Source organism: Cyprinus carpio, chromosome B25, assembly GCF_018340385.1.
Source record: "Cyprinus carpio isolate SPL01 chromosome B25, ASM1834038v1, whole genome shotgun sequence".
Classification (NCBI taxonomy): domain Eukaryota; kingdom Metazoa; phylum Chordata; class Actinopteri; order Cypriniformes; family Cyprinidae; genus Cyprinus; species Cyprinus carpio.
In genome coordinates this window covers 6,869,742-7,006,682 of record NC_056621.1, presented here as the reverse complement: position 1 = coordinate 7,006,682, position 136,941 = coordinate 6,869,742, and the positions used below count along the sequence as shown (strand labels likewise).

The window sequence follows — 136,941 nt, the reverse complement described above, 5'->3', positions numbered from 1 at the left end:
AGTCTAAAGCCGCGACTTTATATTTATGTGATTTTAGCCTCGATGTGAGGCCCTCAGCTGACACGGTGGTCTGTTGCGTATGTAAACTTTATGCTTTTGAGTCTAAAGCCGCTACTATGTGATTGATCATCCGCTTAAAGAGAAAACTAGTTTTGTCAAAATTCATTTTGAGGAAGAGACTTTCATTTGATGTTGTGCTTAGCGCTAGGGCTTTGTTGAGGAATATGTGTGTGTGGTTGCACTCTCAGTGGTGCGCTTTGGCTCCAGAGGACTCTGAGGCAGCAGAGTGTGTGAGATGAATTTCAATCACGTTTTTCTCTGCGTGTATGTATGTGTGTAGCGCTCAGTGGGCCTTTATAAAAGCATTTCCAGTGTTGTTAAGATGGTCTCGCACCTGAAGGGTCTTTTAAGGCTGACTGAATAAAAGCCACGGCTTAGCTTCACACCCAGAACAAAGAAAACCAGGGAGTTTGGTGACTAATAATCTATTATTAGAAACCGCTGCAGCCAGATATAAACAGAACATTGAAAAGATGAGATGGGGGGGGGGTCTTTTCATATTTATTTCTTGGAAAAAGTGCGTATGTGTGTTTCCTAACAATTTGTTTTTCTGTAATCATCATTTCCTCAAAATGTGACTGCGAATGGATGTATGATTTCCTGATAATTTCTCTCCCTCTCTCAGAAAAAAGTGGTGGAGCAGTTGAGGAAGGAGTTGCTGGTCAAACAGGAGCCCGACTTGAAGCCACAGATGCTCCCTGCAACAGCAGATGGTAAAACTGTGCTGCTGACACCCGCTTGTCCCCCTTCACAGCCGCCCACAGGGCCTCCACACAACCAGGGGGCGCCACAGGTACCGCGTCACACCCTGAACACCACACAGTTTCTAGACAAAATGTGTAGAACAGCACTATACTCGGAGGTGATTTGCAGCGGAATATTTACTTAACACTGGTGAGACATGAATTCGATTCCTGTACCGCTGCAAAAAAATGACCCGATTAGCTAGTTTACCCAAAAGGTTTATTGAAAAACAATTGCCCTGACTCGTCAGCGGTGCTCTATTCTAAAGGCACACTCTGTAATTGCAAAGACACAAATCTTTGTCCCTGAAATAAGCTTTGAGTTTGTGAAAAATAAGGGCAGAGTGACCTTAGAATCTTATAAGAGTGTTTATATTGCCAGTAATGTACAATCTCAGCCTGTTTTTAACTTCTTTTGTATTTTAATTTTTTTTCTCGGTGATGAGGGAAGAAGACCAACTAGAGTGAATGTGTTGCTATTTAACATAGTATTTACTATTTTTCATAGAATTTACAAACTATTGAACTATTAATATAAATAAAATCCACATGTAGTGGCATTTGCAACCTTTTTGTTTTGTGATGTGGCACAATTCTAAGAGAAACCGAATATTCAACAGAAAAGAATTATGGAGTGGGACTAAATTCATTTTATATTGAATATTTTAATTCATTATATATTCATTTAATACAGTTATTTCTGTAATGTAGTGCATTTATAAGTTAAACTATTCAACTGGAAAAATGTATACTATGCAGTGCTGTCAAATCAATTATTCATATCCAAAATAAGCATTTGTGTTTACATAAGATGTGTGTACTGTGTATATTTATATATAAATAAACACACATACATGTATATATTTAAGATATATATATATGATTAATTGCCATTAATTGATTGTTAATATTAATTGATGACTTTTGGGTGTTACATACAAGAATTGATCCAAACCTGCAATGTGACTTTGTTTAAACAATGTCTCTATAGCTAATTTGTGATTGGTTAACGTTATCTAACATCACTTGCTCTCTTGGTAACAACAATGGAAAAAAGACAAGTTAAAAATTTTGATGAAAGACAAGGACAGACCATTTTTCTTATATCGACTGATAATTTGTACACAGTAACAGCAGAAAAATCAAGTCAAAAGCACTTTAACATCTTTTGTGTCTCCTCATCCTCTGCTTCCTTCAATCAACCTACCTCCCACCTCCTCGACTAGAAGACTCTCACCGTGACGCCGGTCATAACTGCAAAGACTCTACCTCTCGTGCTGAAAGCTGCCACCTCCACCATGCCTGCTTCCATGGCAACACAACGCCCCACAGTCGCCATGGTCACTGCCATCAGCAACCCCCCGAGACCCGGCATCAATTCCGACTCCCAGAGCACACCAATCAATCTTCAGGTGGCCGGCAAGCTACCCAATCAGGACACAGATGCCGGCACACGGATTGTGTCCAAGAATGTTATTGTTGTGAGTAAATCTCTAAATCCCTAAAGATTCTTCCTCTTAACTTAGTGTTTCCATTTAGCTTAAAAAATAACAATGTTAAACTGAAGTAGAAATGCCAGTCTGTGTTTTTGCATAGCTTGCTGTAGAATAATCATAGTCAGACCCACTTTTCTTTGATGTGTTTAGAACAGGATGTTTATGTCTCCAGTTAGTATGAAGATTTGAAATGACTTCCTTTCTGATAATGATGTGCTTGGCTGGGGTGTATGGTGACATACTTCTGTGATGAAACCAGATAGAGGATAATTTCCTCTAAATGTTGTGAATTTCTCCATTTCACCTGCTGAGTGCCCAATAAAAGGCTGGTTTTGTCACAGGTGCAGGCCGCCACCACCTCTGCCCAGCCTATCAAAGTTCCCCAGTTTGTCCCTCCTCCTAGATTGACGCCTCGACCCACCTTTCAGCCACAGGTGCGTCTCTGTTAGACCTGCCCCCTCCCCTTATGTATGTGCAGTTCCACACTGACGCCACCAGAGGGACACACAACCTAGTTTCAGAGGCCTTGTGTCTGTAAAGCATTTGCTTACAGAGACATTCTAAATCAAGATATTTTTAAACATGGGAACTAAAATTGCTCAAACACAATCACCCAAACTTCAAGACATCACTGTTCCACACCCAAATTCTGCTTTTTTCCTTATAATAAAACTGACGCTCACCTTCTCCTTCCCAGCAATGGCTGTTGCTGTGATACTGTTTAGTCCCATTTTTTTCTCTTTGCTTTAGAGTGCTTACACACTAGATTTGACGCTTTGTGCTACAAGTCTGTTGATATCAGTTGGGGATAATGTGTTGTTAAAAAAAATATTTAAAAAAACAGTTAAAAACGGTTTGTGAAAGTGATGCTTAGTAATGCAACCTAGAACTTTTGCTTTCCACTCTGACCTAGGCATCTGTTGACCAATGAAAATTCTGTCCAATGTAGTACTGCTTTGTTTTAAACTGACCTGCTTCTGTCTATACTCTCTAATGGCTTGTTTCCACCGAGTGGTATGGTTCAGTATGGTACGCAATTATGTCTGTTTCCATTGTCATTAGTTGTGAATGGTACATAAATAGCGAACCGTAGGATACCATTTTTTTGGTACCCTTCCATTGGGCGGAGCTAATATACAAGGGTGGAGCTAAACTCACTGCAGAACGTTGATTGGTTGACTAGAATCATTACTTTTGCCTAATACAAGGGCATAAAGCTTCTCCTTCACTCGTTCCACTCTGCTTTCCATGAGTGTTGGGCTTATCTACATCAGAGTGTGCAAACACAAAAAAAAATAATGTATTTTATAATTTTATTTTCAGACAGACAATAGTCGTTTCTCAATATGCGTTCTTGTCTGTCCTCGTGGACTTGTAAAACTTCATTTCCCAAAATCCCGCATAATTTTCAAAATATTACTGTAATTGTGTCATGAAATGTAGTTTTAGGAGTTTTTCCGTTGAGAATGTAATTGTTTAAAACTCAATTGTTAGGTTTATTTATAAAGATTTTAAAATTTGCTATGCCGATTTCGGAGATCCAGGCCAGCTAGTCCTTCCGACATTTGCTGCTGGCTCTGATGCCTCTGTAGTGATTAAACAGGAGATACAATTTATTTTGGGTTTATTTAACAGGCATTCGTGGTCTCATGAATCTATTATTTGTAAGTTATGTTTAACTTTATATATTTATTTTGAACTTAACCATAGCACAGCACTGACTTTGTAGCATACGTTTGACTGAATTGTTTGCTTTTGTCTTTATTTCCTATTATATAAGCCTCTTCTACTTTTATAATGGATATTATTGTTCATTAAAGCTGACATTTAAGTTTGTCGCACTTTCTCGTCGATCGCTACTTACCGGCATACACCACGCCTATCAAGTAAGGGTACTGTTGGCGGTGGAAATGCAAGCTGGATCAGGGTGTTCGGTCCAAAATCATATCATACCATACCGTACTATACTGTACTGACCCGTACCGCTCTGTGGAAACAAGCCATAAATGCATTCCTGTCTGTCAAATGCTCCATTACAGCTTTATCTAGTGTGTAAGCTCCCTTAAGCACCGTGTCTATACTGGAAGTGACCCATAAGTGCCATCACTCAACGGCTTGGGTGCATGACCCCTTCAACAACAGATGTTTTAACATTTGGGTGAATAACTCAACAGAAGTCCATTGGTATAAAAACTGAACTAACTTCTATATGTTCATTGCTTATGTCTGGTGTAGACACGGTGTCACGGTGTTTTCCTTTGTAACAATGCTGTTGCTTCAGTTGCAGCTTTATTTCTGCTTTTGTTCTTTGATATTGCTTTGGCTGACCTTGTCATTAACCCCCACGCCCTTAAAGACTGACAATATATCACCTTTTACCTCAAAAAGCTATGTAATGCTAAAGTGAGCTCAGATGAATCCACTTGAACCCAACATTTACTTACCCTTATATCGTTCCAAACTTGTTTGACTTAGGGTGTGTTCACACTTGTCACGTTTGGTTCAATTAAAACAAACTTTGGTGAGATTGCTCTTTTACTCTGGTTCATTTGAATAAGTTTGAACGCTGCCATCCGAACCCTGGTGCGCACCAAACAAGTGGACCGAGACCCCTAAAAGAATGTGTCTTGGTCCACTTACAAATGAACTCTGGTGCGGTTTGAATGAAATAAGAAAGCAACATGGACCAAATACTTCTAAACAAAGCAAAAACAGGATGTAATGACAAGATGCAATGCTATGCGACATGACTTGACGATGAGGAATCAGAATCAGAAAGAGCTTTATTGCCAAGAATGCTTGCGCATACAAGGAATTTGTTTTAGTGACATAAGTTTCCAGTACACAGAGACAACAACACAGTCAAAAAAAAAAAACCTTTGCAGATAATTAAGTGTATGAACAATTGTGCTATAAATGATAATGGAATAGAATTGAGTAAGATGCAGGGATGTACAAGGATGAAGGGGTAACAAATAAATATAAGGATATTGCACATTTTTATTGCATGAGTGGGGAACATTTAACTGTTCATGAGGTAGATTGCCTGGGGGAAGAAACTGTTCTTGTGCCTGACTGTCCTGGTATTTGCGGCCCTGAAGCGCCGGCCAGATGGCAAAAGTTCAAAGAAGTCCTAAACATTACCTGAAGTATCAAGATTGATTTACTGAGCCCTTTTCCTCACTCTGGATGTATACAGTTTTTGAAGGGTGGGCAGGGGAGTACCAATAATCCTTTCAGCAGTCCGAAACATTCCCTGTAGTCTTATGATGTCTGGTTTTGTAGCTGAACCAAACCAGACAGTTATTGAAGTGAAGGAATGTGTGGTTTATCCAAAAAAAAGGGCAAATGTGTAGCAACGAGTAGGTAAAATGCCATTTATAAGCTCTTTGTGAGTTTGCAGTACATAAAAAAAAATCATATGTACACGCAACAGAGCGCTTAGTCCAGCAGACGGCATTAGGTGTATTTGACTTAAAGTGGTGCTGAGCAGACCGATCGGAGAATGGGTACATTGATGTGATACACCGATCGGTCTGCGCAGCGCTGCTTTAAGACAAACACACCTATTGTTTGGGGTGTTCATTAAGTTCCCTCACAAAACATGTCATTCAAAGACCAATCAGGTTGTGAAAGCATCACTATGCCTTCAGGTTCAGTATCTTTAGGTTCGCTGTCAAAAATGGCAGTGTAAACGCTAAGCAGACCAGGACCAAATGTATAGTTACTAAGAGATACAAACTACAAGTGTGAACGCACCTTAACTTTCTTATGTGGGCAACTCTGGTCCTCAAAGTCCACTGTCCTGCAGAGCTTTGGTCCAGCCCCAATCAAACACCTCAACAACTAATCAAGGTCTTTGGGATTACTAGAAAGTTATAGGCAGGTGAGTTTGATCAGGGTGGGAGCTAAACTGATGAACATTGTAGGCCAGAGTTTCCCACTCCTACTCTTGGTTGGTTTGATGTTCCTAAATTGAGCCCTGCACACATTTTCATCCACTTTTAAACTAGTCACAGAGGGGTGAACCAGATCTCAGTGTTAGCATTACTTATGGCTGAGGTTGCCTCTTAACACAAAACAGCATGGATGTTAGTGGCATGGAACCAGAGTGGCTTTCATGATCGGTTGGTTTGGCAAACCTCTGTCTTCTTTCTCACCTAACCCCATTCCACCATTGCACAGGTTCGACCAAAACCCCCCATGCCCATCAATGTGCCCATCGCTCCAGCTCCTCCTCCTCCCATGGTGGCGGCTCCTCTAATCCAGCGGCCTCTGATGCTCACCACCAAGCTGACGCCATCTTTGCCTGCCTCTGCTGGGCCCATTCACCAGGTGCACATCGTGAACGGACAGCAGTGTGCCACCATTGACAAGACCACGACTGCAGTCACGAGTGGCACCACGCAAGTCACAGGCATTGTCATCAGTCCTGCCCAGACACTTAAGATCAGCAACCTTAACTCAGACTTGAAGGTGAGCGCACCCGTTTGTATTAGCTTGTTTTGTTTGCTCCAGACATGCAACATTTTTCAGACAAGTCTTTTTTTTTTTTTTTTTTATCTGACAGGATAGGTTTAACTTTTGTTCTTGCACTAAGAATCAAACAGCTTGCCTGGGTTGCTTATCTTGTTTCTTGTTCTCTGCATCAGACTGTGAAACCACAGGGAGGACCAGAACAGGTGGTCACGAGTACACCACCCTCATGCTCTCCTCCTCTTCCTCCTCCTCCAGCTAAGGTCAAACGAGAGGAGAGCCCACAGGTACTGGTAACGTCACAGAGTTAACAAAACCATCATGTCTGACAAATTTTGCCTGAAGCCTAAATAATAAACTAATACATTTTCTTCCTTCAGAAACTTGCCTTTATGGTGTCTCTTGGGTTGGTCACACATGACCATCTTGAAGGTAAGTCTCACTGGTGTCAATTCTGCACTGTGGATTTCCATTAAATTAAAGTTAAAAGTACAGGATGTTTTTTAACCAGAGGTGCATGGGATGTCATTGCTCTCCAGAGATTCAGAGTAGAAGACAAGAACGTAAGAGGAGAACAACAGCCAACCCAGTGTACAGTGGAGCAGTGTTTGAACCTGAGGTACAAACAAATTGTTCTGTAGTTCCCTCCTCCGTTTGGTCTGATTTTGAGAGCTTAGATTGTACTTGCAACTTGGCCCTAACATTCTGATTTCTCTTACATATCTCAGAGGAAAAAGAGTGCCGTCACTTACTTGAACACTCCACTGCATCAAGGCACCAGGAAGAGAGGTCTGTACCTGCCTGTCTTAGTTGCTTAAGTTGATGTATTGTAGCCCTGCAGCTTCTATGTACCAGCTAATAGACACCTCTCCGCTTTCTCTTGCAATTCTTCTTTGTGTCTTTACTGGGGTTTGATCTCTCTGCAAACCTACATCATTTGAGTAGACCTAAAAATTGGCCTATAAAAGTGGTGGTTAAGGAACCTCTTCCCCAGTTTGTATAGTTTCCAGAGAATGTGGCTTGTTTTGGACTTAACTTGTTAACATATGACTTAAGACTCCAAAATGTCAGTAGGCTTACAGGGAGAAATATGTCCTCTCAGTGTTGCTTCACTTCAGATTTGAGTCTATTGTGTGCTCTTTGCACTCTTTTTTTCTTTTAAAATATCTTGTTATTATCTTGTGATTTCTAGAGCTGTGCTTAAACATAATGGATTTAGCTTGATTTGACCTTGAAGATCTTGACTTGGTTTTCACCCTAAAGACTTATGCTTGGCCTTAAAAGACCCAACTTGGACACCACCTTAAAGATTTGAGCAATGATTTGGGCTTGCTGTTGAAAGTTCTTTACTTGGACTCTACTCACTGACTTGAGCGCTGATGTGAGTTGGTCGAATTAGGTGTTAAGTGAGAGTTTGTCCGTTGGTTCTCTGGTTGTCATGTTACCTTTAGATGTTATATTTATTGTTTTGCTTATTTTAGAGGGCATGATGCATTGCTTGTTCCTGTAGGAGCCACCTGCAGGGAAATGTATTGAGAAATGTATTGAGATTTGAGATTAGATTTCAGTTTAGACTTTCGTTCTTTCTTTCGCTCATTGCTTTTCAAATTCCCTGCATGCTGCTGTGGTCGTCCGTTGCACTAACTGCTTTTTGTGACCCTCCCTTCCATTTCTCCTTCGCTCTCTCCCTCCTTTCCTATGTTTCCATGCTAGCCAATGAGGATCCCCTTTCTAAGGTATGTTGCTACCAGAAAATGCCATTATTTGATTTCATCTTTGCGTTTTTTTCTTTCTTTTCCCTTTTTCCTCCTCCTCCATGTTTCTGTTCCTTTTGTTTTTTTTGTTTTGTTTTTTTGTTTTGTTTTTCTTTTCTTGTCTGTCTCATTTCACTCAGGTCGCCCTCCCAAATACAGCACCACCACCAGCAGCACAGCGGTGCCGGAGCTGGGCTGCAACCCCCTGCTCTCCCCCACCAGCAGCCTTCCCGACTCCCCAGCCCCTGAGCGGCCTGACACGGGGGGCTTTCCCCTCTCTGTCCACCCTCATTCTGTCCCCCAGCCCAGCCCCAGCTCCGGGGATGTAAGTAGCCACCTGCCAAGTCTGGGCGACCATGTTGTTGAAAGCCCCCACTATTATTACCGTTTTAGTAGGTTCCTCTACATCATAGGCTGCCCCTACCCCCCAAAACCCTTCACTGCATTCATCCTGTACACCTCAAAAGTACAGGAGCAAGGTAACTCCTGTTAGAGTCCAGCATCCACCCTGGAAAGAGAAAGACTGACCTACCAGCACTGTCATTCATGTGTTTATTTGTTGTATTTGTTGAAATGGAGCCAGCAGTCTTACAAAGTGAACAGTCTTTCTCTACTTCCCACACAAATATCAGGCCTGAAGTAATTATAGTATAGTATTTTTAAAATCCTTACACCCCATCTTAGCATTTAAGCCAAAATACCCATTGCTTATAATGATGATACATTTTCAATAGTGATTAATCCAATAATCCCAATTATAGTAATAATAATAAAACTACTAGCTAAATATCCAGTGCCCTGACTGAGTGAACAGTCCAGTCACCAGTGAGCCACTAGACAAATACCTCCAATCAGCAGTCAGTTCTTCTCCTCCCCGCCTTTCCCGCTGTCATTTGATTGGTCCAGGAAAAGAAGGGGGCGGTGGTACTGACACCTGCCGTTCTTCCCGACAGGGAGACATCCATGAGGATTTCTGCACTGTGTGCAGACGCAGTGGACAGTTGCTCATGTGTGACACATGTTCGCGCGTCTACCACCTCGACTGCTTGGACCCACCCCTCAAAAACATTCCCAAAGGCATGTGGATCTGTCCTAAATGTCAAGACCAGGTAAATAATAGCAGCACAACGAGCCCTTGGCCACTGCTCTCGCAGGCCATTGATGTCTCCTTTTAACTGGAACTCAGTCCTTTCAAGCACACACACACTTTTATATCATTATAAATGGGAGATTAACTGAGAGATCAGACTCCCCTTTCCCTGCCAAAAATGAAGTGTACATTTTTCTCCCCTTAAACAAAATGAGTTTCTTCAGGCATTAAGGCTGCTTCGTCCTTTGTAAGCTCTCACATGGTTCGGTATTGATTGTGCCTTTTTTCCACCCATCATGTAAGTGTAAGACAGCATCAAGCACTCCCATTAAAGTTCTGTTGTTCATCACTGTTGCCATATACAATTGATCTCAGTTTCTTTTAGGGCTTTCCAGTGGTCAAGTGGGCACAGCACTGTTCTGTTATTGAGATAATTTCTTTTACAGATTCTGAAGAAAGAAGAGGCCATTCCATGGCCAGGAACCCTAGCAATTGTCCATTCCTACATTGCTTACAAAGAAGGTAGAGATATTTTTATTTCCAGTTGTAGAAATTTGCACTCCAATTTTACATTTTAAGCGTAAAAAAAGTGTATAACCAAATGCATACATCTATGTTCTAGTGCATTCAGTTTATGAGTGTTTTGTTCCTGTCCAACAGCAAAAGAAGAAGAGAAGCAGAAGTTAATGAAATGGAGTGCCGAACTAAAGCTGGAACGAGAACAACTAGAACAGAGAGTGAAACAGCTCAGCAACTCTATAACAGTGTGTTACTTGTTTTTCTCTTTAATTGGAGCTTTTCTGGATACAAGATTAATTATACAATTGTTCTACGTGTCTGTGAAGGGGTTTTTGCCACAGAAAGACAATTTTAAAAGGAACATTCAGCTTTTTCTCATTTTATCCCTGCAAATATTCAGTATGGCTTGTTACATGCTATACCGTAGTTCTTCTAAGATTTTAGTTTGGGTTTGTTATAAAATGCTGTATTCCTTTTTTTTCAACAGAAATGTATGGAGACCAAGAACAGCATACTTGCCCGTCAGAAGGATATGCAGGCCTCTCTGGACAAGGTAAAACACCTGGTCCACCTCATCCAGAGCTTTAACTTGACTCAGTCCATGGAGACGATCATCCTACAGGATTCCAAACAGGACTGCACAGAGTCAGGGAGCATCAAAGACTCAAAGGATGCTACACAAGTGTGTGTGCAGGAGAGTCCCACCGAGCCTAGAGTGCAAGTACCAGCCGCCGTAGCAGTTCCCGAAGTGAAGGCAGAGCCAGAGGTGGGTGAAATGGCAGAGCCAGCAGCCGCAGTCACACCTGAGGCTGCGTCAGGTGAATCGGGAGTTAGTGCCCCGGAAGTGCCCAAAACCACAGTTGGTGAGGAGATCATGGATGCGGCGAAAACGCCCGAGCCTGCGGAATTGCCTAAGGCCAGGGACGTAAAAACTAATGGAGGAATGGACTTTGTTTGTACCGGCTTGAACCCGGAGGAAAAGGAGGGTGCTGTCGATGCCGCAGAATCTGTGGGCTCCGAGAATATCCCTCCCATTGACAGCAGTTGTGTAGAGAATGCTGGGAAGATGGAAGTGGAGCTGCAGGAAGATGAAAGTCATGGCATGAACACCAACAACGGCAAAACCTCAGAACCTTCTCAGCAGGCTTTGCCAGCCCCTCTAATCAGTGTGGATAACCCCAAATAGTTCTCAGCCTCACACTAAACATATTTACATCACCAAAACATTTAAACAGATTTCCTATTGCACCTTGGACTGGTGCACAAAGTTGCCAATCTATACGTATATATATATTATACATATATATATAAATATTATCTATATCCAAATAAATGTTTTTTTTTTTTGTTTTGTTATTTTTACTTTTGTTTTAAATGGTAAAACTGTGTCAACAGTACTTCTACATCCAAGGCAAACTAGTCTTGGTTCTTGTAGACCAATAGAGCCCGAACTTGTGGGTGAAAAGGGTGACTTGCGAAAGAGTGTCATGCCAATTATTAATTATTAACAAAAAGAAAAATAGTAGTTCAATAATATTAATAATTATTATAATTATAATAATAATAATGGTGATAAAGATGATGGATGATTTATCAGATCAGACCAGTGTGTGCCTCCAACATGGGGTTTGTTTTCCATAGGTTGTCTTAGTTGTCTTCTCCTCAGGAGGAGAAAGGCAGGGCAGATGTGTCCAAAGACTGCATGACTATGCTCACACCCTGTGCACCTCCAGCCAGGCCTGAGTGGCCCAGCAATACCAAAAGCTTCTCTTTCCAAACAGGACAAAAAAATAAAATAAAAATCAGTGCATCAGTATTCGCCAGGGACAAGGAAGAGGTTTAGAATCCGGTTGTTGGCGTGGGGTAGACTAAATCAGGACCACCTATAGCAACCCCTCTAATTTCTTTCCTCCACTCTACATCTTGTCCGCATTCTCCAGTTAGCTGTAGAAGTGTCCCGTCTCCAAGTCATCTCAGGCTAATCAGTGGTAGAGCGCATGGCAAAGCCTCTCGAGATCTTTGACAAAGGGCTGGAAGAGGAAGCTACACCAGAAGTCACATCTCGGTAACTGCAACAAATCATGCGTGGTAGATTAGTCTGAAAAGCGGTGTTGGTTCTGTGTATTGAATGAGTCTTGTTCTAAAGTCAGTATATGTGTGTATTCTATACTGTTTGTGGATTTTATTAATTTAGTTTTTTTGTTTGTTTTTGTTTTTAAGAAAATATATTCAGGTCTTCCTAGTCTTCATTGAAAAATAAGTGCTTTTTTGTTTCATGAAACAGTCGTTTGTTATCAATGGTGTTTAAAAATGGCATGAATTATGCAAGCAGCTTTCTCAATTTCAGAGATGCACATTGCATAATGAGTGTCTGCTTTTATTTGAATTCCGAACTGCCAAATGCTTTAGGTTTTTTTAAATCTAAAATAATGGTAATATCCTCTTACTGTGTGTTTAGTCTAAAATATAGTCATCCCCATTTTTCCAAAACCTTTTTTTCTTGAAAAACAATAATGACTAAGTCACAATTTGCTGTCTTAAACTTGAGGGTTTGATGTATGAGCCAAATTGAGTAATAAGGAAATGACAGAAAACCCTTAATTAAAGCACAAGCTTTATTGTAGATAACTAAAGCAAACGCACTAAGAACCTCTTAAGAGACTTTGAGCAAAATTTTCCAAAAAGCGCTTAAATCTTATCTGTTGGTTTTTACGCTTGCCAACATCCTGTAAAATCGAAAACAACAGCCAGTTGCTTGCATACAAAGTGGAAAGCACTGTTTATGACCGTCTTCTGCTGGTTTTTGCTGGCTTTGCGTTGTGTTGCTTATTATCTTATCCTGTCCCAGGTAACGTCTTAAAAGTCTTAAAAATAATGCACGGCTGGCACCTTTTATGTTAATGTCAGACCATTCCAAAAAGCATATCCCTTTTAGCTTCATAAAGATAGCCACTCAGGCTAGGATTGAACGCATATCAAATTCCACATATCCGTTTAGGGCATCTTTGTAAGTGCTTATTTTGACTATATGTATACAGTAGTGCATATTTATTTGGGATTTGAAAAGAATGATGCATAGCTCATTTTGGCTGTTTAAACACAAGATAGAACCTACCACAATATGGATCCTGTTTTTGGGATGATGTTTACGGTTTTGTTTTTGTTTTTTAAATGATGGATTTATCTTGATTAGTCAGGATTTCATGGCTTTAAAACCCAATTTGTAATTCTTAGTGGATGGGATCTTGGTTATATCAACAATGTGCTGCAATTTCTCACAATCTACTGTGAAAATTCACATACTTATCCTTAATACATTCCCATAATGCCCTGTTACCCTTTGAGACAAGACTGGGTAATAACAGATAAACATTCATATCATGGCAACCATTATTGTGGCATAACATACCGACATGAATATTAAAGGCCTTCCAGAAGTCACCATTGTCAGTCTAGAGAATATTTAAAGAAAATGACTTTTATTCCTTCCTGTACAGGTGCCCAGAGTGCCTTCAACATTTTACATACTGAATTTAGTCTCATAAACTGGTCATATTTCCCTCTCTCTGTAAAACATCACTCAGTTAACTTTGATTAGAAGCACATTTCTTTTAATTTCATTTGGTTAAAGTGAAATGGTTGTAGTGATGTGCTTGTGTTGGTCTAGTCCTGTCTGTCTTTACTTAATCTAGTTACCTGCTGTGAAGTTAAAGAGCCCCTATTAGAGTAGGCTATATTTTAAGGAGTTGCCTTGAGCTTTTTAATACTCTGAACAAAAGTATATCTAAGTGATTGCACAAAATTGGTCTGGAGAAAAAAAAAAAAGAGTTGTTCCTTATAATGTGTTTTAAATTAATTCATTGGTTCATCAGAGCACTCTGTGCCACCAAAATATTAAGTGTGTGAAAATTGTGGCGAAAAATTAATTTTTTGGATTGACATTAATTGGAAAAAAGTTCTGGAAGTTTAGGAAGTCATGGTTTCCTGTCTTTATGCACTTTTTATAGGAATGTCCTAAGTATTACTCATTTTTTCCCCCCAAAATACATAAGTGTCTGCTCGTTTTAAGTTCTTTTGTAGTATTTGATTCAGGAGATTTTTTTTTTTCTCGTGATTCACAAAACAAGACTGTTCAGGCCAGTGACTACTACTTAACATAACATACATACATAACACTCTGCTCTTAATATGACTTGCACCCTTTCTTATTAGCGTCATGTCCTTCATCTCTCCTTCAGTCACTGAGTTAGAGTACTGGACTTGTACCTGAATCAGGTATTTAGATTTCAGCCTTGACTATTAGCAAGGCTGAACGGATCAAAGAAAACCTGCAATCTGATTGGATAGACTCAACCCCCCAGAACACCAACCTGTCCAATCAGTTCAACAAAAAGCATGCCTTCTTATGCAAATTTTTTATATAAGTTTTGTCAAACTTTTTTTAATATGCATTTAGTTTTGAGTTTATTTTGTAAAGATTTTTATGTGAACTTTGTGTCACTTTCCTTTTCACATGTCTGGCGAAGATGATGCCAAAACTAAACAGTATACATATGTACATCTCTTAAATACACTTGCATTGTTTTTTTGTCATTGTTTAAATTATGAACAATATACACATTCACAATGGCATCTGTAGAAAATAGAAAATTCATGTACAGTTACAGAAGGGAATTATTTGCTGGCCACAATTCTGGGCTCTTTGGAACATGGAAATGTGGCATCAGCTGTGTATGAATCTCATGGACCATTACTTTCATTCAAGTCTGCCTTTGCTAGCACACCATGCTGAATGTTATTGTTATCTTAGGGCGCTAGGTGGGGGTGGAGGTTACCAATGGTTGTGAGAAGATATTTAAGGTCTTACATGGCTTATCTTGCAGAGTGCATGTAATGTTGTGGGTGGGGCCTTTAGAAGAAAGGGGAGGGAACTTCTGAAAGCCACGCATTCAAATTCTTAAGTCAGTATACCCAAAGAGACTGCAAACATTTTACTGTTAGGAAGCCTTTTTATATGCATTCGAGATACATATCATTGAAAGTTTTTTTCCATCACGATTGATTTTTGCTCTAGCTTACGGCTCCGACGTGTGTGAAACGCTTTCCGCCAGCTTTCTAAGTTGTATGGCTTTGCAATTTTGGTTTTAGAACTTTTAAAAGGCGAAAGTTTGCTGTGTACATTTTATGCATAAAATCGAAACATTTTAACACCCATTCCAGCTGTTCATCCTGTCACCTTGATCTTAATAGTGTGTAGATCATCTATATTCTTTACGGTGCGTTATAATTCCACAGTGACAATGAAGTCATTGTAGATTTAATGTAGTTTCTGTTCACTTTTCATAATATTTACTCAGTCATGATTGTGGCCTTCTCGTACTGTTGATGCATTTCATTTCTGTAGTCGTGATTTTCCTGGTGTTGTGCAGTGTGTGTGAGCGAGTGTGTGTGAGCAGGTGTGTGTGTGTGAGCGTTACCTCATCTACAGTCAACTGTCCAATTGGAAAACATTTTTGTTTACGCGTGAAAAAAAAAAAGAAAAAGTAAAAAAAAAAAAAATCTTCCACTTAATACAGGATACAAAAAAAAATCTTCCACTTGATGAAACACAATACAGGATACATTGTAGCGACATGAGTTATTTAAAAAAAAAAAAAAAAAAAAAAGAAAGAAAAAGTTCACCTGGTGTGCTGAACTAAGTGTAAATGGTTTATTACACAATATGAATATTTGTAAAATTGTTTGTATTTTTTCATAATGATTTTAAAAAGGAGTGTGTTTATTTTTTGACTTTTTTCTGTTACAGAGCGCTCTCTCTCTCTCTCTCTCTCTCTGGTCTTTTTTCTCCTCGTTTGTTCGCCTGACATTGTGAGTGCGTCAGTTGGTTCTTACCTCTCCTGTATTGAGCCTGTGATGAGTCCTTTGTATGCAGTGTTTTGAAAATACTGTAGGGAACATGGGAAGAAATTGATATTAGGAGCATTTGATCAATTTGTATTTATTTATTTTATCATTTTGTTAATAAATTGACAAAGAATATTTGCCTCCCGTTTTTCTTGAATTCAACTTGGCTTTATAGAATGACCAAATGACTTGTGAAACTGATTTTAAGTAAGTGTCAAGCCAATTTGACAATTTTTATACTATTTTATAATATTATTTTACTTATAAATTTAAAATGTGCTGTGGTACTAACCTGTGGGATATTCCTGAAGCAATCCATAGCAAATTTAAGACTCTAGATGTGTAAACTGAAAATTCCAACAACTTTTCCCCCTTGATTGTTCTGACAGCTTAAGAAAATCACTCAAAATGAATGTAATTTCAATAGTAAAGGGAGATTACAGGGTAGTTACAGATAGCGCTGTTGCACAATTCGTCGTCTTTTTGTCATTATAGCGATGTGCATACGGTGATATTTCATTCTTCTATATTTGAAATGATTAAGTATTTTGCTATCAAAAGCTCCATTTTGTTGTTATGAACGACGTTGGCATAGAAAAGGACATTTCAATGTGGCCTACGTGAATAGCTCCGAACAGAATACCCTAGTTTAATTACGGAAATTCAGATAAGATTCAGTCAATGGGAGCTTCTCAAACTGCACTCTTAAGGCTAAAATTATCAACAAAAAGTTTGAATGGATTCTTTACATTAAGTGGTTGAAAAATTAAATTAATTGTAGAGAGCTGTGAAGTGAATGATTAAACTTTATTACAAATTTCATTATTTAAAAAAAAAAAAAAAAAAAGTGAAAACTTGGCACACGACCGCTGCGTAATGCGCGCTCCAAAAGCGAACGCACATAACGCGCGATGCGCGCCTCATACAACTTCACTCACAATCTAACGTTAACTTTCCCTTTCCTGAAATTTCGTGCCCGGTCTGCACAAACACCGCTTTCTTCCGTTTTCCATGTCATTTCCTGTAATAAAAAGATGGTGGTCATAGCGGAGAGAAGCAGCTGACTGTGGTACAAACATTTGGAGATGATAAACTTTGCATCGCCCGGGACTAGTGAAATCCCCCCGTCCCGTCGCGTCGCCGCCGCGTTTCTCGGAGCGGCCGAAGGCGAGGCGCGCCACGGCTGAAGAAGACCACCAAAGACCCCGCGACGCACTGCGTATATTCTATAGACGGTGAGTTACACTCACTAGCCAATGTGGCCAATGAAAATGGCTTCCGAAAGCGTTAGGCACATTGCCAGTTGCCTTGCAGAAGCTAAGCGGAGGCAGCGCGTGCAGAAGCACTGCGTACCGTCATTGTCATCGCACGCGCTTGAGCCTATGTGCAACTTTTACCTCACAATGTTTAGAAGAACACAACTTTGTAGCAGTTTTGTCTTTCAACGGAGCATTGTTGCCCTATTTGTTTTCTTGCACTGGTCTCTCTCGCAGCTCGGGTAGTTTGTGAGTGGCGGCCGGCTCGACCAATCAGAGCGCTGCTCTCTGACTGAAATATTTTGGAAGTAAATTCTGGATCGGAAACGTCAGCAGAACGGAGTCAGGGTTTCCTGCGGTCACTTTCCGTGTTTGCGGAGAGTGTTTTGCGGTAGTCGCGTTTTGTATGTTTTTATGATAGCAGCCCAAAGTTTGTAGCTATATAAAGACCTATAAAAGCATGTACAATTCAAAATGGTATGACAATGTAAAGCCAGCATGACGTCACTGTGCCCCACTGTAAAGGATAGGGACAGGCACATCACAGGCATATACTTTTTCCCGTAATATAAGGATTTTGGGTTAAAAAAACTATATACAATAGGGTTCAAAGTTTGAGATCACTAGTAGTACATTTTGTTTTTATATATATTTTTATTACAAAATTTAACTACTTAATTTCTGAATGTCTTTATTAATTGTGTATGTCATAAAAATGGACACCACAAGTTTGTGTAAATTTAAGCATGATTTAAGAATCATCTAACAAGAATCTTGTGCTTCAATGGTAAAAAGGAGTTCATATGCTTAATGTCAGAAATAGCAGAAATAATTTCTTCTTCATAATGTTTTTTTCTCTCTACATTTTTCAAAATTTAATTTTTTCAAGGCTTAAATAAAATTACAATTTATTATTATTTAGTGTGTATTTTAGGTGCTATGATTGATCCATGTTTCTTCTATGTTTTTCATTTTAGAAACTCTTTATTTTAAGGATCAGTTCTCACTATCAACTAGTTTGCATATTACTACTAGCATATTGGCGGTTAATTAGAACTTATAAAGCACATATTAAAGCACATATTAATGCCATTTTGCATGACCATATTCTAGATCCATTAATCCTAACACATACCTAAACTTAACAACTACCTTACTAACTACTAATAAGCAGAAAATTAGTTTGTTTATTTACTATTTACTTTATTAGTTTTAAAATTGTTTATTGAGGCAAAAGTAATAGTCAATAGTTAGTTAATAGTGAGAATTAGAACTTAAAATAAAAATACCTTAAAAACCTTAAAATAAAGTGTGAAGTGTTTTAGCTAAAATCTCTTAAATGTCCAGTTTTAACAGTATTTATATCCCCTATTTTGCTTTAGTTTTAATATGTCGAAGTGAAACGAGGCACACAGGAGTCTCTCCTTCCTGCCCAGATGGCAGATGCCTGTGCTGTTCCAGAGCATTCCTCCATGGAAGTTGAGGCCGAATGCAGCACCAGGTCTGTTTTACAAAGTGTTTACAATAGCAAACATTTAAAGAGCAATCCCTGTGCATAAAAATAGTAGTAATAAGCAGTTTTTTTTTTACATATTTACCAGTGCCTCAAATGAGAAGTCAATTGAAGAGCCAAACAAAAAATTAAAAGTTGACCATGAGCATTCAACCAGTTTTTGGTGTAAGTATCATTTACTTTAACTTTAAATAAAATTGTTGTGTATAGTGCCCTCCATAAGTATTGGAACAGTAAAGACAAAATTGCCCTGTTTGCTGTGGAGTCAAGAAATCTGTAAATATGATTAAAAGATGAATATGAGACAAAACTACTGAATTTCACATTTTCAATACAGAAGTTCTACAAGCTAAGAAGACCAGCACTTTTAGAGTTGCCTCACAGGTCTTTCTAAGTGATCAGCTGTGTGCTGTTGCATTAATTCTTCAGATATTAAAACCAGGGAATGTGTCGTATCAGTTATATCCATTGCTTCTGCATTCTATGTATTGCATACTATGATGACACACACAAAGGATGAAGACGAGGGAGCTGACTTTGAGAGAAAAGCAAGCAATTTGGATGCTAAAAGAAAAGAAGAAGTCAGTTAGAGCTGTAGCAAAAACAAAGGGCATGGAGAAATCAAGAGTTTGGTAATCACCGGTGACATCAGCAACCAACGACGACCGGATCGGCTGAGAAAAACAACAGTATTTGATGACAGACCAATCATAAAAGAGATGGGATCTGCAACAAAAAAGCTTTTAATCTTTTATATCTGCCTTAAGTTCAGCTGTCCCAATACTTATGTCCACATCAGGTAGTGGGATGAACCCTTAAAGTGCTGTCCTTTTTATTTGGTACAACATGCATGTGTTGAAACAGCTAATAATAAAATGAATTGCAGATGACTTTACTCTAACAATCAAATTCAAATCATATTTGAAAATGTCTTGACTCCACAGCAAACAAAGCACTTTTGTCTTTCCTGTTCCAATACTTATGATGGGCACTGTGTTTATATATAATTATGTTTTTATTCATTGCTTATTTAATATAACATGAACAGTCTGTGAAGAGTGCAAGAAGTATTTCTTGGAGGAGTGCCCTACCCATGGGCCCCCTGTTTTTGTGCCAGACACCCCTGTGGCATCAGGGGTGCCCAATCGGGCAGCTCTCACTGTACCCTCAGGCATTGAGATCCACCAAGATGGTGATAAGGTGGATGTCTGCTGCATGGATGAAAACATACCAAAGGGGGCGCTGTTTGGTCCTTATCAAGGCCAAATAATGGCCTCGGATAAACCCTCAGGGCCATACTCTTGGATGGTAGGTTATGTTGGAAGCTTAAACATTATTTAGCATAGTTGTATGTATTCGTAATAATTTTTAATGCAGGTACAAACTATATTTTAATTTCAAATGTTTATTACAGATTGTTGATAAGGACAACAAATATAAATTCATTGATGGGAGTGATGAAACTACATCTAACTGGATGAGGTAACACCATGTTATTGAGATGACATCCACTTCAGTTAATCTTTTCCTTTTCTTTGTGCTATTGTAATGTACGGATCTTGTGTGGAAAATGTTGTTGTTTTAGTCACTATGGTTATATTGATATAATTGTTCACAATGCTAATTTTATTTATTCCTCTCAGGTTTATTCTGATTTCTTCTGATGAGAGTAAAAAGAACCTGAGTGCATTTCAGCATGGCGAAGAAATCTACTTCCAAGTGTGTCAGAGACTGACGGTGGGCGAGAAACTCTGTGTGTGGTACAGCAGCGAGTACATGAGGCGACTGCAGAGTGTGTCTCGGGACAGCATTGACCGCAACCTGGACGCAGGTGAGACACCCCTCGCTGGTGCTTGAGCCAAAAAAAAGACAAATAAATCTAAACAGTTTTGAAATAGGTCAAAAGTTACTCAAGACTCTTGAACTGGAATAATAATATATTCTTATAAAATCTTATAAAAACAGTACTTTTTAAAATTTGCATCAATTTAAACCAAAACAATTTTATGTGAAGATATTGGGTTTACTGGATTAGATCTGTTGTTGAACACTAAACAAGACTGATACTCACAACAAGATTTGACAAAATTTAAACAGTATGAACTATAATTAAAGTAGTTCAGGCAAAAATTAGCACTACATACTTGTCCCCATGTTGTTCCAAAATAATTCTTCTGTAAAAATTCAAAAAGGCGAAATTTTAAAGAATTCTTCTGGTTGCTGTTTTCCTTTTGATAACCATTAATGCAGGCTGGAAGTTCCAAGCTTCAAAGGGGGTCCAAAGGCATTATACAAAAAATAATAAACGTGATAAATATAATTTGTGCGCTATATTTTATAAGTCTTCTGAAAGCTTTCTATGAGCAATAGACCAAAATGTAACTTATTTCATATTGAACATTTTTGATCAACAAAAAAGTACCCAGAAGAGATGTTCCAGGCCTTCAATGGTTTAACAGGTAAGTGAAATGGGATTTATATACTTTTTGTCACTTGTCCTGCTTTAGCCAACATACTTTTTTCCTAATCAAATTAATTATTGACCACAGATTTTTAAAATGCTGATAGTGTTACATACATTTACCAGAATATTATGTATTGCAGGAGTGAAATTAGAAGAACAAGAGGAGCCCAAAGGTCCAGTGTTGAGATCTGCAATGCACGGTAGACGGACCCTAAATAAGCATGGAAGTGATGAGGCAGAAAACCAGCCCCAGGCCAAGAAAAAGAAGATTGACCTCATTTTTAAAGATGTCCTGGAAGCATCCCTGGAGGCTAATCAGAGTCAGAACAACCCCCTGAATAGCACCTTGTCTTTTCAAAGAGCAAGAACAAATGTCTGCCAGGTTTTCAGCCAGCCTGATGCAGAGTGTAAAGAGTCCATCTTCACCTCTGGATTGGCATCTATGGAACACCACGAGAGTGGGTTTGATGCAAAATGCATTAAAATGGAAGAAACAGAAGAAGAGGCGACTCTGACCAGCGAAGGACCATCAACATCTTTTTGCCCAAACTGTGTGAGGTTAAAACGACGGATCCGTGAGCTGGAGGCAGAACTGCTCCGTCTCAGAGGAAAGGGGCCTGCTGAAATTAAGCCTTTACCACCATCTGAGCCACTTGCTAGTGAGGACCTCAGAGGTAGGTTTGCACCTGGGATGGAACGCTACCATGGATGAGAGCCTTTCAGCAGTAAATATTAATGATTTGTTTTTAAACATATGGCTATATAGACAGTTTTGTCTCATAGTCAGTCAGTTACTTTTGACATTCCTTTGTTGTGTGATTGCCAAATTTGTTGAAATGTTTCAAATGGAAGTGCACTCTTAATTAAAAGTTTTTACAAAATAATTAAGGAGTGTTTTCTTTTTGGAGCCTGCAACTAAAGTTGGTTTGTGGAATTAAGAATGTTTGAATTTAATCGTACTTAAAAATGATTTGTGTTAGTGTATTAGTTGATGTAGAACTTGATGTAGAAGGCGTGCTTATAATAGGTAAAAAAAAAAACTCTGAAACCTTCTTTCATGCCAAAACTTACCAGTAAAAAATCTGAATTTAATCTTGCTTTGTGTTGATTTTCAGTTTAATTTTGTGCTCTCTTTGCTTATTTGTTGTAGACGCCATGACGCCCATCCCAGCGGCACTTGAGGAGGATGATCAGGATGTTGATTCTGCTGATGAATCCATTTCTGCTGACCTCATGGTAGCTACAGATGAGTCTTCAAAACTCTCGGTGGGCTCAGGTCGTCGGATTCGTCGCTTTAAACAGGAGTGGCTAAAGAAGTTCTGGTTTCTCCGTTATTCGCCCACACTTAATGAGATGTGGTGCCACGTGTGCCGACAATACACTGTCCAGTCCTCCCGCACCTCTGCTTTTATTATCGGTTCCAAGCAATTCAAAATCCACACCATTAAACTTCACAGCCAGAGCAATCTGCATAAGAAGTGTTTGCAGCTTTACAAACTTCGCATGCACCCAGAGAAGACAGAGGAGATGTGTCGTAATATGATGACTCTCTTCAATGCTGCCTACCACCTAGCTTTGGAAGGAAGGCCATTTTCTGATCTGCGACCCTTGGCGGAGCTCCTCAAGAAGTGCGACCTCAAAGTAGTAGATCAGTACATGAATGAAAATGACTGTCAGATTCTCATCCAACACATTACCCGAGCATTCAAAGAGGATTTGGCTGAGAAGATTCGTCTTTCACCCTTTCTAAGCATCATCATGGATGGACAGAACGATGAACTCTTGGCTGACACTGTTGCTGTTTATGTCCAGTTCACCACCACTGATGGACTTCCTGCCACAGAGTTCCTTTCCCTACAAAGGCTTTGCGGATGCAACGTGGAAGGCTACCTCCAGGCTGTGGATCGTGCCTTTGGTGTCCTTGGTCTAAGACTACAGGACATGCTAGTTGTTGGCTTGGGAATAGATGGCTCAAACCTCTCTTCTAGTCTGAGGGCAAAAATTTACATAGCTATACGAAAGACAATCCCTTGGGTGTTGTGTCTACCTGTAATGATCCATCGTCCCCATTTAGAGGTTCTGGATGCCATCAGCGGCAAGGAACTTTCTTGCTTGGAGGATTTGGAAAACAACTTGAAGCAACTGCTTAGCTTCTACCGATATTCTCCACGTATGATGGCTGAGTTGAGGTCGACAGCACCAACTCTGTCTGAGGAAACTGAATTTCTTGGGGATATAAGAGCCATCCGTTGGATCATAGGGGAACCCAATGTTCTCAATGCCTTAATCAAGGACTATCTGGAGGTGGTTGCTCACTTGAAGAGCATAAGCAGCCAAACCCAGAGAGGTGATGCTGCTGCCATTGCTCTGTCTCTTCTACAGTTCCTGTTGGATTATCAGTCGGTGAAGCTGATCTACTTTCTGTTGGACATCATTGCTATCTTTTCACGACTTGCTTTCATCTTTCAGGGGGACTATCTGTTGCCGTCACAGGTGGACTCAAAAATTGAGGATGCTATTAATGAAATTGGTCAATTGGTTGACTCCCCAGGGGAGTACCTACACGAGTTTGAGGACAACTTTCGGGAGAGTTTCAATGGTGTGGACCTCAAGAACTTGCGGGTTGCCGAGTCCAAATTTCAGTCCATTCGAGAGAAGATCTGTCAGCGAAGTCAAGGCATCCTGGCCCAACGTTTTGATCCACGCAGTCGCACAGTGGTCCAGGCTTGTAAGATCCTTGACCTGGCCTCGTGGCCTCTTAATAGGGATGGTCTTGGTGCATATGGAGAAGAGGAGATCCTTGTAATTTTTGACCACCTGAAGACTATTCCTTCATCTGGCCGCGAACTCTCTCAAGAAAGAATAGATGCCCGAGGAAGCCTTGTAGTTGAATGGAGGGATCTAAAAGCTGAATATTGTAGTGTGAATGGTTTTAAAGAAGTAGTCAGTCACATCTTCAAATACAAGCAACGTTTTCCTCTTCTCAATCACATCCTGCAGGTTGTCAGGGTCTTGCCAACGTCATCAACATGCTGCGACAAAGGAAGATGCTCGTTGCAAAAAGTGCGCAGAAATAGCCGTTCCAGACTGACTCTGGATCAGATCAACGATCTGCTCACCTTGGCCGTTAACGGACCACCTATCGGGAGCTTTGATGGAAAGCGAGCACTGGACAGCTGGTTTGAAGAGAAATCCGGGAACAGCTATTCGCTCTCAGCAGAAGTGCTGAGCAGAATGTCCACCGCCGAACAAAAGTCTGTGTTGCACAATATGGATATGAATGCAGAGTATTATCCAGATATCTGACTGATCGGCGCCATTTGACTGATCAGCCAACATGATTCCAAAAAGCCATCTCATTGAAAAAAGGGCTGATCGGGACTATAATGTGATTGGCCAAGTAGTTTGACACTGGCCCTGCTGCTAAAATGGCCTAGATCAGCGTCTTCTCTAAGAGTCGGTATGAATGCCTTTGCAGGTCGCAGGCACATGAAACACTTTAAATGTTCATGTAAATGGTTGTGATGTGTTGATATGTGTTTTTGTCCAAAGAGATACTATTTTCAAGTCGTGAGGATTGTTGCCTTTAGGTGAATGTTCGACTGAGCACCATTTCATCAGGCATCGGTGAGTGAAGCCTCATACAGTCTTTTTTAATCTCTGAAAATGTCACCTTGCAAAAAACGATTTTAACTATACGTTCTGGAAAACAGTTTTATTATTATAGCTGCAATATGATTTGAGCAATCATTCTGTATTTGTATGTAGATTTGTGTGTATGGAAATGATATAATAAAAAGTGCTTAATTTTTATAGCATGTTCTTATGCTGGTTACCGCTGATTGGAATGGAAATAGCCACTATTTTGCCATGCAGTATATTCCTAACGTAATATTTTTTTAGATACTCTTTAGTTAACCATTACTCTTAAGATTACATGTAAATCTTGGTTTGATAACATGTTGATGTGCCATAATACTTTATGCAATCGGGCACCTGTAATGTGCAGTTTACACCCAATCTGATTAAAAGATTTCCAATATATAGCCTAAATATGTAAAAAGTTTTCTCGGTTCTTTTAGCATGTGCTAGTGCTTGATTTTTGGTACATCTTTATATGTACTGCTACCGGAAGCCAAATTATATCATAGTTCAATTTTCATGTTTGAAGCAATTTTACTCTGATGCCACATCAAAGCAACAAATATATGTTTACTTTTTAAAGGAATACTCCATCCCAAAATGAAAATTTTGTCATTAATCACTGTAATACTATAAAACTCCATAATTACGTGAAGAAGGAGGCGGGAACCGGCGAACACTCAAATAAAACTTTAATGACAAAATAAACATAAAACAGCGCAACAGCCCCTCACGGACGACTGCCGCGCACAAATAAAAACCAAACACAAAATAAAACCCAGGCCTGGTCCTCTCTCGTCCTTCACTGTCGTCGCTCCTCTTTTGTATCCTCCCGATCTCCTCCGCGGGACTCGAGACCGGTGAGTGGAGCAGGTGTCGCTCATTTCCCAATCACTCCACCGGCCTCGCTTCGTTCCCACGGCTCTCGGCCCCGCCCCACTCGTCACATACCCCCATCGCCCCTCGCAGGCCGGGGGGTACCCACGAGACTGCGCTCTACTCCCCCCCCCCCCCCCCCACTCCCTCCGGGGGGACCGCTCACGGTGGCTGCGGGAACCTGGGGGTAAGGACAAACAGACGAGGTGAGAGAAAAGGAGATGGAAGGATGAGGAGCGACAGAAGACGAGAGAGGGGAGAGAGGAAAAGAAAAAAAAAAATCCGGTTCCCAGACACACTGCCGCTCGGCCTTCCACCAGCTGGGTGAACTCCTCCGTGGTGCCTGGCGGCGGCACTGGATGGCCCTCGGTGGACGGCACGACACTCCTCCGCCGCCCAGTGGACGGCGACGGCTCCTCCGCTTTCGGGCAGCCGGCAGGAGTCCCCCGTTCCCTGCTCCTCCTCATTCTGTGGGACGGCAGCAGGCTCTGGCCCCCTGGCGAACGGCGCCGACTCCTCCGCTCCCTCACGGACGGCAGCCGCCCCTCCACATCGCGGGCGGCCGGCAGCGAGTTCGTCCGTCCCCGGCAACTCACTCCAACCCACCGCCTCGAGCATCCACGGCGCCAGACTGCTACTCCCAGCTCGATGGCACCGCGGATTCACCCCAGCGGCAAGGGATCTTCGGCAGCGCGTCCCTCCTTCCTCCCGGGTTTCGGCACCAGTGTAATAATATAAAAACTCCATAATTATGGGAAGAAGGAGGCGGGAACCGGCCAACAGTCAAATAAAACTTTAATGACAAAATAAATACAAAAACAGCGCGGCAGCCCCTCACGGTCGACTGCCGCGCACAAACAAAAACCAAACACAAAATAAAGCCCAGGCCTGGTCCTCTCTCGTCCTTCACTCTCGTCGCTCCTCTTTTGTATCCTCCCGATCTCCTCCGTGGGACTCGAGACCGGTGAGTGGAGCAGGTGTCGCTCATTTCCCAATCACTCCACCGGCCTCGCTCCGTTCCCACGGCTCTCAGCCCCGCCCCACTCGTCACAATCACTTAACCCCATGTCGTTCCAAACCTGTAAAACCTCTGTTCGTCTTCGGAACACAATTTAAGATATTTTGGATGGAAACCTGGAGGCCTGTGACTGTCCATAGACTGCCAAGTAAATAACAGTGTCAAGGTCCATAAAAGGTATGAACGTCGTCGTCAGAATATTCCATCCGTAATCAGACGTGCAATCTGGGTTATATGAAGCGACGGGAACACTTTTTGTAAGCGAAGAAAACAAAAATAACGACTTTATTCAACAATTACTTTGTCAACAGTCTCCTCTGTGTCTCTCCATATCACTGTATGCTGCATATGCTCTTCTGTATCATCCGCGCCACAAGGATGCGATGTTTTCTTTCAAATCAAAGCTAAATACACATAGAAACAGTACATCCTTGTGGCAGATGGAGTATTCTGATGATGACTTTCATACCTTTTATGGACTTTGACACTGTTATGACAGTCACATTGTGACAGTTAAATTGTGTTCAGAAGACGAACAGAGCTTTTATGGGTTTGGAAGGACATGGGGGTAAGTGATTAATGACGAAATTTTCATTTTGGGGTGGAGTATCCCTTTAATGCTGCATAGAGGCGGTTTAATTAGTCAAATGTTTACTAAAAATTTTAATGATGAACAGAAAATACTTCAGTAATAATACCCCAAAATTGCATCACTGTCTGTCTCAGCAATACTTTTCATCCAGTACAAATGCTTGTGCATGACGTCACCACTAGTAGGCGACACTGTACAACAGTTTACCTTTGGATGAATTATAGCACTATTTAAATCAAAGTCATACAAGAACAAAGTTTTTATATTTTTGATTGTGTTATTATGTGCATTCATGTATTCTAGCAGTGCATGTATTATACCATATATATTTTCCATATATTTTCACTTGTTATTTTTGCCTTACCTTGCCACTTAATTCCATCAATTATACATGTGCAATATATATTTTACACTTAAATTGTACATTCTTAAATACAAGCAAGTCTAATACTTAATAATAATGTTCCTTGAAGCAAAACTGTGGAATTTAGAGGTTTCCAACATGACTGAGCATGTTTTAGAAGATGGGTATGGATTCACCCTTTTTTATTTCTTTCTTAATCTTGTTCTAAAAAAATTCCATATTTTTCAATCAGAACTCTTTTTAAAAATTATTTCTCAAGATCAAAAAAGGAGTCACTATTAGAGATTTGTTGATAATTATAAAGCATTTATAATAGTAACATTTTTAATGCTGCAGTTTATTTTATTCATACAAATGTTAAAGCATCATTATTATCAGTTTAGAAAATATTGTAATCTGTGGTATTCTCAATTTATAAATTTTAAATGCAGTAATATTCAAAACTATGATTGTTCTCACTGTATACATCTGTGCAAAATCACAAAAGAGCAGTTAAATGCAGTTTTCTCTAAAGTTACTTTAACCTTTAACTTTCCACCTGTACAGTTAAGGCCTTCCATGTGCTGCGTTTTACGTTTTACATTTATCAAACTGTAATGGCTTGTTTTTGTTTTAAAATATAGATTTCGATTTTGCACGTCTGAAAATTTAGCATGTTTAAAGCTTCAGAACGCTTGTATTTTATGGAAAGAATTCTTTCAATAAATTCTTTTTTAATTCTGTTTTAACAAATGTAAATTTCAAAAAAGAGAAATTTCAAAAACAGTGTTCTACGCAAAAGATTAATCTCATTTAATTAGTCGAGCTATTATGTTTCAAAGTAGTTAGCTATGTTCATACGTCATAGCACACCAACATCTGGACTCATTTGCAGTAGCAATTGTGTTAAGGATTAATAAGTGAGCTGCCAAAAATCCAATCTTTTCTTATTTGTATGTATGTATGTGAATGCTTTTGAATGTTAAGACTGTTACCTCACAGTGAGGTATGTCATCGAGTGAATCTTCTCATGTTGTGTTGGGAGGTATACGCCATAGCTGTGTCAAAGAAAACATTTGCTCATCTTCAATGGTGAATTCTCATAAAATGAGCCAAAGTCAAGCCTGATTTTGTTTAGCTAAGGCTTTAATATGTATTTTCCTTTAATCAAATACTATGTGTACCAAATGTAAATGTTATGCTTGTCATGTAAACACAATAATGTGCATTGTCCTTATCATGAATTATTATGAAATGTTTTTCAATGTTTTTATCTGGGAGACACCAGGTCTAAGGCCTAAGGAACAAAGTTACTTCTGATTTCAGTTTATTTTCAAATAAAGTATGTGAATGCTAGCTCTATATTTTCATTTAGTTTCTTCTTTAAAAAAATAAATGTCATTTGCTTGGATTCATACACCCCTTTCTTCCTGAAAACAACACTGGAAACTCAAGAATATGAACTACATGTGAAATGTATACCTAAAGAATGTGTACATGTATTATAGAAACCCACTTAAAATGACAGCATATGGAATCTATATTCAACAAATAATGGTTTAATAAAGTTTTTTTTAATGTTATTTCCTTGTCATGGGGATTTTTTTAATTGGTTTGTTTGAAGGAATAGTTCACTCAAAAATTTCGGACAATTTTCTGAAAATGTATTCACCCTCAGGCCATCCGAGATGAATTTGCTCTGCACTGAATGGGTGCCGTCAGAATAAGAGTCCAAACAGCTGGTTAAAACATCAAAATGATCCACATGTAAGCTTGTAAATGGTGCATGATCATACTTTAGAGAAGACGATTTTTCTGCAATATTATGGATAGCACTCATATTTTAGCTGGAAGCAGTGGTTTGAAGTTTGAAACTTAAAGTTGTGTGGATTACTTGTGTATTATAGTGATGTTATTATCAGTTGTTCGGACTCTCATTCTGACGACACCCATTCACTGCAGAGGATCCAAGTGATGAAATGCATTTCTTTAAATCTGGTCCAAAGAAGAAACAAACTCATCTGCTTCTTGAATGGAGATTTTCATTTTTAGGTTAACTATTCCTTTAATTGTGTTCAGGTTTAAAAAAAAAAAGAAGCCATCTTGATTGTTGCATGTTAAAAAAAAATCCTAATATTTGAAATTTAGTGTAATTAACTTCACAGAATAAAAACACATGATCTGTAAACTGAAACCTAAACCACTAGTGAATTTTTTTTTTTTTTTTAAAGATTAGATTAGTCACAGAAACACTAAAATGCTGCACTGAATGCCACAGCCCAAACAAAGATCAAGTGGTCTTTGTTGCTTGTCTCACCACAGCTTCATTGTTCATCTGTGCCTAGATTTGGTCCTTTAAACACAGTCCCATTCCGGCACTGTGGAAAAAGCCAATCATCACGCCTTCTCCTGGATATTAGCACTCTGACATATGATGGATGATTTTCTGCACCCTTTGGTAGCGTAGCAGAAAAGCAACAACATGAGTTCTTGTGTGGGCTGCCACACAAACAGCACCACTTCACTGTGTTTTAAATACCAACAAATTCATGTACAGATTCACAGTTGTATTTCGTGCCTTTTCAGATTGAGTCTGAAATAAAGGCGGCATTGAGATGACATTTGAATTGAGTGCTTCCATGACTGCAGAAAGGCTCTGGGAAATGTGACACAGGCCTTATTGTCAACACCAGCTGCAGCGTTGAGAAACGTAGCAGAAAGGATTGGGTTTTAATTCTCGTGGTCAGCCGTTATGCTGCACGGATAGAGAGACAATTAGATTGAACTAAAGTCCTGTTAACAGAGTCAAGATCTTTTGTTTTGAGATTCTGTATAAGGTCTTTGTAAAAGGAAATTCTGAATGTGCTCTGTATTAGGTTAATATAACCCTGTTCTGGCTGTACAAGATCATCATTTAGCGGAATGCAATTGTTTTTCAGATGCATTATGATGTGTAGAAATCCATTGAATGTTGCATGCTTTTTTTAGCAGGCAAAACGTAACTACATTGTAACTGTGTGTTTAATCTGAATTAGTTTTCTAGTTACTTTCTGAACACCACAGACAATATCCACTTTTAACATAAGAGTGGTTACCGCCATTTGTAACTTAAATATGCGAGGTTTCGGACATCATTCACTTCTAGCTATTTTACTTGTACAAAAAGAGTCCGTTATACTGCTGCTTTATATTGCAAACTGGTAAACTGTTAGCACTTATTATAGGTATTTACCTACAGTGGCTAATGAATTGGAAGTCACGGATGTGCAAGAGTTGCGTTATAATGTGGTCATTAAAAATAATGACTGTTAAACATAATGTCTCGTTTTTGGGATCCGTTTAATCTGTCTTGGCATCTAGGAGAAACTCCATCAATGACATCATTCATTTCGGGTGAGGCTGGGCGAGAGCTCGAGCAGGAAAGAGGTGGCACGAGGAATGCTTTTGGACTGTTGAAACATACAAGCTTGGACTAAGCCTGAATATTTCGAGCAGGGTAAGTGATATTTAATATAAATCTGATGCTGTTAGTTTCCTACAGCTGTCATACAAGTATTGCAAAAGATATTTGAACATTTGTGCAATTACAGTTAGTTTTATTTTATGTATTGCATTATTTAGTTTGTATATATTCAGTATAAACAACATTTATACTTTTTTATATACAGTTTGTATATATATATATATTATATATACAGTACTTGTTTGCAAACATTGTGATTTTTGTTTTAAAGTCTTTTCTGCTCACCAAAGCTGCAGTTATGTGCTCAGAAATACAGTAACACACTAATATTGTGAAACAGTATTACCATTTTAAAAATTACAATTACAGTTTAAAACTGTTTTCTAAGTGAATATATTGTAAAATGTATTTTTCTCCTGTGATGCAAAGCTGAATTGTCTTCAGTGTCACGTGATCCTTCAGAAATCATTCATTTTAATTAATATTCATATTTGCTTTTTTATTTTTTATTTTAGTTTACTGTTGTTCATTATCAGTCTCTTAGGTCTGAAGGTTTTCTCATAATGAAGTGCTCTCTTGGACTTTTTCTGTTGGTCTGTTGTGTGACTCTTAGCTTGGGTAAGTAAATGCACATAATTGTTGGCTTTAGTTTTGTGTGGCTTTGGACATGACCTCAGTGCTTTTTATTTGAAACAGGCGTTAAGCATTATGGAATCCGATTCTCCTCTGCAGGCTCGTCTCTTCGATGCTACAAGTGTGAGGATTACACCGGGGCACGGTGCGAAGTGCAGCAAGTTTGTTCTTATGAGGACGCATGTTTATATCTTCATGAGAAAGGTTTGTGGATGATGTTTTATAATGCAGTGCTACAGATCCTCCTGAGAGGCTTTTACATTTTTATTTATTTTAATAGTTTAGTCTTTGGCACATGTATACATTTTAAAACACAATTATTGTTTCAATTTATATTATATTATATTATAGTATATTATATTATATTATATTATTATCAAACATCTGCAAACAAGTGACCCTAGACATTTTATAAAAATTAACATTACTTTTTCTGAACCACTGTTGAAATAACTACTAACCAATGAAGTTGAGTAGTGTTGTGTAAGTTACTAAGTATAGTGACTTTTTATAACTAATAATAACTATACTAAAGTTTGCTAAATAATCACTTATTAATTCGTAATGAAATGTCCATCAAAACAGTTTGGTTTAAATAAAAAGTTCAAATAACTCTCTTAAAGTGTAAGTTTTTAGTTTGATAAAGTTTTGGTGTTTTAAAGATAGAATTGTTTATACAACAGCCTTCAGATTTCTTTGTAATGAAATCATACTGAAATATTTAAAAGGAAATTAAAATTAAATGCTCCAGAACAAATACATAATAATACAATAATTCTTTACAACTACAGTATTTATTAATTCTTTTATTTTCTAAGAATACAATTAAAGTTACAATAACCTCCGCCTTGTCTTAAATCCCTAAAAGGTAAGATGTATTATGGTTTTATTTTTGATGTGATTTTTAGTGGATGTATGAATTCAGTTCACACAACTAGTACATTTAAAGGTGTTGTATGTAAGTTTTTGACTCTACTAAAGCATAAAAATACCATATTATGTTTGCAGATATTTAAGAAACATGCTAAGTTAACATAATTGTTTATCTGAAAAACAATGCTACAGTCAGTTATTCACCTTTAAAAAAAAAATGTGCATTCTGGCCTGAATGTCTGTCTTTGTTTTGGTTTGTGAAACCCGCCCACTGCCAGTTTACACAATTGTATTTCGGGACCGGGTTTACAGTTGGTGGAAAACACAGCATATTTCATTTCATTCATCATCAAGTGCGCTTGTTCCTGTTGGTGTCGTCAATCTGGCAACCTGCATGTGCGTCACGTCTGGAGAGGGGGGGTCGAAAAAAAACACCTCTCCAATATTTTGAATTTGGACTACAATACCTAGTTCAACCACTAGTTGTCAATCCTACATACAGCATCTTTACATTTTTATAGTATAGTGTATATAGTATTTAATTTCTATATTATAAATAAATTGATAATTTCAATTCTAGCTTAGTTTCCTTTTATTTTTAAAAAATGCTTGAAAAATATGCTTCTTTTAAAATAACATTAATTTAATTAATATAAATACCATTTGCTTTGTTATCTTTAGTTTATTTCTAATGCAATGGCATTCATACTTTAAGTGACTTATTTTTTTTTAAATATTCTATTCTATTCACTAACCATCAGTTCTCATTTTCTAGGTGGGAAGACCATTCGCCGGTGCATTCGTTACACTGACTGTGATAACTCTCGTCTGTCCCAGAAGTTTCCATCGATATCAGAATATACTTACAGATGCTGCAACACCGACCTGTGTAACAGTGGACCAGCGACCGCAGCAAGCATGTGGACCTTATCTCTGCTGGCAGTGCTCACCGGCCTCTGGTCCTGCTGCATCACTGCATGATTTCTCACTAGTGTCCTCGAAAGCTATTTCTTGCCATACCCTTTATGGATATCCATATATTTACAATGTACCATTACTTGTGATCGTTTGGTTTTAACTAACCACTCGTATATCAAAAAGCACTGTTTGTTGTAAACAATTTTTATTCTAATACCATTGTTTTCTGACTTTTTCTTTTTTATTTAAATTGTATTTTATTTTGGCTGATATTTGAAAAGAATGCAGCAAAATGTTTGAAATTTTCAGAAATCACCTTTTTATGTAGTACCTTATATATAACTAATTAAAAATAAACCTTGATTTTCTGAATTTATACATTGTAAATGTTTTTTAAAAACAGGTGCTTTTGTGGTTGCCTTACCCTTTACCATCTTAAATGTCCAATTTCAAACCACCTGCACTGCTTCAAGTGTCCATTCAGCACCGCGGACAGCTCCACTTCAACTAGCCATTCAAATGCAGCACCCAACATACATCAATATAACGCTAAAATGGCTAAAAAGGAGGAATATATTCAGTGAGTGGATTTGAAACAGCCGATTTTAAAATCTCCACCAACTGAACACAGATGGAACAGCTTCACTCACTGCAAAGTCTTTAAAAGTAAAGTCTGCCAGCTGTTGACCCCTAATCCTGTGACATAACATGCCGTTTTCCAAAAAAAGTAAAGAAAATTTCTGGAATTCTTTCGATTAGATGTATAAAATGTCATATACTTTATTAAATATGTAAAATACACAAAAGAAATGAACCCATTGATATGTAAACAGTTAAATCAACATGGAATGTATTCTCTAATGGTCACATTTACATTAGAGTCATTAGTCCATGAAGGAATGTGTTTGAGGAGTTCAGGTCCTCTAGTTCACAACACATAATTGCACAAGCCCACACAAGGTAAACACAATATGTCAGCACTTACTAACTAAACAACTATGATAGCCACATTAAAGGGATAGTCCACCCAAAAATTACAATTTTGCTATTATTTACTCACCATCATGTCATTCCAAACTTATATGACTTTCTTTCTGCTATGAAATTTGGAAGATATTTTGAAGAATGTTTGTAACAAAATGGTTTCGGTTTCCATTGAGTTCCATTGTATGAATAAAAAAACAAACAATATAAGTCAAAGAGAACCAATACCAGAATTCTTCAAAATATCTTTGTGTGTGTGTGTGTGTGTGTGTGTGTGTGTGTGTGTGTGTGTGTGTGTGTGTGCCACAGAAGACATACAGGTTTGGAATGACACATGTGAGTAAATGATTCCTGGTTCCCATTGACTTGCATTGTGTTTTTTATCTATACAATGGTAGTCAATGGAACTGAAACGGTTTAGTTACCAAATGTTTTCTTTTAAAGAATGTTGTTAACTAAACAGTTTCGGTTCCCACTGAGTTACATAGAAGTTAAATTCCATGGAAGTCAAAGGGAATCAAACATTTCTCGTTGCTAACATTCTTCAAAATATTTTCTTTTACATTCTGAAGAAGAATGAAGGTCAGGTCATACAGGTTTGGAACAATCTAAAAATCAAAACTATCCCTGTTAGTCACATAAACACATTGCATCTCATAAAACAAGATGAGAACACAAAAAGGCAAAGAACTGGAATATTTTTTAAATGGTTATGGTATCAAGACCCAACATACAGCCGTCACATGTTTGCTTCAACAGCGGCAGTAATACATTTTAATAGAGGTATATGCCATATTTAATTTGACATGAATAAACTCAAAGCTGTGGCAAACAGAAACACATTCTGTTAAATAGTTTGTGCAGTATTAAGGTTTTTGGTCATGTTTAATTTCACATCTTGAAAGTTGAGTGTATTGACTAAACTTCTATCCACCACAGCCTGCTTTTAATTCTCACTGAACAAATTATGGCATTTACCCTAACTCTGGTCCATATCTTGACTAGTACTGCCAAGATACCACGTATTCTGTTAAAACAATCGTAAAATGCATTATATTGCTGGCAGAAAAGGACCAAATCTACAAGAAATGGTAAGAAGATGTAATCGTAAACAATGCCACAGTTGTCCATGTTTTGACAGTTTACGAAACATGTGTAGTATAAAACCTATTTGAGACTATTATTTATAATATTCTTGACTATTAAAGGGATAGTTTACCAAAAATTGAAATTCTGTCATCATTTCCTCACCCTCATGTTGTTCCAAACCCATTTGACTTTGGTGAAACTTCAAAACACAAATTAAGATATTCTGAATAAAACCTGAAAACTTCTGTCCATCCATTAAAAGTCCAGGTAACAAAAACCAAAAGGTTATAAAGACGGTGTAAAACAAATTCATATGTGACCCTGGAGCACAAAACCAGTCTTAAGTCACTGGGGTATATTTGTAGCAATAGCCAAAAAAACATTGTATGGGTCAAAATTATCGATTTTCCTTTTATGCCAAAAATCATTAAGATATTAAGTAAAGAACGGGTTCCATGAAGATATTTTGTAAATTTCCTACCGTAAATACATCAAAACTTAATTTTTGATTAAATATATGCATTGTTAAGAATTCACTTGGACAGATTTAAAGGCCATTTTCTCAGCATTTAGATTTTTTTGCACCCTCAGATTCCAGATTTTCAAATAGTTGTATCTCAGTCAAATATTGTCCGATCCTAACAAATCATACATCAATGGAAAGCTAATTTATTCAGCTTTCAGATGATGTATACAATTTCAAAAAATAATCAATACTTAAGACTGGTTTTGTGGTCCAGGGTCACATATGGATTTAGTGGTTTAATCCAAGTCTTGTGAGTTTGGAACAACATGAGGGTGAGTAAATAATGACAGAATTTTCTTTTTTGGGTGAACTAACCCTTCAAGCAAACTAGTTAGTAAGTAACTGCTAGGTTATTTCTACTTCCATATCTGAAAAACCAAATAAATGTTTTTGTTCTAATCGCTCATGTCCTCAATTGTTTCTTCTTCAACCTCTCTGCCTATTTCCTCAAGTTTCACTGTTTTCTTTTGACCCTTCTTCTCCTCCTCCTTCTCTGCTTGCACATACCAAGGCTTGGCTGCCGTGTCATCACAGGCCCTGCCACCACCCCTCCTGTAACCACCCCGTCCTGCCCTCACCAGCCCCCAGCCCTGAGGTTTACCCTCGTGGGGTCCACTGTCTTGCACGCCTCTGGTGAGGTCCAGCTCCTTAGCACTGAGAGCCGGCATGCGGACTGGGACGGTGTTTCCAAATTTGGAGTAGTCGACAGAGTAGCGCCCATCCTCCTCTGTCATAATAGAGACGAAGCGCCGACCCCACAAGATCTCCTCTGGTGTGTAGGATGTGCGGGCCTGCATTGTGATGCCAGTGGTCTCAACAACACCTGATAGAACAGAAACATCGGCTCTGTTTCAAAACCTAGTGAGCTATACAAAATCTTTCAGTTTAGAAATGACTGGAATTAATTAATTTATTACTATTAAAAATGATTACAATAAAGAGAATGCACTCCATTCACCTTCCAAAATGACAATGATCTCCAGGTCTTCGGTAGCCAGCGACTGTGCTGAGACCTCGTACAGCGGACTTCCTCTGTCAATGGTGTGACTGATTATAAGCGGAGAGACGAGGAATATGCCGTTGCTCCTGAGAGGGTTTTCCACCTGGATATCTAACTGGCAAACAGGAATCACCTCACCCTCCGCAGTCACTGTCCGCCGAATCACCTGAAGAACAAACATCAAGATTAGGGAGGAATTCAACTCAAGAAGTTCTGGAAAGATGAACTACACTCTGCAGAAGAACCATTCAGTGATCAATTCTGAAGAACATTTCAAAAATTGAAAGAACCTTTCACTTCTGCAGAACCTTCAGTCCAATGGAAGAGTTCCATTGATGTTAAAAGTTCTTCATGAAACCATAGAAGCCACTAAAGAACCTATGTTTTTCAGAGGGTTGAAGATATTTGTCACCTGCAGCTGTATGGTGGCTGAGATGATCATACTCTTTCTCAGATCCCCGACACGGAACATGAGCGTTGGTCGGCCGTTCCGCGGTGCAATGACTGCGTTGCGCGAGAAGATGAGGGTCTCTGCTCTCCGGTTGGCTTGAGCTGTCTTCATGAACACACAGCCCAGCATGATGGCGTTGATGATCAGGCCCAGAATGTTCTGGATAATGAGGACTATGATGGCCAGTGGACATTCCTCCGTCACCATTCGTCCTCCGAAACCAATAGTCACCTGATATTACAAAGATTACTGATATTACAGGTTCAGAAAGCTCAGATGTTTGGTTCTCAGTGAGTCGACAACTGGATTAAAATCCTTCAAGGTTGCTCCTTACCTGCACCTCGATAGAGAACAGAAAGGCAGAGGTGAAGGAGTGAATGGAAGTGACACACGGCACAGGTCCAGGCTCGTTGGGATCTCGAGGCTCCAGATCGCCATGAGCGAACGCTAAGAGCCACCACACCATGGCAAAGAGCATCCAGGAGCAGAGGAACGCCGAAGTGAAGATGAGCAGGGAATGCTGCCATTTCAGGTCCACCATGGTGGTGAAAACATCTTGGAGGAACCGGCCCTGAGAAGCAACAGAATTGAATCAATACAGTGTATTGCATCTGTTGCCTAATAAATACATTATACTACAATATGTGAGCGAATTTAAACATTTGCTTGGACCAGAGTTCATCTGTGCAACGCACCTGCTCTCGTATATTCTTGTGGGCAACATTACAAGAGCCGCTCTTGGTGATGAAGCGCGCCCTCTGTGACTTTGGCCGGATGCGACTGGGTTGTGTGGCATCCTCTGCGAGTCGTGTCAAAAGGAAACCATCAGACAAAAGACCTTTGCGGGCCAACATTATGACAATCTGTGGCTGACTGGTGCTCCACGCTACAAAAAGAACAAAAGAAACGCATTTATAAATTAAATTAATTCATTTTAAATGCAAAATTACATTAACACTAAGGGGTTGTCTCTATAACACTTTGTTTAATAACCTAAAAATTTAGGTCTATATTTAAGACAAATGTATTTTAATTACATATAGATTTCCATCAAGCTGAATTTAATAAACTAATAAACTTAACGTGAAGCATATTTGCCGATCATACATAAATGAAACAAGAATGAGATTTATGTATTGAACTAATAAACAAAAAAAGTTCTAGTATATTATATATAATATTATATTTTATATTAAATTATAGCATTTAAATAAGTTTAATTGAAACATTTGCTAGAATATTAGAAATGTTTGTTCCTCTTTTGCTTGGTACATAATTTCAATTAAATTAGCACATTAAAAGCACATCTAAAAGCACATTTTTCCATTTTATGCAGTGCATTGTATTCGTAAGATCGTACGTTATGGATTCAGCGGACAGCTGTGGTAGTGAGCGTTCAACACAAGCACTGAAATATAACAAACCACACTCTTTTATATCTGGGTGGAAATTTATCCACTTCATATATACTGCAATTGAAAATATATTTAATTTAATGCACAAAATGCACACGCGCAGTTTTACGCGCAAATATGTTCAAATTGAATTATGCGTCAATGTCATTTAAAAAAACAAATAAAACAATAACAACATATAACCAAGGTTATGCATCACAAAATAAAGATGCTTACCAGCACAACAGAGACACGCGCTGTTTACTTCACATCAATGTCGTTTAAAAAAATAAATAAAATAATAATATTAACCGAACAAAAATGTTTAAAGCAAACGCAAGCAGATGGCTGGCTAGGAAGCTTATGCAATCAGACGGAGTCCTTATAATAGAAAAATGAATGACTGGCGGACAAACATATCCCAGAATCCCCAGCGAGTGCTGCTACACTGTACTCTGCTTCGCTGATCAGCGCTTCGCTTCGAGACAAACTTGCGCTGTTTAACACTTGTCAACAATCTTACTGAACGTCTCTGTGTTAGCTTTTGTATAAGAAGTCATTTTACACTTAAAACGGATAGTTTTTAGTGCTGTTCGGCGTCTTTTAGAGTGTCTTTCGAGGTTGTTAGCCGATTAGCTCTTTTGAAGATGGCAGATCCGTGGAATCGAGGTAAGTGACACGTAGCAATATAAAGTCACATTTTCATTTAAACTATTATATTAGTATATCCGCATAATATTTCAATTATTATGATCCCTCTCTGGTCTAAAAAAAAAAAAAACAACAACATTTATTGTGGATGTTGCTAGTGCAAGTAAACTCGAAAATGAAAGTGTCCAGATATGAAATCATGATGTTGTTTACTTTGTTGTGTTGTGTTTAAAAAAAAGCTTAATAAGAGTGAATTTTGTGTAGGACATGGTGCTGTGGATGACATGCTGGATGCTGAAAACAGGCTGATGGCAGAAAATCTGGCCAGTAAAGTCTCTAGACTTAAATCTGTAAGTCAGATTTCTATATATAATGTGATTTAAAAAAATAATAATAATAACTTTGTTGCATTTAAATGTTATTGGTCTGATTCACAGCTGGCGTATGACATTGACAAAGATGCTGAGGAGCAGAACACTTACTTGGATGGCATGGTTGTTGTTTTTTTTTATTATTGTGTGTTGTATTTGCAGTGTTGGCGTATGGGTGTAACTCATCATAAGTTTAACATCCTTGTTTACTCAGGACTCCAACTTTCTCAGTGCAACTGGCCTGTTGACTGGCAGCGTGAAGAGGTTTTCCACAATGGTCCGATCCGGCCGAGACAACAGAAAGATCTTGTGTTACATGTCCGCCGGTTTGGTTGTGGTCTTCTTCCTGCTGTACTATCTAGTGTCGCGGCTCCAGAACTGATGGGACGTGTGCTAATATTGTAGAACACTTTCTCAGTTCTATGAGAATATTTGGGATGCTCTGTTTGGTCCTCTCTTGAGGAGATTACAGTGAAGTGTACAGCGGATGTCTTTCCATTAACAGAGATGAGGAATGACTTTGGCGTGAGGAGGATTTATCACATTTAACTTTATTTAAGCACACCCTTTGTTTACACTATCAAATGTGGTCAATGTCTATTTTTATTCATAATAGAAAGAAGCATGTCATGGACCAATATTTGCTGTTTTATTTCAAATTAATTAAAAGCATATTTTTTCAATTTCCATTATTTTTATATTTTTAACATCGTAGATTGTGTAAGAAAATTTAACTAACGATTTTTTTGATAATTATGTAGATTAAAATGATTTGAATGCTAAACATGATATTCATTTAAAACTGTTTTAGATAAAGCTGATGCCCAAAATCACAATTTTTGTAAATGAAATAATTTACTATAATCTCCTGCCATGTTTCCTGTCATCTGATTGATATTTCATACTTTTATAGAGAGTAAACGCAGTATAATTTTAGTATAATTCTCACATTTCCAGGTCATGGTTCACGTGTCCTTTTGATGTGAAGTCTTTAATTACTTTTTAAAATAAATGAAATGAATCAACTCCATTTGTGTATATATATATATATATATATATATATATATATGTTAAATAAAACAGGTATTTGAGAAATGTACATTTGTACTTATTTTGCACCACAATTAAAACTACATAGCTTTGACCATAAAACAGCATTTCATTATAATCTTACTAAGACACTAAAACAACTGATATTTATATGCAATTTATGTAAGCAGTCTGTTATACTGTTATAAAAAAAATCTCATTGATTTACATTACAGAATCATACTTTTTCACTTTATCATGATGTATAGGCCATAAAGGCTTCATAAAGGTTATATATATATTTAAAGTTGGTTTTAAATGTTTTGTCTTACGGTTCAATAAACTTTTATTTCTAGATTTACTGTCATAAATATTATTACTATATAATAAAATACTATTTTTTTTTTACATGAAAATATTTGACATGTTCTCCTCCAGTCCGCGGGGCGGCGGTGTAGCTCACGGTGAGTGTGTGAGCCGCGCCCTGTTTCTCTCGAGGAAGAACGTTTAGGATTTTCAAGACGGCGGCAGACGGTCAGTGAACGATCTCGTTTAACGGCTCTCTGAGGGCGAATAAAGAGTGTCCCGGGTTTTTTTTGTCTTTTGTTTTCGTTGCGTTTGATTTGCCCTGATGTCCGGTGAAGTGGAGGCGAGCACGGAGGAGCAGCAGGTTTGTTTATTCAAACACGTTTTGTATGAGGCCGTTCCGCATCTGACAATGTGATCGAATTGATTCATTTTAACTTCGTGTTAAAATAATAAAATATACATAAACCTGTCGGGTTTATAGCTGCTAGACCATATAAAACAACCGCTCTAACATTACTTAAAAGTTATTTTTATAGACCTTTTATAGTGTTTGTAGAACAGTTTTCCCAGGCTGCATGCTGAAAACGTTACGTGTTTAGATTAGCTCTAAAGTTTCAAATAAAACAGAACTGTAAATAGTTTTAATGTATAATATATGCTTCTAAGAAGTTTTTGAGGGGGAAATTAAATGCTTGGTTCAATGTAGCTGTTGTAACTTTAACAATTTGACATGATTTGGGGGAAAATAACTATCTAGACTGTATCAGTCTGCTTCCTGATGCTTAAGAATTCATTACATGACATGGATTTCATCCCACATTTAATGTAGGAGATGCAGGACACCGTTGTGAGTCCGGAAAAGGCCGAGGAGGTCAAACTGAAGGCCCGATACCCCCATCTCGGGACCAGGCCCGGAGGGTCAGATCTTTTGCGAAAAAGACTCCAAAAAGGGGTACGTTCAGGAAATGTAAAAATTGAGCTCATTAATTGCAAATAATGACATTGTTATTCATAGCAGCAAAAATACTTCGACTCGGGCGACTATAACATGGCCAAAGCCAAGATGAAGAACAAGCAGCTCCCGACGGCAGCGGCGGAGAAGACGGAGATCACCGGAGACCACATCCCCACCCCTCAGGACCTGCCCCAGCGGAAACAGTCTCTGGTGGCCAGCAAACTCGCCGTCTGACGCCGTTCCTGCTGTCTCCTTTGTGTCTGGTCTTTTCTTACTCTCTTTGTCTTCTGCCTGTAGAAACGCTCTCAGTATACATGTACTGCTGCTACCATCACACTTGGATCCACCCAAACAGTCCGATGTATCGATGCCAGGGTTTAAACAGGGGAATCTGGCCCACTGAGTCAGATCAGCGTTATTTTAGGGTTTCTTTTCCATCACTTTTTGATCGTCTTTGTTCTGTGCTCGTCTTGAAATAAGATCTCCATGAATAGATAACACGGACTGGACTTGAAATAATCACATCCACCTCTTCTGCCAAATCTGTGCCTCTTAGAAGAAGCAAAAGGCCTCATAGACGTCATCTGATTGAGTTGAAGTTCGTTTGTTGAGACTTGCTGTTTGGCTCCTACTTGTTAATTATGTAAACGACCTTAAAACTGTCGGTTTCTCTCTTGTTTGCCCGCACCGAGGAGTGTGTTGAGCTCTTCTCTGGGTTGTGTCGGCTGAGCACCTGAGCTGTACACACGTTTACTGTCACAACTGTGCCATTTGTTTTGTAAATAAACGAAGTTTTGCACATGTGCCGCGTGATGGAGTAGTTGTTTCTGATCTCTGCAGGACAGGTTGGAGATTTGCTGTTGAAAAAAATTAATTATTTTAATTATCTAGACGACTAGCATTGTGCTGTTTGGGGTAATTTGCTCTTTATGTCTAGTCAAACTTGATTCATGTCTTAGTTAAATTAAAATGAACCAAGACTTTCATTTATTTAGCTTGCACTGTTCACTGACTGAATTTTCCTGTAATACAAATAACCAACTTCCATTTGAATGAATCTGGGTGGAGTGCAGCCCATTCTTTGCCATGGTGGCTTTTTATTTTATTGTTTGAATTTTTTTTTTTTTTTTAAGCGACTGTATTATTACCAAAGCAAAGAAGATGAACAAATAGCTCCTGGCAGCAGAGGGGACATAGCTATACAAATAAACAATTCACATTTGAAGAGACATACATAATGCAAGGCCTTGTTTACACGGCACTCATTCTTACAGTTTCTTTCTCAGGTGACTATAATAACTCAAAATTACCACACGACGGCACTGTTTCCAAGCCTTTCCTTACCACGGTGTCTGAACCATCCACCCCCACCCTTTTTTTTCTTCTTTTTTTTCCTTCTTTTTGCTGACTGCCAGCTTTACGACGACAGCAGCAGAAGACGTCGACATATAAATAACTTCTTTAGATTTTGTGTACCTTAGATTTGGTAAAACATTCAAAAACAAATTGTTCAACAGTCTTGAAAATGATAAAAAGAAAATTAATGGTTTGTACCTATAACGGTACCTGGCATGCTTGTTGGTACTGGTACGGATGCTTGGCACAGAAATACAACAAGAGCCCAGAATGACCCTAAAACGTGAAATGGGCGGGGTATGGTGGCCCGGAAGATAAATAGAAATAATGTTTAATTTTATATTAAAATAATACTAAATATTATTATACTCCTCACAGTCAGTTTATATTTAATTAGATTGTTTTATTTCATTGTAAATTAAATAAATCTCCGTTGTTGTCACGTGGTACCTGTTACTTTTTTCAGCGGTGGACCAATCATATACAGTTGTGATTACTAGCGGATTGCTTTTAGTTTTTAATATATATTACATGAAATACCAGCACGAGTTTTCATTTGTATGCTAGATGTCTGTCTTAATTTAATTAAACAATTGCACTATTTTTGTGTACATGTTTCCAGTGAGACAAACATCATCCTGAGATCTAAATGCGGCTCAATGGAGAAGCGGCGCATTGAGCCACCAAGCGCCCCCTGGCGGAACACTAAGGTTTAGTTATTAAACTGTGCCACGCAATGTATTTCCCCGGCGGCTGTCACACTTCCACACCACCAGCCAAGAGATTGCAGAAAGTTTGGCGTTTCTCTGTTTTCTAAGTCGCAGCAGACACAGAGAGTTGCGATGTTTGTGGAGTAGCGGGAGTCCAGGCAGAGCCCAATGGCAGCGCCGGAGCTGTACTCGAAGGTATGAGAGTTTAAACCCGCTACTTTCACATCTGAGCAGTGGAAACATGTGCAACAGTGTACCATCCAGACCGTCCGATCTTACAGCACTGTTTTGTGGGTTACTTTAAAAATGCTAATATAATTAATTTGAGTTTATTTCTGTTTAATTATCAAGCATTCAGCAGCGGATTGTATTCAGACAAAAAAGCACTGAACATATAATACATTTTAAATTCCTGCTTTAAATATGAATGGATTCAAAAAACAATCAGATGCTTGTTGAAAAAAAAGCAAAAAAAAAAAAAAAAAAACAATTACATATATGTTAATCAGAGGAGCAGCTCTTATATTTAGGTATATTTGCAGATCTATTTTTATTTTAATAATGATATTTAATTTCTTGTTTTATACAGGAATGCATTAATAACACAACAATCAGATGCTTGATTAAAGTTGGGGGGAAATTAATAACTTTAATCTGGTTAGCATCTCTTATTTTAGGTAAATTAGACCATTTTATAATATTAAATCTAGAAAAAATATTTAATTTATTGTTTAAACTGTGACTTCATTGATAAAGCAATCAGATGCTTGATTGAAGTTGAAAGAAAAGTACAAATAAATATCTGAGTTGCAGCTCTAATTTGAGATAAATAATACAATTTCACAATATTAAACTTAAAAGGAATATGTAATTTTTGTTTTAAATATGAATGCATTGATAAAATAATAATAAAAAAATATGCAAATAAATAATTAATTCGATTTTTTATATGCAGTAAACCATTTTATATTTGCTTTGAATTGCATTTAAAAAATAATGCTACTCAAACTAACGTGATGTTGACCGCCTGCAGTTTGCTCGAATCTGGATCCCAGACACCACAGAGGTGTGGAGATCAGCAGCGCTCACCAAAGACTACAGGCCCGGAGACACTGTCCTACATCTACAGCTGGACGATGAGACTGTGAGAGTACCAACGGTTTTTCACATACACCCTGTTTTGTAAAAGCTTAAGATCCAGTTCACCCATCCAACATGGGTATGAAGGGAAAACATGACACATTTGACCAGATCAGATGGTTTAAAGCTTCTGAGGACTGCTTGAGTCAGCACTGAGTCAAGTTTGAGTCAGACTGGTGGAAAAAATAATGGGTGTGGAATTCTGATTGCTGCATAGTTCAGTAACTGCACCCATTGCTCTGTGTAACATTTAACTGGTGTGCAGTCAGTCTCCGTGCCAGAGACAAGTATCTGCAGTTTAGCTTGTGGTTTTCCTGAGGTAAATGTCCTCTAAATTTATCTCCTGCAAGTGTGTCAGTGCTACCCAAAGCTTTTTGCATATTTTACCCACAGCATAACTGGCATTTAAGCGCATGTGTGCACTAGATGATCCAGCTTGTTTTACATTAAAAGAGTGTTCTGGCTTTAATAAAAGCTAATCAACAGCATGTAGACAGTAGAGCTCGTGACAGAACGTACTCAACAAATAACTTCCACACGTTCCCCACAGTAGCTGCAGTTAAACTCGAGTAACTTTTCACAGGAGTCTGAGTACAAGTTGGACCCAAAGAGTGGTGTTCTGCCTCCTCTTCGTAACCCGGACATCTTGGTGGGTGAGAACGACCTCACCGCTCTCAGTTACCTCCATGAACCGGCCGTCCTGCACAACCTCCGGGTCCGATTCACAGACTCCAAACTCATCTACACCTACTGCGGTAATCAAAATGTTCTTCGTGACATTGCTTATTAGATATATTAAAATCAAAGATCAGACTTTTCTATTCACTTCAGTGTCAATATGAAAGCAGCATGTCTGAGTCTGTTCAATCTGTAGTCTGTTAGTTTCATATATTTTTTTAAATTCTTTTTTTATTTAATTGAAATTTCTAATGTTATTTAATTCAGATTAATTTATTTTTAATTTTTCAATATTTCACTTGTTATTTTATTTGATTATTATTATTATTTTATTTCTGAGCATTGACCTGCATTGATTTTCTATTCAGTGCTATTATGAAAGCAGTATGTCTAAGGCTAGTCTGTTTATTTTTTTATATATATTTTCTGTTAGTTTCATTTTTAACTTGTTTTTATTTAATTTAAATGTAAGTTACTTAATAAATAAATTGCATATTTTATTTTATTTTATTTCATTTTCTATTTTATTTTATTTTATTTTATTTTGTTTTATTTTATTTTTTATTTTATTTTATTTTATTATTTTATTTTATTTTATTTTATTATTTATTTTATTTTATTTAGAGCATTGACATATAAACTACCTAAATACCATGTAACCATAAATTGCAACAGATATTGCGAGTGAATATGAACCATAAAACGTGGCCTAGCTGAGTTTGTCATCTGTACTGCACAGCTCATTAGACTTTGAGTTATGGACTCCTGTTCTTAGATTAGACTGTTTTGCATAACAGTATGCAAAGTAAAAAAAATATATATATATAGTCTGAAAATGTGTTGTAATTCAGTCTGACTTTTGACCCAGAAGTCCAGAAATTTAAAAAATCTAACCATTTATTTGTTTTAAAATAAACATAGGCATCATTCTGGTTGCCATCAATCCATATGAAAGTCTTCCAATATATGGATCAGATATCATCAATGCTTACAGTGGGCAGAACATGGGTGATATGGACCCTCATATCTTTGCCGTGTCAGAGGAGGCCTATAAACAGATGGCCAGGTATGTGTGCACACCTTTTGCAATAGTAAGAGATTGTATATAATGTCTATAGTTTGTGGCAATAACAATGCAATTTCTCCTTTTCCTCCTGTAAGAGATGAAAAGAACCAGTCCATCATCGTGAGTGGAGAATCTGGTGCAGGGAAGACGGTTTCTGCTAAATATGCCATGCGTTACTTCGCCACGGTCAGCGGCTCCTCTGCTGAGGCCAGCGTGGAGGAGAAAGTGCTGGCGTCCAGCCCCATCATGGAGGTATGACAGCATTTAGCTGCCTATCTTTATCTAGCTAGCTTCTGCTAGTCTGTGAAACTCCCAAACAGATCTAGATCTCTTCTGTGTGTAGGCTATAGGAAATGCCAAGACGACGAGAAACGACAACAGCAGTCGCTTTGGGAAGTATATCGAGATTGGATTTGACAGGAAACACCACATCATCGGAGCCAACATGAGGACGTACCTTCTGGAAAAGTCTAGAGTGGTGTTTCAGGTCAGTCTTCTGCTCATTCATCTCAACTGAATACTTATTTAAAGAGTTCGAAAGAGTCACCATTGATTTCAGTAATATAAAACATAGTAGCTTTAATATCAAATAAATATAAAATCTGATGTATTTATGTGGAAATATCGCTAAAGTGGCCAGTTTCTGTTTCCGGTTTTAGGCATGTGAGGAGAGAAACTATCACATCTTCTATCAGCTCTGTGCTTGTGCCCATTTACCTCAATTTGAACCTCTCAAGTTAGGTATGATACCTACTCTGCATTGTTTAGAATTAAGTCAGGTAAACCATTAGCATCTACATTACTGAGCATCTTATAATGGGTTACAGATGTTATTGTAGGCTTTAAATCAACTGATAGGTGATGTTTTGTAATAAGTAAATCTGTTCACCACTTCCCCTCAGGGTGGACTCCTTTTCTTCAGTAACCAGTCTTTCTCTTAAGGTAGCGCTGATGACTTTCCCTACACTAACCAAGGCAGAAGTCCAGTCATCGAGGGAGTGAACGACCTGAAGGAGATGGAAGCCACAAGGAAAGCTTTTTCACTGCTGGGTATGAATGTCCTCACTTTCCATGTGCCCTTGAGGTGTTTTGTACACCAGGGTCCTATATGTTCTTCTTTTGTAGTCTTAACTAACTATCAGAATGATAAACGGGAAACATAATTAATTTATTTTATTTTATTTTTATTTTGTACTTTATGGCATTGTATTATGTTTATTTTATTAATTTTTTTATTTTTTTTATTTTCTTGTTTATTTATTTATTTATTTATTTATTTATTTATTTATTTTTATATTTAATTAATTATTTTATTTTATTTTTCTTTTAATTATTTAATTTATCTAATTTTTTATATTTTTATTTTATCCTTATTACTTCTCTGTGATTAGACTGGTCAGGTTTCTGAACATCCAGTAGCAATAGTTAACGTGTAAACATGGATGAAGTTAAATTCTATTTTCATAGTACATATAGCTCTTTTATCTAAATCAATCAAGGACAATTAGATTCCTCATGATATAACCCTTTAGATGCTTCTTCACATACTCTTAGTTCAGACGTTCAACCACAAACATGCCAGTATCTGCTGATTCCAGGAATTACTGAGGCACACCAAATGGGTTTATTCCAAATCCTGTCTGCCATTCTTCACCTGGGCAATGTGGAGTTGAAGGAGAGAGGATCTTCTAGTTGCTGCACCTCTGTAGGTCGCATTGAGTACGCAAGAATTAATGGTTTCTTTAATACACATTTTCATACATTGATTCCACACTATGTTGTTCGCACAGGATGAAAGTGGCCACCTGGGAGTGTTTTGTGACCTCACTGAGGTGTCGTACGAGTCCATGGCTCACTGGTTGTGCCATAAAAAACTCAAGACCGCCACAGAAACCCTAAACAAGCCTGTTACCCAATTGGAGGCCATAAACGGCCGTGACGCTCTTGCAAAACACATTTACGCCAAGCTCTTCTCGTGGATCGTCGGCCAAGTCAACAAGGCCCTGAGCACTTCCTCCAAACCGCACTCTTTCATCGGTGTCCTAGATATATATGGGTGGGTGAGGAGCTGATAATATTATATCCACACTCTATATATATTAAAAAAACACATTCACAAAAAAAATTAGGTGAACTGTTGTGCCCAGGTTTGAGACGTTCGAGGTGAACAGCTTCGAGCAGTTCTGCATCAACTATGCCAACGAGAAGCTCCAGCAGCAGTTTAACATGGTCAGCATTTTCAAACGTGTGTCAGCTGCTCCAGCATTCACGAAATTACCAGTCATGTCCAAGCACATCACGACTCACAGAAAGCATTTACCCTCCAGCACGTGTTCAAACTGGAGCAGGAGGAGTACATGAAGGAGCAGATACCATGGACGCTCATCGATTTCTACGACAACCAGCCGTGCATCAACCTGATCGAGGCCAAGATGGGCTTACTAGATCTTTTAGATGAAGAATGCACTGTAAAAACCATTATTAAACCATAAATGTTATATAATAAGCATGTTTTTTTTGGTGATAAACTCCTTGCTTTGATGCTTTCAGATGCCAAAAGGTTCAGATGAATCATGGGCGCAAAAGCTGTACAACACTCACCTAAAGAAAAGCTCTCACTTTGAGAAGCCGCGCATGTCTAACAAAGCCTTCATCATACTGCACTTTGCAGACAAGGTACATGGAGGAAAAATATGCACTTATTATGTAGTCATACAGGAATTCTTCCAATTTGATCTCTCTCAATTTCTGTTTTAGGTTGAATACCAGTGTGATGGATTTCTGGAGAAAAATAAAGACACAGTCAATGAAGAACAAATTAATGTGCTGAAGGCTAGTAAGGTGTGTCCGCCTCAGCATAGCTCACTAACATTTTTCTGGCACAGAAGTACAGCTTCCTGTGCTCTGCACAGTCAAATTGAGAACCAGGAACGTGTTCGAGCTTGCGAAATGTATTCTCTACTCCCTCAGTGACTTAAAAATAGATGTGTGATTGAACATGTCTTGAGATAAGTATCGCCACCTGCTGTTCAGTTCATGAGAGAGGAATTTTGCTCTGGTGGTTTGCAGCCGAAAACATGGATTGGTCATGGATTAGTGTTAAATGCAAGTAATGGGTTGAGAACCACTGGTGTAGAGTGTAATTGGCACAAGTAGCATATCGCTCAGTTATAAAGGCTCTCTTGTTTTCTCACAGTTCGCCTTGCTGGTTGAGCTCTTCCAGGATGAGGAAACACCTGCAGCTCTGAGCACCACGGCACCATCTGGTCGTGCAAAGGCTGGACGGTCCATCCAGTCTGTTAGGGAGCACAAGAAGTCAGTTGGACTGCAGGTAAGAGTTGACCAACAAAGCCAAGATCCGTCTCTGTTATTTATTCTCCTCTGAACTGTTGATACAGTAAGGCTCTGAAAGTAAAACCCCATTTATTTCCATTAATTGATTATACTAATAACAATAAACCTTGTAAGTCAGACTGACTGTGAGCTCAGATGTTATATTAAAAACAAAATCAAAACAGTTTAACAGTCAAATATATTCAAATGTTTGGGTGAGATTTAAAAAAATAATACTTCTATTTACCAAGAATGCATTAATTTGATCAGAAGTGACAATAAAGACTTTTACATTGTTACAAAAAATAATATTTCACATAAATATTGTTCTTTTGAACTTTCTATTCATTAAAAAGAATCCTGAAGAAATGTTTTCTACCTTGATAATAAGAAATGTTTCTTGAGCACCAAATCAGCATATTAAAATACAGTTGAAAACATATTACAATAGAAAAACATATTTTTAATAACAGTTTTATATATTATTTTTTATATATATTATATATATTTAATATTACTGTTTTTACTGTATTTTTTGATCAAATAAACATGCACCCTTGATGAGCATAAGAATCTTAAAGTTCTTAAAGTCAATGATAATTTCAAAAAAAAACAAAAAAAAAAAACAATCTTACTATAAAGTTTCTAAAGCTTTGTTTTCATATTTAATACCAATACGAAATTGTAGTTTTATTTTATTTCATTCTATTTGATTCCATTATGTCATTGCCTCAGTCTTGTAGCTTTGTCTTTTCCCCTAATTTTCATATACTATTCTTCTATAAATCATGGGGAAGATGAATGGGAAAAGTGCTTCCTTACCCAAGGCTGTTGAAAATGTGGGAAAAGTGGGTGGTCGCTGTTGTGCTCTGTTAAACAGATATTATCCACTCAGATCTTTTCACAGAAAATCACCGTGTCGTTTGTCTGATGCTTTTGTTCCTCCTGTTTAAAGTTCAGGAACTCTCTGCACCTGCTTATGGACACTCTGAACGCCACCACCCCACACTATGTGCGCTGTATCAAACCAAATGACGTTAAAGCCCCCTTCATGTCAGTAAGCTGAGTTCACACATAATCCACTGTTATGTAACATGGGTCACTATAGTGTCTTCTCTTTCTGTCTGTAGGATGGACCCCCATCGAGCCGTTCAGCAGCTCAGAGCGTGTGGAGTCCTCGAGACCATTCGCATCTCAGCCACAGGCTTCCCTTCCAGGTGCTAATTCACTAACTCACATGTCTTCCCAGTGTCCCTTCTGCTTACAATCTGATTGGCTTTGACCAATTCAAGTTAACCAATCAGATGTGACTAACTCATAAGAACCAATCAAAAAAATTTGACCTGATGATCATACAACAGTTGAAAACTATTTTAGATCTGCAAAAATGTAGTTCTGTAATCCAGCTCTAAATGCCTTAACTGATTTGATCTGTTTGTGTTTTAATACATCTTAATCTCTCTCTCTGGTCAGGTGGACATATCAAGAGTTCTTCAGCCGCTATCGTGTTCTAATGAGGCAGAAAGAAATCATCTCAGACAGGAAGTTGACCTGCCAGAGTGTTTTAGAACGGCTTGTGCAGGTATCACACTTCTCTTTGTAAACATAAGCAGAAGTTTTTGTTATATCTCTATATAAAGAGCATGTAAAAACATACTGCACACAGGCTGGTTTAAGCTGATCTCTGTTGAATAGTGCCCAAAACCACTCTAAACCATTCAAAACATTCTACAAACCAGCTTAGGTTGGTTGATGGTTTGTCTGATGTTACTTTGTCCCCCCTCTGCAGAACAAAGATAAATACCAGTTCGGAAAAACAAAGATTTTCTTCCGGGCTGGACAGGTGGCTTACCTGGAAAAACTGAGGGCTGACAAACTCCGTACGGCCTGCATCGACATCCAAAAAACTATCCGTTGCTGGCTCGCCCGCAAGAAATACCTGCGTATTCGCCAAGCAGCCATTACCTTGCAGAGATACACGAGAGGACACCAGGCTCGATGGTGCGTCACACTCACAAATGTTGTAGATTATCTTTGTGACATGAATCAAACATACATTGAGACAAACTGTAATTCGGTTATTAGTTGCAAACTAAACTAACAGTGTGTTTTATCTACCCTCGTTTAGCTTGTACAAGACATTGAGAAGGACGCGGGCCGCAGTGATCTTCCAGAAGTGCACACGGATGTGGGCAGCCAGACGACAGTTCCTGCGACAGAAAGCAGCAGCGGTTCTCATTCAGAGGTTACTGCGCGGCTATACAGCCAGACTGGAGCATAAACGGGTATGCAGACAAGTTTTTGTGGTGTAGCAGAGCCGTTAAATATCTAGGCTTGTAATCACAAATTTAATAATATGCAAGAAGAAAAAAGAATCAGGGTTTCAGGAATGAGTACCAGCTATTTCTTAGGACAGAGAAATGCTAATTCTCATTCATTTAAAGTGGCAGTGAAATTATTTCAGAGCCCGCTGCAAATATGAAAAGGGATATGATGTCATGTACCAGGAATTCTGTTTCATAATAAATAATAGTTTTAACATTTTGAATTTATTATCTACTGCAATTTCCCTTTAAAATTCTACTATTATATATAAAATTGTTTTATAATTGATACACGACCAGTCAAAAGTTTTTGAACAGTAAGATTTTTTTTGTTTTTTAAAGAAGTCTCTTCTGCTCACCAAGCCTTCATTTATTTGATCCAATTTTTTTTTTCCTAATTTTTACTATTTGAAATGACTGTTTTCTATTTGAATATATTTGTAATTTATTCCTGTTATCAAAGCTGAATTTTCAGCATCATTACTCCAGTCTTCAGTGTCACATGATCCTTCGTTTAGTTGTGGAATGAACAGTTGTGCAGTCGAAACACATTTTAAAAATTAATAATTAAATAAATTAAGTATTCTATGAATAAAAAAAATATTTTAACAATTTAAACTTAAACATTAACAATCAGAATCTAGTAATTAAGAATTATTTTTTTTCTTTTTTTGGAAGAGAAATAATAGAAATTAATACTTTTTTTAAGCAAGGATTTACTCAGATGTTTTCAATGTAATAATAATAATAAATGTTTTTGAGCAGCAAATCACAATATTAGGATGACTAGTGAAAAATCATGTGACTGGAGTAATGATGCTATAATTCAGCTTTGAAATCACAGGAATAAATGACATTTTAAATATATTCAGTTAGAAAACAGTTATTTTAAATTGTAAAAATATTTTAAGATATTACTTTTTTTGTACTTTGGATCAAATAAATGCAGGCTTGGTGAGCAGAAGCAGAAGACGTGTTTAAAAAAACATTAAAAATCACTGTTTAAAAACATTTGACTGGTAGTGTATATTATATATTATTAAAACATAGCATATATTATACTTTTATAATATTTATATATAAAAATTTGACTTTATTTTTGTAAATGAATTTTTTTCAAATTTTTGATTTGAATTGAATTAGAGGTTGATTTTCAGCCAAGAGATCAGCTGTTTTCTAACATTTTTTGTTTTGTTAAATTTCCAGCTCAAAATCTCACATGAAATAAATTAAACCTATTTAAAACTAGTACCATTCTAGTATATCTTCCCGTGATTCCCAGTCAAATCCTCTCTACACTGTTTCAATCAGGAATGTTATATTAAGGAAGTAACATGGGATTGGGGTTGAAAGCAACTTTTATAGAGCTTGTCATCTTGTTTTCTTTTCCAGTTGGTGTGTGAGCACAAAGCTTTACTGATCCAGCGCTGGGTGCGTGGCTTCCTGGCCCGCTGGCGTTTCCGTCGCATCAAGCGGGCTGTGGTGTATCTGCAGTGTTGCGTGCGCAGGATGCTGGCCCGTCGAGAGCTCAAGAAACTCAAGATTGAAGCCAGATCAGTCGAGCACTACAAGAAGCTCAACTTCGGCATGGAGAACAAGATCATGCAGCTGCAGAGGAAACTGGATGAGCAGGTATCCTTCGTCTCGTTTATCGTCATCTGTCTTGATATATAATGAGTAATCCATGTTTAAATTACAGAATGTTTGTTTGTATCGTTAGCATAAGGAGAACAGAGAGCTTTCCGAGCAAATTAGACAGATGGAGAGCCACAGTGCCACGGAGTTGGAGAAGTTGCACCTGCAGCTCAAGACTCTTCAAGATGCGGAAGAGGAGTCCCGTCACCGTGGAGACCGGGTGACATCATTACAGGAGGAGCTGGAATTGGTCCGTCAGGAGCTGGAGAAGAACAAAGAGGTTTTATTTATTTGTTTTCTTAAAATAAATATATTTTTTATTATTTACTTAGAATAGTGTGTGATATTAATATCATCATTTATTGACCAAAAAAATCGGTCACCTCAAATTTTTCGAACATTAGTGTGTGTGTGTTATAAAATCACCAAAAAAAAATTAATCAAATTAAACAGTTAATATAATATATAAATTCTCCATGAAATAAATAATTTTATTCAGCATGGACAATAAATTGATCAAAAATGACAGTTAAGGCATTTATAATGTTATAAAATGTTTAACTTTCAAATAAATGCTGTTCTTTTGAAGTTTCTCTTCATCAAAGAATCCTACTAAAAATGTATCACGGTTTCCACAAAAATATTAAGCAGCACAAATTTCAGCTTTGCTATTGCAGGAATATATTACATTCTAAAATATAATAATATTTAACCATTTTTAACAGTTTTTATTGTATCTTTGATCACATAAATACAGCTTTGGTGACTGTAAAAGTGTGTGTGTGTGTGTGTGTGTGTGTGTGTGTGTATGTGTATATATATATATATAATATGTATGTATGTATGTATGTATGTTTATGTATGTATGTATATATAATATATGTATATAAATATATGTGTGTGTGTGTGTATATATATGTGTGTATATATATATATGTGTGTGTGTATATATATGTGTATATATATATATGTGTGTGTATATATGTGTGTGTATATATATATGTATATGTGTGTGTGTATATATATGTGTGTGTATATATGTGTGTGTATATATGTGTGTGTATATATATATATATATATATATATATGTATGTATATGTATATGTATATATATATATATATGTATTTGTTACCTATATTCTAATCCAATTTTGATGGTGTCTTCTAAACACTGCTGGGTTTTAACAGTTACAGAACAAAAGCATATGTGTTGTAGATGAGTAAAACATTGTGATCAATCACCTAACCGCTGTCTGCAGATGGTTTCTGAACTGAATGAGAAGAACACACTGCTGAAGAGTGAGAAAGATGAGATGAACAGACTGATCCAGGAACAGGAGCAGCAGATAAAAGGTGCATTCACGCTGTTTTGGCTTGACTCAGGAAAGCTCCAACCTTATAACTTGTAATACTATTGTGGTTTGTGAGGGCTTGGGCAAGAGTATCTGTATTCCTTGTGGAGGAAGTTACTCTTTAGCAGTCCTATTCATCTCACTGGTAGTGGATCTGTTTATCTGCCAAACTTTTTTATATAGTGGTTAACAATGTATGAAACTGGATTTACAGACCAAGAGAGAGTCATGTAGCAGTTGTCATCTGCATTGTCTTAAACAGAGAAGTCAGAGTCGATGCATGAGGAGGTCACAGAGCACATGCAAGCACAGCTGAATGAGGAACGCTTCCGTTACCAGAACCTTTTGTCCGAGCACCTGAAGCTGGAGGAGCGCTACGCTGATCTCAGATCAGAAAAAGAGGCGGCTGAAGTAAGAATTTTTTTTTTTCCTAATACAGTGCTATTTTTCACATTTTTAATATTGTAATATATTTGTGTTTCTAAAAAGGAGCTCTCTAAACCTGGTCATAACAGAGCCGACTCTGGCTACAGCAGCAGCCAATCAGAGAGCGTCCACAGCTCTGTGCTCACAGGGTCAGAGGTCAGCTCGCTGGAAAGAGAGGTCCGTTTCCAAAGGCAGCTTGACTTCTAAGTTTCTCCTAGATTATCTGTTATGAAAGAATTTGATGGTTGTGTTTGGTGCGTCTAGGATGCTGTGCAGACGGCAGCTGATGTGTCCCTGCTGCTGAAGCTGCAGAGGAGAGTCGCTGAGCTGGAGAAGGAGAAGATGGACCTGCAGGGTGAGATGGACACCAAAGAAGAGCAGCTACAACTGGAACGAACTAAAGTAAGAGCCAGAACAGCTCGGTTTAAGTCAACCAATAAAAAAGAAATTCTATGGTCATGCGTGATCTTTGTGTTTTCAGGAACTGGAAGATTGTCGGAGATTATTAGGGGCTGAGAGAGACTTCGAGGCTCTGAAGGTACCAAAAACACGCCTTTACACACTTAATAAAACTCTTGTGTTTGTCTTTTACACGTGTGTGTTGTGATGTGCTCTCAGCGTCAGGAGCTGGAGTCTGACAATAAGAAGCTGAAGAAAGATCTGCAGGAGCTCCGTCAGTCCCTCAGTAAGGGGTTGGGGTCAAAGGTGGCGTCCCCTGGAGGTCAGGCATATAATGTGCTCCTCGAACAGCTCAACTCCACCACAGAAGAGCTTGAAATGCGAAAGGAGGAAGTGCTCATTTTGCGCTCTCAACTGGTCAACCACGAGGCATTTAAACATAAGGTAGTGTGCAAACTGTTTTCAGCCATTTGACAATCAATATGTAAAATTTGTCACATAATTTTTTGTTAATATATATGTATATACATTTCTTTTACAGGAAACGCGAACTGAAGGAGATTCAGGTGACTCGAGCAGGTTAGTCATCATTCATATTCCATAATTTTGTATTTACAGTCATTATATCCATGATCAGTCTGTAACATGCATTCTTCCTTCTAATGGAAATCATGACTTTCTCTCTCAGATCCCCCACACTGGACCTTCATGAGCTCAATGAGGATGGAGAACTCTGGATGGCTTATGAGAGCCTGAAGGAAACTAACAGGTGAAATAAAATAGATTTACTATACGAAAACACTCTTTCTCACAATCACTAATTTGCACACACCATTTGCACAAACGTCTTTTTATATTGGTAAACAAAGGCAAAATATTAGGCAAAATAGAATGAACTGAAATAAAATAAACATCTATTATTTAATTATTTACTTATTAATTACGAAACTAATAAAAATGAAACTTTATGTCAGCTAGGAAATTGTAAAAAACAAAAATTTTTTTTAAAAATGATTACGAAAATCATATCATACCATATGCACTTAAAGGCTTTTCTAAAAAACAATAGAAAAACAATAACATTTTATGTCAGCTAGTTGGTGACGTTTGTTTGACGTTGCAGTACTAAAATAATTAAAAACAAAATAAAATAAAACTTAATGAAAGCCATATAGAATAATAAAAGACAAAAACAAAGCAAAATTATTCAAAATTTAACCAAAATAAAAATTACAACTATAAAATATAAAAATAAAATAGAATTTGAAATATTAACAAAAACTAATAGTATATCAGTGATACTAAAATAACACTATCTTGTATGATATTTTAATATCTCTCTCTCTTTGCAGGATTCTAGAGTCACAGTTGCAAACTCAGGGACAGTCCCATGAAAAGGAGGTGGAGGGTTTGAGGGCGGAGCTTCAGCGGTTGAGGGCGGAGCTCGGTCACCAGCAGCAGATGCTGTCAGACAGCTTGGAGCTTCCTCATGATGCCCGAATACAAGCAAGCCTGCAGCACGAGATCAGTCGCCTCACGCAACAAAATATGGTAAACATACATTTTAATATATCATAGTAAATATTCGTCTGTATTAAAATGATTTCTGTAAATTCTAGGACCTCTTGGAGCAGATGGGGAAACAGGACAAAATGGTCCGCAAACTAAAGAAACACCTGAAAATATACATGAAAAAGTTTGGGGAGGCTGAGGGTAATGATTTCTCATTTTGAAAATATTATCTGTCAAGTTAGGAGTCGGACAATGAATTCATGTTTATTTTTTTCTTAATGCTTTTAATAAGTTTCCTAGATTAATTGTCACATGAATTTCTGTAGGAGTGGCATCCCAAGAATATTTTTATTTAGAAAGTATTAATAATATTTTGGTGGTGGCAGCAGGTGTTCATATCGAGCAGTCGTCTCCGGAGAACATGGTTGGCGAGAGCGGTCACACGGTCAGCATCGTTCGTAAAGAGAGGGATTTCCAAGGCATGCTGGAGTACAGGAGAGAAGACGAGAGCAAACTGTTCAAGATACTCATCACAGGTGATCTGAACATAAATATAATGTCAGCAGAGAGACTAAAAAATACAGATGTATATAGTTACTTTCTTTTGCTTTATCGAATCAAAGTTAAAAGGAAAGACTTTTTTGCTGAAGGCTTTAACTTGTATTCCATTGAAAAGAGTGATTGTCAGTCATTTTAAACATTGATCCACAGAGCTCAAACCCCGAGGTGTGGCGGTGAATCTGGTGCCAGGTCTGCCTGCTTACATTCTCTTCATGTGTCTGCGGCACGCCGACTACGCCAACGATGACCAGCGGGTCTCCACCCTGCTGAACTCCTCCATCAACACCATCAAGAACGTGCTGAAGGTGAGAGACTCTCTCAGTCAGGAAATGTTGGAATACGAATCCACTGAGATGATAGTGAACCATCTTAATATGAAAAATGTGGTCCAGATTATTTCAGTTAAACATCTGTGAACTTACTTATCTTTGCAGAAACGTGGAGATTTTGAAACCATTTCCTTCTGGTTGGCAAACACCTGTCGCTTCTTACATTGCCTGAGGCAGTACAGTGGAGAGGAGGTAGATTGTGTTGTGTTTCAGACCTAGTGTGCTTCCTACCTAGACAGCATTGTAGGCATCAGTATTACACTCCTAGCATGAAGATTGTTCTTAAAAATTAGCAGAAAAATGACAGCAGCATTTAGGCCTATTAAATATCTCGTCCTGATTAAACAAGTCCTTCACAAGAAATGCAATCCCAGAATGCATTGCAACAAATCAGTAATCAGTGTTTGGGTGAGTTACTTTCAAATTTCAGTTTAGTTATTTGAGGTTCCTTAGATGCTGCATTAGAGGATTCTGATGAAAAAAAAGATGCTAAAACATTTAGCTTTGTGAAGGAAGCTGTAAATGTTGAGAGGAGGAAGAAAGGTCTGTACACATGGATATGTATGTTTTTATTTTTAATTATTTTCTGCTGTATGAATGCTGACCTAATGTTATCTCTTCCTGACCTCTTTTAGGCGTACACAAAGCACAACACGCCTCGGCAGAACGAACACTGTCTGACAAACTTTGACCTGTCTGAGTACCGGCAGGTTCTGAGTGATCTGGCTATTCAGATCTACCAGCAGCTCATCAGGGTCATAGAAAACATTTTACACCCCAAAATTGGTAATGCTGCATGCTCTGGTTATAAATATTTTAATATTTAATAGACACTCTCTGCTAGATCATTCCCTCTTGTCCTCATTCTAGCACCAGCCATGCTGGAGACGGAGACCATTCAGGGTGTGATGGGTGTGAAGCCCACAGGAATGAGGAAACGCACGTCCAGTGTCCATGAGGAGAGCGCTCACTCGCTGGAGTCCATTCTGAAGCAGCTGGATGTGTTTTATTACACGCTGCTTCAGCACGGCAACGACACCGAGGTGGTCCGACAGGTCATCAAACAGCAGTTCTACGTCTTCTGCTCTGTCACGCTCAACAACTTACTGCTCCGCAAGGACATGTGCTCCTGGAGTAAAGGCCTGCAGATCAGGTACTGACCACTAGAGGCCACTTGACGTGAGGGTAGTCTGGATTGAAAAAATTTTTTTATCATAATTTTAAAAAATAAATTAAAAAAAAACACACACCATTTATACCAGTATATTAGTATAGTATGGAAGCCCGTTTCCACCACTAAATAAAAAATAAAACAAGGCAATTTCGACCTTAAAAACTCACAATTCAAAACTCTCAACTCAGAACTCATATCTCACAATTCTGGCGGAAACGGCCTTCCATAGTATAGCCTATGTGTGTGTACAATTTACATTTTTACATTGTGTCTTATATAACTTTTTTTCTCAGAATTGCGAGTTATAAAGTCAGAATTGCAAGTTTATATCACACAATTCTGATAAAAAAGTCAGAATTGTGAGATGAAAAAGTCGCAATTACCTTGTGTTTAAAAGACAGAATAGCGAGATATAGACTTAAAACACATTTTCAAAAACCTTCAAAAAAAACTTTTATTTTTTACAAATAAAAATATAAAACACATACAAAAAAAAAATTAATTATTAATTATTAAATTATTAATAAATATATATATATATATATATATATATATATATATATATATATATATATATATAGATATATATATATATATAATATATATATATATATATTAAATTTTATCACGTAGAATGATGGAATTCATTTTAGGAGATTTTCTTTTAATTTTGAAATATTTTATTAAAATAAATTTATAAAAAAAAAAAATTAACAAATGGAATTCATTTTAGGAGATTTTCTTTTAATTTTGAATGGTTTTGTTTCACTCAAGTTATGTTGCTATAATTTAGTATTATAACTGTATAAAAAAATGCATGAAATAAAATTATACACCAATGAAATGCTAATTCTAATTTGTAATACAAAATTATGTATTTTTATTAATTATATAATAGCATTTCAGTGGAGTATTATATAGGCCTAAAATAGCATTTCAGTGGGGTATTATATATGCCTATTATTAGTATATTTTTTTTATATACAATTTTTACATTTTATATATAAATTATATAATTATATAAATTTATATATATATATTATATACAGTAAAAAAATTATATATAATTCTGTAAAGTTTCTTTAAATTCTAAAAAAAAAAAAAAACAAATTTATAGAATTCTGTGTATAAGTTTTTTTATTTCTTGATTTATTATTGTTTTGTCCTTCATATAAGGTATAATGTATGTCAGCTGGAGGAGTGGTTGCTGGATAAAGATCTTCAGGGCAGTGGAGCGCGAGAGTCTCTGGAGCCTCTGATTCAGGCGGCTCAGCTTCTGCAGATCAAAAAGAAGAGCCAGGACGACGCAGAGGCCATCTGCACCATGTGCACAGCTCTCACCACTGAACAGGTGTGTGTGTGTGTGTGAGAGAGAGAGAGAGCTGAACAGAGCATCTCTGCTGAAACCTTCAGTTTAATTCTGATGTTCTGTGTCTGTTTCTTTCTGGGACAGATTGTGAAAATCCTCAGCTTGTACACACCAGTGAATGAGTTTGAGGAGAGAGTGTCTATATTATTCATAAAGTCTGTACAGGTGAGTCATTTCTCGATGTTTTTAAATGTATTTTAAAGCAGATATTGTTGGATTTACATGGTAAAACACTTCTCCATCCTCTCTAGACTTTATTAAAGGATCGTAAGGAGTCTTCTCAGTTACTGATGGATGCTAAGATCATTTTCCCAGTCACCTTCCCCTTCAACCCTTCACCTGTGGCCCTCGAGACCATCCAGATCCCCAGCAGCCTCAACCTGAACTTCCTGACACGAGTTTAAAAACACAACAGTGACGTCGTCATGGAAACTACCGAACAGAACACAAGCTTGGATTATATTTGTGATCACATCTTCTGGGATGTTTGTTTACATTTCCTGTATCACTGTAAAGATGAAACGTTAAACACATTTCACTGTATTTGCTGGTGTTTGGGGCTAAAATTACTTGTAATGCTCAGGACCTCAGTTGTGTAACATCTCAAATGAAATATTCCTGTAAAGCATATTTATAATGTTTCTTGTAAGGTTAAAAATGGACAAGAGCACTTTTCTTGATCTTTACAATTATCTTAAATATTTTTATGCGCAGTATTTGAATGTAAAAGGTATCATTATTGCCATTTGAAATATGAAATCAAATGCTATAAAAAGTTTTCATATATTCATACAGTGTAGATTATTTAGCTGTCGTTTTTAGAGTGGCCTTGAATAATAACCAAAGTTTTAATGAGTCTAAATATTAAGTCTTGGTTTTACGAAGTGACTTTAGAGATGGATTATTTTTAAGGTGCTTGTGGCTCCATCAACCATGTCTCAGCTTATGCAAACTAAAGTAACAAACACATGACAAAGTTAAAAAGTGACATGTCCTTTATGAATTTTTGGTAGAAATATAATGAATGCATATATTTTAGAATAACTATATAAAATAAGTATTCTGATATAATATATAGACATCACATCTTATCTTACTGACTTCTACAGATACCTGCAAGTTAAAAGTTATACAATGATTGTAAATTCACTATATTTTGTAATACATACAAAAAAGACAACAAAAGGTTGGATTGAAGATTCTAGGTATACAAGAGCTGCAGACAGGCACTTTAATGGCTATTTTTCTTGTATCTTCAGACAGGCCTGCAAAATAACTACATTGGCTGCTGTAATTGAAACAAATAATCGGAGTGGAGTTTGATCATTAATCCATTAAAACTAGGGAAAATAACAAAATCTGTTCTAGACAAGGATAAATGGTTAATATTTTTGGCAGGGATTACAGGTTGAACTGCATAAAAATACATTTATTTTAAGCCTTCATTTGGAAAAGTACTGGGAAACACTGATTATGTATATAAACTATACAGAGAAATTATGATAGTGTAGATCAATCTGTAGAAAATGTATTATGATATTATAACACCAAAAATGACCTATTGTTCTGTTTTTAAAATAAAGAACAATTATTTATAGAATCATTTGATTATTACTTTAAGATGTTTTGCATATGTTACAGTTAAACAATGTCAAAATTCTAGGATTATTCAGCCATCACTTCAGTGTCTAAATCAGGGTCTTTATGCTCATATTTTGATTCCTTGGGCACATCCTGTGTTCTTTTGGTTCTTGAATGTTTAACAGAGTGAGAAATTGGCTGCAAAGACCCCAATCCTGAGCTGTGAGATGGGACGTTTGAATGCGATGAGCTAAAAACTGATCTGCCGTCTGCTCCTGATAGTGAGCTGAATGAACCGTAAGCAGAACTTCCCACAGACCCTGCATCTGACCGCTCGTCTCCACTCACTGGGGAAAAAATTGAAACATATTTCCATTCACTTTCAGTGTTTTCTAAAAATGACATAGCCTATTGCATCGATTAAGTACATGGAGTAAATATCAGTACTACAATCTTGCATTCATTTTCCACTAGATAACACTTTACTAATATCAAGATCAAATTATATTGCAAAAAAAATTAAAAACGAATAATAATAATAAAAAAAGAAAGAGAATTTGTGTACAACTGAGACAATGAAATCATGATGTAGAAAGCCACGTCAGACATAAAATGTCTGAATGTCAAATCAATGATCTATTATCTTTTTATAGCTATTTTTTTTTTAGTTAGCCAATAATTAATAGTTTGTTTTACAACAAATTCAATATCAGTTCATAGATTATAGATGTATAGGTTTAATTTTCAATCAAAAGGTGATGCCACAATCAGCATTTAATATTTGTTTAAAATATCTAACAGGTCTCACTACAACTAACATGGGATTTATGCTTCTTGTGCTATAATGAAACTGTCATGGTACACCAGAGTGTGCAGTATTCGTGGAAAGTGCCAAATAAAACAAAAGATACTCACTCAGTAGTGGTTTGCATTCCATGCTGTTAAATATTTTCAGGACCTCTGACTTGAATCTGCTTATGAGAGATGTATCTTTGGAATGTGAAGACCCAGAAATTGAATTGACGTCTGCTTCAGATAAACCGTAACCAGAACTTGCCAGAGAGCATGAATCAGATCTTTCAGCACCACTGACTGTAATAATGCAAAAGAGCAGATCATTAATACAACATTGACATTACATTAACGCATTAGGTAGGCACATTTATAAAAAGATATTGGAATAGAAAAATCTGTTCTATCATTTCATGAGAACAAAAGTTTAACATAAATCTGACATTTAGAGAATCAAAGGTTTGAAACAACTGAAAACCAGACACAGATAATGTGCCATATGATCGGTTCAGATGATGAACCTTTATTTACCACAGAAATTTGTGGCTCTTGGTTCCCGCCAATAAAAGATAAAACATTGTCCTTACCTAAGATTAATCTTAATACATCAGTATTAGAGCAATATCAAATTAAACTCTGTTAACTATTTAAACCAAAAACAACCTAGACAATGAAACAGTCATATTATTACAATCTCACGTTTTAAATCAATCTGAAGAGATATAAAAAAAATACTGATGACAAACACAACTGAGATATTGATACAGTTTTGTGATTTCACTCACTCTTTTGTGATCTGACGTCATATATGCATGGCTGCATTAGCTCTTGTGATTTTATTTTATTATCAGCTCCCTGTATTTTAATAGGGCTGCTCTTCCTCCTAACAGGCCAGTTGTTTTGTGCCACTGTCTCGTCAATCTTCTCCAGCAGCTCCTTGATCTGAGTGTCGTCACTCCTGTTCTTATTGTTGAGAACATGATATCTGTTCCCACATTTGTCCAGCAGCCACTGGAGATCCTGTCCTTCACTCTCAATGTGCTGCTCTATAGATGTGTCTAACAGAGAGTCTCCATGAGTGAACAGCACTATAGTGTGACTCCAGACTCTCTCACCCAGAAGATCCAGGTGACCCTGCAGTGCTTTCCTGTTAGTCTCTTTAAATCCAATGTCCACACGTATGATCAGTAGTACAGCATGTGGTCCTGGAGGACATAGAGACACACTGAGCCCAATCTCGTGTTTCAGTAACTCAGGTCTCTCCTCTACAGTGTAATCACTCCACCATCCTGGAGCTTCAATGACGGTGATGTGTCTGTCTGCTACTTCTCCATGTCTCCTCACACACTGAGCAGATCTCTTCAAGTCAAACTCCTCTCTGCCCAGGATGCTGTTTCCTGTTGAACTCTTACCAGCAAGTTTATGCCCCATTAACACAATCGTCAGCTCTGAGAGACACTGGGCTTCTCCTGAAACAAATACACACTTACCTAAAATAATATTGTATTGAGAATCTGTAAATGCCTGATGAATTATACATTTAATAAAATCAAATAAGTGATATTGTACAGTCATCAAAATAAACCCATTAGGATGATCTGGACAATATACTTTGACAAATGTAAAAAAAATAAAAAAAAAATATACTGCACTAAATTAAACTAAATAGTTTTGACCCAACTAAAGATATTTTAATATATAATATAAATTATATATAATTATAACATATACAATATAAACTCTATGTAAACTATACCTATTTCCAGTACAGAAACTGGTGAGATGCAGCAAAAATGTCAGTGACAATGAGAACAGGATGAAACAGATATTTCATAAGCCTTTAAATTAAATTGGATGTAGTGTTTTCAAAGTTGTGGAGCCCCTCCTGGACCTTCGGGGATACATTTTTGATCAGCAGGTTCAGTATGGTTAAAGTTAGGAGTAAAATTAAGGGTAGGGAAAGGGATGAAAGATCTGAGGATCCTCAAATACAAACTAAGTGAGTGTGTTGCTTCAAGAGAGCAATCACACATTTGTGTTGTGTTTTACTTACTTTCTTTTACAGGTGCATCTCAATAAATTAGAATGTTGTGGAAAAGTTCATTTCAGTAATTCAACTCAAGTTGTGAAACTAATGGTGATGATTTTGGCTCACGTTTAACAAAAACCCACCAATTCAAATTTAAATCTCAACAAATTGGAATATGGTGACATGCCAATCAGCTAATCAACTCAAAACACCTGCAAAGGTTTCCTGAGCCTTCAGAATGGTCTCTCAGTTTGGTTCACTAGGCTGCACAATCATGGTGAAGACTGCTGATCTGACAGTTGTCCAGAAGACAATCATTGACACCCTTCACAAGGAGGATAAGCCACAAACATTCATTGCCCAAGAAGCTGGCTGTTCACAGAGTGCTGTATCCAAGCATGTTATCAGAAAGTCGAGTGTAAGGAAAAAAGTGTGGAAGAAAAAGATGCACAACCAACCGAGAGAACCGCAGCCTTATGAGGATTGTAAAGAAAAATCGATTCAAGAATTTGAGTGAACTTCAAAAGGAATGGACTGAGGCTGGGGTCAAGGCATCAAGAGCCACCACACACAGACGTGTCAAGGAATTTGGCTGCAGTTGTTGTATTTCTCTTGTTAAGCCACTCCTAAACCACAGACAATGTCAGAGGCGTCTTACCTGGGCTAAGGAGAAGAAGAACTGGACTGGTGCCCAGTGGTCCAAAGTCCTCTTTTCAGATGAGAGCAAGTTTTGTATTTCATTTGGAAACCAAGGTCCTAGAGTCTGGAGGAAGGGTGGAGTAGCTAATTTTTCCAAGTTGCTTGAAGTCCAGTGTTAAGTTTCCACAGTCTGTGATGATTTGGGGTGCAATGTCATCTGCTGGTGTTGGTCCATTGTGTTTTTTGAAAACCAAAGTCACTGCACCCGTTTACCAAGAAATTTTGGAGCACTTCATGCTTCCTTCTGCTGACCAGCTTTTTGAAGATGCTGATTTCATTTTCCAGCAGGATTTTGGCACCTGCCCACACTTCCAAAAGCACCAAAAGTTTGGTTAAATGACCATGGTGTTGGTGTGCTTGACTGGCCAGCAAAACTCACCAGACCTGAACCCCAGAGAGAATCTATGGGGTATTTTCAAGAGGAAAATGAGAAACAAGAGACCAAAAAATGCAGATGAGCTGAAGGCCACTGTCAAAGAAACCTGGGCTTCCATACCACCTCAGCAGTGCCACAAACTGATCACCTCCATGCCACGCCGAATTGAGGCAGTAATTAAAGCAAAAGGTGCCCCTACCAAGTATTGAGTACATGTACAGTAAATGAACATACTTTCCAGAAGGCCAACAATTCATTCAAATTTTTTTGGAGTATGGAGTATTCTAATTGGTTGAGATAGCGAATTGGTGGGTTTTTGTCAAATGTAAGCCAAAATCATCACAATTAAAAGAACCAAAGACTTAAACTACTTCGGTCTGTGTGCACTGAATTTATTTAATACACGAGTTTCACAATTTGAGTTGAATTACTGAAATAAATGAACTTTTCCACGACATTCTAATTTATTGAGATGCACCTGTATATCATTGATTCTCCATTCATTCATACATTAATTTATAATCATTTAATCATATTATTATTCAATTTACCTTTACATTTAATCATTTAGCAGATGTTTTTTATCATATAACATCCAGTCATGATTATAAATGTACTTAGTGCTTGAAGTGGGCTAGTACAGACCGGTATGCTCTTATGCTGTTCTGACGATTTGTGCTGCCCGCTCAGATTGTGCTACCTCCCCTTAAAAAGAAAGTTAGCACACATCGATAGTGAAAAATGCTACCTACAGATTGTGCTACCAGCAAGTCAAGTCAAGTCAAGGCAGGAGGTTTAGTGGTCTTTGGCATCTCCATTTGGCCCTGTTTGGTATCACAGCTTGACTTGTCCTTATTTGTATTTAAAATGTTTATTTAATTATTGATTGATTGAGACTAAATTATCACTAATTCACTATTGTGAATTCGGAAAATTAAAAAGTACTTTAATATAAAAACAAATAAATAAATAAGAGGGGGTAGCGAGTGAGTACTGGCACGTCTTTTTTTCCACTTTAAACACTTAAATGTACTGTACTAATTATAATACATTGAGGTGCAAATAGTATCTGACATCTAACTACTATTTACACTTGCTGGAAACAGCATCAAACTACTATTCATTTAGTGTGCAGAAAATACTATTTTTGCTCTTTATATTTAGTGTAAACACTCGGCCTAATATATGTATATATCCATAGTTTTTTTATATCCATAGGGTTATTCAGCTGTGACTCAAGTTTCAGTAAATTTTCACTTACTCATCTGTGATCTGATGTTTTCTCTCTGTTTTTTCATCCTCTTCATTCGTTCTTCTGCTCTCTCTTCCTCTGCTCTTCTTCTCTCTTTAATCTCCTGTAAGAGCTTTCTGTTTATTTCAAAATGGCATCCGTTGTTTTGTGCCACTGTCTCCTCAATCTTTTCCAGCAGCTCCTTGATCTGTGTGTCATCACTCCTTTTCTGATTGTTGAGAACATGATATCTGTTCCCACATTTGTCCAGCAGCCACTGGAGATCCTGCCCTTCACTCTCAATGTGCTGCTCTATAGATGTGTCTAACAGAGAGTCTCCACAGGTGAACAGAACTAAAGTGTTACTCCAGACTCTCTCACCGAGAAGATCCATATGTCCTTGCACTGATTTTCGGTTAATCTCTTTAAATCTAGTGTCCACACGTATGATCAGTAGTACAGCGTGTGGTCCTGGAGGACACAGAGACACACTGAGCACAATCTCCTGTTTCAGTAACTCAGAACTGTCCTCTACAGTGTAACTCCTCCACCATCCTGGAGCTTCAATGACGGTGATGTGTCTGTCTGCTACTTCTCCATGTCTCCTCACACACTGAGCAGATCTCTTCGAGTCAAACTCCTCTCTGCCCAGGATGCTGTTTCCTGTTGAACTCTTACCAGCAGCTCTATACCCCATTAACACAATGTAAATATCTGCTTTACACTCCTTCACCAATAACAAAACAACACAATTAAAAATAATACTTAACCGATAAACTGCATAAACATATGACACACTCACTTCAGTGTTACAGTGCATCGGCTTAGGACACACTCAAAGACAGATCAAATCAGAGATGAAAAATAAGAAATAACATTGCCACTTTACCAAGTAAAGTGAATGTACGCATTATTTGGCAACATGCCTGAGCAAACTATCAAAGTGAACATTTCTGAGGAAACCCATTATGTGGCAGTGCCTTCCCAAGAGACATACAGATGCTTACACACACACACACACACACACACACACACAAACATACACACACACACACACACACGTCATACATGCAGGATTTGTCCAGGGGACAAAAAAACGCAAGAAATAAAATCTTCAGAAATGTTCATTGATAGTTTGCTCAAGATTGTTGCCAAATTCTGTTCTAGCTATCGCACTGTAAACTAAGTTGTTACTGTACAAAGCACAGTAAACTATTCTATAAAAATATAATTGCACTACTGTTATTTTGCATAGAATTCATTTTTAACAATACTTTTGCACATTCATCCAACTGTATTTATTACCACTGTTATCACATTGCTGCTGTTCATAATGTGTATATATAATCCTACATTGCTCTGTTTATAATGTACATACAATCCTACACTGCATTCCTATTTATATTCTGTATATACTCTGAATCTAATCTATAAAGCAACCCCCCACTGTACATTTAAAAAATACATTCACTTACTATGCCAAAAAAAACACTATATTTTTGAACTTCATTTGATGTTTTCACTGGACTTTCAAAAGCTGTGTACTTGTGCTCTGCAGAATGACTTTAAAATAAACAGTAAATAATGTTAGATTTAACCTGGATTGCGCTTACCAAAAAAATGAAGGAATTAATGCTTTGTCTATACTGTATATAAATTCAACTATAAAAAAAAAAAAATCTCTCTCACACAAAAAGAAAAAAAAATCTCTCTCTTGCACAAAGACAGGAAAGGAACCAATTAATCAAAAAAAATCTAATTTTTCAGTAAGGGAATAACAGAAACACCAGACAAAAGAAGAAACAAACTATAATGAGTAGTAATGGCATTATATAGATCTGGGCTAATAAAAAATTGAAAAAAAATCATATAATTTCTTATTTTTCAGTAACCCTCCAATTCAGTGGAGATTGACACAAATGAGATTGACTTGTATTTTCTCATCTGGGCTTGGTTGTTTATTTTTAATATAAAAAGTTCTATTTTTGACAAATGTAAAAGCCCTTTCACACCAAAAGTGAAATGAATAAGGCTCAGGCTGAAGGAGATGTAAATTCATTCTCGAAAGTCTTAAGATGCACGAGAATAAAGTTTCCTTTCTACTGAAATACAAATATTATGTTTATGTAAAGTCATTTCTACTTATTAGTATGGTTGAATTGGATCATTGAAAGTCAGCAGCAAAAACATTGGTTTATAAAATGGGATTAAATACATAATGGATATTTGTGTTATGGGTTTGTATCAAAATACTGAATTTTTATTTATTTTGAGGATTGTTGAATCTGGTTTTGTGTGAGAGAGATGTTGTTCATATTTAGTCTAGAACTACAGTAACCATCATGTTTACATGGCACAGTCAATGCCTCTGCATTTACTCAGTTTTTCTCAACATTCGGACAGGAGAGCTGTCAATCAATAAACAGAAAAACAAATTACCTGGCATAACTTATTTGAAAAAGTAACTCCAATATTTTCTTAATTAATGCGTTACTTTACTATTTACTTGAAAAAAGTAACCTTCAGTAATCTTCTCAAAGTTGTATGTAACCATGGTTCCCCGAAGGGGAAAACGCTTTGGGAATGGCCTGGTGAGACAATGTTCTGAAGCATGTGTGAAATCAGTCCAATGGAGAAGCGAGACGTCACAAGCGAGAGGTGACGTGTGCAACCAGGAAGCATAAAGGCACATCCGGCAAATGCACATGTTAGATTCTGTGGAATAACCTTCTCGTTCTCTTCAGGGAACCATGGTTACATACATAACCTTTCTCGTTCTCTTCAGGGAACCATGGTTACATACATAACCTTTAGATGTTCCCCTTCAGGAATTCGAGCTGCGTCAAAACGCTTAGGGAACGAAAATACCCACTGCGCCATACAAGCAAGTCCCTGTCTGGTGTGTATCTGTCTGAGCACATCAAGACAAGAGAACCTGGGACCCTGGGGTAGATGTCAGGTCCAAATTGTAAAGCCTGATAAACATGTGCGGAGAGGACCAGCCCACCGCAGCACAAATATTCTGAAGGGCCATGCACACAGATAAGGCCTTGGAGACTGCCATACCCTTAGTCGAGTGCACTCTGACCTCGACAGGTGACTGGAGGCCAGAGGAATTGTAGGCCAGTGTGATGGTCTCAACCACTAACCTACTCATAGTTTGCTTAGATGCTGGAGCCCCTTTCTTAGGCGGGCCAAAGCAAACGAATAACTGATCTGCCTTACGCCACTAGGCAGCTCTTTGAACGTAAGCTTGCACCAGACAAAGCAGATTGAGTCTTTCCTGGCCTGCCTCCTGAAAGGGAGGAGGACAAAAGGCTTGCAGTACTACAGGAACTGGCGAAGAAGTGGGCACCTTAGGGACATACTCGAGTCTCGGGTAAAGGAATGCCCTAACCTTGCCTGGGGCAAACTCCAGGCACGATACAGCGAGTGCCTGAAGATCCCCTGTCCTCTTTAGTGAGGATATGGCGAGTAAGAAGATCGTCTTCAGCGTGAAGAGCTTGTTAGAGATATCTTCAGTGGGCTCGAAAAGAGCATTGCACAAAGCCTCCAGAACCACCGGCAGGTCCCAAGAGGGCACCTTGGTGCATTGTACTGGCCTCAGCCTCCGGGTGCCACGAATGAAACATGTAACTAACGTGTGCCTTCCGAATGACTGACCACCCTGAACAGCGCAGTAAGCAGCTACCACGTAAACCTTCAGAGTGGAGGGAGATAACCCTGTGGAGAACCACTCAAGCAGAAACTCCAGAACTGTAGCAAATGGGCAGTTGACTGGGTCTTGCAGTCACTGTCCACACCAAGAAGTGAAAAGTTTCTACTTCAAGGCATAAGTTTCCTTGTGCTGGGAGCTCTGGACTGGAGTATAATCTCAACAACTTCAGCTTTGAGACCAGATGTTAGGAGCTGTGCCCACTCAGGGGCCACACCCACAGCTTCTATAACTCCAGGCGGGGGTGAAGGATGGTGCACACCACCTGAGAGAGGAGGTCCCTCCTGATCGGAATCTCCAGCGGAGAACCGTCGAGAACCCTGTTCTTGGCACTCTTTCCAGAACTCTCAGGAGCAGAGCAATTGGAGAAATCCGTACAGACGAAGTCTTGGCCATGTCTGCACCATGGCGTCCAGCCCCATGCATGAGGGAGAACCAGAGCAGACAGTGTGTCATTTCCTGTGATGCAAATAGATCCACTTACACTTGCAGGAACTCCCTCCAGAGGAGTTCCACCACCTATGAGTGGAACCTCAATCCCCTGGGCCTCAGCCCCTGCCTCGACAGGATGTCTGCTCCCTGATTGAGGTGCCCAGGGATGTAGACTGCTCTGAGTTAGAGGAGATTTCGCTGACCCCCCTGCCAGTTGATGTAGGAGACCACTGATGTGTTGTCTGTGTGGACATGCACATGATGTCCCCTTAGGTATGGAAGGAAGTGTTTTAGAGCTTGAAACGGCCAGGGCTGCTGAGCGGGAGCCGGCCATCTAGCTCCTCATATCGCCAGATATCGAAGACCTGGGATCATCGAGGGAGGAAGCGCTAGAATGCCGCCGCCTGCTTCTTCCCCTCTTGAAACCTCTCTATGACAGTATTGACTGTGCCACCAAAGAGGCCAGAAGGTGATAGCGGGACATCCAGCAGGAAGAATCTGTCCTTATCTTGTAGTTCGGACAGATTCAACCAGAGGTGTCATTCCGTACCCACCAGCACTGCCATGGCTCTGGCGTCAAATCTGTGGCCAATACAGTTCTGCGACTACGTCAGACTTCTCTTTCTCCCTCTCATCCAGGTCTTTTAGCAGGTCAGCCTGGTAAGCCTGCAACACCGCCATGGTGTGCAGACACGCCCTGGCCTGACCTGCCACTGTGTATGCTTTCCCAACCAGGCTGGATGTCAGCTTTACTCGCCTGGTCGGAAGCTTCGGGGCCTACAGGGATGATGCTGAGGACAGGGAGAGATAACTTGTGAGCGTCCGATCCATCACCGGGATCGCCCCATATCCCTTCTCATTCAGCCCTGAGATGTTAGAATAATTCGCGACCACAGGGCTGAAGAGTCAGGATGAATACGGTTTCTCCCATTATCTCGACATCTCAGCATGGTGATTGGGGGAAAAAGGAAGGTCCTGCTGTGAAGGTTTACGATCTAACTTTTGGAAGCACTCGTCCAGCTTGCCTTTGGGACGAGCGTCCTGTTTCTCGGCTGGCCAATCGATGTTAAGCTTGGCTAAAGTGAGAGTCACAACCTCTACAAGCTCCTCATATGCGAGGGACTGTGGTGGCAAGTCCACAGTCTCCTCCGTGTCAAAGCTCATCATGTCAGCCTCCTCAGAGGATGACAGATGAAGCATCTGACTCTCTCTCCGGGGGGAAGTAACCACGGGATGGGCTTCCGATCTCTGAGAGGGAGCCATGGATCTAGTGGGTGAGGACTGAGATAAGGACGAGACCAACTCAGGCTATATCTACATTAATCCGGATACATTTGAAAATGGCGTTTTCGTTTTAAAACACTCTCTGTCCACACTAACGTTTTCAAGCATTTTCCAAAAGTGTCTCATCCACACAGAAACATCAAAAAAAGTTACATTCGCTTTCTGTGCATGCGTAAAGCCTCAGAAAAGCTCACTGCAGATTTTACACATGGAACAGACATGAAACGTTTTCATGCAGTTTTTCTGACAGGAAATTTTATATATTTTATTTACGAAAAGAACTCACCATTCACTGACACGTCCAGGTCGCACACACTTGCGATTGTATGTCTGATCTATAACGCAACTCGCGATCGCGAGTAAATTTGCTTTCATCTTTGCAGGACTGTGATATGAAGAGTGTACAAAGTAACATCTATAGCAATAGTGTGAAAGTGCATACCAAATAACATGCACAATACCAGTATAAACATGAATATCTATAGGTATAATATGCGTCACATGACTAAACTTGCGTAATCGTTTTCAAAAGCCTCCGTTTTCACAGACCGCACTATAACGCGGAAAACGGCGTTTTCAAATTTTATCAGAGAAAAAGATGCATTTCCGGAGGGAATGACAAAAACGACATAAAAATACGCACTATGTGGACAGAAGGCCAAAAACGGAGAGAAAAAGATGCGTTTTCAAACGAAAACATATTAGTGTGGACATGGCCTCTGCTAAATCCACTTGCGATCCCCTTGATAACAGTCTTTGCTGTGCCTTGGCAACAGTGGGACCGGAATCAGCAGGATCGCGAACCTGCCAGCTTTCATTGAAGATGGCCAGGCAGGAGCGTAGCAAACGGAGCGGGAGAAGCTCACAATAATGACATTCAACCCTCTCGAGTCACACTACAGTGCTCACCATGCATGCTCCGCTCCCAAACAGACAACGTACAAATCAAGTGTAGCCCCACCCGAAAGATAGCGTTGGCACGGAGGAAAACAAGATTTGAAATGCCGTCCGCTCTCCACAGATTTTGAATTACACTTTGACATATTTGCTTTCTTTCTAACAGTTTCTCCTGACTGTGCTTATGCAGACGCACACACACACCATGGACGGACTCGATGAAGAGCAGAAGCTAACATGTGCATTTGCCGGATGTGCTTTTATGCTTCCTGATTGCTCACGTCCCCCCGCTCGTGACGTCTCACTTCTCCATTTGACTGATTTCACACATGCTTCAGAATGTGGTCTTGCTAGGGCGCTCCCAAAGCACATAAACTGCATTACTTGTAAAGAGTTACCCACTAAACCAGGGATCTCCAACCCTGCTCCTGGAGAGCTACTGTCCTGCAGACTTCAGTTCCAACCCTGCTCCAACACACCTGTCCCTTACGAAAAAGAAGTTTATTCAAGTGTGCTATTAGTATACTTCTTTTAAACTAAAAATAGGAAAGTATGCTTTTAGTCTACTTTTTATGTACTTCTCAGAAATGGGCTTTATGTACTGTGTACTTTATGTGTAAAATTACATTTAAGTATACTTGACTTATACTTACAAAAAGTCTAAATATACTTGAACTTTACTTAAGTATACTTAATAAAATAAACTTGAAGTATACTACTTTTTGGTAATCGCCTGCAGACTTCAGTTCCAACCCTGCTCCAACACACCTGTCTGTAATTATCGAGTAGCCTTGAACACCTTGATTAGCTGCTTCAGGTGTGTTTGATTGGGGTTGGAGCTGAAATCTGCAGGACAGTAGCTCTCCAGGGGCAGGGTTGGAGACCCCTGCCATAAACTGTAGACTAGCATGAAAGTAAAAACACTGTAAAAATACGATCCTTCTTTGTTCTGTTGTCTTAACTCTCTAATTTTATAAAAGTAATTTCAGACTCACTCATCTGTGATCTGATGTTGTTTCTCTGTTTTTTCATCCTGTTAGTTCGTTCTTCTGCTCTCTTTTCCTCTGCTCTTCTTCTCTCTTCAATCTCCTGTAAAATCTTTCTGTCTATTTCAAAATGGAAGCCGTTGTTTTGTGCCACTGTCTCCTCAATTTTTTCCAGCAGCTGCTTGATCTGAGTGTCATCACTCCTGTTCTGATTGTTGAGAACAAGATAACGGTTCCCACATTTGTCCAGCAGCCACTGGAGATCCTCCCCTTCACTCTCAATGTGCTGCTCTATAGATGTGTCTAACAGAGAGTCTCCACAGGTGAACAGCACTATAGTGTGACTCCAGACTCTCTCACCTAGAAGATCCAGATGACCCTGCAATACTTTTCTCTCATTCTCTTTAAATCCAATGTCCACACGTATGATCAGTAGTAAAGTATGTGGTCCTGGGGGAGACAGAGACACACTGAGCAAAATCTCCTGTTTCAGTAACTCAGGACTCTCCTCTACAGGTTCGTTCATCCACCATCCTGGAGCTTCAATGACGGTGATGTGTCTGTCTGCTACTTCTCCATGTCTCCTCACACAATGAGCAGATCTCTTCAAGTCAAACTCCTCTCTGCCCAGGATGCTGTTTCCTGTTGAACTCTTACCAGCAAGTTTATGCCCCATTAACACAATCCTCAGCTCTGAGAGATATTGGGCATCACCTGCAACAAACAGAGAAAAAAACACACCTTTTCAAAATGATATTGTGCTGAGAATCTGTATATATCTGCCATACATATAATAAAAAAAACAATTAAAAAAAAAAATAATAACAAACAGTAAACATCAAAAAATAAATCTCTCTTCAGATCCAACAAAACCCAAAAGTCATTGGAGGCTGGTGTTTATTGGAGTTAATGTGTTTTGCAAGTGTGAAGTGACGTGACGTGAAGTGACGTGACATACAGCCAAGTATGGTGATCCATACTCAGAATTTGTGCTCTGCATTTTTGAACCCATCCAAAGTGCACACACACAGCAGTGAACACACACACCTGCCACATTTGTGTGTAATTTTTATATTTTTTCTTTATTTTTTGTCAGCTTTAAATTATATATATATATATATATATATATAAAACTCTAGTCTACCACATTGTGATGGAGAGACCTTGAAATTGTCGACCATCACTGTTTTCACTGTTAATGTTGGTGCAAATGTTTTGGTTTAATCGTTCTTTTTAATTGTATTATTAATAGTATTTATTTAAACTCTTGTTTCTAGATCATGTGTACATAATAAGAGTCAAAGGCAAAACTTGTTTTTTTTTTATAAAAAATGGTATGTTCCAATTTGGGGAGAGTGGGAAAATGTGTTTTTAAGATGGCTGCCACTAGAAGTTGAGGCATGGATGGATAGAGAGCTGGGACAAGATTGTTGTGCTGTGTAGCAAGAGAAACTCCACCCTTGATGTTGTAGAGGGGAGTTGGCACTGTTTTAGTACTTGCAGTTCTAGGTTTAGACTGTTTTTATTACAATCTTTGTTTTAAGCTCTTATACCTATTTATTTGCAAATTTTGCACACCTGCATAAATAAACAACCCTTTGGACCCCAACTTCGCTATCCTCCTTGTGACTGCTCGGGTCGTTATCACACACATTCAAATCTAAAAAGTCTTGTGAACAAATGTTCTGTATGTTTTGGACTTATTTCAGTATCTTAAAAACTAGATTTTTTCACTAACCACGCATAAACCTTATTTTCGCAAAAACACAAAGATTTACATACATGCTGCTATCAGATTATTGTAGCACAGTGTAATCAGACTTTAGCTATTAAGATGTATTTGAGAAACTGAAGTTGAGAAAAAGCACAAATGTCACGACATGTAAAAATTTCTCCAGGGCCCAAAACCCCTTCAGTACCCAGAGGGCTAAAAATTCAAGAGTACCAATTCATTCGCCCACAAATAATTGTGTGTACATGTTTGTACATTTCACCGTGCTTATTTCCCTCCTGAAGAACAACCACTGCCATTATTTGAACAAGCACTATCAGGACTGGTTTGGCCAGTCTTTGACTTGGGTGTCACCTTTAAGATTTAAGTAAAATGTGAGTAAGGTGGTCAAGTGAGTAGCATATTGGTATAGATGCAATACTAAACTATCCTTTTTTCATTTAGAATTATTTTTTTAATAACAGTCGCATGCTTTGTTTAAAACTATAGGCTATTATTTAATCAGAATTAGCCTGTGTTTAACATCTCACAGAAACGGTAAACAATGTTGGCAACTTGTTTAGTTTCATAACAGTTTATTTGAGTATGAGTGAAAAGCTTACCTATGTCCATCTTGCCTTTTCTCAGTCGGAGCTTAGAAAATATAATTTCACCATCAGTCTTTACATCCAAATTTTGCAATGTACTTTCAAAGTGTTTTGGATGGCGCTCATTCAAAACCACTTCCTGGCGCTTCAAAACTGTGACAAACATGGGCATGTCAATATCTGCTGCTTCAGCTTATTTTCAAGACAAGCTGTTTACGGTTTCCTTTATTTAAATCTTTCCATCACACTCACTTAATTTCGTGATTTTATGAATGAGACTAATTTTAGATTAATTTTAAGATTTATGCAGGACTTCATAAAGTTATTAATACTACCGTTAATGCTATCATAATGAAAAGACATCAACACTTTACAGCAGGAAGTGAGCAGATATTCAATCTCCATCTGAGTACTTTCGTTATAAAAAAAAAAAAAAAAAAAGCATTAACCTAGTTACATATGCAGAAGACAGCTCTGACACTTCCTGAAGATATTTTCTTTCATGTTTAGAGGAGAATAAGCCTAAATGTTACTGTGCATTTTTAAAAAGTTTTATACATTAAAAAAATTGCTTGCATAACCCTTTTGGATTGAAAAATGTTAAAACTCACAAATGAAGTTACACTGTTAACTGTTATTTATGAGGCACTCTGATTTGTCATCTGCTGTTGTTCAGGATGTTCAGAGCTCTTCTGAATGATTGAGATCCCATCCATATCCAGCTCCACTGAATGAACACTGAAGGAACCAATGCCCTGTCAAACACAACAGCAGGACCAACAATATTTATAAAGTCCAGTTTATTTTTACTATTTATGTTTTTTTAGTGTTTTTGTTTTTTGTGAAATATGGAAGAACAATAATAACTCAAACATTAAAATCATTATTAAATGTATTTTTCGAAAAAATCATCAATATCATCTTCATGTCTGTCACCATCTCTGCAGGCTTCAGCACGCTCCTCTGCATTGGTCACAGCTGCTCTGCATTCTGTACCATACGAAGGTAATACCATACCAGCTCCACACCACGTCACCACAAATACCATACCAGCTCCACACCACGTCCTGAACACACACAGTGATCAACGGAAAACACAACACACTGTTCATCAGTGCCATGCACAGACCTTTTGAGGGGCATGTGCTGAAACTTGGGATGGGTGCTAGGCTGTTGCTGTGCCCGGGCTGGTTGCTAGGGTATTCAGTGTGGTTGTTAGGTTGTTGCTATGCAGTTGCAAGGGTATTCTTGGTGGTTGATAGGGTGTTGCTATGTGGTTACTAGGGTAGCTGGGGTGGTTCCTAAGGTGTTGCTAGGAAGTTGCTAGGCTACCTGGGTTTATTACTAAGGTGTTACTATGCGGTTGCTAGGCTACCTGGGGTGGGTGCTAGGGTGTTACTATGCAGTTGCTAAGGTACACAGGGCCATTGCTAGGGTGTTGCTATGCAGTTGCTAAGGTACTCGGGGTGGTTGCTAGGGTGTTGCTATGTGGTTGTTAGGGCACCCAGAGTGGTTATTAGGGTGTTGCTAGGCTACCTGGGGTGGTTGCTAAGGTGTTGCTATGAGTTTGCTATGGTATCTGGGGTGGTTGCTAAGGTGTTTCTAGGTCAGTTGCTAGGGTACCTGGGTTGGTTGCTAAGGTGTTGCTATGCAATTGCTAGGGTACCCTGAGTGGTTGCTAGGGTACTCATGGTGGTTGCTAGGGTGTTACTAGCTTGCAGTTTTGTGTGTTACTAAATGCAGTTAGAGGGTTTTTGAACAGCGAATGTGCACAACTGTGTATTTTATCTGTCATTGAAATGGCGGCATCACATTACGTTTTCATCAACAGGTTACAAAGTTTGTTATAGTTATATGGGCACTCAGTTTTTTTTCCTGTTGTAAAATACATTTGGCCAAAATCTCATTTTATAAAAGATGAAATACTACTGTATGCACATATTTAAGGCTTGGCTATGATAACTAGATGGAGAATGCTAGCCCTCTCTCCAGTCCCACATGTCTCAGACCCTCAAATACACAGGCCTAAAATATGAGCATTTATAAACATAGTGTTTCTTGTGTAATGAAAACATTGTATTTATTCAAACAAGATCTTTATTTATCCTGTCAAGACTTTTTTCAGCTGCTATTGAGCTTTAATTCATTCAGTCAAGAAAGAGGGAGTTATGAGGTTTTACTGACAGTTTGAGCGGAACTAACAAGATTTGTCACAACAAACTCTTTTTAATACCTTTCATTAGCTAAATATTTGTAAAACAGACAGACAGACATAAAGGGTGAGCTTTACACCATTGATTTATTGAAGAAGAAAAAAAACACCACCACCACCAAATAAAGAAATAAAGGGCACTATGGAGTGTAAGGGCAAAAATGGCATGTGCTCTGCAAAGGTTGAGCACTACCTGTGCATGTGTCTGATATTATCCGTTTAGAAATCCCTTTTTCTGCAAATTTTGAAACTGCTGGAAGAATACTAATGGGTCTATAATTGCTAACTGACATATTATCATCAGATTTAAACACTGGTGTAATTACTGCAGTTTTCCAAGCACTCGGAAACACTCCTTCATTTATAGACCAATTAATAATTTTTAGAATCAGAAGAATACGTGCCTCTTTATAAGTTTTCAAATATATTTGTATACATCCCATACACATCCTTTGCCCTTGAACTATTAAAGGGGTCCTATTATGCTTCACTTTTTCAACTTTAGTTAGTCTGTAATGTTGCTGTTTGGGCATAAAAAAGATCTGCAGAGTTATAAAGCTCAAAGTCCACTTCAAAAGGAAATATTTTATTTAACAGAAAACAATTTTCAAAAACTACAACGAACGACTCGTTTGGACTAAAACGCATATTTTCCGGAATTTGTGATATCACAAAGATCGACGAATGGGACGAGACCTGGTTGAGTTGCACTAGAGAAGGGAACGAGTGTTATCACCATGTCAGAGGAACACTAGCTTTCCCAAAGCAGACAATCTTAGAGTGGTTACAATCATCCAGGTTTAAATCGCACTCAGATTGATTTGATTTTGAAAATGTAGCTTTCGCCTTTAAGTTCCTTTACAACCTTATTTCTTAATGTGGTAAATAAATGCTTCTCATGTTCCGTTTTAGACCTGAGAGCTAACTTAAGAGCATGATTCCTTTGTTTCATAAGTAATCAAACTGTTTCATTTCATGACTTTTAGGTATTTTATATTTTTCTACCTTCTTATCAGCTGTAAGATTAAATCTGCTTTTAGTGAGGTTTCTTACAATCAGGATCATATTAAGATTGAATAGTCCAAGTCCAGTTACCAGATTGTAACATCTCTTTATCCTTTGTGGTCTATAAGTAAAAGCCAGATCAATACACATTTACAGTATATACACTCCTTCCCTGAGCTTACACATCCTTGTCTTAGTCTGAGAGTCAGGTACTTTGCTTTCGGAGCCCCTCATTGCGGGAAGGTTGGAGCATGTGAGTTCTCCCCTCAATCTGAGAGCGAAGAACGCTGCACCTGGAGCTCTATGCACAGACAGGCTGCCCTGATGAGCTTGGCAGTGCTTCCCTCACTGTGGGAGGGTTACCTATGAGCCTGCTTCTTCTATATTGAACATGCAAGTTCCCTCTTGATTTGAGAATCGACTACCCAGTTCTTGGGGGTTCTGTTTACAGCCAAGGCTTTTCCAGCAAGTTTATATCCCATTAACACAATCCTCAGCTCTAAAAGAGGTTGTGTGTCCCCTTCAACAAACAGAGAACAAACCCACTCATTTAAAATTATATAATATTAATAATCTGTAAATATCTGCCATATAAAATCCACAATGTTTATGAAATAAATGTAGTTTTTAAGCATTCTTAAGCAAGCAAACAAACACTAACAGGTTTAAAACACTAATCCAACAAACCCAAAAGTCAATGGAGTATGGTGTTTGTTGGAGTTTGTTTAGTCGGTCTGAACTAGTGCCTGACACTACAGTAAAGTCTCTCTGTAAATGGGGGAGTTACCGAGAGAATGTTAGTAGTATCTGGATAGGTGTAATATTTACAAAATAATTTCTTTTCATGAGAGTGGATGCTATTCTTTCAAATAGTTACAATGGTAACAAGAATGTTTATGAACTACATGATTTTATTTATATTATTTATGAAATGAACATATTGCTTTATGAATGAAGTTCAGTTTCCAAATCAGAGTTAATAAACAGCTTTTCTTTATGAAATTATGGCAAAATAAAAGGGAAAAAACCCACATTAAAGTTACACACAATTTAAGCAATGATAAATAGTAGGATGCTGTAAAATAATGTATTTTTAATAATTATGTTCTTTAAAAATCTTTTTAACATTTAATCTATACAACTGCTAATCTAAAAAATGAATAGATGTATCTCTTGTGCACACGGAGCACTCTGGGGACAGAGGAAAGATGAGAGAGACAGAAACACAGACATGAGAAGGAAAAAATTTAATAATGACATGTAGATTGTGGCTCAAACTGAAGTTGAGATGTTTTACAAGTGCAATTATTTGGTCATATTTTATTTTACTATCTGAGGTCCAAGCAGCAGCAAAACATGGCTGTGTTCTGAAAATGCAAATATCTAAACATCAGCAATATTGAAAAAACAAGCATAAAGCTGCTTATAATAATCAGAGAAACTTTACCTACAAAGAGCAATATGAAAGTGGAAATAGCATGAACAAAGAATTGTTGTGCAGTTTCATTAAAAATATATATTTTTCACTCACTCATCTGAGACCTGATGTTTCCTCTCTGTTTTTTTCAAAAAAATTGCTGTTGCCTAGTCACAATTCAAATAAATATATCAATCAATCTTTACGACTTCTTAATCCTAGTAAATACATACACTCTGAGAACACAAACTCAGCTACAATATAAAAATTTACATAAAACTCTAAAAAAAAGTATCAGTTCGAGAAACCTCTAACTAGAAGTATCAGTTCGATAAAAAAAAAAAAAAAAAAAAAAAAAAAACAGTATGCTTATATTTTACAGACTTGAATCTTTTACAGATATATTATAATGTTGATTATTGACTGGTTTACATTTTATTGTGTTATTTATGATTAAGTACTATAATGTTTTAATGGTGATGTATTTTTGCACCATTATTTAAGTGAGGCAGAAGTATTTAGAATCAAGAATAAACTGAAATTCATGGTGTTTCAATGGCATTTCCATGTATACGAAGGCTGCTATTGGATCACTGAAGGTAAACATCACAATATGTGAATAAACATTACTTTCAGTGAGCTTACAACATATTAGATACACTCTGTCATAAAAACTAATGTTGCAACCAAAACTGAGTACAGAGTTGGATACAAACTAGTTACTAAGCCACAAGTGTGGACTTTATGCTCCAATTTTAATAAGAACTTATGAATAGCTGGTGCAACCGTACCTCACCAGGGGGCAACCCTACCTAGGATTGTTTCCACCTTATTTTGGGCTGTGATCTGATTACATGTTAAAACCAGGTGTAAATTATTCAACTACTATATATAATGCTGAATATAATGTATGATAATGCAATGGGAGGATAGCAAATTGTTGGTTCTGCTGATTGCCAAACTTCCCAATTTAACTCTTTTTTATTTTGGCTTAGTTTTAAATAATATATATTAAATATTATATAGTTTTAAATATTAAATATTATGGTAAATATTCAAGCATTTTATCATGAGATCAGTATTGCATATCAAACCTAATCTTGAAATGTGTATATCATTATCATATCATTATAATCATTAAGTCCTGTCAATCATCATTACAAGCCTATATAAGCAGCACTCATTGCACCTTCTCAGAATTAATTCTTCCAGCATCCCTCCACCTCCCCATCTCCTCCTCTGTTTCTGTTATTCTCCCTATAGGTAGTATTGCAATGGGGGGATTGGAATTTGGAGCTCAAGCCGAGCCTCGTGTACAAGCCTCCATTGAGGACAGCAAGTCAAGTTCGTTTACCATTAACCATTAATCAGGACTGGATGGGCAGGTGACTTCGTGAAATAAAAGTACATTTTAAACTCATCAAAAGATACCTACTCAATACTTATACATGCTTTGAATCAATCCTGTGGGCTTGTAGGCCATATATTGTGGACAGTAACATGTTCTGAAGATTGGCATATTACAAGAATTTTTCCCTTAAACACACACACAAGAAAATAATCAGAAGAAAAATCAACTATTCCTATACATATTCAGAAAATAGAAAATTTAAGGGTTAAGGGCTTCTTGAAATGCAGGCTGATATCTGACACTGAACTGATTAACGCTACTTTGATTTTGTGCAATATGATGGAAAAAGTCTACTCTATATTTTAATCTCATGGAAATAAAACGATAATTTAATGTATTTTTCAGAAAAATTCACCAATAACCCATATCATCCTTATGTCTCTCACCGTCTCTGCAGGCTTCAGCACACTCCTCTGCACTGGTCACCAGCTGCTGTGCGTTCTGTACGATGGAGGGTAAACGCGCATACCAGCTCCGCACCACGTCCTGCACACATACAGTGATCCAGTAAAACACAACACAGCCTTCATGAAGTCTGACCGTCACCATCAGCCGCTCGTACCTGCAGCAGGTTCCGTGCTAAACGTGTCTTTCCAGTGTAAACCAGAAGAAGATGCTGCTGCAGGACAGACAGGAAGTCTTGAGTCAGAGAGAGCTGACTACTTCTACTTCTACTTCTACTTCCACTCTCAGCGGTAACTGAGCTGCAGATCGTGTCACCTACATTCGGCAAACACCTGAACATTTGCCTGAAGCAGTACAGTGGAGAAGATGTAGGTATGGTCTGAACTGCCAACTTAGACAGCATCTTAGGAACCATCATATCACCCAATATGATAAATGTTCCAAAAAGTCAGCACCAAAATTATGCATCCCTGTAAGATTTCTCATTTTGACCAAATTCTGAGACAGTGAACATGTATCCTTCACAAGTAATGCAATGTCAGAATGCATTACGATGAAATATTAACTTTAACTATAACTATAGATCTGTATGATTATAAATGGAAAACTCAATTCTTGTGTTCCGTGTATTTTTGTGGTTTATTAGAGGGAGTCAATAACTTCTGACTGTAAGCATTAGCTGAGTCACTTATGAAGACCTCTTGAGGAGCATGTCTTGAGGTTTAGAATGTTACATTTGAAGCTTCTTATGACAAACAATCGATCAATTATAGTAGGCAGCAGGGCACTGGAACAGCACTTCTGTATATCTATGCCCATAAATCTGTGATTAAACATCAAAAGTTAAAAATAAACACTAATTTATGACAAAAGAAAAAAACCCCACTTCTAATTAGTTATCAATGTATGTATGGTTATACAGCTCCACTAATGTGAACTACAATTAACCTTAACATTCAAGGTCAGACAACTGCTTATATCTAATAGCTTTAAAAATGGTTATCATTAAAATTTTTGATGTCAAGATTATAAATGTCAACATTATAGAGAAGTTTTCTCTTTTATTGATGTAATTCAAGTTTTCTTAAAGTCTTCTTCTTGCTTGTCGTACTTCTTCAATATTCTTGGGAAAAGCTTTGAGATGTTGGGTTTGCCATGTGCTCTTCTGGTTTCTGAATGTTCCACAGACTCAGGAATGGACCGCAAAGACCCGAATCCTGAGCTGTGAGATGAGACTTTTGAGTGTGATGAGCTAAAAACTGAACTGCTGTCTGCTGATCGTGATCTGAATGAACTGTAAGCAGAACTTCCCACAGACCATGTGTCTGACTGCTCATCTCCACTCACTGGGGAAAATAAAATAAAAATCAGTAAGAGGACTAAAAACTACTATAGAACACAATTCTGAAATTTAAATCTTTTAATATATTCCTAAAAATAATGTTGCCTTTTATTAATCGTTACCAGGTGCCCTTGAAAATATTCTACAAATACTCTATTAATCAGATGGAAATGTAATTTTTGTCTATGAAATATATTACAAGCCTGATCACTATTTATTTGCAACTGTTTAAAACTGACCATATAGGTTTATAGAGTCTGAAACTTAAAAAAAAAAATTGAAGAACAAATTATCAGTAAAAACAAGTTTGTTGATCATCAACCTAAGGACCTTGTTTTATTTCATTTAAGGTTCGCTGTTATAATTCATATCAACTTTTCTATTTGTGTAAAAATTGAGAAAATGGAAGCTGTACAAAGAAAGAAAAATGAGAGGAAAAACATTTAGAACATTAGAACAGATTGGATTCATGAAAAACATGGGCTCCAATGTATTAAAAAAGGTCACAAGGAGACCAACGTATACTGAAATATCTCAAAATAAAAAAATAAAATTAAAACAAAATAAATCAAAATCCACTCACAGGTTGGTGGTATTAAATCCATGCTGTTATGTCTTTTTATGGCCCCTGACACGTAACTTGTGTGAGATGAATCTCTGGACCGTGATGATCCTAAAATTGAGTCTGCTCCTGATCGTGATCTGAATGAACCATAAGCAGAACTTCCCAGAGAGCATGAATCAGATCCATCATCTCCACTCACTGTGATAATGAAAGCAGAGAGCAGATCAGTAGCAGAACATTTACATTAATGCATTTTACAGACACTTTTATACAAAACGACTGACATGACATTAAAAGAATATATTCAACAGTTCATGTGATTGTGAATTATTCAGATAGTCAATCAACGTTATGTGAAATGGAAAAGATCTTTAATATGCAATTGTATTTTGACCCAGTCTCATTGGTTCAGACTGAAACAAAACATTTTATGATAGCAATGTTCAAGCTGATTAACTTTGACCCTGCAGCTCTGACTTCCAGTGTTGGGGTAACGTGTTATAAGTAAAGCGAGTTACATTATTAGATTACTAGTAAAGAAACATTACTTTAAGTAAAGGGCCTGAATAGCTGGCTGACTTCTTTTATATGAAGTAAACACAAACCTAGATTAAAATTATCAGTACTTTATCTGCCAAATATTAAGATGTATCAGTTAAGTTCCCACCTGAGATACACTGCAGAGTGGGTTAGGAATTATTTTTCCTCTATTTGGTTAGATATTGAATCTTCATTTTCACAATTTCCTTTAAGAACTCTTCTTTTTGTTAAAAGCTTAAAAACATAAAGTAGATATATGATAATCCAATTATAGTTAATACTCTGAAAGCATGGAGATCTGTTTGTAGGCTTGAAGGTAGATCTAAATTGACTTCTTTCTTTACCCCAATATTAAACAATCCTGATTTCACCCCAGGAATTTTGGATGATGGTTTTAAACGTTGGTGTAATTTGGGACTTATTAGGCTTGGGGATATGTTTTTATCATTCCTCCAATTGAGACATTATATTACTATAACACAACACTTTGTTAGAAATTGTGAGATATCTTCTGTTGAGAGGTTATTATTTTTATCATCGGGAAAATGTCTTTGGGTAGATTTTATGGTGCTGTGTGTTCAATTTTTTTCTGCTAATACACAGAGAACTAAAACTAAATGGGAGGAAGAGTTAGCTACTGATATTGATGATGAAACATGGCATGACATTTGGTCTAATGCTAAGAAAATATCTCTGTTTGTACACGTACAAGAGAAATAAATAGTGAAGTAGGTACTTTAACACATTGCCAAGAACTTTAACATAGAATCATAGTTTAAAACAATAAAAGGGAAATGGAAAAGATCTTTAATATGCAATTGTATTTTGACCCAGTCTCATTGGTTCTGGGTATAGAATGCCTAATAAAGGCATTGTTTCATCTGCTAACAAGAAATTGTAAAATATTCTCTCCTTTGCTGCTAGAAAAAAATATTTTACTTAATTGGATTATTGATAAATCTCCATCACTTACAGGTTGGCATAAGATCATTTTTGAGCTGATTCCCCTGGAGTGTCTTACCTATGTATTACATAAAAAACAGGCCAGTTTTAAAAAGTCTGGACTCCATATCTGGACTATATGGAACCTCATCTTTGCCCTATTATACTACAAGGAATAGTGTAACTTTCAGAACAGTTAAATTTTCATTTTTTTTTTCAGTTTTTTTTTTTTTTTTTTTTTTTTTGTATTGGGCGATGTCTTGTTATTTTTGTATTACAGTGAAATTTCAATAAAAATAATTATTTAAAAAAAATTAAAATAAACTATCTCAGTTAATTTTTCAAATTTTCTCACTTATTGACTGACAGCTCTCTTGTCCCCGTGTTGAGAGAAACTGGGAGTGAGGAGCAGAGACACTTCCTTCAGCCTGAGGCGCATTCATTTTTTCCTTTTGCTACGAAAAGGCCTTTATAGTCACCAAAAAAATAAATAAAAAACTTTTTTGTTATTAAAAAACAAATAATCATAAACAGCCAATAAGAAAAAAAGTAATGCAAAAGTAAAGTAATGCATTACTTTCCATAAAGGTAACGCATTTATTTACTTTTTTATGGAGTAACGCAATATTGTAATGCATTTATTTGTAAAGTAACTGACACCATCATTGATGTTTTCCTAATGAAGCTAAATAGAGCTGAACCTGATGAGTATCAGGATGGGAGGACATTTAATAAAAACTAAAACTGTACGACTTGTTAGTGAGTGTTTGAGTAGGACGGACTTATTAAACCATTTAAAACTACATCTGAAAAGCTCAAGAACAATGAGGAGGAAACACATCTGAGACTTTTATGATTTTACTCACTAGTCAGTGATCTGATGTCCTCTCTCCATTTGTCTATTTGCTCTATCATTTTCTTTTTACCATCAGTCTCCTGTAAAATCTTTCTGTCTATTTCAAAATGGCAGCCATTGTTTTGTGTCACTGTCTCCTCAATCTTTTCCAGCAGCTCCTTGATCTGAGTGTCATCACTCCTGTTCTGATTGTTGAGAACATGATATCTGTTCCCACATTTGTCCAGCAGCCACTGGAGATCCTCCCCTTCACTCTCAATGTGCTTCTCTATAGATGTGTCTAACAGAGAGTCTCCACAGGTGAACAGCACAATAGTGTGACTCCAGACTCTCTCACCCAGAAGATCCAGATGCCCCTGCAATGCTTTTCTCTCAGTCTCTTTAAATCTAGTGTCCACACGTATGATCAGTAGCACAGCATGTGCTCCTGGGGGACACAGAGACACACTGAGCACAATCTCCTGTTTCAGTAACTCAGGACTCTCCTCTACAGGTTCGTTCATCCACCATCCTGGAGCTTCAATGACGGTGATGTGTCTGTCTGCTACTTCTCCATGTCTCCTCACACACTGAGCAGATGCCTTCAAGTCAAACTCCTCTCTGCCCAGGATGCTGTTTCCTGTTGAACTCTTACCGGCAGTTCTATACCCCATTAACACAATCCTCAGCTCTGAGAGACGCTGGGCATCACCTGCAAGACAAAACACACTAATCTGTAAATAACTGCTCTAAATACATTTAATAAATAGTCAAATCTCATTTGGTCAAAAAATTCTAAAGTTGGTTGCTCAAACATTTAGGATTTTCCTGATTTTGGGTTTTATTTTATTTTTTATTTATTTAATTTTTGGCTGCATGATTACTTGTACTGTATGCATGAGTAATTGAAAAACAACCAGTTTTCAGAATCAGAATCAGAAGAGCTTTATTACCATGTATGTTTACACACACAAGGAATTTGACTTGATGGAAGGAGCTTTCAGTGCAGAAGAAAGTACAGATATAGTGCAGACATACATGATAGTGCAGACATACATGCAGAAATATCACAAATCTGTCTGTGGATAGCAAGACTCTGATACGCTTTTTCTTTGTATATGTTTTGTATCCCGTAGCTTCTTCCGGTTTCCCGCTTTGAGTAACTACTGCCAGGACTACTGCCACCTGCTGGTATGGAAAGGTATTTCCTACGCAGGCGCAGAACGGACGTGCTAGTTGGCCGTTGGGTGTCAAAAATCGGCTTGGTGTGTCAGGGCAAATCTGGACCCAGACACTGCCGACGTGAGCCGACCCTGCAGTCTGCTTTCGTTGCCACTAGTTCGTCGGCTTGGTGTGTTCCAGGCATTAAAGGCTGGGCAGAGGGGCACCGATAATCCTCTCAGCAGTCCTGACTGTATAGAGGGTTTTGCAGGGGGGATTAGGTGAATGTGTGAAGTGCAGATCATAGTGGAAGGGGGGGTGGTAGACTGGCCTTTTCAAATTGGCATTAAAACACATTCAGACTGTCAGACAGTTGTTGATGCTCCACAGACTGTGGGGGTGGTGTCTTGTACACGGTGATGTTCCTCAGACCAGTCCAAACTGATGCCGGATCATTGGCTGAGAGCTCTTTTCTCAGCTTTTCAGAGTAGTTTTTTTTAGCCACTCTGATCTCCTTTATTAGTCTGTTCCTGGCCTGGTTATACAAGATTGTATCCCCACATTTGTATCATCCTTTGGTGTGACGAAGCTGTTTGAGTTTCCCAGTAAACCACGGTTTATCATTATTTAATGATAAGAATGTCCTGGTAGGAATGCGCATATCTTCACAGAAACTGATATATGAAGTTGCAGCCTTTGTGAGCTCAGCCAGATTGGTGGCTGCAGCTTCAAAAACACTCCAATCAGTGAGGTTGAAACAGGCTATTTGTTTTTTAGTATATATTAAAGTTATTTGGTGAGCCATTTCTGATGTCCATGAGTTTGTTTCTATCAAACCGATCAAAAGAAAATTAAAATAAAACAAAAAAAAAAAAAAAAAAAATTACAATTACCAAGGAGCGACAAACCGTGGCTGCCATCTGTGGTGCCTTCTTGATTTATTTTGGGGGCCTAATGAAGTTCAATTTTTTTTAAATATACCCCTCACTTTCAGGACTATTTTCTCTGGTGGCAGAGCAGACAAGAAGTTGAAATTGTCTGAGATACAGTGCAAGTCCTTTCTATGGTAGCATCCTGCTGTAAAAACTATGAGCTAGAAGAAATCTGGGAAAAAATATTAAGACAAGAATTTTAAAGGGCTTACGGCATACTTGAAATAAAGATAAATGTTTTACTAAGTTCTGGATTAAATCTGAGGATAATTCTCATAAAACCCTATTTCCTGCAAGCTTTTTTCAAGGTAAATTAAAAACACATTTTAGTTTTCACAATCCACAATGTGTGTAAACAGTGTGACAGCAAAAACTTGTGCGGGTGGTCTGCTGCCATAGAACAGTTGTCCACTAGGGAAGCCTCTGCAAACATCCAAACGGGACCTAATAACCAAATAACCAAAATATCTTGTGGACTGTGACCCTAAAACAATTACCGTGGTTAAATCAAGTTTAAAAAATACCAATACAAAGAGGTTAGCACTCAAAGAACTTCGGAAAATTAAAAATGATCAAGCAATCTCCATCCACCCACTTGAGATGGATTGACCCTAAAATTCCTATATAAAATAAGTCAGGAATAATGTACAGTCATTATCACAAAAAAATCCTGACAGGGTTATCAGGATCCCAAAGTGACACTGAGCCTGTATGATTGAATTAAATATGATGTTCATGAAATGCTAAGCACAGTTTTTAAGTATTCTTGACCAACAAACACCAGAAACATCAGCAACATTTGCTTCTAAACTGAGCTCGCAGAATGCATTATGGGTTACACTTCTGTTTACAGTTACTGAAGCCAGATTTGTTAACATTCTGCAATGCATTATGGGTTACACTTCTGTTTACAGTTACTGAAGCCAGATTTGTTAACATTCTGCGAGCTCAGTTTAGAAGCATTAACTCAAGGGCCCCTGAAACACATAAGCCAAACTCAGTCCCAGTATCAGCTGGGGATACTGATACAACTGTTTCCACCTCTGGGAGAAACCAGCAGTTCAAGCAGATAAAATCCATCACCAGCCGACGGCCGCACAAATATCAACAATGGAAATCCTGCTGGACCACGCCCAGGAGGAGGTCATTCCTCTCGTTGAATGGGCCCTCATACCTTTAGGGCACTGCGAGCTGACTAAGGCATAAGCCAGGGCAAATGCATCTACTTATCAAGTGAGATCTCTCTGAAAAAGCCTTTGCTTTGTGATTGGCAGCCCTTTAGAGCAGCCTCCAAAACACAAAAAAAAAAACTGCTCAGACTGTCTGAACGACATCCGGACCTAAACGAAAAAGAAACCCAGCACAATAAGTCCTGACCCTATTCACCATCCACCATAGGGAGGGCCAGCCGGGACATTACCTCGGCTCTGAACGGAGTTGAGAGCACCTTGGGCACGTAACTGCTGCGCAGTTGGAGAACGACCTTACAGTTGTTGGGCCAAAACTCAAGACAGGAAGCACTGACCGACAGGGCTTGCAAGTCACCCACACTTTGGTTGATGCTAAGGCAAAGAGCAAAGTGTTTTTGAGTGACATGACCCGTAAGCCAGCTGATTGTAGCAGCTCCAAGGGAGGGCCCTTAAGGACAATTAGAACTAAGGACATATCGCACGTCAGCACAGTCCTGGGACAAGGAGGATTTAACCTCAGAGCACCCCTCAGGAATTTATCTGCCGACTGTCTGGCCAGCCATGAGAGAATGATTCACTGCAATTTGCATCCATGCACTTCATAAGAGTGCAGGGTGCCAGGGACAGCCCGAAGGGCAAGACTGTGCACAGATAGGCCATTCCATCAAATGATAATCTCAAGAACGGTCTGTGACAGGGGGCTATTTGGATATGAAAGTATGTGTTCTTCAAATCCAGTGTCAGTTACCAGTCCGCGGGGCAAATTTGTGTGAGGACCTGTTTCAGCATTTACATTCTGAATGGCCATTGCATGAGAGCACGATTCAGATATCTGAGAAAGAGAATGGGTCTGAGCCCGCTGTCTTTTTGGGAACAAAGAAGTAATGGCTGTAAAATCCTCTCTCGCTGTCTGCTAAGGGTACCTGTTCTATGGCACCTTTTGTGAGCAATGTGTTTACTTCGGACCAAAGAACATGAGAGTCGCTGTATGATACCAAAATTTGAATGATACCTCTTAAACAGGGCAGCCTGTGAGCAAACTAAAGCGAGTAAACTTGTTCTAGGAATGGCTTTAACTTGTTCCAGGAATGGCTTTCCAAGCCATCAGCCAGGTGGCAAGGGGTTATATTTTTATGAATGGCAGCTCGCCATGTGAAGGTGGGGAACCGTGCAGGGAGAGGAAATTTGCTCTTTACAATATGCAGGTCTGCTATCACAGTGGTAAATTGATGGGGCACACGCTGAGCTTGCAGGACGTGCCCTGCTAGAAAACCTCCACCACTCAAAGAGGTGGGAGTGAATGCGAGCTTTCTTTGAGGGAGTTCCGGCTTCTGCGAGAACAAGCACTCTTCTCTTCTTGTGTGGCAAATCAGGATGGCTTCTGAGGCTCTGGGTCCAGCACTATGCGAGGGCAGGGACCTTGGCAGTTGGGGAAGGGGTACTTCCTAGCCTTTTGGGGGTGCTGTTGAAGCCCAGGCTCCTGTTTACACTTGGAGGACAGACATCATATGCAGGGCTGAGCCAGCCACTGCATAAGCCCTGCTAGCCAGAGCTGACGTCATCCTGCAGGGCTTCGAAGGGTGTGCTTCAGACTTGAGCCTGCTGGTCGATGTTGGACACAGATGAGCCGCCACAGCCTTTTCGAAAGGGGGGAGTATGGCGTTATTTCCCTGTCAAATGTCGAGAGTGCATTATTGTAGCCCGAAAGTACATTAATATAATGTGCGAGCGCGAATCTCTCTGCTCGCGCGCGGAATATAATGTGCCCGAGCGCGGATCTCTCTGCTCGCGCGCGGAATATAATGTGCGGAGTGCGAATCTCTCTGCTCGCGCGCGGGAACTGGGCGCGCCGCTCTCAGATACACGTTGCTCTTGTACAATTTTCTCTGGGCTCGCTCAGAGAGTATGCCTGCACTTAAAACGTGTTCAGTGCAATCACGAACCTCCCCTCTTCGCTTAAAGTAAGCGTGTATGTGCTTAGACTGTGTCCCGTGCGTTCACACATGGCCAAGTACTCTTCTCTTCAATTACCACACCAATCATAAATACACAAAAACTACTGACCAATGAACACCAATCAGAAATAGGCTTCAACGACTGACCAATGAAAACGCGACATCGTACATGGAATCTTATTGGTTGATATTGAACCGCACATGGAACACATGGAATAAGTTCACTGAAGTTCAATCAAGAGGAGCCGAGATGGATCCGCCGAATCGACGATCTCAGGTAACCAGTTTTATTTGTTTTGATGTTAAATATTTCAAATGTATCTTAGAAATGTCTGGGAAGAGGGCGATTGGATTATTTTACATATAAATTACCTAGACTGTCAACCACATTGTTCACACTACGTGCCATGCCCATTGAAGGTTAGATTTTTTAGCCAAATATATCTGAAAGCCCGATTTCCAAAAGGCAAAAAATAATATTTTACGTCTGATAATTAACACACATTGTCTCGTGCAATCACAACAGTGATTAAACATTAAGTACGTAGCGAGATCAACTGCTAAATTGAAACAAATATTCGGGGGGAATAAGATAAGGGGGGCAAAATGCCCCAGTAAATTATGTTATCTATGGCTGTCACGAATGAAGTGATGTGAAATTAATGAAAAGTGTCATCTGCAATGGATTTTCTTTATCGCGGATTGCATCGTTGAGTGTTATAATCAATCACGCACTGTTTTCTTTTTTATTATTATTATTTTTTTAAATAATAATCTAAAAAATCTAACCTTCAATGGGCATGGCACGTAGTGTGAACAATGTGGTTGACAGTCTAGGTAATTTATATGTAAAATAATCCAATCACCCTCTTCCCAGACATTTATAAGATACATTTGACATATTTAACATAAAAACAAATAAAACTGGTTACCTGAGATCGTCGATTCGGCGGATCCATCTCGGCTCGTCTTGATTGAACTTCAGTGAACTTATTCCATGATGGGTCGTTCGCGAATGAGCCGACTCTAAGAGAATGAAATAATGGATGCATTTTATTTTATTTAAAATAATTGACTAATTCAAAGAACAAAAAAAAAATATTATATAGGCCTAAAGGCGCACATATTCGTTTCGACTGTCTGATCAGCCTCACATTCTGTTCCTGTCAATCATACACGAGGTGTCAACCAATTATATGACATGAGGGAGGGGCCGAGCCATCACACACACACCACCTCCGCATCAGCCCCTCGAAAGTAAGTCAGCATGCATTTCTGAATGCAAATCTCTCATAAAATAAAAATATGATCAGCATTGTGCGTGTGTGTGTTCATGCTAGTTATACAAAACATATCTAGTGAGATAGTTCATGTTGCTTATATAACATGCCAAAAAAGAGGGACCAGTTTAATCCTTTCAGTTATTTATTTTTCTTTAATATGGGTTCTATTATGTTGTTCAGATTCAGATTGTATTTGTTTTGTAATGTTGTTGTTTCTATACATTAAAAAGTTGTAATTTAAATGCAAATGTTTAATAGTATTCTTTTTTCATAACAAATCAATGCATTTTTAAAGAAATTGTGAGACATTGTGAGTATGATTTCATTTAATAATTTGAATTAATTAGAATTGCTTTCACACCTATCATAGTCAAAACATTATTGTTTTTTAAAGAGCCGTTTGTGAGCCAAAAGAGCCGGCTCTTTTCAGTGAGCTGAGTCAAACGAGCGGGCTCATGAAAAAGAGCCGAAATGCACATCAACCAATAAGATTCCATGTATGATAGCGCGTTTTCATTGGTCAGTCGTGGAAGCCTATTTCTGATTGGTTGTTGCCGTTTTGACAGTGTTTATGCCAAAAGCAAAGAGAAAGAAATCGAAGAGAAGAGTACTTGGCCATGCGTGAACGCACGGGCACAGTCTAAGCACATACACGCTTACTTTAAGCGAAGAGGAGAGGTTCACGATTGCACTGATCACGTTTTAAGTGCAGGCATACTCTCTGAGCGAGCCCAGAGAAAATTCTTACAAGAGCAACGTGTATCTGAGAGCGTGCGCCCAGTTCCCGTGCGCGAGCAGAGAGATTCGCGCTCCGCACATTATATTCTGCGCTCGAGGAGAGAGATTCGCGCCCCGCACATTATATCCTGCGCGCGAGCAGAGAGATTCGCGCTCGCGCATTATATTAATGTACTTTCGCGCTACATGCGTGAATGCACGGGACACAGTCTAAGCACATACACGCTTACTTTAAGCGAAGAGGAGAGGTTCGCGATTGCACTGAACACGTTTTAAGTGCAGGCATACTCTCTGAGCGAGCCCAGAGAAAATTCTTACAAGAGCAACGTGTATCTGAGAGCGTGCGCCCAGTTCCCACGCGCGAGCAGAGAGATTCGCGCTCCGCACATTATATTCCGCACTCGAGGAGAGAGATTCGCACCCTGCACATTATATCCCACGCGCGAGCAGAGAGATTCGCGCTCGCGCATTATATTAATGTACTTTCGCGCTACAATAATGCGCTCTCGACATTTGACAGGGAAATAACGCCATAGGGGAGTTTGCTGAAAACTTTTTTCCACAGCACTGTCAACAGTGGTGAGAGCAGCTGCAATAGAAGGGGTTACATGTGCCAAGTAGGGTGCCCGCTATGTTTTGGTGAGCTTGTCATGATCTGCAGGCATGAAAGGAGCTGTAAAACTGCCAGGGGGGAGGTTGACGAGTAGGGTGCCCGCTATGTTTTGGTGAGCTTGTCATGACCTGCAGGCATGAAAGGAGCTGTAAAACTGCCAGGGGGGAGGTTGACAGTGCCCCTTTAAGAACCACTCTTCGAGGAGGTGGGGGGTGGGCTCATCTGGGGCCCCCCAATCCAGGCCAAGTTCCCCCACTGGCTTCGTGAGGATGTGGATCAGCTCCAAATCTATGCTGGAGACTGAGATAGAGCAGGGGCTTCAGGCTCCTCACCGAAATCCGCCTACTCTTCAGCATCAGATGCCTTTAAGGACATAGAGTTGTCAACGATCACCTTCTCCTCAGAAGCGCCGAAAGACAGACCACTTGTAGCCAACAAGTGGCACTGATCCTCAAGTGTAAAACACACCGGCGAATTGAGGCGCTGCGGGGAGAGTAAGGTACATGGGCGATTGTGCGACGTTATCTCACTCAAGTCCGAGGGATGAGGCCCACTGCTCCTGTTTCTTGCTCTTGGGCAAGAAAGGAAACGGGAGAGTAGAATGGGGAGGACCATGGAAGAAGGCAATGCGCAAGCGAAAAAGGGAGAGACTCATGTTTCCACAATGAGAACATGAAGTCTCAGTGAGCACAGCCTCTGCGAGGGCGCTACCCAGACAGGTGAGCAACTTCTTTCTGCTTCTTCGGCTTCTTCTTCAGTGAAAAGATGGTCTTGTCTCCGAAGAAGAAGATTATGATGAATGGCGGTCCAAGCCGACTGATATACAGGTCGTCTCCGCCCATTCTGGTGGGCTAAAGCACCATAGGTTTTTTGCAGTTACACAAATGTTAACAAATCAGGTTTCAGTAACAGGGTAAACAGGAGTGTAACCCATAACGCAACGTGAAGTAAACATTCGATAGGGTACTCTAGAATCACTGGAAACTGACGTTCTTTTAATTTAAGTCTCTTAATAATGTTCATCACCCACATAAAAACAGACAGAACAGAGAAACAGAGCAGAATAACAAAACACAACTGTGGCTGCACTTGAAAATGGAAGCCGTTGTTTTGTGCCACTGTCTCGTCAATCTTCTCCAGCAGCTCCTTGATCTGAGTGTCATCACTCCTGTTCTGATTGTTGAGAACATGATATCTGTTCCCACATTTGTCCAGCAGCCACTGGAGATCCTCCCCTTCACTCTCAATGTGCTGCTCTATAGATGTGTCTAACAGAGAGTCTCCACAGGTGAACAGCACTATAGTGTGATTCCAAACTCTCTCACTGAGAAGATCCAGATGCCCCTGCAATGCTTTTCTCTCATTCTCTTTAAATCCAATGTCCACACGTATGATCAGTAGTACAGCATGTGGTCCTGGAGGACATAGAGACACACTGAGCAAAATCTCCTCTTTCAGTAACTCAGGACTCTCCTCTACAGTGAAATCACTCCACCATCCTGGAGCTTCAATGACAGTGACGTGTCTGTCTGCTACTTCTCCATGTCTCCTCAGACACTGAGCAGATGTCTTCAAGTCAAACTCCTCTCTGCCCAGGATGCTGTTTCCTGATGAACTCTTACCAGCTTCTTTATACCCCATTAACACAATCCTCAGCTCTGAGAGATGTTGGGTGTCACCTGCAACAAAGACAAAATACATGTATCTGTAAATAATTGCACTAAATACTTTTAATGAAAAGTCAATCCATCTCATTTGGTCAAAAAAATTCCAAAGTTGGTTGCTCAACCATTTTGGATTATCCTTTTTTTTTTCTTTTTTTTTGATTACCTGTACTATATGTATTAGTAATTGCAAATCCACCAGTTTTGCATCATGGCATTTTATGTGTCATGGAATTCACTTGTTAAAATTACAAATGACTTGCTTCTTGCGTCAGACCAAGGCTGCATCTCATTGCTAGTTTTACTTGATCATAGTGCTGTGTTCGACACCATAGATCATGACATACTCGTAGATCGATTACAAAACTATATGGGTATTCAAGGGTAGGCTTTAAAGGAACACTTCACTATTTTTTAAAATAGGCTCATTTTTCAACTCCCTATTTTAAAAAATAGTGTAGTGTTCCTTTAAGATGGTTTAGATCCTACCTGTGCGATCGCTACCACTTTGTTTATTTAAACAAGAGTCATCTCAGTTATCACCAGCTAAGTATGGAGTGCCACAAGGATCTGTTCTAGGTCCTCTGCTATTTTCAATATACATGTTGCCCCTTGGTAATATTATTAGAAAATGTGGGATTAGTTTCCACTGTTATGCTGATGATACTCAACTATATATCTCAACAAGGCTAGATCAAACTTCTAAATTATCTAAGCTAACGGAGTGTTAAAAATGTAAAAGATTGGATGACCAATAATTTTCATCTATTAAATTCAGATAAGACAGCGATATTATTTATTGGACCAAACCACAGTACACAGAATCTCTTGGATTACAATTTGCAATTAGACGGATGTACTGTTACTTCCTCTACAGTCAAAAATCTGGGAATTACATCAGATAGCAAATTGTCTATTGAAAATCATATTTCCCATGTTACAAAAACAGCCTTCTTCCATCTTAGAAACATTGCCAAGCTACAAAACATGTTACCTGTTTCTGATGCAGAAAAGCTAGTTCATGAATTCATGACATCAAGACTTGTAATGCACTGCTAGGTGGTTGTTCTGCATCCTCAATAAACAAGCTACAGGTAGTCCAAAATGCAGCAGCTAGAGTCCTTACCAGGTCAAGAAAATATGATCATATTACCCCAATTTTACAGTCTCTGCACTGGCTACCTATTAAGTTCCGTATCAGTTACAAAATATTATCACTTACTTATAATGTCCTAAATGGGTTATCTCCTGCATACCTAACTAGCCTTTTACCACGCTACAATTCATCACGCTCCCTAAGGTCACAAAACTCTGGACTTTTGGTAGTACCTCGGATAGCAAAGTCCACTAAAGGAGGTAAAGCTTTTTCGCATTTGGCTCCCAAACTCTGGAATAGCCTTCCTGATAACATTTGAGGTTCAGACACACTCTCTCTGCTTAAATCTAGATTAAAGACTCATCTCTTTGGCCAAGCATTCAAATAATGCATCTCATAATCTTGTACTGCAGTTATATTTGATCAATTGCACATTATTATTCTTAAGCTTGGGTTAAACAAACTATGCTAATTATGTCTCTGTTTGTTTCTCTGTTTTTGCCATAACTAGGATTTACAAACAGCTTCAATCTGGATCCAGAACACCTGAGAAGAGATGATGCCCACCCCTCAGATGATTCCAACCCTGAAACAACATACAGAACTACCAAATTTTGCTATAAGTTTGATTGCATCATATAATAATTGCTGTTAGTAGTGTTCATCGCCTGTTTGATTACGTCTTTAATTGATTTTTCCATACATTTCTGCCATTAACTGTCAGTCACTACTGATGAGATACTACTAAATATATTGTAGAAACTTAATTTTCTGTAATATTGCTTTGTAACGATTTGTATTAGGAAAAGCAGTATACAAATAAACTTGAACTGAATTGAATTGAAATGGCCCACAACAACAAAAAACCCTGATCTTTAAAGCACATTACAAGGTATATTAACATAAAAACATTTGGCAAATTCTTGCTCCTTATCCTTATAATTTAAGCCCAAATGTAATGATCAAGATTAAAGTTCCACATTCAGGGACATTATTATAATGGGAAGGATTCAAGTCACATTTTTAGGGAGTGCCTGAGATTATAGTGCATATACATATGCATATTATAGATTATAGTGCATATACATCTGTTCCATCTTTATTTGACCCTCTAACTCTAGTACTTTCTATTCTATTTTAATTCTACTTCATCTATTCATCTTTTTTATTTAAAAAAAACTAACACTACCTTTCTATTTAGTGTTTGTGTATATGTGTCTTTACTTTTTTTACTATAAATATATATATAGAATAAATTAAAAACTTGCTATTATTACTGCGACAATATAATTTGCACTTATTATAGCTATTATTTCATCTTTGATACCTAATTTATTGCGTTAGGCTAATCGAGACTTGTCATTTGCACATATTGTTGCTCTTTTGTTAGTTTTGATTGCTTCTTTTGTACTCATTGGATTGTCTTTTTCTATTGTCCTCTGGATAAAAGCATCTGCTAAATGACTAAATATAAATAAATGTAAATGCAAATAGTGCAGATGCAAATCGTCCAGGTTTGAAATTTTATAGATAGTTTAAAGAGCTTATTTGGGGGAAAATATTTAGACAAGAATTTTAAAGGGCTTAAAGACATACTTGAAATAAAGATAAATGTTTTACTAAATTCTGGATTAAGTCTGAGGATAATTCTCATAAGACTCTATTTTCTGCCAGCTTTTTTCAAGGTAAATTAAAAATACATTTTAGTTTTCACAATTCACAATGTGTGTAAACAGTGTGACAGCAAAAACTTGTGTGGGTGGTCAGCTGCCATAGAACAGTTGTCCACTAGGGAAGCCTCTGCAAACATCCAAAGGGGATTTATAACCAAATAACCAAAATATCTTGTGGACTATGACTCTAAAACAATTACAGTGGTTAAATCAAGCTTACAAAATACCAATACAAAGAGGTTAGCACTCAAAGAACTTAGGAAAATTAAAAATGATCAAGCAATCTCCATCCACCCACTTGAGATGGATTGACCCTAAAATTTCTATATAAAATAAGTCAGGAATAATGTGCAGTCATTATCACAAAAAAATCCTGACAGGGTTATCAGGATCCCAAAGTGACACTGAGCCTGTATGATTGAATTAAATATGATGTTCATGAAATGCTAAGCACAGATTATAACCAACAAACACCAGAAACATCAGCAACATTTGCTGTTGGACTGATAATGTCAGGAAACATGACCGTCATTTTCACACTGATCCAACAAATCTCAAGTCACTGGAATCTAATGTTTTTGTTAATTTTTCCCTTAAATTCTCTTAAAAACATCCATCTACCACAGAACAGAGAAACACAGAGCAGAATAACAAAACACAGCTGTGGCTGCACTATGAAGTATGTTGACTCACTCATCTGTGATCTGATGTTTTCGCTTTGTTTTTTCATCCTCTTCATTCGTTCTTCTGCTCTCTCTTCCTCTGCTCTTCTTCTCTCTTTAATCTCCTGTAAAATCTTTCTGTCTATTTGAAAATGGAAGCCGTTGTTTTGTGCCACTGTCTCCTCAATCTTCTCCAGCAGCTCCTTGATCTGAGTGTCGTCACTCCTGTTCTTATTGTTGAGAACATGATATCTGTTCCCACATTTGTCCAGCAGCCACTGGAGATCCTGCACTTCACTCTCAATGTGCTGCTCTATAGATGTGTCTAACAGAGAGTCTCCATGAGTGAACAGCACTATAGTGTGACTCCAGACTCTCTCACCGAGAAGATCCAGATGACCCTGCAGTGCTTTTCTGTGTGACTCTTTAAATCTATCATCCACACGTATGATCAGTAGTACAGCATGTGGTCCTGGAGGACATAGAGACACACTGAGCACAATCTCCTGTTTCAGTAACTCAGGACTCTTCTCTACAGTGTAACTCCTCCACCATCCAGGAGCTTCAATGATGGTGATGTGTCTGTCTGCTACTTCTCCATGTCTCCTCACACACTGAGCAGGTGTCTTCAAGTCAAACTCCTCTCTGCCCAGGATGCTGTTTCCTGTTGTACTTTTACCAGCAGCTCTATACCCCATTAACACAATCCTCAGCTCTGAGAGATATTGGGCATCACCTGCAACAGAGAACAAAACACACTTATGCAAAATGATATTGCATAAGTATATCAATATCAATAGATGAGGCGGACATAGCACCAACTAGCTGTTAGGCAGGGAGAGCACATGGCCAACACAAAGACAAAGCCATGTGCTCAGGCATAAGGCAAACAAAGAAAGATTAAACAAAGGCAAAACAGTACAACAAGACTGTCAGGACAAGACCCTGACAATATGATTTAATTTTTATTGTTTATAAAATAAAAATATCCTCTTAGAAATCTCCAGGTTGCAGCTATACCCATCCCCAGCATAGAGACTGTGTTCCTGTGGCTCAGTTTTTCCCAGGTTAGGGGTAAGTTGACTCAAGTCAGTGGTAAGATGCACCATCTGGGTTTAAACTGACTATCTGACTGAATCTGATTCAAATCCATATAAACTTTTAAAGATGATTTACCTCTTTTAAAAATGAATTTAATAATCAAATTTAATTTTACAAACAGTCATATTTTCTTAAAGCTATCTTAAACAAAATAAAACCAATCAAATAAAGTTAAATTTTTTTTTAATCTTACATTTTTTGCATTTCTGAAACAATACGTTGGACACCAAAGTTTTAACCTTCCCAAAAACAGACTAAACAGAGTTTGTTGAGTAAAATAAAATAAAAAAATGACTGAATTAGAATGAAGGAATAAATGTCACAGAAAATAATAAACATTTTAGTCAAAAGATTCTTGGCATGGTAGCTTCTCTGCAGTGTTGAACAGGCCATTAGGGACTACAGGTGGAAAGATATATGATTATAATGTGGTGAAAAGCATCTTCTGGTTCTCAGAGAAGGATGGTGCACTTGTACACTGTCCCTATCAAATAAACTACAAATAATATATGTATATGATAAACTAAACCATATGCATAATATCACATTAAAATACAGTTTATACTTCAGAGATTTGGGGTAAGTTAAAGTGCGGACTCAACTTACTCCACAGGTTTTGGCTCACTTTGCCCCATAACTGGCATTTTGGAAAAAACAAGCTAGCTTACAAATTCATGCTAACCTTTAGCTAAATGATTCACATCAAATATTTTAGACCTATTTTTTCTGTGATGTAACCCATTCGTAGCCATCACATCTGTTTTTGACAAGCCAAAAACCGTTTTTAAAGTAAATGCCTTTTCACTCCTCCCATTTGTCTCTGCTTTTCACAGTCTATCAAAAAAATTGGCGTAATTCCAAAATACATGGTACCATGACAGTAAAAGTGTACAGTAAAGATACAGGGGGGTGGGTCAACTTACCCCACTTTCCCCTACAGGAAATAATCAGTTTTGAAGCATCCTTGACCAACAATTGTATATGACCAACAAAGTATCCTTTATTATAGGAGTTCATCTGTTATATCAGTGGTAATTATCATCCATAATTTTAATCTTGTTAGTAATAGTCGTTCATAATAGCTATATAGAGAAACACAGCGAACACATTTACACATCATTGCCGTTGTGGCAAATCACAAAGAATACATGATTGTGTTTTGGAAATTAAACCAAGATTTAAAAGCCTTATTATCTTTATAGACTAATATGAAAATGAAACAGTGAACAGTGTGATTAAAAGTAATGGTAACGTAACCCTTTACAACGAGGTTCATATTTCAATACAGGCTAACTTGAACTAACAATCAAAAATACTGTTCGCTTTAATGTTCACTTTATAATAAATTACTAAAATCAAAAGTTTGTATCTGTTATTATTTAATGGACTTGACATAACATGAACAATGAAGTTATATTTTTTATTAACTATTAATAAACATTAATAAACGCTATAAGATGTAGGCTATTACTCATTAATGCATTATATCGTCATTATATAATATGACCTTACTGTAAAGTTTTACAAATGTAATGTTTACTATGAGTGAAAAGGTGATTATTTTCAAGAGAATAAATGCTTACCTAAGTCCATTTTACTTGTGTCGGAGTTTCACAGTACATTACACAGTAAAGACAGCAGACTAGTCTTTACTTTCAGTTTACTTCAAATTTGTTTGACCGAAAACATTAATACCGCAGTCAGCACAAGGAAGTGTTGGGAACACTTTGGACATTTAGAAAAGTTAAAATGAAATTAAAATAAGTGGATACATTTGTTTAAAGCATTACCAAACAAGCTATAAACTTAGCAGTGGTGCGGTGGTGTTTTTAAATGAGGCATTTATAAAGAGCCATTATATATATAATATATATATATACATATACATATATACCATACTGTATCTCACAGAAGTGAGTAAACCCCTTACATTTTTGTAAATATTTTATTATATCTTTTCATGTGACAACACTGAAGAAATGACACTTTGCTACAGTGTAAAGTAGTGAGTGTACCGCTTGTATAACAGTGTAAATTTGCTGTCCCCTCAAAATAATTTTAATATCTAAACCGCTGGCCACAAAAGTGAGTAAACCCCTAAGTGAAAATGTCCAAACTGGGCCCAAAGTGTCAATATTTTGTGTGGCCACCATTATTTTCCAGAACTGTCTTAACCCTCTTGGGCATGGAGTCCACCAGAGTTTCACAGGTTGCCACTGGAGTCCTCTTCCACTCCTCCATGATGACATCACAGAGCTGGTGGATGTTAGAGACCTTGCGCTCCTCCACCTTCTGTTTGAGGATGCCAAATAGATGCTCAATAGGGTTTTGGTCTGGAGACATGCTTGGCCAGTCCACCACCTTTACCCGGGTGGTCTTGGAGGTGTGTTTGGGGTCGTTATCATGTTGGAATACTGCCCTGCGGCCCAGTCTCTGAAGGGAGGGGATCATGCTCTGCTTCAGTATGTCACAGTAAATATTGGCATTCATGGTTCCCTCAATAAACTGTATCTCTCCAGTGCCGCAAGTCTTAGTCTGCTTGTCTTCAGCAAACTGTTTGCGGGCTTTCTTGATCATCATCTTTAGAAAAGTTTCTTTCTGGGACGACAGCCATGCAGACCAATTTGATGCAGTGTGCGGCGTATGGTCTGAGCACTGACAGGCTGACCCCCCACCCCTTCAACCTCTGTAGCAATGCTGGCAGCACTCATACGTCTATTTCCCAAACACAACCTCTGGATATGACCCTGAGCACGTGCAATCAACTTCTTTGGTCGAACATGGCAAGGCCTGTTCTGGCCACTGTGCTGCAGCTCAGTTTCAGGGTCTTGACAATCTTCTTTTAGCCTACGCCATCTTTATGTAGAGCAACAATTCTTTTTTTCAGATCCTCAGAGAGTTCTTTGCCATGAGGTGCTGTGTTGAACTTCCAGTGACCAGTACGAGAGAGGGAGAGTGATAACACCAAATTAAACACACCTGCTCCCCATTCACACCTGAGACCTTGTAACACTAACGAGTCACATGACACCAGGGAGAGAAAATGGCTAATTGGGCCCAATTTGGACATTTTCGCTTAGGGGTGTACTCACTTTTTTGGCCAGCGGTTTAGACATTAATGGCTGTGTGTTGAGTTATTTTGAGGGGACAGCAAATTTACACTATTATACAAGCTGTACATGCACTACTTTATATTGTAGCAAAGTATAATTTCTTCAGTGTTGTCACACGAAAAGATAAAATATTTTACAAATTATAATAAAATATTTACAAAAATGTGTGGGGTGTACTCACTTCTGTGAGATACTATTATATATATATATATATATATATATATATATATATATATATATATATATAGTACACAAAAATTGCAAAATATAATTATTTTTGTTCTCTCTTTTAATGTAATGTTTATTTAACCAAGAAAATGCAAAAACAAGTGTAATAGGGATATATATATATATATATGGATATAGAGACAACAAAAATAATTATATTTTGCAATTTTTTAAAGGAGTCATATGATGCGATTACACGTTTTTCCTTTCTCTTTGGAGTGTTACAAGCTGTTCATGAATAGATAAGATCCCTAAAGTTGCATAGACTAAAGTCTCAAACCCAAAGAGATATTCTTTATAAAAGTTAAGACTTGTCCATGCCCTCCTAAAACGCCTCGTTTAAATATGCCCCCACATGTCTACTTCACGATGTGAGAAGATTTGCATTACACCACCCAAATGTTCCCGCAAAGAAAGAAGGCGTAACTTTATTGTTGCTGTCACTGCAGCCGCCATGTTGTGGAGACGCTGTGTGTTTCGTCGTGAAAGTGAAAATACTTTTTTTGGCCTTCCAAAAGAGGACTCAACTAGAAATTTGTGGTTAAGTTCCAGAACCATTCAACCCAAATATTCAGATGTATGCAATGGATTTTATGTAGGACCGTTTCCTGAACCTACAATGCCAGCTGTTCTGACACACAGCCTGTAAGTATTTAAATAAATTGAAACAAATTACCAAAAATCAATCAAATAAAAGGTTTAATTAATTGATTAATTGACATTTATTTATTGAAGAGGAATAACCCCTTGAGATGAACCATCTCGTTTTCGAGGGGGTCCTCGAGTCCAGGTACAGAAAATATTTAAGCAGTGTAGAGTAGCGCTTGTTGTTTGTCGTTTCTCTGATAACAAATGTACACGGTTTTATGTTTAAGCGGGGCGATTCAACGCAACGAGTAAAAAGACAGTAGAAGTCATTATAATCAGTAATTATGTCCCCACTGGATGCAACTAATGGCTCGTTTGTAATTGGCTTGAGGCATTCGGCCAATCACAACGCATTGGATAGCTGGCCAATCAGAGCACACCTCGCTTTTCAGCGAGATGAGCTCTGTAAAAAAACTACACGTTTCAGAAGGCAGGGGCATAGAAGAGAAACAATAATGTACAGTATGTGGAAAATAATGTGTTTTTTGAACCTTAAACCGCATAAACGCATTTCATTACACCAAATACACAAAATAATGTTCTTTTTAGCAACATCATATGACCCCTTTAACATTATTTTTTATTTTATATTTTAAATATTAATTATACATTTCAAAGTGTTTTTATGCATTTCTACTGTTATTCCAAAATAATAACAAAAGGCAGTAACAATTTGAACAATATTTTGGAAAGACTTCATTAGTTATGCTAACATTAGTAAACATGAACTAAGAATGAACAATACTTCTACAACATTAATTAATCTTAGTTAAATGCTATTTACACTAAGTAAAACTAGCAGTATTTTCCTAGCAATATGCTATTTACACTAAGTGCAAATAACTATAGATTCTATTTACACTATGTTAAAATAGCAGGATCTTCTGCTATTTATACTATTTATTTCAAATAGTACCAATTATCTGCACCTTAGTATTGTAGAACATTATAAAACGGTATGCAATAATAACAACATAGTGAGTGTAAATTATAATTAATTCAAATAATTAAATGGATGCCACCGTATTGGGACAATATAAGCCCTCCCTACGCCTACCCGATGTTATATGAGATTTGAAAATGGAGAAAAAAAAGTTTGGTAAAGGGTGGAATCGAACCCGGCTCGATTGCATCAAAAATTACTTTGCCACACACTTTACTGTCTACACCATTGAGATCATAGTCAGAGTACAACATTTTCTTAAAATAACAGTTTATGAAATTTAGTAAAAAAGGAAAGAAAATCTCAGGTATTTCTGTAGATTTAATATAATGCTTCAAGAAAGAGAAAAGTTAAAACATGAAATGCAAACACTAATAAATGATACATTTACAGAAAAAAAATCCCAATTTTACTGATATTTACAAGGCACTCAGACTTATGTCATCTGCTGTTGTTCAGAGCTCTTCTGAATGATTGAGATCCCATCCATATCCAGCTCCACTGAATGAACACTGAAGGAACCGATGCCCTGTCAAACACAACAGCAGGACCAACAACTTTCATAAAATACATTTTACTCAAACCACTGGTGTTTTTCCTTTTTTACAAGTGGTTAAATTAAAAGTTAGTGAATTAGTTTTAGGACAGTAAACACAAGCCTTTCAAAAACAATTCACCTCACAGCTTCTACAGTCTGGATACAAAACAACCATTCTTCTTTACATGTTTTCATTCTGTAGAGGTTGAACCAGTTTCTCTGACTCACCTGTATGTTTGTGAGAATCTCTCTCACTGCTTCCTTCTGCTGCGGCTCACGGGTGAGTAAGAACAGGAATCCTCCCCCACCTGCTCCTGCCAGACTCTGTCCTAAACTCAGCGGCTGAAGTGCGTTCATCATGGATCTCACTGCCGCCGGCTCACAGCCTGGAGCCATCAGCTTCTTCTGCTGCCAGTATGTGTTCATACACTCCCCCAATCTGAGGAGAGATCCTGACAGGGACAGAACCAAGTAAAGAGTCAGACAAAATCTTATATTAATGAGTGTGTCTCTCACCATCTCTGCAGGCTTCAGCACACTCCTCTGCATTGGTCACCAGCTGTTCTGCGTTCTGTACGATGGAGGGTAAACGCGCATACCAGCTCCGCACCACGTCCTGCACACACACAGTGATCCAGTAAAACAGAACACATCATTCATGAAGTCTGACCGTCACCATCAGCCGCTCATACCTGCAGCAGGTTCCGTGCTAAACGTGTCTTTCCAGTGTAAACCAGAAGAAGATGCTGCTGCAGGACAGACAGGAAGTCCTGAGTCAGAGAGAGCTGTTCTACTTCCACTCTCAGCGGTAACTGAGCTGCAGATCGGGCCAGTTTCACTCCTCCAAACAACCCACCAACCTGGTCCTGCCATCCTCCACCTGAAAACCAGCAACAAAAATACAAAATGCCTTCAAATTCAGCTTGTTAAAAAAAAATTTGACTCCTGTTTGGTCAAGTTTCACAGCCCAGTAAAACTCTATATTACTCTAGAAATGAAGCGATGTGTTCCATTTTGGGAATAAAAGCATCTCTCATACCGGTGGTGAGTATCTGCTCCAGGTAAAGCACATCATGAATGAGAGAGTTTGTGTCGTAGCTCCGTCCTGTGCATCTGTACACTGCTGCAAGAGCTGCACCTGCCAGGATACTGCTGGTGCCTAGAAATACAAACACACACACAACTTAATTATGATTTATTTTATATATTATATTAATACATTATCTAGATGTCATTATACATTACAGTTCTCTCTTCCATTCCCATTTGTATGGGAGACGTCTTTGTGTTAACGCAAAAAACTATAAAGCCACAGTCACACTAGACTGCAACAGTCATGATATGATGTCAAGCTGTGCAGCATCTTTTTAAAAACTTAAATTTAACACGTAACAAATTATAATATATCTAAAATGTAAAAGCATACAATCTACTCCACGTTCATGCAGCACTGCAGTTTTAAATTTATGTTATTTTAATTCAGATAAGAGGTCATGCGGTGACGTATCGATCTGCCGTTCATCAAAAGGTATCATGTGATGCGAATTTCACAAGAGTTCACAAAGCTTTGCTATGCACTGAAATGTGAAATATTTCCAGTCTGACGCATTCGTATGCGTATGAATGGAAGTCAATGGAACGAAAAGTCTAGTGTGACCGCGGGTTTACTGTATATTTAAATAGTGAAGTTACTCAAAGGTGTTTTATGCACCGAGACCAGATCCATGTGGCAATGAAGACCAGCTGTGGATCTCCAGTCCTCCACCCCAACGCTGTAACAACTGCTCTTTCAGAGAGACAGGAGACGATACACACACCAGCTCACTGCACACACACACGGCTTTTAGCAGGGCACCTACAAGACAAACACACAACTTGTACATTTACTGTATGTTCAACATCAAAACAATCTCAAGAACAAACATGTGTTGTGCACTGTGTTGATGTTTCAGAGTGTCAGATCCCACAGAAAATGTCTACATAAGTCTCTCACCCGGAGCGTGAGGTTGGTAATAGTCTTCCAGGTCAGTAAGATCCTCACAGAGTGTTTCTGTGGAGATGCTGCAGGCCGGTTCACCGCTGCTACTGACTAACAGCAGACGAGGCTCTGGAACACGCCGAACTCGAGCTCCAATTGGCCGTTTTCCATCCACCTTGATTGCCACATTGACCACCAGTCCTCCATGTTCAAACGCTATAGGAGGAGTGTCACTCCAGCCACCTGATGAGGTATCCAAACACACAACGTCAAAGACCCAAGAAAACCTAAATACTTTTGAGATGAATTTTACTTGACTTAAAGAGAACTGTATTTCAGAGATTTCAACATAGGAAAGGCATTTTGGAAAATTAAGAATGCTTCAATTCAGTCAACAAAAGATAATTTTTTAAATAGAATGAAATAAACTAAATACATCCGCACTACTACTGAAACTTAAAAGTTTGAGGTCAGTAAGATTTCTTATTTCTTTGGAAAAAAGTCTCTTATGCTCAGCATTTCTTTGATAAAAATACATTAAAAACTGTTATATTGTGAACTATTACTACAATTTAGTATTACTTTTTATATTTGAATATATTTTTCAGAATTTTCAGCATCATTACTCCAGCCTTCAGTGTCACATGATCCTTCAGAAATCCTACAAATATGCTGATTTGCTGCTCAAGAAACATTTCTTATTATTATCAGTGTTGAAAACAGTTCTGCTGCCTAATAGTTTTGTGGAAACTGATGCATTTTTATTTAGGACTCTTTGATGAATAGAAAGTTCACTGAAAGTTCAAAAGAACATTATTCAATTGAAATCGAAATCTCTTTTAACATTCTAAATGTCTTCACTGCAATTTCAAATTGCAATTCTGCATTCAGTTTAAATTCGAAAACTGAACTTCCATTTAAAAAGGCATTCTCAGTTCAACTCCAAATGCCACACATCACTGTCAAACATAAACACAGAACTCTCTGTGCGGCTGAAATGAAGAATGCTGTTCTCACCTGACAGATCCAGTCGAGCAGGACACTCCACTTCCTGCCATTCGCCCATGGGCGGCATTTCTCCTTGACCAATGAACACAAACTCACGCGCTGACATCACTGCCTTCCGCAGCAGTATCTGTCCCGCCCCCTCATAATGCCTGGCGGCTCTCACCAACAAATCTGGTCTTTAGAAAGCAAAGACAAAATCGACAAGAAAATTATCAAAAATTACAACTCTCAAATGTATGCATTTTTATTTTTTTTTTTTTTTACAATTCTGACCTGCTGAGCCAGTGCTTTCTTTGATTGGCCAGTTCTTGGACACCTGCAGGTAAGTTTCCCCCTTCTAGGAGCTTAAAAGCAGGAGCCCATGATGGATTTGCTGCTGGTCCACTGCGCAAACCGCCTTTACCCTCACCAGCCAGACAGCCGAGAACATCAGCGATACAGGCGAGACACCGGGCCGCTACTCCCAGATCACCACTGCTGCCTGCAGCCACTGAGAAAACAGCCAAACCATCAGTACCCTCAAAAGTCAACATATGCCAACCACTGTTTAGATTCTGCTCCTCACCTGAGTCCAGCACCTGCAGTAGCTCCTCCTGCTGGCCGGACAGAGCTGCTGCTCTGAAGAATGGCTGTAGACTGAGATTCATGTGGCCCTGCAGAGTGTCCACGGCTCTCCTTCGGCCCACACTGAAGAACAGCTCCTCTCTCCAGCGCAGCTCTCTCTGCTGGTCTGTCAGGATGAGAATATCCCTGAGCGAGAGTCTCCAGGCTTCCCTCCAGCTGTCCAGACCACCAGCGCCGCCCAGGAGCCAACAAACACCCTCAAGTCCAACGGGTCCTGAATGTGGCATGAACACTGGGAACAATCGGGCGTCCAGCAGACAGCATGGCTCAGTCCTCTCAGGTCCCCAAAGGTACTGAGGTTCAACACACACATACATATGTTAGACACACTATATGAAACTGTGACGGTTTCAAAAATTAGGTTCTTCCTGTATAAGCAGGTATTTTTTGCCTACATTAATCTTAAAAATATAACAAACCATTAGTCTGACTATGTGATGTATGAAAGTAGACATTTCTTACTGTATTCCAGTCCGACTATAAAAATCACTCCATTTTTGATTAAGGAATGATGCATTGACATCATCAGTGCAGACCTGGTGAAGATAAATAGTGTATGATCAGTGTTGGAGAAAGTAACTTTTAAAAGTAATGCATTACAATACTGCGTTACTCCATAAAAACTAATTACATTACTAAGTTACTTTTATGCAAAGCAATACATTATTTTAGGGACAGCTGTCAGTCAATAAATGGGAAAACAAAATAACTGGCGTTACTTATTTGGAAAGGTAACTCAGATATTTTCATGTAAATTAAAAAGTAATGTATAAGTACTTTAATTGTTATTTGGGAAAAGTAATCTGATTATGTAACTCGCCTTACTTGTAAAGCATTACCCCCAACACTGTGTATAATAAAATCTGTAAAATTAGCATACATTTTCTTATTTATATTGTTCTCATTATATAAAAAAATTAAATGTAATTAACAGGCTCTAAACTCACCTCTAAATTGTCATGAGCTCCAAAAGCTGTGAACACTGTTAACTTTAACTCTCCCAGCCTCACTCGATGACCCTGAATGATGATGTCACTAGACAGGGGTAGCCGCTGGACGCAGGATGATGAGGTCAAATCAAGCCCTGACAGCAGGCACCCAGAATGCACCTGGACTGGACCCTGCAATTGACATAGGCACACTTTGATAACTGTATTATTCAGGCATTTGGTCAGCTAAGGACAATAAAAAACAACTAAAAACAATAAAAAACCATTAAAAATAATAATTAACAATTCAAAAAAAATAATAATAATTCATAATAAATAATTTTTCAAAATAATATTTTATTAATTAAATTATAAAAATTAAACAAATTAATAAAATGTATTACTATTTCAACAGTATGACTGGTACTGTACAATAAAAAAATAATAAAATAATAATAATAATAATTTTGTTTTATACAATAACAGTAAATGTGGGTCATACTTCGGATGGAAATGAAAATCTGTATAAATAGAAAAACCACATACCCAAATATTCAAAACAGATTTCATGTCAGTAATGTGATGGTTTATAAAAACAGTGAGAAAAAACTGTCAGGTTTGATTTCATATCTTTAAATAGTTAATAGACTAAGATTAAGTTAAACCCTCCAGACCTGTAGGTGGCAGTGCTGCACAACAGCTCCTGCTAATACACGAACATCTCCTTCCAGGATGCTATTAATCACCCTGCTGCCTTCTGCCACAGACTTCACATCCTTTAAAGCAGAAATCATATTGCAAAAAGGTTAAAAATGTTTATTTAAAAAATCCTAGAGATGTTCACAACATTTCCCACCTGAATATGAGAGAGAATCATCGTCTCAGTTCCAGTTTCTGTCAGACGACTGACATGTTCTCGGCCCGACTGAGTCAAATAATCATAGCAACCATCTGGAATATACACTGGAAACAGACAAAGACTACGTTCAGAATATTACAATACTCTATACTTAATATGTCTGCAATATACAGTATGCATATTGAGGAAAGTATACAGATTTACAGTATGCATAGAAAACCCATGTAGCCTACATTTAACCAAATATTGCAGTATATAATATATAAAGAATATAAAAGTGCATGTTGCATTTAAAAAGTATTAGAAGCACATTGCAATTAAACTGTATTCATAACAGCATGCAGTTTCAATATACACTACGCTGTATTCAGTAGGCAAGCATTTCATTCCCAAACTAACTTTTTTATAATGTAGAGACAAAAAGAATAGTGAAACAGTACACATCGAGATGGAGGGTCCCCTGAGGGTCCTCCACAGCACAGCGCGGCCGCTCCTCACTACTGCCCCCTGAGGTCCGGAGGGTGAAGAGCAGCCAGTTCTCTCTCCATTGATGAATTCATGCTCTGTCAGGTCAGAGCAAAGGCACAGCAGAATATCCAGAAAGAGAGATACCTGCAAAAGAGAGCAAGAAAAATAAGAGGGAGAGACCAATCGGAGAAAAAAAAACTGTTCTCTGTGTTTTTACCTCAAGCGGTGGAGCTCCCGAATCCATGCCAAGATACGTACAGCCGTCCAGTGGTGACGTAACGTGAGTCTGTAAGAGTTTCTCTGCCACAGTCCTAGAGAAAAACACCGGGCCGGACACCTGAGCACAAAGACACTTTTAGGAAGCATCACAAAAACAATTCAAGATGCAAACAAAACATCTAATACATCCTTAAACTAAGTAAATTTACATATAGCAGCAAACATTAAAAACAAATTCATACCAGGGGTACTTTCCCATCAGGCAGTGCAGCACAGCTGATCTTCTCCTTTGAGCCCTTATAGATAATGTTACATACTCCGGCCTGTAAAAGCAAAAATTAAACATTTCTCAGAAAGTGATACAAAAGTGCAATTAAAAAAATAAATAATAATAATAATAATAATAATTTACCCTAATTTTTAATAACACACCTCTGCATCAGTGAGATAGACGCCATGATTAACAGCAAAACTAACATCACCTGGCAACGCCACAACCCGAACCCCAGAGAACCCGTCCCATGAAATCACTGTAAAGAAAATCAATAAAATACATTAATAAAAACAACAGTAAAAACACGCACAAACAAGTTTGTGCATTAGATGTGTGATTATATAAATGTTAGCTCACGCTGTGGTGTTGGAATATTCAGGATCACATCAGTGCTGCACACCCAAACGCCTGGCGGAGAACCAGCACAAATCTGAAACAACAGAATGTTTCAGGCTTTTTATAATAATGCACTCACCTCACTGTATTACACTGTATTTTATACACACACACACACAGTCAACATTTGAAGTGGATCAAATCAAAGTTGTCCTAAGACAAGAACTCATTTTGGTTTTAGGACAACAATTATGAAAGTTTTTGATCCACTTCAAATGTTGACTAGTGTATAGAGTTAGAGAGAGAGTGAGAGCAAGAGGTGCATGAATTTGTGTATATTTGTGTGTGCATTCGTTCTGCTCACCTTTGTGGACAGACAGTCCAACAGCAGGTCTAAACAGCAAACGGCTCCTTCTACAGCATCTGATTTCTGTACAGGCATCCAGCAGAAAGCCCTGCTGCAGCCGTCCCATGGGAAATCTCTCCCCTAGAAACACACATACACCTATTAGCACATGTGTGAGAATAATCTTCATCTAAAATGCTTTTTTTATTACAGACCGTGTGAAGGATGAGAACGTGAGCTTCATCCAGAACATCTGCGTTCACCACCTAAACACAAACATGCACATTTAGGGGACTTTAAGCCTATTTTAGAGGAAGATCCTTATGAACTGAAGTACAGAGAAACCTCTATTCTGGTCATCTAACTATTACAGTGCTGAATAACCAATATGAAATCTATATTTATTTCCAAGTCTAAACTACTAAAGGATGTATACAGAATTGCCATTTTCTATTTTAATATATCCTAAACAGTTATTTATTTCTATGGTGGCGTTATTATTTCTATGATATTAATAATTTTAAACTTTAAGATGTCTGGAGTAATGAAGCTGAAAATTCAGCTTTGCATCACAGGAATAAATTACATTTTAAAACATATTAACATAAGAAACAGTTCTTTTAAACTGTAATAATATTTCACAGCATTTAATGATTTATTGCATTTTTGATCAAATAAATGCAGTCATGGTGAGAATAAAAGGCTTTCTTTATATTTAAACACTCTTGATTATTTTAAACTTTTGGTCGGTTTAAGGACCTTTATCTAATTTGGGTCCTTTAGGTTCAAGAATTTCCTTTGGCAATCCTGCACACATACTTTAGGATTCCTCTCCAAACCTCCAACCACCTGCACACACACAGAGCCCTCCAGAGCAGTGTGAAGCTTACGCTGTATCCGGCTCTGGCGCTCAGGTGTTCTGCAGCCACCAGCAGGGCGTTCAGTGTGGCCCCGCCGCTGCCCAGCCGGGTGTGAGGGTCAGGGACGGTCAGCAGCAGGGCATCCGCCGGGAGAGCACCACGCTTCTGACGCCCCTCCAGCTCTGAAACACACAAACCTCATGAGATCTACCTAACACCTGATCTGGAGATCTGTTAATGTGAGGCAGACCTACAACCAAGTACTGTGGTGGTTACATGGTACGGTGACAGAATCAGATAGCAATACCACAGTACTTTGATGACATCAGATAATAACACCATATAGTAATTTGGTATAATGATATTCATGTCCTTAATTTAAGATACTTTAATGAATACTTTGGTGTAACCATAATATAAAGTCCCAAACAACCCAGAGAAATACTATAATACTTTGTTTTCCTATGTATTTTAAACTTTGTTATTGTTTTGAGAAATTTTAAGGCTGTCCAAATGGATTCAATAAAACTCAAAGAAATATACATATACCCTCTTTTTAATGAATCAGCACATGCCATGAGAATAAGCGATGAACTCACCTCTCTGGAAGGCATAAACACTCTCTCTATGTTGACATGTGAGCACGATAACTGTCCACTTCAGCAATCCTTTATCTACCATCCTGGCGTGCTTTATTTCTTATTCTGTGGCCAACAAACTCACGCGTGCGAAAAGCATAAGCGAGCAGAGCTCGGATCCGATTTATTCGCCATTTGTCACAGGATTACAACTCCATTCGTGCTCTCCGACCCCAAAAATGTGAACGCAACACTTCCGGACTACAAATCAGCTTCTGGACTACAATCTGACTACAGGCACGGTGCGCTGGGAAATGTAGTTTTAATGTAGTCTAGTTTAAATAATATTGACTTGTTATGGTTATAGGGACAGCAACGAATAAAATCTGTCAACAATGCCTAATAATATGGTTGACGTGGGGTACCTAAAACTAAAGAATAATTTAAAAAAGCAATTTTAGGAAAAGAACTAGAGATCTTACCCGAATCGTTTTTCTTGGAAATTACAGTTTAAAACTATCGAAAACTAAAATAATAACAGTAAATTGTTTGTCTTTTGATTACAAAATAAATTTGGCTCTTGATTATAGCATATCATATATTATATATATATAAGCTTAACACGCATTATATATATATATATATATATACAGAGCTGGGTAGATTACTTATATATATATATATATATATATACAGAGCTGGGTAGATTACTTATGAATTGTAATCAGTTACTGATTACAGATTACATGACAAAATTTGTAGTCAGTAATATAATCTCTTAGATTACACAGTTTTGGTAACGTAATCTGATTACTTTTGGATTACATTTAGATTATATTTGTGCTAACCCTTATTTGATATCACATATAATGATTTAGCCTAATCTTGTGCTATTTTGACAGATAAAAAAAATATATATATATTCCAAAAAATATATTTAATTCACCAACAAGAGCCACAATAGCTTCTTTTTCAAGTGCAATGTATGGAAAGTTAATTCTTAAAAAAATACTAACACTAATGTACCTTGCTGTTAGTGTTTGCTAGTAACGCTGAATAAAATAAAAATCACATCTTATGATTTTAAAGCATATTTACTTAGAATTAAGTAAATTTAGACAACAGCTACATTACAAAAAACAATATTGAAAAACATGAAATTAACAGCAATATCCCTGATAGGTCAAATATTGAATAAAAAAAAAAAACACTAGAAGTGTAGTGTATATGACTGTATCAATGAAAAACATCAAACAATAGCTACATTGCAAACATAAATTCTGAAAAAGACAAATTCACACAGGAAAATACATTTCTATCCATCTCAAAACATTTTAAGTGCATAGTACTAATGAGGAAAAGACACAAAACGATGTAGTACACATGCCAGACCAGCATGAGGCACTGAAATTCTGCCACAGAGACACACTAAGAACGGAGAAGACATGGACTATGCGCATAAACCTTGCGCTCGGTATACAAACGAACATTGAACAATACATTAATTAATTTGTGTTAATGTTAATTAATAAAAAAACAATTGTTCAGTGTTTGTTCATGTTTTTGTTGCTCTTACGTGACGTAGCAGTGTTTGACTAGGGACGAGACGTGGACTGATGACGTCATCGTTTCAGAAAATATACGGATTTGCTGTCCACACGAAAACGCAAAGGCGGCGTTTTCAAATTTATCCACTCTGGGACCCGGTTTCAAAAAATATCGGTTTCACTCTCCCAAAACGCCGGATCCGTGTGGACGAAACACCTATACTATACAAAATGTATGCGGTATACAGCGAAACGCGTCTCCGTGTGGACGGGGCCTTGAAGTGCGTAAGGTAGTAACAATGAAGAAAAATCAACATTACAAAAAATATATTAAAGAACATGAAATTCCCAGCAATAACTTTGCTAGGACAAAGATTTCCGTGGACAGCAAATGAATCCGCGGTAGGCAGATCTTACACTGAACATTGACATTTTTCCCGTGTCTTTCTTTAAAAAATGAAATGATGTCTGTGCATCCAGTGATTAAAGGCTGCTTTACCCGCTATTTTCCATTATCTTGTTGCTGATTTCTTCTGAGCGTGATTCTGACACCCCTCCCCCTCTCCGCCGGAAAAACTTGAAGAATCACGAACGTATATAAGCGGCAGGTTTATTAGGACAAAATATAAACGTTAAAAAAGGAAATTTAGGAGAATCAATTAATTTTTAACAACTTATTACCATTGTGTAAATAATATGTAATCATGTAATCCATAAAAAAAGTAACTGTAATCTGATTACGAGTATTTTAAAAAGTAGTTTACTCTAATTACAAGTACTTGAGATTTGGAATCTGATTACGTAATCCAGAGTAGCATTGGATAAAAGCATCTGCTAAATGACTAAATATATATATATATATATATATATATATATATATATATATATATATATATATATATATATATATATATACACACACACACACACACACAAATTAACCCAATTTCTGACATGAATGCTACATTTCACTAGTTTCTAACTAACACAAACTAAGAAAAAGATGAAAAAAGGCTTACCTGAAATCAAATCTGCTTGTGCTTTGAATCAAATAAGCTCACTTTTCATAGACTTCAGCTTACATATTAATTTTCCTAAAAACAGCCAATATGAATGTAACATGCATTTCATAAATCAAAAAGACAGTTAAAGAGGAAGAACTCCTTTTTTATTTATTGAAAACATTATAAAATATGAACTCAGTTGTTAATTTCTATGTAACGTTTACATGAACCACTATAAGCAGAGGCAGACAGATCATCAAATGGTCCCACAAAGATTTCAGAGAGAGATAATCCTGATCATTCGGACGAGAACATATACTGCGATTTTAATTTTCCCCGCATAGTTAAAGCGAACCCTAAACACCTTCAGTAACATGATACGAAACAGTAATAGCTCGGGCATTGGCGCTGAAGTCGAACTAGTGCTAGACGTTTACATTCACAGTAAGATTATAATGGCGTTTGATACATCAGATCAGGCCGTTTTTGGACTTGCACATTATCAGAATACAGACGCACTACCACAACACAACAACACACACCCCACTCACTGTGACCAGATACACGAACACCCCAATACACTTACAGCATAAACTCTGGGATGACTTCCTGATTAGTATTTTTATTTGTATTTTTATTATTTATTTATCTATTTATTAAGTTCCTGTCTGTGGTTTCCCTGTGGAAATAAAAACTGCATCTGCATGATGAATGTTTTGAGTGCTATGGTCTCACGCACACATTCACGCATGCAAACGGAAAGTAAAGTTCTTCGATTTTGGTCCAGTCATGGCACTGACCCGTGTTTAACGGGTCAGAAGGATTGTCCTTGTGTGAGGTGCTTGTGTAACAGGCACGCTAACTTCCTTTAGCATCCTAAACATAGCAGAAGGAAACAGCCGATTAAATAATTACATTCTCATAGCTTTTTAAATATAGTGTTGTAGCTCAAGCAGGATGTTTCCTGTGTTTCTACCCGCTAAATGCAACTTAAAAACAATAGTTTATTAATAATTGGCTGTATGTGCACTTCCTCTACCGTTAGTTCACTGCATAGTGTTCTGCATCGAAATGTCTTCCTGCATAGCACCGATCAATAAACCCAAAACCAGAGGGACAGTGGACCCCGAACCCTAAAAGCTTCACCTATGTAACAGCTACAAAGACATATTTATCCTAAATATACACAACAACCCTCTCCGCTTGGAGAGAAAATGATGGCATCATCTCTCTGGATGCCGCTTGACAGACACCATGAGCGTTGGTATGATCTAATTAGGATTATATACACAAACGTGTGTCCAGTCGCGATGTGTAGTGCACGGCTGTTTGTGTGTGGAAGGATGGATTCACGGCTTCCTGTGTCGGACCGCGTCCATACTGCCGTTTAGTCTGCTACGGCCTGATGTGGCTAAATTGCTGCTGTCAGCGTGTCCAGGGACTCTGTCCCGCTCTGAAGACCCTTCCTGTCTGCGCCGGCGTGTTTCTTTGTATCGGAGTGTGATGTCACTGTCAACACAGAACACTGGGTCAGATAACATGTTAGTCAAGACATTTAATCACTTTCTAATTCTTTAATTAAAATATATAACACACTAACAAACTATTATTTTTGCAGCATATAATAATGCATCTGCAGCAATTTTTCAGCATGCCTTCATGATTCTGACAACTAAATAAATACATTTATATGCATATATACGTGTGTATATCAATTTTAAACAAAAAAATAATAATTAACATCGTCATAATATATTCACACTCACATGCAAACTATTCTTGCATACCAAGTTTGTAAATTATATTTTTTGCAAGAAATTAACAATTTTTTATTAATAATTAGGGCTGGGACAATAAATCGATGCATCGCAAACCGAGAAATTATTCTGCATCGATTCTGAGATTTTCCAAATGCATCGCAATTCTCTCTTGAATCGATTCTGAGCTTAGTTTTGAACAGCAGATGGCACTGTGTGCTTTAGAAACAGCCATCCTCTGCTTGCTTCCAGTTCCTGCTACACACGCACACACACACACACACACACCACTTGAACACAAAATACTAATTCACACAGTTTGAAAAAGTTGAAGCAAATTACAAGAGTTTTCATTGTGGGCTGTGTTTACATTAATCTCATGTCATGAAAGCCAAGGTGCAAGTACAATTAATCACTTACATGACTCAGCCGAACACACAAGGGTTCTTCTTCGTGAGCTTTTGAGAATGCGGTTAAAAACTAGCCTACAGCGCCATCTGCTGTTGAAAACTAAGCTCAGAATCGATTCCAGAGAGAATCACGATGCATTCCGAAAATCTCAGAATCAATCCACAAATCATGATGCATCGATTTATCATCAAGCCCTATTAATAAAAATTATTTTATTTTGCTATTGTGCTTTTGGGGATGATTCGCAGGTTTATTACCGGATGAAGAACCGCCACAAGGTCCAAATGAGGATGAGGACGATTCCAAGTATCCAGCACTGCGTGATAAAGAAGGGGATTGGCAGCATGATGGTGTTGGGATCGTATTTGACCACAATCAGAAACTCTGTAACAGTGATGGTTGACACAATCCACGCTTGCTGGCCCAATTTTTTATGAAATTTCCTAGAATCCAAATGAAACATTAGATTTACTTACTACAAACACACAATAAATGTATGGCAGCTTTAGGCCTCATTAACAAGAAAAAAAAGAAAAGAAAAAAAAGCCACTCCAAACTACAAAAATATTAAAAAGCACAGCTGTTTATTTGTAAATGACTTCCAGAAATTGAAGAAAGAATTGAGAGAAACTGATTTTAAACAAATTAACTTTCAACCAATAAATGTGCATAGCATGAACTTAAAGCATCAAATCATTATCTTAGCAACATGCAAATCAACTTTCCACTGGTTTCAGATGTTAAAGGGTTAGTTCACCCAAAAATAAAAATTCTGTCATTAATTGCTCACCCCCATGTTGTTTCAATGCCATAAGACCTTCATTCATCTTTGGAACACAAATTAAGATTTTTTTTGATGGAATCTGTGAGCTGTCTAACCCTGCATAGACAGAAACGCAACTGAAATGTTCCCAAGTCCAGAAACGTAGCAAGGAGATCTGTAAAATAATCCATGTGACATCAGTGGTTCATCCACAGTTATACAAAGCTACGAGAATACTTTGTGCGCAAAAGAAAAAAATTTGATTTGATTTGATCTGAACGGAACCAGCGTATCGGCGTGACGCAGCTGACACTAAACAGCACAGGTCCAGCAGAGATAAATTGTTGAATAAAGTCATTATTTTTTTTCTTTTCTGCACAAAAAGTATTCTTGTAGCTTCATATAATTGCGGATGAACCACTGATGTCACATGGATTTTTTTACAGATCTCCTTGCTACGTTTCTGGACTTGGGAACATTTCAGTTACATTGCTGTCTATGCAGGGTTAGACAGCTCACAGATTCCATAGAAAAATCTTAATTTGTGTTCCGAAGAAATGAGGGTGAGTAATTAATGATAGAATTTTCATTTTTGGGTGAACTAACCCTTTAACGAAACTGCTGCTTGTGTCAGATTAAAGGAATAGTTCATCCAAAAAGGAAATTTTGCTGAAAGTTTATGCACCCTTAGGTCATCCTAGATGTTTGTTTCTTCATTGGTAAAGATTTAGAGAAATCAAGCATTATATCACTTGCTCACCAATGGATCCTCTCCAGTGAATGGGTGCTGTCAGAAGAAAAGTCCAAACAGCTGACAAAAACATCACAATAGTCTACACGACTCCCGTCCATCAATTAACATCTTGAAGCAAAAATCTGCATGTTTATAATAAGATTTTCACTTCATAAGACATTAAATGATGAACTGGAATCGTGTGGATTTTTGGTGAGCAAGTGATGTAATGTGATGCAAGAAAGAAACAAACACATCTTCATCCTGGATGGCCTGAAGGAGAGTAAAATTTCATTTTTGGGTGAGCTATTCCATTAATGCGGTCTTAGAAGGTAGCAGCCTTCAAAGACAACAGATCTAGACTGAACTTACGGATCATCCATGAAGTCGTAGATCTCTCGCATTGCCACTCCACCCACATTCACAAAGAAGACGAGCCGCAGAAGCACCAGATAATGTTCAGGAGGCATCCACAACACAAACTTCAAATAGAACGTATTCAGCTCCGCCAATAAGAACTGCAAATAAGTGAGAGAAAATGTCATAATTTTTCATTCAAAATCATTGTGCAGTGAATGCATGTGCTGATCATGTGACTCACCGTGAAAATGATACCCAACACCGCTAACCATCTTCGCAGGTTAGATGCGGGGCGCCACTCAAACTTCACCCAGTTGTACGGGGTAAACTGGAAAGCAATACGTTTGATCTTCCCCCTGAAACAAAATTGCAGAATGTCATAACAGTTCAGTGTGTTTGACCTGCATAGACATCTTTTTTAGAGGTTTATCCTGTTTTTACTTGTATGTCGGGATGTTCCACAATCCCTGCCACTGATACGGCTTCATGGAGAGCCAACCGAGAGTCTTCATGCCACAGTATATGCCCAACCCGTTACACACCAACACATCCATGATCCACTGCATCAGGAGAGAGCCACTTCATGAGGATTTGTTTTATCTGCATGATTCACAGAGTGTATTTGGTTTGTTTTACTCACATGGTCCCACCAGCACTCAGAGAAGTTGGGCAGCTGGTGTTCAAGACTGTACTCCAGGAACTCAAACATCACGCTGATGATCATACACATCCACCAGTCCCTGATCACCAGCGTCTGACACACACAGAGATAAATCACATGACTAACAGTTTCTAATTCAGTTCTTTGATGCCGTCTGCTGATTTTAGGCGTGTGGTAGCGCGTTCACAGATCAGATTTTGACCAACCTTAATGTACCAGCCGAGAAAATGTGCAGGAACAAATCCATCCATTTTGTCCTGTTGGGAAAATAATAAAATAATAATAACCCTAATTTCTTCCTGCTGCAAAATCAAACTCAAGTATTAAATACAACATGAAATTATAAATCGCTCTATTTGTTTAAATAAATGACCTTGGCCTTACCAATTGATCAATGCATGTTATTTTAAAGAAAAAAGTTTTCGTATTACACTTTTTTTTTTTTAATATTCAGATTGATTTGAAAAAATATAAAATTACAGAACTTAAATGCTGATTCATGTTGTTTCTACATAGCTGTGCTAGTTTTATGTCTCATATCACAATGCATCCTCTTAATAATATTTCAATTTATATTGATAATGCATGTCTATTTATTTATTTATTTAGAAAATAACCATGTAAGTGTAGGATAATGTACAATCAGACAGTCATCATCATCATTACAGAGTTTACGGTCATACACAAATGACTGTACATTATCTGTAACATACTGTACATGCATAATAAATCTGTGATGAATGATCAGATGGATATTTAAGTGACTAGCCATATGCCCAACCCTCTGTAACAGATGCATCCATTTACCAGTGTCAATGTTGCTTATTAATATTGATTTTAATGCATACCCAGATGTTGTGAAAGGGGTCGGTAGGATGTCCAGGGTCATAAATGAGGCAGTTTCCGCCATAACCTCTTTCAGGAAGAGGGACGCCAAGTTTTGGGTCAATGTATTTCATAAACTGCCTGCCGTCGTGCACTGTCTGAAAGACAAATCAGAAATTTCAATATGACACAATATGGACAAAATATATGTAAAGTTGTGTTTCTGAAGCTGATAACAAACCTGAAACAGGATGAAGATGAGAAAGAGTTCATACACAACAGAAACGCATAGCCAGAAACGCCAGTATGCTGCAAAGACAAACACATGAACATCAACTCTCATTTAAACATAAAAGCACTAAAAACACTGATGCACTAATATACAAATAACTAGAGAATTGTGTTTGTTATGTTGGATGGCTGGGGGGGGGGTTATATTGGATGATTGAAATGTTTGTTTTCTGTATCACACCTGAGCTATTACAATTCATCTGCATTTGGGTTATTGGGGTGTGTTGATTATTTAAGATTATATGGCTACTTTGCCCTATCATCAGAAATATTATTTTCATGGCAAACTCAAAATAGTACAAATTATAAATTAATCTCAATAACAATACAACTTCAGTTAAAAAAAAATACAAATATAGGCAATGTATTATAGAACTATTTTAAAATTACAGAATTTTTTTTTCTTTCAGCAACATAAATATTTTTTTTAAATAGCAATTATAATTAAGACTGAAGCCCTTTTTGACTACAATAATTTGTTTTCATCTAATTTTTTTTAAGTTAACATGCTTGAATTAAGGAATTGAGACTTTGACTGAATTAAGACTGAAGCCCTTTTTGACTACAATAATTTGTTTTCATCTACGCCACTAAAAACTGTCTCTATGTTGGAGTCCCCAGATCCTCTTTTCTTCTAAAACGACTTCACTGGATTGAAATTTAACACTTCACTGTGACAGTTAGCCCAACTTATAATTTGTGTCTACATTCTTCGGTTATCTCATGCCATTGAGAGGCCTCAAGGACCGGAGGAGGAGACCTTCAATCATCTTTCAGGTTTCTGTGAGAGATTCATTGAAAGCTCTGATCCAGCTCGTCCAGCAAAGCAAGTCGGCCCTCATAACAGCGAGCACAACAGAGCGCATTTCAAAGGAGTTGTGAGTTACTGTTGCTATGAAAGTATACTCATTGTTTCTTATGTTGAAACTGTCTCAGAAATCTACTTCATACAGTACCTTACCTTCTCATAATTTAAAGAAGTGAAACTACTGTCAATCTACATCTTTGATTAGTTAGCTATGTTACAAATTAATAAGTAGCAGCTACTATAAAAGCTATGTTTCTCAGGCACACAAAGATGATTTAAAGTGAGAGCATCAAACTCAAAACTGAAATTCACAATAGGGTAGCAAAATGCACATTGCCATTTTTCCCAATAAAAATTCAAACTGCAATTTTATTAATGTGATTTTGGGCTGCACAAAAAAGTAGGAGTTGTTAATTATTTTTATTTCCATGTCAGCATCCAAAGCTATATTAATGGCAAAAACTGAGTTGGAATAATACAAGAGTTACAAACAAAATAAAACCAAAAAATAAAAATACAACAGATAAAATAACAAGTTTTTTTTAAATTACCATATGCTAAAAAACTAAAGTATTTTCTGGTAAAACTGCATTACTTGTCCAAAAACTATGATTATACAGAAATAAAACAAACAATTTAAATTATTTGTATTAGGGTGCTGATTACTACTCAATAAAATTATTAATAATTGTATAAATATTATAAAAATTATAGTAAATTATTGTAACATTTCACTGTAAAAAATATATTTAAGATAATAAAATTTACTATACAGAACTGTAAAATTACAATTCTAATATTTATAACACTTATTTATTTATTCTTTTAATTTCTTTGTTTTTAAGTGTTCAGCCTTAATTTATGATAAAAAATAACTTCTGAAAACTCTTAATCTACATAATTTTTATAATAGGGATCATCTGCAGTTTAATTATTTACCTTTATATTTCAACACAAAAATAAAAAAATAAAATGCCATGTACAGGCTTCTGGGAACACTACTGAGAGACTCAAATGACTTGGTGAATCATTCTTATGAACTGCTTCACTAAGACGACAAATGCAACACTTTCAGAAGACTATCTGATGACTGCATCAGCTCACACAACTGTAACGCAATGGGAAAAACAATGATGTATTTGTTTAGTCACACATCACTGTTAGTTGTTGGAAAGCATGTTACTGGAAAAGCTGCGTTATTCTTCAAACAGCTGAGCGGACTGTCACATTACTGAAACCAGTGGTTAAGTCACTACTTTTAGCTACTCCACCTCAACAGCACCACGAGAGCTCACAATTATAGCCTCTCAAAGCTGACCTGAAGGTGATGTGAAACCTGGGTTAAGGTTAAATCATCTCTGAATAAAGGTTACTGGTCTGACTTCAGCTGGGGTTGGATCATGTAAAGGTTACTGGTCTGACTTCAGTTAAATCATGTAAAGGTTACTGGTCTGACCTGGGTGAGGACGTGTGAAGGGACCATCTTTAGCTTGTGTTACTCCGAAACAAAGGAACACCAGAATACTGGCCACAATTCCTCTGAAAAAGACAAAAGATACACAAATTAAAAACAAACACTGGAGAAAATGTGAGTGGTTCTTTCAGTGTAAAATTCGCTGGCATGGTGTTTCTAGGCAAATGCTAATGAATAGAACAGAAGAATGAATAGAAACAATGGCCGCCCACATTTTTTAGTGACCTTGGTTCCAGAAGTATTTTTCCTATTCATTTTTCCTATTCAAGTCTTTTTAAAGAGTCTTGAATCAAATCAACCAGGAAAAAGTTTAATCTTTTTTTTCTCAGAAATGTAATAAAAATGATATAAACTAGCAACTGCTAGTTATAAAGTCAGAATTGCAAGATATAAAGTCGCAATCATGAGAAATAGTCCGAATTGCGAATTTGTAACTTTTTTTTTCACGCAAATGCAAGTTTATCTCACAGTTCTGACTTTTTTCTCACAATTGAGAAACATAAACTTGCTTTTGCGTGTTATATAAAATTGCGAGTAAGACTTTCCCAGAATTGCATGTTTTTGATTTATGATGCAATTCTGAGAAAAAAAAAAGTCTGAAATGTGAGATGAAAAGGCGCAATTGCATTTTTTTATTCATACAGTTCTTCCATAGTTCTCTGACTGGTGAAGAGTCACTGCAGAATCATGGGAAATGTGTTTTTTTCCCCCAGGAAATCAATGATTTTAAGCAATACGTAAAATAAAGAAAGCTAATGGCATCAACAAGACATATTTCATCAATTAACAATCCTGCTGTAGGTCTGTCTTTAAAGGTTTATAAACTATCGTTCAAAATAAATCAAAACCCGACTTTTCTTATTTAAGTATGTCAGGTGATCCTCTCACAAAGTTCAAAACTTGGGGGTTGGTTCAAAACTTGCAAGGACTGCTAATAAATCTGCACACTGTATTCATACTGAAATACTAGCTGCTCTTTCTTCTGATAAAGGTCATGTGCTTTTAAGCACAGCAGGTCTGTCTGTGAGCTGGACTTTGTGATCAGCAGCTGATGTCACACATAATCCTGTTAGCCAATAGAAAGCATGTCACTTGCCAAGGCAATCCCAGCTACAGCCATGTGGCCTTTCTGTCCACATCGGACCACTTTAACTTTAGCTTCTGCTCTGGAGGATCTCATTCTTTGGCGCTGTGAACTGCATTCTGGTCTCAGTGCTAGAGGTAATGGACACACTGACTGCATGCCAGTCATACCTTTTAGTGTTGTACGCCGTGTCATGTGGCGTCTCCTCCAATAGTGTCACATAAACCAGAGCACATGTCAGGATGAACAGCACTGTCAGAGTATGCGCCCTCCTACAGAGAGAAAGACAAAACAAGAGTACAGAGCTTGCATTCAAACGTTACTGGCAGAAGTCTGGTTTGGGCTTTTTTCCACATTCAAAACCTGCTGAGCTGGTATACAGGTTGATCATAAACACAACCACACCTCAGCACACACACACACACACACACGGGGGAGAGAGAAGAGATCAGTACAGCAGTTTATTACAACAAATCCACTTCTTGGAATTGATTTTCTAGGGGCAATTTGACCTTTAAGAGGTAAAGTTTTTATTCTCAACAATTATGACTGTTACCTATAAAAGCAAATATAAAAAAGGTAGCTTTAAATAAAAGCATAGCATTTAAAGGGGTACTTCACCCAAAAATTTAAGTCAAGAAAACACTACGGTTTTGATCTAATCACACTATTTTTTTCCGAAATTAATCGATATATATATATATATATTAAATAATAATAAAATAATAAAAATACTAATATATAATATATAATAAAATATATATATATATAAAAGCGTCTGCTAAAATGCATATATTATATTTAATTTTCTTTATTTATATATATTAGGCCTTACAATACAATTTATTTTTTTTGGATGACAAATCATCACTTTAGGCCTTACAATACAACAAAGAAAAACAATTATTACTACTGGATTATTTTTATTATTATCATAAATATTGACAACGATAATAATTTGATTCAGTAATCTAATTACATTAATTACTGCATTAAAAATCGAAATTAAAACAAAAATAACTTCTAAATATTGCCTGAAAACTAAAACAATTTATGCAAACAATTAGCATAAACGCTATTGGATTATTATTATTAATGCAATAATGATTACGACTATTATTCATATTATAATTATTGAGATTAACAAAAACATTATTATTAATATTATTATTATAGTAATTTGTGATTCTTTGGGATATTATGAAATTTTTAGCGTTTCTAAATCTATGCACCGATCTGTCATGTTTTTCTTCTCTACAGTTCTGAGTAAAGAGTCTTGTCCGCAGCATCTGTCCATCTTAAAGCCTTTAATTGATCGAGTGTCGTTCTGCTGAGGTTGCAGAAGAGAGAAAAGCCAAGTAAAGCTGTAACACTACTGAACAGCCTCTGGACATCACACACACACAACATCATAACACAATCAGCTAATAAACACAATCATAAACATCACCATGGCCTTCACTCACCAGAAGAAGGTGTTGGTTCCATCATCGAACACTTCACAATCAGAGCGGCCAGTTAACTGGAGATCATCTGTGCCTGACCTCTTCCACTCGCCTTTAGCCATCACGCCAGAGCTTCAACTACACCTGAACTAAACTAAACCTAACCCAACACACCTGTGATTTCACTGACAACTATCTAAACCCAACACACATGAAACAAACCCTCACACAACACATATATGACTTACAACCTAAACTGAACACACACCTGTGATTTCAACCTGAAGCAAACCCACCAGACCTGTCAAGTCAAACTGAACAGACCTGATTCAACCTGACCTGCAACTAAACTGACCACTAACCCACCATACCCACGCTGTGATTTACAACCAAACTAATCCTGACTAACACACCTGAAATTAAAACCCAACTCACTTGCGCTGAGATTTAAGCCTGAACTGATTAAACCAGAATAAATCGCTGCGACCAATTAACTAACCCAAACCAACAAAGACTCATCTGAACTAGCTAAACCAGCGCAACTGTGCGGAGACTTAAGCCTGGAATAAAACATAAAACTACTAAAATCACAGTGAGCCGCGTGAGCTCGTGCGCGTCCCTCCACTGGCCGGTAACGGAGCGCGAGCGCATTAACCGGATCAACAGTCGCTCACGGACGCGAGGTTTCGAGAACCGGCAGGAAAACGACCTCTTCGAGCTTCATATATGAACGCGACGCGAACGCACCGTCCGCTGAAGGCCAATAAAACGGTTTTACAGAGTGCAGCAGACGCACGCGCACCTCTCATGCGCTTCAGAAACATATAACCATCGTAAGGTCGCGCGGCATGGCGTCATTTCCGCTTTTCGCACAGGCGGCGTCACAAATTTGTTTTTGGTCATCAAAGCATGCGCACAACATGACGCTCTGCTCTGCATTCACAATCAGTGATGAACACATCACTATGTATTTATTATTTATTGTTTGTGTACATGCATTTAATACATTTGTAACGTACAGATAGTTGTAAGTATATTATACGAGTCTATATATATATATATATATATATATATATATATATATATATATATATATATATATATATATATATATATATATATATATACACCAGCATGAGCACACAGCACTGACAATCCAAGCGCACTAACAGTTTTAAACACAGGATGACAGATTATTAGGTGTGGTGTGGAAAGATTTACATAACCATGAGAAATTTCCATCACATGATCACAGGAGACATTCTGAGAGACCATGCCTTCCACAGTAAGAAGTACATTGAAGCAGGAACTTTAAAACTAATAGACGACAACACTGTGATCATATCCATACATTATGCAAGCAGTCCTTTTATGCAAAACACATTATCTTCTGCTTTTGAGTAGTAATAGTGTTTACAACTCTAAAAGCTTTTACAGTAAGCAGCAAATACAGCACTCAGTCAGCCTCAACATGTTAGTGGTTCTCAGTAGAGCTCAGTTCACTTATTTATGCTTGTAAGGGTAAACTGCACTATTACTAAGCCTTGATCTCATAAACCTTGTTAAATTTGCTTGTTGCAGAGCAAGATGTGTGTGTATTTGTTAGACTCCAATTCAGACTCATTTGTCCACTAAAACATACAGATTACAGAATATAAATATGATGAGTGAAGCCAGCGATTAACAAGGCCATAAACTTCGTATCTGGTTATATTTAGATTTGCCTCAAAGTTTATTTTAACGTAATAACACTACACCTGTGATCCTGCACCATACTGTGATCAAAAGGCTGCACTATTCTCAGACACAAAGCGCAACTCTATTGAACAGAAACTATTCATTTCTATTTTTCCCCCTCACCTCATGACTCAGAGGTGGATTTTTATAGATTTCAACCCTTGTCTTTTTGTCATGCGAAGGTCAAATTAACACTGAACTGGAAGGTTTATACTTTCATGATTTTATTATAAGTTTCTAATTTAATATTAATATAAATAATAAAACTCTGATTTAGTTTTGCTGCTTTTAAATACTTCAGTCATTAAACAGATTCTATTATGTTTTTTTCCCTTGTCCCAGACCCATATTTTAATATTAATTCCATGGTAAAAATATAAATTATTATATGCCTTAAAAAGTGTGAAATAAACACGTTGTTTCAAAATGCAAATAATTTATACGAATATAATAATAAAATAATTTATAGTGTAGTTACTTGTTTTCCGAGGACAAAATACAGTGTCAGTGAAGAACGTGTTAAAAGTAAATATGAGACAATTTTATGGGAACATTTAAGTAGTTAATTTTTGTATATGGCTTTGTATCTGCAGGCTACACATATACCACATATTCTTTACAAAACAAGATATTAGCATCTAATTTAAATAACACTTTTTTGATGACTATCTTTTTTATTATAATTACTGTTTAATTAAGCTGATGTCATTTTTTAACGTATTTTATTCCAGGTGGTACAATGTAAACGGAGGGATGTGGGGGGGGGGCCTAAGGCAACGGGGCACAACCAATCACAGCAGAATATATGCGGGTCTAACCAATCACAGTCGAGTAGAGGCGGGTCTAACAACAGAACCAAAGCCGTGGGGGGATGTTGACCAATAGGAGCAGAGCGTGTGGTTTAACGCCGCTGAGGCGCAGGACTTTAAATCTGACGAGATTAAATCACGGCCAAATCTGAAGCTTTACGATTTATAACGACGTGTGTTGTAATCCACACTGACTTTTTTTTTGTCTTAAGGAATTTACACACCCATCTGGTCCGTTTTATTCTGGATTTGTCCGCTATAGACGATGTCTGCCGTCCCGCTCTCCAGCATCGCCAGGGAAAGACTGGCCCCGCCGAAAACGGCTCCTCAGAGGGGCGCAGAGATACCTCCTCCACTGAAGCGCACGGGAACATGCAGGAATCTGTTCGGACCGGTGGATCACGACGAGCTGAGGCGAGAATTATCCTCCAGACTTCGAGAAATATCTGAACGAGATCAGCTGAGGTGGAGCTTTAACTTCAGAGAAGGACAGCCGCTGGACGGGGATCTGAAATGGGAGGAAACCCGAGCGGAGGACTGTCCGCGGTGTTACAGAGAGACTACTGTCCTATCAGAGAGGCCTTTTGAGGACTTGCCCACGGCAGAAAGAATCACACAGGTTTCCCCAAAATGTGCGGGTGGTTCAGTTAAGATTTTGAACCAGAGAAGCAAGTATAACCGAAGAAAACTATCTCGCAAAACAGTCGCTTTTGTCCAGACGAAGAGACTCACAGACAAGCGCATCACAGGTAAACAATACTCATATAAAAATACTAGTCCTATAACAGAACAATAACAACATATTTCTTTAAAATAAAAACACAGTGTTCGTGTTTTAATGTTGTGAATTTGTTTCCTTGTAGATTTTTATGGGAAGAGGAAGAAAACTGACAGTGTTCATAAGGAAAGCGGAAACTAGGAATAAAAAACGCGTCTTCTGGGAAAAAAACGAACAAATGCCTGAGTCACAGAGCGGTGGCGGGAAAAGGCCGGATGTAATGACGTCTCAGAGTTCGATTAACGATATTACGTGATAATGTGATTCTGGAATCGTATTTATTCAGTGCTGCATGCTGTGTGTGCAGTTTAAACATGTAGGAGCAGCTCTGGTTGCTCTTTACAGTTGTTAAGTGACTTTAAATTAAAGTCAGGACAAGTAAACCTATTTATTGTTGTCTAATATATATCAGCATGTATACATTTTGAAATGACCTAAGTTATTTATTTATTGTTTTTCACTTTTACATTTCATGTGTACTTTGTGGCTGAAAATGTAGATTTTTTTTTTTCTTGTTCAGAATCAAAATCCTGAGCCATGTTTGTCATTGTTGTAAAGATGTTCCTTTAATAAATGTGTTCATATAAACTTAAGTTGTCTCGTCTAATTTTTATTTTTTTCTTAAGATATAATAGTTAAAAATAACATGCTATTGTTCTTATACCTTTACAAGCATGCACTGCACTGAAACAGAAAATCACAGCTATTACCAAACATCTTGTGGATTTACAGTAACACACATCCAGCAGAACAGTGTTATTTGGGTCATTCTTGAGTAACACAATTTGAGCTTTGTAGTTAAAAATGAATGCTGATTTCTGGGTAAGTTCAGGAACAGAGACATTAACTTTACACAATGGTATGGAAATTAAAAGCACACTGAAAAAGTACGCAAAATGGGGAAGAAATCATTTTTACTCAGAAATTGCTCGGAAGTGTCACAATTAGGCAAGAAATGGCAAGAAATATAAGAAATGGAAACATAAGAAATGGCAAGAAACACATGAGTTAAAAACACATGAGGTAAAAACCAAAAAAAATGTTTAATTTACAAAAAAAAATACAGTTCAAAATTAAAGTTGTTCATTGCTTAAGGCTCTCAACTTTTTGATTTGTTGAAGTTTTAGTACTTGTGTTTTTTATGTCTATAGTTTTTTATAAAGTTAAATTGTTAGTTACTGTAGTAGCTACAAGTTCAACTAAATTAAAATGAGAAATGTTGCCTTGGCAAATCTTTTTTTTTTTTAGTTAATCTTTATTTTATTTCAAACAATTGTTCCCAATATTTTCAATTATTATTAATTTTTACATAACCTATAGGCTAACTATAACAATCCTGATGATAGGATTGAATATGTGAGGCAAATATTTTTGAGTTTTTCTCACCAAAATTATGTGCTTTTTCAAGGACAGTGCACTGTCCTTTGTTTGTGTGTGTGTGTGTGTGTGTGTGAGTGAGAGAGAGAGAGTTAGTGTGTGTGTGTGTGTGTGAGAGAGAGAGAGAGAGAGAGAGAGAGAGAGAGAGAGAGAGAGAGAGAGAGAGAGCGAGAGAGTTAGTGTGTGTGTGAGAGAGAGAGTTAGTGTGTGTGTGTAAGGACTAAAAGAATGGAAAGGGAAATTTAGGACAAAAAAAAAACATGTTTGGAAACATTTCGATTATGCTATAAAATACATTTTAAAAATCAATAATGGAATAAATTTCCATCTATCTTTCGCGTTAGAACTTAGCATCAAAATGAGAACATTATTTTAAACCAAGTTAATTAACCAAGGTAATAACACAAACCTCACGATTTGAGGTATCCCAAACATTAGCCTAACACTAGGATTAGTGGTTTCATTAAATTGCCTTTGCTACACAACTAAAAGAAAGAAAATGCCGCCTGGGGAGGGGGACTCAATATTTTCAAGACCACATAGGCAGAACAAAAGCGTCTCGAAAACGAGCGGGAGAGATGAAAATCTCGCTTTGACCTGCAAATTTATTAAAGCTCTGCTTAATATTCATGCATGTTTAACATCTGTATAACAGAGAGTACATCCTCACTCTCAGACAGCAAGCAGCTGAGTTCAATCCCCCCATTGTAACCTAAAACTGACAAAGTACTTAAACTACAAAGGACTTACCTGTACAAACAAGATCAAAGAACACGAAGGACCATCTGACTCCAGTTACTTTAAACTGATGTGGTTTTCTATAGGATACCCCTAAATCACAACTGATTACAACTAAAAGTCTACATCAATCATGCACAATTGTAAATATTGGAGGGAAAAATTGCACATCAAACATCATTTAAACAGCATTGTATTTTAACAAAATTAAATGTTTTTTTGTTTTTTTTTTTTATAACAAAATGAAATACAAATACCCTGAATGAATGATAGGATTGCACGTTATAGGGTTGCAATTTTAACCTAAATTAATCTAGCTACTTTTTGACAAAAAATAAAAAAAGTGGTTTGTAGTTGTTGATACTTAGTATATCTCACAAAGATAATCTTTTTAGTGTTTATTTTACATTATTAACCAAACAAAGTAGTTGTTACCTGCCCTGAAAAAATATATTTGTTTGATGATGTTTTCTAAATAGTTGAAAGATACTACAATATTTATAAAAATTAAAATGAAATTGTGTGCTTATTTACCTACCATTCTGTAGAAAGAGTATTTCCTGGCTGTTAAAAATTCAAGAGTTGTTACATTCGTAACAAAATTATGCATAAACAGAGTTATTCCTCAGTTCCTCAGAGTTATTCATATTAACTATTATATTTTTACGTGTGTGTGTGTGGGGGGGGGGGGGTTAAAATGTAGTTAATAATATGAAAAACATTTTTACTGCAATTAACTGAATAATAATTATATATTCTTAAAATTTTGACATATGACTTAAAAGAATAGTTCACCCAAATATAAAAACTTGCCATCCAAGAAATTTGTTTCTATAGATTTGAAGAAATTCAGAATAAAACTTGCTCATCAATGGATCCTCTGCAGTGAATGGGTGCCATCAGAAATGAGAGTCCAAACAGCTGATAAAAACATCAAAATAATACACAAGTAATCCACACCACTCCAGTCCATCAAGTTCATATTTTTTTTAAATTCTAGCCAAAATCGCTTCTGAAAAAATGTCTGAATGGTGGATTTATGTCTTGCAAACAGCTCTCATTTTGATGGCACCCATTCACAGAGGATCCGCTGGTGAGCAAGTGATGCAATGCTATTTATTTTAATCTTTTCAAATGAAGAAACAATCAACATTTTAAGAAGGAATATAGACACTTTATTCTAGGTCCATTTTTATGCTACATAATAGTTTATCTAATCAGCTTCACAAACAAATACATGAGAATTGTGCATTAAAATATGAAAAATAAAAACATCATAAAACACCTAAATATACTGTACTTGTGAAAAGTGCTTGTGTGTGCCATACCTAGATCTGTGAACACAGTGAAATTACAGGGCAGACGTTGTGCCTCTTGAGTGCTGGGGTCTCCAGTCTTTCTCACCCACTCCACAGCTGCGTCTCCATGGACACCAGCTGGACAACCACATCCAGCAGAGGGAGGGGTCAGTGAGGCCTAGATCACCAGCTGACACACTCACTCAAGCACATCAGATCTGTGATGTCAGAATGCTGACACACGTAATCAAGC

At 37.8% G+C, this 136,941-nt stretch overlaps 11 protein-coding genes and 1 long non-coding RNA gene across 26 annotated transcripts; 6 read left to right on the top strand and 6 right to left on the bottom strand.

Annotated features, from left to right (window-relative positions):
• The first annotated feature begins 103 nt into the window (after positions 1-103).
• LOC109091536 (PHD finger protein 21A-like) lies at positions 104-14,052 on the top strand. 6 transcript variants are annotated; one of them, XM_042752589.1, is made up of 13 exons: positions 104-853; positions 2,030-2,284; positions 2,641-2,733; positions 6,485-6,775; positions 6,952-7,062; positions 7,156-7,207; positions 7,315-7,394; positions 7,504-7,564; positions 8,489-8,511; positions 9,483-9,638; positions 10,066-10,141; positions 10,280-10,383; positions 10,626-14,052. In XM_042752589.1, exons 1-13 carry the CDS (start codon positions 752-754, stop codon positions 11,322-11,324), a joined length of 2,103 nt encoding a protein of 700 aa, XP_042608523.1. In that variant the 5' UTR covers positions 104-751; the 3' UTR covers positions 11,325-14,052. The 6 variants fall into 6 exon arrangements, with proteins under 6 accessions (XP_042608523.1, XP_042608520.1, XP_042608519.1 ...); XM_042752586.1 differs by lacking the exon at positions 8,489-8,511 and adding an exon at positions 8,670-8,854 and having other exon boundaries at positions 592-853; positions 2,033-2,284; XM_042752585.1 differs by lacking the exon at positions 8,489-8,511 and adding an exon at positions 8,670-8,854 and having other exon boundaries at positions 593-853.
• A 1,911-nt stretch (positions 14,053-15,963) lies between these two features.
• Positions 15,964-16,793, bottom strand: LOC122142336. Its single transcript, XR_006158542.1, has 2 exons — positions 16,335-16,793; positions 15,964-16,083 (listed from the first exon to the last, which is right to left on the bottom strand). It is a non-coding gene; the product is annotated as an uncharacterized LOC122142336 (long non-coding RNA).
• A 190-nt stretch (positions 16,794-16,983) lies between these two features.
• Positions 16,984-25,609, top strand: LOC109096787 (zinc finger protein 862-like). Of its 2 annotated transcripts, XM_019110447.2 has the most exons (8): positions 17,027-17,277; positions 18,681-18,799; positions 18,900-18,976; positions 19,860-20,119; positions 20,226-20,293; positions 20,455-20,642; positions 21,416-21,949; positions 22,426-25,609. In XM_019110447.2, exons 2-8 carry the CDS (start codon positions 18,735-18,737, stop codon positions 24,579-24,581), a joined length of 3,348 nt encoding a protein of 1,115 aa, XP_018965992.1. In that variant the 5' UTR covers positions 17,027-17,277; positions 18,681-18,734; the 3' UTR covers positions 24,582-25,609. The 2 variants fall into 2 exon arrangements, with proteins under 2 accessions (XP_018965997.1, XP_018965992.1); XM_019110452.2 differs by lacking the exon at positions 21,416-21,949 and having other exon boundaries at positions 16,984-17,277.
• A 5,312-nt stretch (positions 25,610-30,921) lies between these two features.
• Positions 30,922-34,009, top strand: LOC109059816 (CD59 molecule (CD59 blood group)). Of its 4 annotated transcripts, none has more exons than XM_042752607.1 (4): positions 30,922-31,242; positions 31,746-31,827; positions 31,906-32,046; positions 33,491-34,009. In XM_042752607.1, the coding sequence occupies exons 2-4, from the start codon at positions 31,773-31,775 to the stop codon at positions 33,694-33,696; spliced, it is 402 nt and encodes a 133-aa protein (XP_042608541.1). In that variant the 5' UTR covers positions 30,922-31,242; positions 31,746-31,772; the 3' UTR covers positions 33,697-34,009. The 4 variants fall into 4 exon arrangements, with proteins under 4 accessions (XP_042608541.1, XP_042608540.1, XP_042608543.1 ...); XM_042752606.1 differs by having other exon boundaries at positions 30,926-31,242; positions 31,725-31,827; XM_042752609.1 differs by having other exon boundaries at positions 30,933-31,242; positions 31,942-32,046.
• A 2,421-nt stretch (positions 34,010-36,430) lies between these two features.
• Positions 36,431-39,465, bottom strand: LOC109059820 (ATP-sensitive inward rectifier potassium channel 11-like). Its single transcript, XM_042752601.1, has 6 exons — positions 39,315-39,465; positions 38,379-38,569; positions 38,018-38,254; positions 37,645-37,914; positions 37,191-37,398; positions 36,431-37,055 (listed from the first exon to the last, which is right to left on the bottom strand). Exons 2-6 carry the CDS (start codon positions 38,535-38,537, stop codon positions 36,628-36,630), a joined length of 1,302 nt encoding a protein of 433 aa, XP_042608535.1. The 5' UTR covers positions 38,538-38,569; positions 39,315-39,465; the 3' UTR covers positions 36,431-36,627.
• A 44-nt stretch (positions 39,466-39,509) lies between these two features.
• Positions 39,510-40,973, top strand: LOC109059821 (BET1-like protein). Its single transcript, XM_019077005.2, has 4 exons — positions 39,510-39,746; positions 39,993-40,078; positions 40,166-40,222; positions 40,314-40,973. The coding sequence occupies exons 1-4, from the start codon at positions 39,725-39,727 to the stop codon at positions 40,479-40,481; spliced, it is 333 nt and encodes a 110-aa protein (XP_018932550.1). The 5' UTR covers positions 39,510-39,724; the 3' UTR covers positions 40,482-40,973.
• Positions 40,974-41,636: 663 nt separating this feature from the next.
• LOC109110168 (cAMP-regulated phosphoprotein 19-like) lies at positions 41,637-43,193 on the top strand. Of its 2 annotated transcripts, none has more exons than XM_019123208.2 (3): positions 41,637-41,798; positions 42,267-42,389; positions 42,456-43,193. In XM_019123208.2, exons 1-3 carry the CDS (start codon positions 41,760-41,762, stop codon positions 42,624-42,626), a joined length of 333 nt encoding a protein of 110 aa, XP_018978753.1. In that variant the 5' UTR covers positions 41,637-41,759; the 3' UTR covers positions 42,627-43,193. The 2 variants fall into 2 exon arrangements, with proteins under 2 accessions (XP_018978753.1, XP_018978751.1); XM_019123206.2 differs by having other exon boundaries at positions 41,642-41,798; positions 42,453-43,193.
• A 1,023-nt stretch (positions 43,194-44,216) lies between these two features.
• Positions 44,217-62,542, top strand: LOC109050881 (unconventional myosin-Va-like). Of its 3 annotated transcripts, none has more exons than XM_042752576.1 (40): positions 44,217-44,653; positions 45,492-45,602; positions 46,182-46,353; positions 47,198-47,342; positions 47,438-47,594; positions 47,686-47,829; positions 48,002-48,083; positions 48,285-48,392; positions 48,941-49,047; positions 49,133-49,398; positions 49,490-49,571; positions 49,670-49,810; positions 49,893-50,018; positions 50,100-50,183; positions 50,539-50,673; positions 51,631-51,728; positions 51,806-51,892; positions 52,149-52,257; positions 52,465-52,676; positions 52,804-52,960; positions 54,392-54,631; positions 54,720-54,914; positions 55,894-55,987; positions 56,249-56,397; positions 56,476-56,589; positions 56,677-56,814; positions 56,894-56,950; positions 57,031-57,255; positions 57,353-57,390; positions 57,500-57,580; positions 58,164-58,362; positions 58,431-58,524; positions 58,710-58,859; positions 59,035-59,189; positions 59,319-59,405; positions 59,849-59,999; positions 60,084-60,366; positions 61,564-61,738; positions 61,841-61,921; positions 62,008-62,542. In XM_042752576.1, exons 1-40 carry the CDS (start codon positions 44,627-44,629, stop codon positions 62,158-62,160), a joined length of 5,409 nt encoding a protein of 1,802 aa, XP_042608510.1. In that variant the 5' UTR covers positions 44,217-44,626; the 3' UTR covers positions 62,161-62,542. The 3 variants fall into 3 exon arrangements, with proteins under 3 accessions (XP_042608510.1, XP_042608511.1, XP_042608512.1); XM_042752577.1 differs by having other exon boundaries at positions 44,218-44,653; positions 58,713-58,859; XM_042752578.1 differs by lacking the exons at positions 44,217-44,653; positions 45,492-45,602; positions 46,182-46,353; ... (1 more) ...; positions 47,438-47,594; positions 47,686-47,829 and having other exon boundaries at positions 48,024-48,083; positions 48,289-48,392.
• A 147-nt stretch (positions 62,543-62,689) lies between these two features.
• LOC109050882 (GTPase IMAP family member 8-like) lies at positions 62,690-78,314 on the bottom strand. 3 transcript variants are annotated; one of them, XM_042752593.1, is made up of 7 exons: positions 78,113-78,314; positions 75,799-76,492; positions 74,102-74,121; positions 68,495-69,181; positions 64,915-65,598; positions 64,253-64,429; positions 62,690-63,684 (listed from the first exon to the last, which is right to left on the bottom strand). In XM_042752593.1, exons 1-7 carry the CDS (start codon positions 78,267-78,269, stop codon positions 63,422-63,424), a joined length of 2,682 nt encoding a protein of 893 aa, XP_042608527.1. In that variant the 5' UTR covers positions 78,270-78,314; the 3' UTR covers positions 62,690-63,421. The 3 variants fall into 3 exon arrangements, with proteins under 3 accessions (XP_042608527.1, XP_042608526.1, XP_042608525.1); XM_042752592.1 differs by lacking the exon at positions 74,102-74,121 and having other exon boundaries at positions 68,495-69,170; positions 76,464-76,492; XM_042752591.1 differs by lacking the exons at positions 68,495-69,181; positions 74,102-74,121 and having other exon boundaries at positions 75,788-76,492; positions 78,113-78,313.
• A 5,066-nt stretch (positions 78,315-83,380) lies between these two features.
• Positions 83,381-104,497, bottom strand: LOC109050613 (GTPase IMAP family member 8-like). The gene is made up of 6 exons (XM_042752596.1): positions 104,423-104,497; positions 101,770-102,474; positions 88,803-89,483; positions 86,473-86,652; positions 84,705-85,893; positions 83,381-84,628 (listed from the first exon to the last, which is right to left on the bottom strand). The coding sequence occupies exons 1-5, from the start codon at positions 104,430-104,432 to the stop codon at positions 85,622-85,624; spliced, it is 1,848 nt and encodes a 615-aa protein (XP_042608530.1). The 5' UTR covers positions 104,433-104,497; the 3' UTR covers positions 83,381-84,628; positions 84,705-85,621.
• Positions 104,498-108,074: 3,577 nt separating this feature from the next.
• LOC109050606 (L-fucose kinase-like) lies at positions 108,075-117,199 on the bottom strand. The gene is made up of 23 exons (XM_042752584.1): positions 116,810-117,199; positions 116,241-116,392; positions 115,566-115,616; positions 115,369-115,491; positions 115,026-115,098; positions 114,827-114,924; positions 114,637-114,717; positions 114,393-114,512; positions 114,148-114,319; positions 113,705-113,811; positions 113,523-113,624; positions 112,867-113,040; positions 112,383-112,455; positions 111,861-112,220; positions 111,569-111,785; positions 111,305-111,471; positions 110,303-110,530; positions 110,021-110,164; positions 109,349-109,468; positions 109,002-109,189; positions 108,826-108,925; positions 108,538-108,761; positions 108,075-108,300 (listed from the first exon to the last, which is right to left on the bottom strand). Exons 1-23 carry the CDS (start codon positions 116,889-116,891, stop codon positions 108,208-108,210), a joined length of 3,249 nt encoding a protein of 1,082 aa, XP_042608518.1. The 5' UTR covers positions 116,892-117,199; the 3' UTR covers positions 108,075-108,207.
• Positions 117,200-119,481: 2,282 nt separating this feature from the next.
• LOC109050615 (phosphatidylserine synthase 2) lies at positions 119,482-130,812 on the bottom strand. Its single transcript, XM_042752600.1, has 12 exons — positions 129,973-130,812; positions 128,677-128,778; positions 127,405-127,487; positions 125,091-125,158; positions 124,873-125,007; positions 124,231-124,281; positions 124,004-124,117; positions 123,805-123,923; positions 123,605-123,719; positions 123,376-123,521; positions 121,765-121,950; positions 119,482-120,848 (listed from the first exon to the last, which is right to left on the bottom strand). Exons 1-12 carry the CDS (start codon positions 130,071-130,073, stop codon positions 120,689-120,691), a joined length of 1,380 nt encoding a protein of 459 aa, XP_042608534.1. The 5' UTR covers positions 130,074-130,812; the 3' UTR covers positions 119,482-120,688.
• Positions 130,813-136,941: the final 6,129 nt, after the last annotated feature.

Excerpts from the sequence above, each read along its gene's own strand:
- LOC109091536 (XM_042752585.1), top strand. The coding sequence starts at position 752 with ATGCTCCCTGCAACAGCAGATGGTAAAACTGTGCTGCTGACACCCGCT. Across the intron at positions 7,063-7,155 it reads AACGAGAGGAGAGCCCACAG|AAACTTGCCTTTATGGTGTC; the intron begins GTACTGGTAACG and ends TTCTTCCTTCAG. Across the intron at positions 9,639-10,065 it reads GTCCTAAATGTCAAGACCAG|ATTCTGAAGAAAGAAGAGGC; the intron begins GTAAATAATAGC and ends TTTCTTTTACAG.
- LOC109096787 (XM_019110447.2), top strand. The coding sequence starts at position 18,735 with ATGGCAGATGCCTGTGCTGTTCCAGAGCATTCCTCCATGGAAGTTGAG. Across the intron at positions 18,977-19,859 it reads GCATTCAACCAGTTTTTGGT|TCTGTGAAGAGTGCAAGAAG; the intron begins GTAAGTATCATT and ends TAACATGAACAG. Across the intron at positions 21,950-22,425 it reads TGCTAGTGAGGACCTCAGAG|ACGCCATGACGCCCATCCCA; the intron begins GTAGGTTTGCAC and ends TATTTGTTGTAG.
- LOC109059816 (XM_042752607.1), top strand. The coding sequence starts at position 31,773 with ATGAAGTGCTCTCTTGGACTTTTTCTGTTGGTCTGTTGTGTGACTCTT. Across the intron at positions 31,828-31,905 it reads TTGTGTGACTCTTAGCTTGG|GCGTTAAGCATTATGGAATC; the intron begins GTAAGTAAATGC and ends TATTTGAAACAG. Across the intron at positions 32,047-33,490 it reads TTTATATCTTCATGAGAAAG|GTGGGAAGACCATTCGCCGG; the intron begins GTTTGTGGATGA and ends CTCATTTTCTAG.
- LOC109059820 (XM_042752601.1), bottom strand. The coding sequence starts at position 38,537 with ATGTTGGCCCGCAAAGGTCTTTTGTCTGATGGTTTCCTTTTGACACGA. Across the intron at positions 38,255-38,378 it reads ACAAGAATATACGAGAGCAG|GGCCGGTTCCTCCAAGATGT; the intron begins GTGCGTTGCACA and ends GTTGCTTCTCAG. Across the intron at positions 37,399-37,644 it reads CAGCCACCATACAGCTGCAG|GTGATTCGGCGGACAGTGAC; the intron begins GTGACAAATATC and ends TTTGTTCTTCAG.
- LOC109059821 (XM_019077005.2), top strand. The coding sequence starts at position 39,725 with ATGGCAGATCCGTGGAATCGAG. Across the intron at positions 40,079-40,165 it reads AAGTCTCTAGACTTAAATCT|CTGGCGTATGACATTGACAA; the intron begins GTAAGTCAGATT and ends TCTGATTCACAG. Across the intron at positions 40,223-40,313 it reads ACACTTACTTGGATGGCATG|GACTCCAACTTTCTCAGTGC; the intron begins GTTGTTGTTTTT and ends TTGTTTACTCAG.
- LOC109110168 (XM_019123206.2), top strand. The coding sequence starts at position 41,760 with ATGTCCGGTGAAGTGGAGGCGAGCACGGAGGAGCAGCAG. Across the intron at positions 41,799-42,266 it reads CGAGCACGGAGGAGCAGCAG|GAGATGCAGGACACCGTTGT; the intron begins GTTTGTTTATTC and ends CATTTAATGTAG. Across the intron at positions 42,390-42,452 it reads GAAAAAGACTCCAAAAAGGG|CAGCAAAAATACTTCGACTC; the intron begins GTACGTTCAGGA and ends TGTTATTCATAG.
- LOC109050881 (XM_042752576.1), top strand. The coding sequence starts at position 44,627 with ATGGCAGCGCCGGAGCTGTACTCGAAG. Across the intron at positions 50,674-51,630 it reads AGAAGTCAGTTGGACTGCAG|TTCAGGAACTCTCTGCACCT; the intron begins GTAAGAGTTGAC and ends TCCTGTTTAAAG. Across the intron at positions 60,367-61,563 it reads AGTAAAGGCCTGCAGATCAG|GTATAATGTATGTCAGCTGG; the intron begins GTACTGACCACT and ends CCTTCATATAAG.
- LOC109050882 (XM_042752593.1), bottom strand. The coding sequence starts at position 78,269 with ATGCCCATGTTTGTCACAGTTTTGAAGCGCCAGGAAGTGGTTTTGAAT. Across the intron at positions 76,493-78,112 it reads AAAAGGCAAGATGGACATAG|GTGATGCCCAATATCTCTCA; the intron begins GTAAGCTTTTCA and ends TGTTTGTTGCAG. Across the intron at positions 64,430-64,914 it reads TGACGTCAGATCACAAAAGA|TCAGTGGTGCTGAAAGATCT; the intron begins GTGAGTGAAATC and ends GCATTATTACAG.
- LOC109050613 (XM_042752596.1), bottom strand. Across the intron at positions 89,484-101,769 it reads AAACATCAGATCACAGATGA|GTGATGCCCAGCGTCTCTCA; the intron begins GTGAGTCAACAT and ends TTTGTCTTGCAG. Across the intron at positions 85,894-86,472 it reads GGATTTAATACCACCAACCT|TGAGTGGAGATGAGCAGTCA; the intron begins GTGAGTGGATTT and ends TATTTTCCCCAG.
- LOC109050606 (XM_042752584.1), bottom strand. The coding sequence starts at position 116,891 with ATGGTAGATAAAGGATTGCTGAAGTGGACAGTTATCGTGCTCACATGT. Across the intron at positions 114,925-115,025 it reads GAATATTCCAACACCACAGC|TGATTTCATGGGACGGGTTC; the intron begins GTGAGCTAACAT and ends TTTTCTTTACAG. Across the intron at positions 108,926-109,001 it reads TAGCACGGAACCTGCTGCAG|GACGTGGTGCGGAGCTGGTA; the intron begins GTATGAGCGGCT and ends GTGTGTGTGCAG.
- LOC109050615 (XM_042752600.1), bottom strand. The coding sequence starts at position 130,073 with ATGGCTAAAGGCGAGTGGAAGAGGTCAGGCACAGATGATCTCCAGTTA. Across the intron at positions 127,488-128,676 it reads ACGGCGTACAACACTAAAAG|AGGAATTGTGGCCAGTATTC; the intron begins GTATGACTGGCA and ends TGTCTTTTTCAG. Across the intron at positions 123,522-123,604 it reads TGTTGGGTATCATTTTCACG|TTCTTATTGGCGGAGCTGAA; the intron begins GTGAGTCACATG and ends ACTTATTTGCAG.